Source organism: Arachis ipaensis, chromosome B4, assembly GCF_059453495.1.
Source record: "Arachis ipaensis isolate K30076 ecotype BB chromosome B4, ASM5945349v1, whole genome shotgun sequence".
NCBI classification, from domain to species: Eukaryota; Viridiplantae; Streptophyta; class Magnoliopsida; order Fabales; family Fabaceae; genus Arachis; species Arachis ipaensis.
Window position 1 is genome coordinate 100,024,828 of NC_142439.1, and position 144,179 is coordinate 100,169,006.

At 36.4% G+C, this 144,179-nt stretch overlaps 3 protein-coding genes, 1 non-coding gene and 2 pseudogenes across 4 annotated transcripts; 2 read left to right on the forward strand and 4 right to left on the reverse strand.

Moving 5' to 3' along the window:
- Window positions 1-8,831: 8,831 nt before the first annotated feature.
- LOC148568559 (small nucleolar RNA R71) lies at window positions 8,832-8,939 on the reverse strand. The gene has a single exon (XR_015882593.1). It is a non-coding gene; the product is annotated as a small nucleolar RNA R71 (small nucleolar RNA).
- A 15,833-nt stretch (window positions 8,940-24,772) lies between these two features.
- On the forward strand, window positions 24,773-31,070 carry LOC107636587 (uncharacterized). Its single transcript, XM_021122467.2, has 13 exons — window positions 24,773-24,875; window positions 25,182-25,399; window positions 25,538-25,639; window positions 25,681-25,683; window positions 26,226-26,319; window positions 26,419-26,519; window positions 27,627-27,707; window positions 28,762-29,137; window positions 29,253-29,491; window positions 29,571-29,783; window positions 30,458-30,550; window positions 30,678-30,779; window positions 30,888-31,070. The coding sequence occupies exons 1-13, from the start codon at window positions 24,773-24,775 to the stop codon at window positions 31,068-31,070; spliced, it is 1,908 nt and encodes a 635-aa protein (XP_020978126.2).
- Window positions 31,071-34,169: 3,099 nt separating this feature from the next.
- Window positions 34,170-35,946, reverse strand: LOC148568560 (wall-associated receptor kinase-like 20). Its single transcript, XM_088485293.1, has 2 exons — window positions 35,254-35,946; window positions 34,170-35,007 (listed from the first exon to the last, which is right to left on the reverse strand). The coding sequence occupies exons 1-2, from the start codon at window positions 35,625-35,627 to the stop codon at window positions 34,353-34,355; spliced, it is 1,029 nt and encodes a 342-aa protein (XP_088341419.1). The 5' UTR covers window positions 35,628-35,946; the 3' UTR covers window positions 34,170-34,352.
- A 5,062-nt stretch (window positions 35,947-41,008) lies between these two features.
- LOC107636586 (wall-associated receptor kinase-like 15) lies at window positions 41,009-44,614 on the reverse strand. Its single transcript, XM_088484724.1, has 4 exons — window positions 43,825-44,614; window positions 42,319-42,378; window positions 41,347-41,451; window positions 41,009-41,130 (listed from the first exon to the last, which is right to left on the reverse strand). Exons 1-4 carry the CDS (start codon window positions 44,612-44,614, stop codon window positions 41,009-41,011), a joined length of 1,077 nt encoding a protein of 358 aa, XP_088340850.1.
- A 2,727-nt stretch (window positions 44,615-47,341) lies between these two features.
- On the reverse strand, window positions 47,342-47,830 carry LOC148568561 (soyasapogenol B glucuronide galactosyltransferase pseudogene; annotated as a pseudogene).
- Window positions 47,831-94,841: 47,011 nt separating this feature from the next.
- Window positions 94,842-96,470, forward strand: LOC107636583 (heat shock cognate 70 kDa protein-like; annotated as a pseudogene).
- Window positions 96,471-144,179: the final 47,709 nt, after the last annotated feature.

The window sequence follows — 144,179 nt, forward strand, 5'->3', positions numbered from 1 at the left end:
TGAGTGACGCGGTCGCGTGGTGCGTGACAAGGTCAGGTGACGCGGACGCGTGGGTCACGCGATCGCGTGACCTGTTTTGTGCGATTGGCGCGAGTGCAGCCTCGCGGTCGCGCAACTCTCTGTTCGAAACTCTTTTGCCAAAAATCTGGGTGACGCGATCGCGTGGTTGACGCGGTCGCGTGGGTGGCGATCTTTTGAAAACGACGCGAACGCGTGGGGCACGCGTTCGCATGGGAGGGCTTGGGCTTCCAGCACGAGTCCAGCCCAACTCCAGCTCAATTTTCTGCCATGCACCCATTTACGTCGACTTCTTAGAGCACGCGGTCGCGTGGGTGACGCGATCGCGTGGGAAGCTATTTTTCCAAATGACGCGGCCGCGTCAGCGACGCGGTCGCATGGATCAATTTGTGCCATTAGCGCACCTCCAGCCGAGCTTTTGCGTGACTCTCTGTTCAACCTTATTTTCTTCCAAACGCACATACGACGCGGACGCGTCGGCGACGCTGTCGCGTCGCGTGCAAAAATCCTTTTTTTTATAATCTGAAAAATGCAGAATGCAGTGTTAATATGAATGTGATGCAAAACTCCAGGTTCAATATAACAAAATAAAATAAAATTCAAAAACAAACAAAACTAAATAAAATTAAAATTGAGAAAGGAATGATTATACCATGGTGGGTTGTCTCCCACCTAGCACTTTTAGTTAGAGTCCTTAAGTTGGACATTTGGTGAGCTTCCTGTTATGGTGGCTTGTGTTTGAACTCATCCAGGAATCTCCACCAATGTTTGTGATTCCAATATCCTCCGGGACCCCAAACTAGGCACAGAAAGCCTTCAAGTAAGCTAAAGCAAGTGACAAGGCCCCAAGAGTGCTGATTTCTAGATTGAATTCCGGGGTCCCAGACCTTGCCTTTGCACCCATCTTCTTGTTGATCATCATTTTTCCACTTGGGTGGTGAACAGTCGGAATTCTCACTGAGACATCTAAACAGCTTCCTAGACCCATTCAGTTGAGCTTTATACCAACCTTTGCGTTTAAACTTAAAGCTTCCAACCATAATGAACCTTGCAGGACAATTCTTACCACTGACCATCTTCCTCTTACTCTTAATGCCACAAAGAGCTCTAAGTTGACCATCCGTCTCCAGTAGCCCATGTTCAAGTGGGATTAGAAAGCTAAGGGATATGAATTTTACCCACTTGAATGTTGTGAAGGATGATGGCAACTTAGGGGGAGGTGTTTTTAATGAAATTGCAAGCTCCACTCCCTTGTGCTCTTCTCTGATAATTACTACCTCTTTGCAAGCTTCTTCAATTTCAACCTCTTCCTCTTGGTAGCTTTCTTCCAATTCAATCTTCTCTCCATTGCTTTCCAAGGGCATGGGAGGTTGTGCTTCTTCTTCTTGAATCTCCATCTCTTGATCAACCTCTTCCAAGTCTTCAACTGTGATATGCCTTGGAGGTTGGACACCATCCTCAGTATCAATTTCAAACGTCTTGGAAGGGGGTTCTATGATTGGACTTTCCCATGGAGGTTCTGCATCTCCTAAGTCTTCAACCACTTCTTCTTCTTCAATAATTCCGGCTTCCTCTACTTGTTCCAGTACAAAGTCATGCTCCGTACTGTTCACTGGAGTTTCTAGTATCTCCTTCATACTACGTTCTTTATTAGATTGTCCACATGAAGCCATGGGGTTCCTTGAGTGTCCGAACGTTGGGAAGCTAATTGACTCATTATTGCTTGCCCCAATTGATGAATGGTTGCCTGACATCGATCCACTGTTTTCTTGAGACGATCCTTTGTCTCTTGATGCACTCGGCTTTCATAAATAGGATCATAGTGCTCTTGGATTGATGGATATGGAGATGGTGAATATTGAAGTGGTGGTTCTTGTGAGTAATTGGGTTGGAATTGGGGTGGTTCTATATATGGTTCATATGGCTCATAAGGTGGGTGGTATGGTGGTTGAGGGTTAGGGTCATATGGGGGTAAATGGTTGTAGGTGGCTTGTGAGTATGGTGGTTCAAAGCTGTGTTGAGGAGAGGGTTTATAGGCATATGGTGGTGGTTGTTGATAGTTGATGACAAGTCATCTTAGCCTAGTTTCACTAGTCTTTTTCTTTTGTTTTCAATTGTTTTTATGCACTTTCTTGAGCCATAAGTAAGCCAATTGGGTAAAATTTCATATTTCCTTTGATTCAATCAACCATGGATGAATTAATGCAATTTCATGAGATTTTGTGCTATAATTGTCATATATTATGAAAGAATAACAAACTCATGATTTTGAGCATAGATTTGATGTGTTTGATTGATTGATGATAGGTGAAAAGAGCTTTGAAGAAGGTTGAAGAAAGAAAAAAGGGCAAGGAGCAAGAGAGAACAAAAAGCTTGAGCCAAAGTTTGCCTCAAACTTTAGCTCAAACTTTTGGAAAAGTTGAAATCTCCCTGGAAGAAGCAAAAGTTTGCGCCAACGTTTGCCTCAAGCTTTTTGGCAAACGTTGGCGCCACACACCAACACCCTGGAGGAGAAAAAGCTTGCGCCAACATTTGCCTCAAGCTTTTTGGCAAACGGTGGCGCCACCATCAACACACCCAGGAGAGCAAAAGTTTGCGCCAACGTTTGCCTCAAGCTTTTTGGCAAACGTTGGCGCCACAAGGCATACAAGAAGGCTCAGCGTTTGGCTCAAAGTTTGACCTCAAACTTTAGCCCAAACGTTGATAGCAGCAAAAGGGGGGCAGCTGATATGAAAAGCTTGAGCCAAAGTTTGCCTCAAACTTTGACTCAAGCTTTTATGATTCATGGCCCGGTTCACAATGGGTTTCTCTCCAACTCCAAGAGCAATCAACAGAGGCTTTTATCAACCCAATTCCATCAAGAGCAAAGGCCCAATTCAAGGCTTGAAGACCATTTGAAGAAAGTGTATAAATAGCTTAGGATTTAAGTTTTTAGGGAGCTTGCTGGGATTTTTTTTACATACTTACAGTAGAGAGCTCACCTTTACAGTTTTTTGAATTGTTGCTTTAGAATTCTAGAGAATTGGAAAGGAGAATTGATCTCTCTTCTTCCTTGTTCTTGCTTAGCACTCTTTACTTTTCTTGCTTTGGATCTTGGGTGAAGAATTGAAGAACTTCTGTTTCAATCTCACCTTGGGATCTTGTTTAATTTTCTGCATAATTGAATTTCAATTTCTGTTCATTGCTTCTTCTTCTACTCATTCTGCAATTTACTTTTCTTTATTTCTTGCAATTGAATTCTACATTTGGATCTAGGAAGGCATTGAGATCTAGACTCGGTTATCTAGTCTCTTGGGTCCTGAGATCTGGAGTTTTCATTTTAAATTCTCTGTTTAATGTTTTTCAAGTTCATTTACATTTCCGTTTTAGATCCGATTCAATTCAAGTCATCTTCTACTCTTTTATGCGTTGAGATTTATTTTTCCTTGTTTAATGTCTGCAAATCCAATTCCCAATTCCCTTTACAATTCAAGCCGTTTGCATTTCTTGCACTTTAAGATTTTGCAATTTACATTTCTTGCAATCTAAGCTTCTGCAATTTATATTACTTGCACTTTAAGATTCAGCCTCTTTAATTCCTCTGCACTTTAAATTCTTGCCAATTATCCCTCTCCTTTTTAATTTCATGCAATTTAGCTTCTGTCAAATACAAACCACTCAAATCAACTCTTGATTCGCTTGACTAAATCAACCACTAAACTGAAATTGCTCAATCCTTCAATTCCTGTGGGATCGACCTCACTCCCGTGAGTTTTATTACTTGATGCGACCCGGTATACTTGCCGGTGAGTTTTGTGTGTTTTGGAAAATTCGATTTTCCACAAAAAAAACACCATCAAGTTTTTGGCGCCGTTGCCGGGGATTGAAATAGATTGACAATGATTAAGTGAAGTGGAGATCTAGATCTAGCATTTTTATTTTCTGTTTCTCTAACTTTGGATTAACCCACTAACTGTTTGAATTTTTGCCTAAGCTAACTAATATTTCACTTCAGCCATGGATTGAAGTGTTATTGCTTTTCTGGTATTGTGTGATTCTTGTGTTTTGCTTGTATGTCAGATACAAGAAGAGAGATCCCTACCTTTCATGAAACTGACAAAAGAATCCTCCGAAGGCTAAGAAGAGAAGCAAGAGAAAAAAATGTTGCTGGAGAGGAAGAATCAGATGAAGAATATCATGAATTGGAGGAACACTCAACAAATCCAACAAATCCACCAGTGAGAATGGCCAACAACAATGGTCAACCCCAGAAGAGAGTCTTGGCTTCATATACACTTGCTAATCCAAGGCATTGTGGGAGTAGCATCCTTACCCCAAATGTCGATGCAAATAACTTTGAATTGAAGCCCCAACTCATCACCTTGGTGCAGAACAACTGTTCCTATGGAGGAGGCCCCTTGGAAGATCCAAACCAGCACCTATCCACCTTCCTGAGGATATGTAACACAGTGAAGACCAATGGTGTGCATCCTGACAGTTACAAATTGCTGCTATTTCCATTTTCCCTCAAAGACAAAGCCACTCAATGGTTGGAGTCATTTCCAAGAGATAGCATCAACAATTGGGAAGATCTAGTGAGCAAATTCCTTGCTAAATTTTACCCACCTCAGAGGATTATTAGATTGAAGACCGAAGTACAAACATTCACACAGATGGATGCTGAACCTCTCTATGAGGCATGGGAGAGATACAAGGCTCTAATCAGGAAGTGCCCTCCTGAGATGTTTAATGAATGGGATAAACTCCAAATTTTCTATGAAGAACTGACAATGAAAGCTCAAGAGGCACTTGACTATTCCGCAGGAGGCTTGATGAGCGGATAATTTATACGCTTTTTGGCATTGTTTTTAGTATGTTTTTAGTAGGATCTAGTTACTTTTAGGGATGTTTTCATTAGTTTTTATGTTAAATTCACATTTCTGGACTTTACTATGAGTTTGTGTGTTTTTCTGTGATTTCAGGTATTTTCTGACTGAAATTGAGGGACTTGAGCAGAAATCAGATTCAGAGGTTGAAAAAGGACTGCTGATGCTGTTGGATTCTGACCTCCCTGCACTCAAAGTGGATTTTCTGGAGCTACAGAACTCGAAATGGCGCGCTTCCAATTGCGTTGGAAAGTAGACATCCAGGGCTTTCCAGCAATATATAATAGTCCATACTTTGGCCAAGAATTGACGACGTAAACTGGCGTTCAACGCCAGCCTTCTGCCCAAATCTGGCGTCCAGCGCCAGAAAATGATCCAAAACCAGAGTTGAACGCCCAAACTGGCACAGAAACTGGCGTTCAACTCCACAAATGGCCTCTGCACGTGCTACACTTAAGCTCAGCCCAAACACACACCAAGTGGGCCCCGGAAGTGGATTTATGCATCAATTACTTACTCATGTAAACCCTAGTGACTAGTTTATTATAAATAGGACCTCTTACTATTGTATTAGGCATCTTTGGATTACCTTATGATCCTTTGATCACGTTTTAGGGGGCTGGCCATCTCGGCCATGCCTGGACCTTCACTTATGTATTTTTAACGGTAGAGTTTCTACACTCCATAGATTAAGGTGTGGAGCTCTGCTGTTCCTCAAAGATTAATGCAAAGTACTACTGTTTTCTATTCAATTCTTCTTATTTCTCTTCTAAGATATCCATTCGCACTCAAGAACGTGATGAAGGTGATGATTATGTGTGACGCTCATCATCCTTCTCCCTTATGAACGCGTGCCTGACAAACACTTCTGTTCTACATGAATTAAGCTTGAATGAGTATCTCTTAGATCTCCTAACCCGAATCTTTGTGGCGTAAGCTAGAATGATGGCGGCATTCAAGAGAATCCGGAAAGTCTAAACCTTGTCTGTGGTATTCCGAGTAGGATTCAATGATTGAATGACTGTGACGAGCTCCTAACTCGCGATTGCAGGGCGTTAGTGACAGACGCAAAAGGATAGTAAATCCTATTCCAGCATGATCGAGAACCGACAGATGAATAGCCGTGCCGTGACAGGGTGCGTGAGCATATTATTCACTGAGAGGATAAGATGAAGCCATTGACAAGGGTGATGCCTCCAGACGATTAGCCGTGCCGTGACAGCGCATTGGATCATTTTCCCGTGAGATGACCGAAAGTAGCCATTGACAGTGGTGATGTATCACATAAAGCCATCCATGGAAAGGAGTAAGACTGATTGGATGAAGATAGCAGGAAAGCAGAGGTTCAGAGGGACGAAAAGCATCTCCATTCGCTTATCTGAAATTCCTACCAATGAATTACATAAGTATCTCTATCCCTATTTTATTATATAATATTCGAAAACATCATTATCAATTTATATCTGCCTAACTGAGATTTGCAAGGTGACCATAGCTTGCTTCATACCAACAATCTCCGTGGGATTCGACCCTTACTCACGTAAGGTATTACTTGGACGACCCAGTGCACTTGCTGGTTAGTTGTATCGAAGTTGTGACAATTATGTATTGAGATCAGAGCACCAAGCTTTGGAGCCATTACCAGGATTTGTTCGAGCCTGGAGATCACAATTTCGTGCACCAAGTTTTTGGCGCCGTTGCCGGGGATTGTTTGTGTATGGACAACTGACGGCTCATCTTGTTGCTCAGATTAGGTAATTTTCTTTTCGTTTTGTTTTCAAAAATTTTTCAAAAATATTTCTAAAATTTTCTCATCTGTTTTCGAAAAAAATAAAAATGTTTTCAAAATTTTTCTTCAAAATTTTTAAAGAATGAATTCTAGTGTCTCATATAACATGTTTTAGCTTGGCTGGCTATTAAGCCATGTCTAATTCCCAGGATTTTGATTGAGGACTATGAATTCATTGCTTCCTTTTTCCCAAATATTTTCGAAAAAATTAAAAGAAAATACAAAAAAATTAGAAAATCATAAAAATCAAAAATATTTTTCTGTTTCTTGTTTGAGTCATGTGTCATGTTATAAGTTTGGTGTCAATTGCATATGCATCTTGCATTTTTTCGAAAATTCATGCATTCATAGTGTTATTCATGATCTTCAAGTTGTTCTTGGTAAGTCTTCTTGTTTGATCTTGATGATTTTATGTTTTGTGTCTTTCCATGTTTATCATATGCATTCTTGAATTCTTAGTGTCTAAGCATTAAAGAATTCTAAGTTTGGTGTCTTGCATGTTTTATTTGCATTAAAAATTTTTCAAAATTGTGTCTATGATGTTCATCTTGACATTCATAGTGTTCTTGGTGTTCATCTTGACATTCATAGCATTCTTGCATGCATTCACTGTTTTGATCTAAAAATTTCATGCATTGCATAATTTTCATGTTTTTCATAAAAATTTCAAAAATCAAAAAAATATCTTTCCCTTTTTCTCTCATCAAATTCGAAAATTTGGATTGACTTTTTCAAAAAATTTTAAAATCAAATTGTTTCTCATGAGTCAAATCAAATTTTCAATTTGAAAATCTTATCTTTTTCAAAATCTTTTTTCAAAAATCAAATCTTTTTCAAAATTCTTAATTATTTTCAAAAATTTCAAAAATATTTTTCAAAAATCTTTTTCTTATTTTTATATAAAATTTTCGAAAATAACTAATCAATTAATGTTTTGATTCAAAAATTTGAAGTTTGTTACTTGCTTGTTAAGAAAGATTCAAACTTTAAGTTCTAGAATCATATCTTGTGATTTCTTATGAATCAAGTCATTAATTGTGATTTTAAAAATCAAATCTTTTTCAAAAACTAATTTCTATCATATCTTTTCAAAAATATCTTCTTATCTTATCTTTTTCAAAAATATCTTTTCAAAATATCTTTTCTAACCTCCTAACTTCTTATCTTTTCAAAATTTGTTTCAACTAACTAACTAACTTTTTGTTTGTTTCTTAACTTTTTCAAAACCACCTAACTAACTCCCTCTCTCTCTAAATTTTCGAAAATATCTTCCCCCTTTTTCAAAAATTTCTTTTTTATTAACTAATTAATCTTATTTTTATTTTTAATTTCAAAAAAAAAAATTCGAAAAAAATACTAAACTTTTTCAAAAACTATTTTCAAAAAGCACTAACTCCTTTTCAAAAATAAATTTCGAAAATTCCCTCCTTCTCTCCCATCTCATTCTATTTATTCATTCATATCCTAACATCTCATCTCACATTCCAATCCTCACAGTTGTGTTTCTTCCTTTACATCACATCCTTTATCTGCCCCTCTTCTTCTACTTACAAAGGGATCCCTATACTGTGGTATAAAGGATCTCTATTATTATTATTATTTTTCTGTGCCTTCTTCTTTGTCATATGAGCAGGAGCAAGGATAAGAACATTCTTGTGGAAGCAGATCCAGAACCTGAAAGGACTCTGAAGAGAAAATTAAGAGAAGCTAAAATACAACAATCCAGAGATAACCTTTCAGAAATTTTCGAACAGGCAGAGGAGATGGCAGCCGAAAATAATAATAATGCAAGGAAGATGCTTGGTGACTTTACTGCACCTAATTCCAGTTTACATGGAAGAAGCATCTCCATTCCTGCCATTGGAGCAAACAACTTTGAGCTGAAACCTCAATTAGTTTCTCTGATGCAGCAGAACTGCAAGTTTCATGGACTTCCATCTGAAGATCCTTTTCAGTTCTTAACTGAATTCTTGCAGATATGTGATACTGTTAAGACTAATGGAATAGATCCTGAAGTCTACAGGCTCATGCTTTTCCCTTTTGCTGTAAGAGACAGAGCTAGATTATGGTTGGATTCTCAACCCAAAGACAGCCTGAACTCTTGGGATAAGCTGGTCACGGCTTTCTTAGCCAAGTACTTTCCTCCTCAAAAGCTGAGCAAGCTTAGAGCTGATGTTCAAACCTTCAGACAGAAAGAAGGTGAATCTCTCTATGAAGCTTGGGAAAGATACAAACAGTTGACCAAAAAGTGTCCTTCTGACATGCTTTCAGAATGGACCATCCTGGATATATTCTATGATGGTTTATCTGAGCTATCAAAGATGTCACTGGACACCTCTGCAGGTGGATCCATTCACCTAAAGAAAACGCCTGCAGAAGCTCAAGAACTCATTGACATGGTTGCTAATAACCAGTTCATGTACACTTCTGAAAGGAATCCTGTTAATAATGGGACGCCTATGAAGAAGGGAGTTCTTGAGGTTGATACTCTGAATGCCATATTGGCTCAGAATAAAATATTGACTCAGCAAGTCAATATGATCTCTCAGAGTCTGCATGGAATGCAAGCTGCATCCAACAGTACTCAAGAGGCATCTTCTGAAGAAGAAGCCTATGATCCTGAGAACCCTGCAATAGCAGAGGTAAATTACTTAGGTGAACCTTATGGAAACACCTATAACTCAACATGGAGAAATCATCCAAATTTCTCATGGAAGGATCAAAAGCCCCAACAAGGCTTTAATAATGGTGGAAGAAACAGGTTTAGCAATAGCAAACCTTTTCCATCATCAACTCAGCAACAGACAGCGAACTCTGAACAAAATGCTTCTAATTTAGCAAATCTAGTCTCTGATCTATCCAAGGCCACTGTAAGTTTCATGAATGAAACAAGGTCTTCCATTAGAAATTTGGAAGCACAAGTGGGCCAGCTGAGTAAGAGGATCACTGAAATCCCTCCTAGTACTCTCCCAAGTAATACAGAAGAGAACCCAAAAGGAGAGTGCAAGGCCATTGACATAAGTGCCCTGGCCGAACCTGGGAGGAGAGGAGAGGACGTGAATCCCAAGGAGGAAGACCTCCTGGGACGTCCAGTGATCAATAAGGAGCTTCCCTCTGGGGAACCAAAGGACTCTGAGGCTCATCTAGAGACCATAGAGATTCCATTGAACCTCCTTATACCCTTCATGAGCTCTGATGAGTATTCCTCTTCTGAAGAGAATGAGGATGTCACTGAAGAGCAAACTGCCAAGTTTCTTGGTGCAATCATGAAGCTGAATGCCAAATTGTTTGGCATTGATGCTTGGGAAGTTGAACCTCCCTTGTTCATCAATGAACTAAGTGATCTGGATCAACTGACATTGCCTCAGAAGAGACAGGATCCTGGAAAGTTCATAATACCCTGTACCATAGGCACCATGATCTTTAAGGCTCTGTGTGACCTTGGTTCAGGGATAAACCTCATGCCCCTCTCTGTAATAGAGAAACTGGGAATCTATGGGGTGCAAGCTGCTAAAATCTCACTGGAGATGGCAGACAGCTCAAGAAAACAGGCTTATGGACAAGTAGAAGATGTATTAGTAAAGGTTGAGGGCCTTTACATACCTACTGATTTCATAGTCCTGGATACTGGAAAGGAAGAGGATGAATCCATCATCCTAGGAAGACCTTTCCTGGCCACAGCAAGAGCTGTGATTGATGTTGACAGAGGTGAAATAGTCCTTCAATGGAATGAGAACTCCCTTGTATTCAAAACTCAAGGATCTCCCTCTGCAACCATGGAGAGGAAGCAGGAAAAGCTTCTTTCAAAGCAGAGTCAACCAGAGCCCCCACAGTCAAACTCTAAGTTTGGTGTTGGGAGGCCACAACCAAACTCTAAGTTTGGTGTTGAACTCCCATATCCAAACTCTAAGTTTGGTGTTGGAGAGTCTCAACAAAGCTCTGCACATCTGTGAGGCTCCATGAGAGCCCACTGTCAAGCTATTGACATTAAAGAAGCGCTTGTTGGGAGGCAACCCAATGTTTATCTAATTCTTATTTTTATTGTTTTTCATGTTTTCTTAGGTTCATGATCATGTGGAGTCACAAAATAAATATAAAAATTGAAAACGGAATCAAAAACAGCAGAAGAAAAATCACACCCTGGAGGAGCATCTGTCTGGCGTTCAAACGCCAGAACAGAGCATAGTTCTGGCGCTGAACGCCCAGAATGGGAGCATCCTGGCACTGAACGCCCAGAACAAGCATGGTTCTGGCGTTCAACGCCAGAAATGGCAGCAAAGGGGCGTTGAACGCCCAAAATGGGCACCAACCTGGCGCTGAACGCCCAGAGTTGTGTGCAAGGGCATTTTACATGCCTAAATTGGTGCAGGGATGTAAATGCCTTGACACCTCAGGATCTGTGGATCCCACAAGATCATCTCAGGATCTGTGGACCCCACAGGATCCCCACCTACCTCACCATCTCTCTTTCCATTCATGATCATCCCTTCTTTTTTTCCATTTACCACTCACATCCATACACCCACTACCTTCAAAAATTCAATATCTCTCTCCCACCCAATCCCACCCATATGGCCGAATACACACTCCCATCCATCTCCTCCATATCTTCTTCTTATTCTTCTATTCTTTCTTCTTTTGCTCGAGGGCGAGCAACATTCTAAGTTTGGTGTGGTAAAAGCATAGCTTTTTTGTTTTTTTTTTCATAACCATTGATGGCACCTAAGGCCAGAGAAACCTCTAGAAAGAGGAAAGGGAAGACAAAAGCTTCCATCAAGGGTCTATAGCTCAGTGGTAGAACATTTGACTGCAAATCAAGAGATCCCTGAGATACCTTAGGGGATACATTTTCTTCCACACAATTATTGGAAGCAACTAAGGGTGGAACATCAAGAGCACTCCATCATCCTTCATGAAATCAGAGAAGATCTAAAAGCAATGAAGGAGGAGCAGCAAAGACAAGGAAGAGACATAGAAGAGCTCAAGGACATCACTAAGGTGGACTCATTCCTTGTTCTTACTCTCTCTGTTTTTTGTTTTCTATGTTATGTGCTTATCTATGTTTGTGTCTTCATTACATGATCATTAGTAGTTAGTAACTTTGTCTTAAAGATATGAATGTCCTATGAAACCATCACCTCTCTTAAATGAAAAATGTTTTAATTCAAAAGAACAAGAAGTACATGAGTTTCGAATTTATCCTTGAACTTAGTTTAATTATATTGATGTGGTGACAATGCTTCTTGTTTTCTGAATGTATGCTTGAACAGTGCATATGTCTTTTGAAGTTGTTGTTTAAGAATGTTAAATATGTTGGCTCTTGAAAGAATGATGACTAGGAGACATGTTATTTGATAATCTGAAAAATCATAAAAATGATTCTTGAAGCAAGAAAAAGCAGCAAAGAACAAAGCTTGCAGAAAAAAAAAAATAGGCGAAAAAAAAAATATAGAAAGAAAAAGAAAAAGCAAGCAGAAAAAGCCAATAACCCTTAAAACCAAAAGGCAAGGGCAAATAAAAAGGATCCCAAGGCTTTGAGCATCAGTGGATAGGAGGGCCTAAAGGAATAAAATCCTGGTCTAAGCGGCTAAACCAAGCTGTCCCTAACCATGTGCTTGTGGCGTGTAGGTGTCAAGTGAAAACTTGAGACTGAGCGGTTAAAGTCAAGGTCCAAAGCAAAAGAAGAGTGTGCTTAAGAACCCTGGACACCTCTAATTGGGGACTTTAGCAAAGCTGAGTCACAATCTGAAAAGGTTCACCCAATTATGTGTCTGTGGCATTTATGTATCCGGTGGTAATACTGGAAAACAAAGTGCTTAGGGCCACGGCCAAGACTCATAAAGAAGCTGTGTTCAAGAATCATCATACTGAACTAGGAGAGTCAATAACACTATTCGAAATCTGAAGTTCCTATAGATGCCAATCATTCTAGACTTCAATGGATAAACTGAGATGCCAAAACTATTCAAGAGGCAAAAAGCTATAAGTCCCGCTCATATGATTGAAGCTCTGTTTCATTGATAGTTTGGAATTTATAGTATATTCTCTTCTTTTTATCCTATTTGATTTTCAGTTGCTTGGGGACAAGCAACAATTTAAGTTTGGTGTTGTGATGAGCGGATAATTTATACGCTTTTTGGCATTGTTTTTAGTATATTTTTAGTAGGATCTAGTTACTTTTAGGGATGTTTTCATTAGTTTTTATGTTAAATTCACATTTCTGGACTTTACTATGAGTTTGTGTGTTTTTCTGTGATTTCAGGTATTTTCTGACTGAAATTGAGGGACTTGAGCAGAAATCAGATTCAGAGGTTGAAAAAGGACTGCTGATGCTGTTGGATTCTGACCTCCCAGCACTCAAAGTGGATTTTCTGGAGCTACAGAACTCGAAATGGCGCGCTTCCAATTGCGTTGAAACGTAGACATCCAGGACTTTCCAGAAATATATAATAGTCCATACTTTGGCCAAGAATTGATGACGTAAACTGGCGTTCAACGCCAGCCTTCTGCCCAAATCTGGCGTCCAGCGCCAGAAAAGGATCCAAAACCAGAGTTGAACGCCCAAACTGGCACAAACTGGCGTTCAACTCCACAAATGGCCTCTGCACGTGCTACACTTAAGCTCAGCCCAAACACACACCAAGTGGGCCCCGGAAGTGGATTTATGCATCAATTACTTACTCATGTAAACCCTAGTGACTAGTTTATTATAAATAGGACCTCTTACTATTGTATTAGGCATCTTTGGATTACCTTATGATCCTTTGATCACGTTTTAGGGGGCTGGCCATCTCGGCCATGCCTGGACCTTCACTTATGTATTTTTAACGGTAGAGTTTCTACACTCCATAGATTAAGGTGTGGAGCTCTGCTGTTCCTCAAAGATTAATGCAAAGTACTACTGTTTTCTATTCAATTCTTCTTATTTCTCTTCTAAGATATCCATTCGCACTCAAGAACGTGATGAAGGTGATGATTATGTGTGACGTTCATCATCCTTCTCCCTTATGAACGCGTGCCTGACAAACACTTCTGTTCTACATGAATTAAGCTTGAATGAGTATCTCTTAGATCTCCTAACCCGAATCTTTGTGGCGTAAGCTAGAATGATGGCGGCATTCAAGAGAATTCGGAAAGTCTAAACCTTGTCTGTGGTATTCCGAGTAGGATTCAATGATTGAATGACTGTGACGAGCTCCTAACTCGCGATTGCAGGGCGTTAGTGACAGACGCAAAAGGATAGTAAATCCTATTCCAGCATGATCGAGAACCGACAGATGAATAGCCGTGCCGTGACAGGGTGCGTGAGCATATTATTCACTGAGAGGATAAGATGAAGCCATTGACAAGGGTGATGCCTCCAGACGATTAGCCGTGCCGTGACAGGGCATTGGATCATTTTCCCGTGAGATGATCGAAAGTAGCCGTTGCCAGTGGTGATGTATCACATAAAGCCAGCCATGGAAAGGAGTAAGACTGATTGGATGAAGATAGCAGGAAAGCAGAGGTTCAGAGGGACGAAAAGCATCTCCATTCGCTTATCTGAAATTCCTACCAATGAATTACATAAGTATCTCTATCCCTATTTTATTATATAATATTCGAAAACATCATTATCAATTTATATCTGCCTAACTGAGATTTTCAAGGTGACCATAGCTTGCTTCATACCAACAATCTCCGTGGGATTCGACCCTTACTCACGTAAGGTATTACTTGGACGACCCAGTGCACTTGCTGGTTAGTTGTATCGAAGTTGTGACAATTATGTATTGAGATCAGAGCACCAAGCTTTGGAGCCATTACCAGGATTTGTTCGAGCCTGGAGATCACAATTTCGTGCACCAAGGCTCGATGCAACTCATGAAGATAGCTGAAGAAGCCCAAAACCTCATTGATATGGTGTCAAACAATCAATATTTCTTTGCTCATCAGAGACAAAGCCAGCCATCACAAAGGAAAGGAGTGCTAGAGTTAGAAGGAGTGGACTCAATTCTGGCTCAAAACAAAATGATGCAGCAGCAAATTCAACAACAACTTGATCAAATGGCCAAGAGGATTGATAGTCTCCAAGTTGCAGCAATCAACACAAGCCAATCATCAACCAAATGGGGGCAAAATGAAGAAAACCAAGAAGATCAGCAGCAGGAACAACCTCAATATGTGCACAATCAAAGCTGCGGCCAAAATGAAATTTATGGTGACACCTACAATCCATCCTAGAAGAACCATCCAAATCTCAGATGGGGAGATAACCACACTCAAAACTAACAACCATGGCAAAGAAATTCAAACCAAAACAACTCAAGAAACAACCAGAACAACAACCAGCAAAACATAACCCACAATCCATATAGAAAACCCCAAAATAACCATCATCCACCTTCCACATCCATATTCCACCCACAAAATAATCCCACAAATAGTTCAAACAACTTCCAGCAACAATCATCTCATTTTACACAACCACAACCAAATCCAGACTCCCAAAGAATCTCTAGTCTAGAGATAATGATGGAGAAACTCATGAAAAATCAAGAGATGGCAAGACAAGATCAAGAAGCTTCAATCAGAAATCTTGAGAGGCATATGGAGCAAATGGCTAAACAAATTGTAGAGATGGGTGAGAAGCAATCAAATGCATCCCCTAGTGCCACTCAAGACCACCCAAGGGACAAAGGAAAAGCTACAAAGTGGGAGGAGTGCAAGGCAATCACAGTGGGAAGTGAGAAGACTGGAGGGAAAGAAGTCATCAATCAGGAAGAACACAACAGAGAAGTTCCACAAGAAGAGACAGAAGAGAGAAGAGAAAAGGATAGAAAGACCAAGAATGCAAAAAGCTCAAAGAGAGACAAGAACATCCTTAAGCCACAGCTACAAGAGAAGAAGGAAGGGGTGAAGCCATATATCCCCAAACTTCCATACCCTCAGAGGTTCAAAAAAGAGAATGAGGATAAGCAATACTCAAAGTTCCTGGACATATTCAAGACACCCAGCATCAATATTCCTTTCTTAGAAGCACTTGAACAGATGCCATTGTATGCCAAATTTATGAAGGAAGTGCTGACAAAGAAAAAGTCCCTAAAAGAAGAACAAATTGTTGAGATGACAATGGAATGTAGTGCTATTCTCCAAAAAGAGTTGCTAGAGAAGAAAGATGATCCTGGGAGTTTTTATATACCTTGCACCATAGGAAACATAACAATTGAGAAGTCATTCTGTGATCTTGGTGCAAGCATAAATTTGATGCCTTTGTCTCTAATGAGAAAACTCCAAATTGTCAAGCTGAAATCCACACGAATACTTCTTCAAATGGCTGATAAATCCATTCAGCAAGCACTTGGAGTTGTAGAGAATGTGCTGGTAAAAGTGGGAAAATTTCTTGTCCCAGCTGATTTTGTCATTCTGGATATGGAGGAGGACCCTAACACTCCCATCATCCTAGGGAGGCCTTTTCTTGCTACGGGCAGAGCATTGATAGATGTTGAAAAAGGGGAATTATTGCTGAGAGTGCATGATGAGCACCTAGCATTCCATATTTTTAAAACCCCACATGAGCCCACTCAAGAAGAAGAGTGTACGGAGGATAAGGCCAGAGATCAAAGTTTGAAGGAGGTAGTCAATGAGTTAGCTCCAAGACTTCTAAATCCATGCTTGAAAGAAGTAGAGATAGTGCAACAGACCAAAGAAATCAAGGAGGGACTAGATCCAAAACCTCCAGATGAGAAATTCAACATCTCAGATAAGGAACCACCAAGGCAGGGAGTATCTTTTGAGAAAGAAAAGAAGAAGAGGCCAAGAGGGTAGAGAAACAAGAAGATCCCTACTGAAGGCTTTTCACCAGGGGATAAAGTAGTGTTAAACACCCAACCAATGAAGGTGTCCCCACAATCATCTGAATACTACACTGTGAACCGGGTCCTTTCACTTGAACACCTAGAGATCATCAAAAAGGAGACCGGAAGGAAGTTCACAGTAAGAGGAGAAAAGCTGAGGCACTATGATTTTCAACCCCCATGATCTAAGGGGATCGATGTCAAGCTAATGACAATAAAGAAGCGCTTGTTGGGAGGCAACCCAACCTGAGGTAGTTTTCTTTTCATAGCCTTTTCAATAAAAATGTTGAATAATTGGTATGCATTGCAAGGAGCTAAGTTTGGTGTTGCACACCAAAATAATTTAAGGGAGAATGAAGGATTCTAAGTTTGGTGTTCCACCAAAATCTCATTTAAAAGCATACTCTCACCTCCTGCATAATGCTAGCTCCAAGTAATCAGACAAATTATTCAACCATTTAATTGTTTTTAGTTTTGGTTCCATAACCTTTAGCAAGGCCAAAAGAATTCATAAATGTACAACTTGTTGCATTAGAGACAGTGGCAAGGAATTAAGTTTGGTGTTCCCACACCAAATTAAATTCAAAAGCCACACTCAATTCATGCATACTAACCAGTCACCTAAGGGCTTGAGAAGCAAGCAACTTTTGAGAATTGTGCAGGGAACTAACCACCATTTGAAGACATTATGCATCATAACTCAAAAGGGGCACAACAGAAGGAAGGACAAAAGAACTGCAAACCAATAGGTTGTATCTATACTTAACTTCTGCTGTTGAGAAATGCTTTGATTTATGTCTTGCTAAAGTGTTCATCTAGTACAATTAGAATCATTTTTTTTGCAATAAATAAGCTAGTCTAAGTGTGTGCTTGTGTGTTTATTTTCACTTAACTAAAAGCATGCTTTGTCCCCTGCATCTTTAATTTAATAAAAAAAAATGTTTGAATGTGAAGTGAGATAGTTCTTTGTTAGCTGAAAGTACAATAAAAGTAAGTGGTGGTATGTATGTGTGATTGTATGATAGATCACTTTTAGTGAATAAAAGAACTAGACTGTCTCCTTTTAAATAGAAGGTAGCTCACTGTCTATGAATCTCAATCAAATAAAAGTCCTTGGTTAAAAAGAAAAACAAAAAGAGAAAAGAAAAAGCCAAAAATTGGAAATAGAAGAAAAGAAAAAAAAAAGAAGTAAAGCTAGACACCAATAGCTTGAACCTTAGAATATATGCCTGTGGTGTCTTTGTACTAGGATATGCTTGGATCATTAAGTTTTTTGGAGTGCATCAACACTTGGTGACTTGGGTTAACTAACCCGGGATCATCAGCTGAAAGTCCACTATCAAGAGCAACCTAACTACAAGGCATTTAGTAACCCAAAGAGGTGTTGGGCATCAATGTTTTAAGAAGGAATGTGAGCCAAGTGTCTATAGTGAATAATGTGTCAAGTATAAAGAAAGAAAAGAACTTGTTACACATGACACTGAACTAAAGCTTATAGAGAAAAATAATAGTCAAGGACAAAGGAATAATGAGAGGTTATAGCAGTGTGTTGCTTGATGCTTGAAGGAGACTTTCTAGGCCTAAAAGTCAATAAGAAGTGAGTGTTTACATATCCACATAAAACCCTATGAACTACCAATAATACTCTGCTAGCATGAACATCCTTTTCCATTTCATTCTTTCTTCTCAATAATTCTTTTCTTGCTTGGGGACAAGCAAGCTTTAAGTTTGGTGTTGTGATGACAAGTCATCTTAGCCTAGTTTCACTAGTCTTTTTCTTTTGTTTTCAATTGTTTTTATGCACTTTCTTGAGCCATAAGTAAGCCAATTGGGTAAAATTTCATATTTCCTTTGATTCAATCAACCATGGATGAATTAATGCAATTTCATGAGATTTTGTGCTATAATTGTCATATATTATGAAAGAATAACAAACTCATGATTTTGAGCACAGCTTTGATGTGTTTGATTGATTGATGATAGGTGAAAAGAGCTTTGAAGAAGGTTGAAGAAAGAAAAAAGGGCAAGGAGTAAGAGAGAACAAAAAGCTTGAGCCAAAGTTTGCCTCAAACTTTAGCTCAAACTTTTGGAAAAGTTGAAATCTCCCTGGAAGAAGCAAAAGTTTGCGCCAATGTTTGCCTCAAGCTTTTTGGCAAACGTTGGCGCCACACACCAACACCCTGGAGGAGAAAAAGCTTGCACCAACGTTTGCCTCAAGCTTTTTGGCAAACGTTGGCGCCACCATCAACACACCCAGGAGAGCAAAAGTTTGCGCCAACGTTTGCCTCAAGCTTTTTGGCAAACGTTGGCGCCACAAGGCATACAAGAAGGCTCAACGTTTGGCTCAAAGTTTGACCTCAAACTTTAGCCCAAACGTTGATAGCAGCAAAAGGGGGGCAGCTGATATGAAAAGCTTGAGCCAAAGTTTGCCTCAAACTTTGACTCAAGCTTTTATGATTCATGGCCCGGTTCACAATGGGTTTCTCTCCAACTCCAAGAGCAATCAACAGAGGCTTTTATCAACCCAATTCCATCAAGAGCAAAGGCCCAATTCAAGGCTTGAAGACCATTTGAAGAAAGTGTATAAATAGCTTAGGATTTAAGTTTTCAGGGAGCTTGCTGGGATTTTTTTTTTACATACTTACAGTAGAGACCTCACCTTTACAGTTTTTTGAATTGTTGCTTTAGAATTTTAGAGAATTGGGAAGGAGAATTGATCTCTCTTCTTCCTTGTTCTTGCTTAGCACTCTTTACTTTTCTTGCTTTGGATCTTGGGTGAAGAATTGAAGAACTTCTGTTTCAATCTCACCTTGGGATCTTGTTTAATTTTTTGCATAATTGAATTTCAATTTCTGTTCATTGCCTCTTCTTCTACTCATTCTGCAATTTACTTTTCTTTATTTCTTGCAATTGAATTCTACATTTGGATCTAGGAAGGCATTGAGATCTAGACTCGGTTATCTAGTCTCTTGGGTCCTGAGATCTGGAGTTTTCATTTTAAATTCTCTGTTTAATGTTTTTCAAGTTCATTTACATTTCCGTTTTAGATCTGATTCAATTCAAGTCATCTTCTACTCTTTTATGCGTTGAGATTTATTTTTCCTTATTTAATGTCTGCAAATCCAATTCCCAATTCCCTTTACAATTCAAGCTGTTTACATTTCTTACACTTTAAGATTTTGCAATTTACATTTCTTGCAATCTAAGCTTCTGCAATTTATATTACTTGCACTTTAAGATTCAGCCTCTTTAATTCCTCTGTACTTTAAATTCTTGCCAATTATCCCTCTCCTTTTTAATTTCATGCAATTTAGCTTCTATCAAATACAAACCACTCAAATCAACTCTTGATTCGCTTGACTAAATCAACCACTAAACTGAAATTGCTCAATCCTTCAATCCCTGTGGGATCGACCTCACTCCCGTGAGTTTTATTACTTGATGCGACCCGGTATACTTGCCGGTGAGTTTTGTGTGTTTTGGAAAATTCGTTTTTCCACAAAAAAAAAACACCATCAATAGTCCATTGGAGGTGGTTGATGCCATGAGGGTTGATCAAATCCTTGTGGCTCCTCCCATCTTTGATTGTTCCAACCTTGATGCCTGTTCTCATTGTAATTTCTTCTTCCTGCAACATAATTGTAACCAGACTCATAGCCAAAGGGGTGAGAGTTCATAGTAGTGAGAGAAAACAAAAATAAAAGCAAATTTGAAATTCAAATTTTCGAATTTGAAAATTAAAATTTGAATTTTGAATTTTTAAAATTGAAATTTGAATATTAAAATTTGAAAATTTTTTTTAACTATTTACAATAACCAATAATAAGGCACACGTTTGCAATTCCCCGGCAACGGCGCCATTTTGAAGAACTGAAGATTGATGGTTTAGAAGTTATAGTAAACTCTCGTTGCAAGTATAGTTACTAAACCAAGCAATCAACCTTTCTTACAAAAGTTTTGGTTGTCACAAGTAACAAACCCCTTTAAAATTGATAACCGAGTATTCAAACCTCGGGTCGTCTTCTCAAGGAATTGCAGAGAAGTATGTTCTTATTATTGGTTATGAAGATTGTAAATTGGGAGTTTTGGAAGTAAGGTGGGAATATGTTATATGACAAGTAAAATAAAATAATAATAATAAAATAAACTCTTGGCAAGGTATAAGAAATTGGAAGTCCAGACTTAGTTATCCTTATCAATAATAATGAAAGTTGAATCTTAATTCCACTTAGTCAACCTTTACTAAAGTAAAGGAAAGTCAAGGGATTAATTAGTTTGATCTTCAAATCCTATTTATTTCCTAAGAAAAGATTGGGATTATTGAAGTTAAATTCAATTGGCAAGATAACAATTATCAATTATGCTGTTGAATTGGATAACTCCTGAGTTACTGATTTTTTAACCAAAACCAAGAATGTAAAAAGCTAAATATAAATCACAAATCTGAAAATACCTCAATTGCATTAATAAAGAAAATCATAACATGAAAGCCATAAGCCAATTATTCAAAAGATAAATATCAATTAAAGTACTAAGGTGAATAAAAATGGAAACGAAATTAAACAGAAAAGAACATTAAACCTGGGATCGAGAGTCACTCCTAAAACTAAGAGAAGTCCTAAATCCTAATCCTAAGAGAGAGAGAGGAGAGAACCTCTCTCTCTAAAACTACATCTAAAATATGAAAAGTGAATTATGAGAGCCTCCTTATGAATGATGCATTCTTCCACTTTATAGCCTTTAATTTGTGTTTTCTGGGCCGAGAACTGGGTCAGAAACAGCCCAGAATTTGCTGGTCTCGAATTCAATCACGCTGGATTTCCGTCACTGCGACGCGGCCGCATGGAGCACGCGATCGCGTCGCCTAGCGTCAGGAAACCATAGCATATTATATATCAAATCGAAGCCCCGGACGTTAGCTTTCCAACACAACTAAAACCGCGTCGTTTGGACCTCTGTAGCTAAAGTTATAGCCGTTTGAGTGCGAAGAGGTCAGGCTGGACAGCTTAGCAATTTCTTCCACTTTTGCATGCTTCCTTTCCATCCTCTGAGCCATTCCTGCCCTGTAATCTCTGAAATTAATTAACACACATATCAAGGCATCTAATGGTAATAAGAGAGGATTAATAATAAGCAAATATAAGATCAAAGAAGCATGTTTTCAATCATAGCACAAAATCAAGAAGGAAATATAAAACCATGCAAATATTATGAATAAGTGGGTAAAGAGTTAATAAAAACCACTCAATTGAGTACAAGATAAACCATAAAATAGTGGTTTATCACTATACCATATAAAGTACATGTGTGGCATGAGCGACAAGGCCTTCAGAATGATACTAGAGCTACTGTGTGAGGCCTTTGAGCATGCAAAGATTCCGGCTTCTCTGCACGATGCCAAGAGGATCATATGAAAGCTTGGCATTGCGTACAAGAAGATAGATGCATGTCCGAATGACTGCATGCTATATCAGGGCAACGATCAAGAACTGACTAGGTGCAAGAGATGTGGGATCTCGAGATGGAAGCAAAAGACTAGGAGGAATTCCATTGTCCGGATCAATGTGGTTGTTAAGAAGAATGGGAAGCCGCAGGCGGCGAAGGTTCTTCGTTACTTTCTCCTTGTTCCATGACTGCAGTGGATGTTCATGTCCAGTAAGACATCTGTTGACATGTTGTGGCACAAGAAAGGTCCTAACTCGGATGGTTTTTTGAGGCATCCAAGGGACAGAAAAGCATGGAAGGCATTTGATAGAAGATATCCTCACTTCAGTGGTGATCCACGCAGCGTTCGTTTAGGATTAGCTAGCGATGGCTTTAATCCCTTCAGAAATCTCAGCTCAAGGTACTCGATCTGGCCCGTGATCCTCATCCCCTACAACCTGCCCCCATGGAGTTGTATGAAACCCAGCTCTTTCTTCCTGTCTATGATTATCCCCGGTCCCAAGATGCCTGGTAATGACATAGATGTCTACCTACAGCCCTTGATAGATGAGTTGAAGCAGCTGTGGGGGTGGTGTTGATACGTATGACGCTAGCGAGAAAAAAACATTCAAGATGCATGCTGCATTGATGTGGACAATAAGCAATTTTCCAGGTTGGGCAACTTATCTGGGTGGAATACGTATGGTGGGAGAGCATGTCCTACGTGCAACCTGGATGCTGAGTCTAAGCGACTCACTTTCAGTCAAAAATGGTGTTTCATGGGTCATCGGCGCTTTCTGAATCAAGGCCACAGATTTCGGTAGGACAGGGTCAGATTTGATGGAAAGGTAGAGGTCAGAGGTCCACCTGTAACATTGTCGGGTGGAGATATTTTGGGACAGTTAGATAATGTGCATGTCAAGCTTGGCAAGGTGCAAACGGTAGTTGGCAAAAGAGCACAAGGACAACAGGCTGCATTACAAGATGAGTCTCCTTGGGAAAAAGGAGTATATTCTTTGAACTCCCATATTGGGAGTATAATTTATTGCGTCACAACCTGGACGTGATGCACATAGAGAAAAATGTGTGCGACAACATTATCTACACAATACTGAATGACAGTGGTAAATCCAAAGACAACCTCAAGGCTCGAAAAGACCTCCAGCTAATGGAAATTAGGCGTGAACTTTGGCCACGGGAAGATGGAAAGTATCCCACTGCAATATTCTCCATGTCGACTTCACAGAAGGACGTCTTTCTTAGGAATTTAAAGAATGTGGTCTTTCCAGATGGTCATTCGAGCAACATATCTCGCTGTGTTGACCTACAGCAGCGAAAACTATCCGGCTTGAAAAGTCATGACAACCACATTCTCATGGAATATCTTTTCCCAATAACTATAAGGAATGTAATGGAAGCCCCAGTGGCAGTCGTCCTGGCTGATTTGTCAACTTTCTTTCGACGACTATGCAGTAAATCTATAGACCCTCAACAACTTCCTCTCGTACAGGAACATGTGATCCTCACTCTTTGCCAGATGGAGATAATTTTTCCACCGTCCTTCTTCACAGTCATGGTACACCTAACTGCGCATCTGGTTGAAGAGGTACGCCTAGGGGGCCTGGTGCATTATAGGTGGATGTATCCAATTGAAAGGTACCTACAGGACTAATTTTACATTTGAGTTATTTTGAAAGCTAACAACCTAACATATATCTCGCTCGTAAATGTACCTAGGTCGTCTTAAGCAGTACGTGCGTAATAGGGCAGCACCAGAAGGATCAATTGCCGAGGGCTACTTATCCGATGAGATTCTCACTTTTTGTTCGAGATATCTCGATAATGTTGAGAGCAGGATCAATCGACCATTGCGTGTTGATGATCGACCGAGCGAAAATGCGACTAATAACGCGACAAGCATGTTCCCACTGATTGGCAAAGCGGTAGGGGCTGCAGCATGTTTGACTCTTTCACCAACCGAGAGACTTCAAGCACATCGTCACGTATTAGTCAATTGCACATCTGTGGAGAATTTCTTCGAGTAAGTGCAGTTATTAAACTTAGGCTCATATAGTACCCGAAGGCAATATTTGTTTATAACTTTAACAATAAATCCACATGGTATGCTCAGGGATTTTAGGGCTAGCAGAAAAAGACAGCTACGAAGTATTGGCAAAAGAAATGAAGCCTACATTGACAGGGTTGTCCATAGAGAATTCGCCGAGTGGTTCAAGAATGAGGTGAATCTTCTGTATGGCTCTTCCATTTATTGTTTCGTTGATATCTTGCCTCCTGCTACTCAACTCTGAACATGTATATTTCATTGGTAGATACCACTGGGAAGTACGATGCACCCGAGAGAACTGCAGTGGCTCGCATGTGGACCCAATATTCAGGCAAAGCGCTTTAAGGCGTACAATGTCAATGGATTCAGGTTTAGAACCCTATCAAGAGAGGAAGGAATGAGAACCCAGAATAGCGGGGTTTGTGTCACTTCTGACACTAGAAGTTATGCAAGCGCTCGTGACAGTAACATGGCTGTTGGTGGCGTCTCCTATTATGAAAGATTGGTAGATATCATTGAGCTAAATTACAGTGGTCGATTTTCTGTGGCCTTGTTTAGATGTATCTGGGCAAACACCACGTCTGGTAGAGGCATAAAGCAAGACATTTTGGGACACACCTATGTCAACTTTAGTAATCCGATTCACACTGGTAATCGTGAAGACGACGAGCCGTACATTCTTGCTTCCGAGGCTCGCCTTGTATAGTATGTGGATGATGAAGTCGATAAGGACTGGAGTGTAGTAGTCCATGTGAAGCCGAGAGATTTGTTTGACATGGGTGAATACAATGAACATTGTGAGGTCGAACTTTCCCTCCAACAAAGTCTAACTGATTTGTCTAAGCGTGATGTTGAAGGTATCTCGTTGGCAAGGGATGGTAACTTAGAAGAACCCACTCTTGACGCAATTGATACCGGAGAAGAGGCTGCTGATTTATAAATATATTTGGCTAGCAATATATAACATGCACACTAGTACCATTAACATAGTACCTTTCCCCTTATTATACTCTTGCAATTTTATTTATAAGCAACTAGGATAATGATAGATTTCAGACGTCTGGTTCAACTTTGATCTTATTTAATTTTGCACTTTTTAAGTGTCTGTACCTTGACATTTAATATGCTTGACCTGTATACTTAGAGTTCTCTTGCTCACCCTTTTATGTGTTGGGACTATGCAGGGAAATTGGAAGAGAATGACCTCTTTATGTGTGCCAGCAGCTTCTTTTTCGTCCGCTCGATGCAAGAGGCATCTCCGTTCTCTTCACTTGAGCACGCAATTTTATTCGCTCAAGATTTATGGTTCAACAATTTGCCTATTAGAGCATGGTTGGATGCATTCTCCGCACACAGGCACATAGGTACTGCTATTAGTAGGGCGCCTACTGAACTAATATCTGTACGTGGTCAATCTGGCTGACCGTCAAGGGTTCTTTTACCTCGTCGAACGGCGACAACTATTTTAGTGTGTTTAGTATCCTATAACCATAAGACTGTGTCAACTATCAGTTGATTTATATGACTCTGAATGTTGTAGGATCTGTGTCAATTCGGAGCGAAGTACCGGAAGAAATTTGGCTTCGAATTCTTCATAACTACAGATGCTAGACATTCCCATAAAATACTGGAGGAGGTCAAGGTATAAAATCAACTTACACATGAATTATATGATTTGTTCAGATGGTACTAATATTATATTTATATGTGATAGTTATATTTAAGTAATCATTTGTTTTCTTAATTATTGCTCAGTTAGATCGTTGCCGTTAGGCATCATATCATGCTTGGTTTATCAATAGCAAGGAATCTAGATGTGAAGTTGTGTACTATTTTCTATATGACTAGTGTTCTCCCAATAGTGCTTTGTGCTTGTGAAATCCTTGCTGAGTTAGGCTTGTGCTTTGTGAAAATAGTGAATCATATCAAAAATATGACAAATGTGGATCATCATTTCCTGCTGTGTGCTGTGATTGTTATGAATGAACTCTTGTATAAAGCATCTATATTTCAAGCAAAAACTTTTTTTCTTGTCTCCTTTATTGCATTCTTGAGAAAGCATAACTTAATAAATATTATCAGGTTAATAGATAAAACTTTGGTTTGAATCCTGCTGAATTGATTCAACAAATCCCCTCCCCATGAACATGTACAGATTGCCCTACGTAATGTCTTCCTAGTTTCTTGGAATTCCCAATTGTTCTGATGATCATGTTGTTCTGATTTAGGCCCGATGCGAGAACAATCTCTTGGTTGAACTTGATTTTGCGGCCCGAGAGGAATTCTATTTCATAGAAAGAGGACTCACGAAAATCTGGGAACGTAAGTCAAACAAGCCTTGTATAATATGGCATCTAGACCATGTTCTCTATAAAATTTAGTAATCTTATTCAAAGAGTTTTGTTACGATGTAACTTTCAGGATTATCTCAAGAGAAGCTTCAAGAGGAAACAGAAGATTTAGGGGAGATAGTTCAAGACTCACTGGAAGAAGAAGTCGTGCCCAGCAACAGTTCCAATGAGGTTATTTGGACCGGTCACAATGCTACCATGAGAGATTATGACCTCAATAAAACACCAAACGAGAACCAGCTGATTTGATCCATCTCTACCCTGTTTTCTTGTGATGGTGTTTTTGTCAAATACTGTTACTCATTATTTGTTTGATTGAATCCCCGTTATGTTTTGGTTGTTATTTCTATTCGCTTTCTGTGTTTTTGCACAAAATTCAATTTGGATTCATTTCAAACACAATTAAATGCATAATATATATAAGAACCTGCTGATTTTTATATAAAGTCAAGTCATTTTCTTCGATAATCCTTCAAAAGCTTCTAAGGTAGACATTCTACCACTGTCTTGAAGATTCCATCCTATTTCTTTTTATCAATGATGTGAACATGTAGTTTAGATTATGATACGGACTAATGTGATCGCATTATTTTAAAATATATTAAAGAGATTTATACAAAGATATTTAACTAACCTCTTCAATTTTTTTTGTACCTTTTTATTACTTTTTCGATGGTTAAATTCTTTTTTGCCTATTTGAGCCAGCTATTCAAAGACAATATGTGAAAATTGTCTTCACAACAAATACAAGGCGTGGATTTTCCATTCTTGAATTCACTTCCAATATTCAATTAAATAAAACTCCTGACGCAAGATAAAGGGTCTCATCCCTTGATATCTCCAAATGTGTTTAGAAGCTTTAAAAAAATATAAAACACAGTAAAGCAAATTATATTCCTATATAATCACTCTTTTGGTCTTTAATTTGTAATATATTGGTAGAATACATAGCACTGTAGTCTTATTGTTTTATGTATTTAGATTAGTGAACAAAATTTAAGATTGATCTATTATTTTTTTTACAATTATGAAAACTGTGAATTAGTAGTAGTATTATTTGAGATTTCTTCTAGTCATTTTTTATAATTATGAAAACAGGCTGAATTAGTAGTGGGTTTATACTATCTCAAGGCCCACACCGCCGTAAAACCTTGAAGCGGTTAAAGTAAATAAATAAATTCCAAAACTTCCTCACACCAGCCCCAGTTGCGCATACATTCACAATCCTCCCATAGCTGAATCCTTATTTTCACTTTCCCTGTGGTCTATTCCGAGCAGCGTATTCGGTATTGGTGCGCCCTTGGCTCACTCACGGTCGTCAGTCAAATCCTCTTCCACACGGTCGTCGTGCTCGTTGAGGTAACAAGTTTCACCTCTTTCATGCTCATAGTTATGTTTGTCATATTTGGTCAGTTATCTATTTGTGACCTGAGCATTTTTAGTTGAATGGGTGCACTATGTAAGAATGCTATTATGAAGAAACCACATTACTTGACATCCGCTGGCCACAAGTACCAATTAATTGAGATGCTGACCCTTTCTAATTGCATTCAATCATTCTTTTTTTATCTTTTATCATCTTAACATTAACTCGAATTCCATGTGCGTATTAGCATTCACATATAATATATAATTTGTTTGGGGGGTTGCATATTCATATCTTCAATGTTACTGTAAAAAAGGAATAAAGAATATGGCCACTGATAGTTCCTTCTAATTTATAATTTAATTATCTTAAGTAAAAAAATATTCTCTTGATTAAAAAAATCTGCGATCGGTTCTCTTGCTAGGAATATGAACATTGATAACGGTAATGGTGAATATAATGGAGTAGGTATTGGTCATGTAAATTTGGGAATATAAACTTTAGGCATATTTTCTTAATTACTTCTGTTAGGATTATTAATGATGGATGTTAACTTTAATCATGGTTTCTTAATTAATTCTGTTATGATTATTAATGATGGATGTTAATTTTAATCATAGTACCTTAATTAAAAATATTTAGAATTTAATACACCTGTGATAAATAGGAATATTAAAAATGGTAATTAATAATGTAATGCAGTAGATGTGGCTCATGCAAATAGAGAATTAGGAAAACTCATAATTTATTTATGCTCTGTATACTAGGTTTCATTTTTTCCAATGACAATATCCTATGGCTTTATTGGCGTCCTCGTCCATTAATAGCTTTCCCTTTGAAATTTAATTTGATTCTTCTAATTTACATGTAGTTGGATCATTTGGAAAAAGAGATTCTATTTATATAATTAAGATATGTACATATATAGATTGGTTTTAAATACCTTGTTACATAATTAAAATGTGAGTAATGCTATTTGTTAGTTAATTATTTTATTCTTCCATGAGGAATTAATCTTTTTTGGCATGATACATGTGTTTTGACTAGGATTGTAAGATGCCCAGGAAAGCTCGCTTCAAGAAAGGCACAAGAGTAGAGCCACCACGTCAGCAGCCTCCAGCTGCACCTCCTGTGTCTTCACCATCCGATGACAATAATTGGCTCATCCCTCCGCCCCCCAGTAATGGTGGTGTTTCTGCAGCGGCTCTTCTGCAACTCTTTTGTCCACCTAGGAGCGAACCAAGACCTGAGCCACAAGCCACTAACAGTTCACAAGTGACGGAACCGTGCAATGAAGACATTGACCCGGAGGCGAACGAGGTAGATTCGTTTGAGGAACACATTGACAGGATGTTTGCTGCTTCTGATGCTGCAAAGCACAAACGACGAAAGACTACTGAGTTTTGGGATGTTGATCTCATTGGTAACAAGTGTTGAACGATAAAACTTTTTAATTGTTCAGCTAATGATATTGTTATGCTCCTTACACGTGTGGCACATTGAGCACATAAATTACATTTTTTCTTCTTTATTGATAGATTCTGAAGGAATAATCAAGCAAGCTAAAATGAGTGTGAGGGAGGCTATGGAGCGGTCTCTTAATGGTAGCAAGATCATCCTGAGGTTCAATGAGGAACTGCAGGCAGTCGGAGATGGAGCTGGCCTGTTAAGTGGCATTCTAGGAGCGCTGGATTCTGATTATAGCAAATTTCCTATCTGTGAAAAGAGTTGGGCAAAGGTGCGGGACAAAGACAGGGTTTATGATGATTGTATAAAGGTAATGACGTTCGGCAAATTTTTTAATCATATCGAACCTTTAACTTGCAATTACTTATAGCTGGACATTGTCGTTGCAGGAGATGTTCCACTTCCAGGATAGCAGTGGTAGAATCAAGAAAACACTTTTGCAACAAATGGGGAAGTCCTGGAAGGACACGAGGGGGAGGTTGTTTGACTCGCATTACAAACCAACAAGGATATTTGAGCAGAATCTTGATCAGCGCCCGGAGGGAATTCCTAGAGAGCATTGGAAGTGGTTCATTGATTATCGTAATGATCCTGCAACAAAGGTACCCCATTCATTTAATACATATACTTTTTTAAAAAATGAATTCCATTGAAATCAAAAAATGTAATCCATTTGTTTACTTGATATGATTTGGTATATATAAATAGTTTTTATTCCGATTGAGCTGAATTTGAACCCTGTTGATTAATATACATGATTAATTCACTTTAATATATTAATTCCCAGCATAGGTCACAGACCAATAGGAATGTTTGACTAAGATGATAATATATACATGCATGATGCTGAGATTGGTGTACACCATTCTTCCTTATTAGAACCTTATTTTTTGTAGGTTACCATATAAGACATTTAATTTAATTTGAGTACCCATATTATTATAATTTATGCTATATGATTGTTATTGGACTATCTCACAGGGCTTGCTAAATATTTTTTTCGTTAGTTGTGGTATGAGTTATGGGTTGCATTTGCATATTAGAAATACAATAAAGTTGTTAACTTCTTATATGTAAATAGGGACTGCATCCATAAAACTATTCTTTTTGTTAAAGCAATTCTTAAATTTAGATTACGTACAGTTTATTCAAAGTCTTGACTACTATACTTAATGCCCCATTATTTTTAGTTTCATGCAACGTAGGATGTATGTATACTATACATAGCTATATTTACTACTTCATTGAATTCAAGCTTACTATTGATTTTTAATAGGCGAAGTGCAAGCAAAACGCGTTGAATCGAAAGAAGCAACTTTACATGCATACTGGCAGATCTAAAAGCTTGGCTAGGGCTAGAGAAGAAGAGGTAATTTAAAATTGTAATAAAGTATAAGTGACATTTAGCGTTGATTTATTCATAGAGTAAAACAATGTTAGAAGTATTGCAAAAATTAAAAGAAGTGAAATTCATGGGATAAATTGTATTGTCACAGTCACAAATACAAGGGAGGACAGTTGGTAGGGGAGAAGTATGGATCCTAAAGCACAAAAGATCTTATGGCAGCTATATACATGAAGAAGCTTGGAGGATTGGTGTAAGTACACTTAGTCATATATGTTGTAACATGTTGGGTTTAGCAAATAAAATGTCTTGAGTATGCTATTAGCCTAGTGTGATTGTGTAATTTTGTTTATGCCTGCAGGAAAAAATATCTGAGATTGAGCAACTGGATGAATCTACAAGAATATTGTCAGAAAATGACTCCCTTGCCCAAGCTCTGGGTAAAGAGCACCCGGGTAGAGTGCGTGGGATGGGACACGGGCCGACACGAAGTCAACTCTTCCTTTCGAGTTCTCGCAGCCGCCGGTGGATAGAGCTCAAGTAGAAGAGGCCCAAAGGATGCTGTGTGAACTACAAGCGGAGGTGATGACCTAAAAATTGAAGAGGAAAGCAATGGAGGATGAATTAGCAGCAGAGAAAACGAAGAGGCAGGTAATAGAGAGTGTGCTGAGTTATCTGGTCCAACAGCAATGTGGGGAGCTGCCTCCAGACATCGCTGCACGGATGAATTCTTTGGACAGACATGGAGGAAAATAGAAATTAGGACTTACGTGATACTTTGATTCTCAGGATATGTTTTGTTTATGTTAAATATGGAGAATTAATTATTAGCCAAGTACTTTACCTTTTTGGATGAGTATTGAAATACTTTATTGACATTATTAAAATAGACATGTTAGTTTGCTTCGCAGTTAAATATTAATGAGTTTTTTTTCCCATAGTGTTTGAATTTTATAGGAAAAAATAGTATAATATTCTTTAAATAAAAAAGACGGAAAAATATATAAAAATATAAAAAAATTAAAAAAATTAAGTAACGTTAAGATTCTTTAAATTAAAATTAGTTTAATTTAAAAAGGGCCAGGTTTGTAAAATTAATCAAAATAAGAAAAAACGAACTCGGAATAGCGGCGATTCTAAACCGCCGCGAATAAAATACATAAAAACGAAGCAACAAATAGCGTCGGTTCTAAAACTGCCGCAAATAAATTTCATTAAATACGATCCAGGAACTTGCGGCGGTTATAAACCGCCACTAAGGTGTTCGACACAAAACCGCTGATTTGCGGCGGTTATGCCAGCGGTTGCTAATAACCGTCGCAAAATGTGACTCTCGCGCCTTTATGCGCTACGGATGTTGTTCTGCTGGCAATCAAAACCGCCGCAATTCGACAAATAAACCGCCGTTATTCACCGCTTGTCCTGTAGTGGTAGAGCAGCACTACCACAGTAGCACGCATAATGAGAACTATTATGCAGACCAATAGCATATCAGTACCACAGCAGCATCGCAGCAGAGGCAAAATACAAAAGGTGGTAGCAGCAGTAACAGCGGATAAAGAACTACCAAAAGTCTGAAATAAACTTAGTCTAGTCAAAAATAGGCTGCAATAAAATTAACTCTATAACAAAAAATTAATCATATGAATAAATATTTTTATTACTAACCACTAATATGATAGTCACATAAAATTATCTTCATATAAAGATGATAATCTTCAACAAAAAATTAAACTATGATAATTTTCAACAACAAAAAAATTTAACTAAGTGATTATTTCATATTAACAACAACAAATTCAAGGTTCAGTTTTGATAATCAGTGACAAATTTCAACAACACATTCAACTTTCAAAAATAAATTCAACTTTCAGCAACAAATTTCAGCAACAAAATTGAAACAGAAGGAATAGGAGAATTTGTTGGAACTCACCAAATCGTGTACTAGATTCTAGTTGCACGAATGAAGATGACAACGAGGCTCGAAGCAAGAAGACGACAACGACGACTAGCACTGGGACCTGCTGCTTCTGCTGTTAGCGACGACGAGCGCAGGGAAGGCGCGCGTTGAATGCGAGATGGTGACAGGATAGAAAGCGACAACGATGACTAGCTTGTGACCTGCTGCTTTTGTTGCTGACGATGATGATCGCAGGGAAGGCGCGCGACTGGATGCGAGATGGTGATGACACAAAGAGCGACAACGACGACCAAGTGCGAGGCCGAGATAGTAAGAGAGACCGTAGACCAGAGAGCTTGAGTGCGAGAGACATAACAAGAGACATGAGATGAGAGAGCTCCAAGCTTCAGACCTTTAGTAGTTCAATGAGAGAGTGATGAGAGGAAGGAGGAGAATGTTAAGGACTATGCTAGGCTTTTCATTTTTTAGTTTTGTCCAACCCTGATGAAATGGCATCGTTTTTAATAAAACAAAAAAAAGTTTAAGCATGTAATAAAAAAACAATGTTTTTGCCACACTTTTTTGTACCCAAATAGTTAGAGGAAATGGGCACGCTTCGAAAACATGCCTATAACAAAAAAAAAACTGGACATGCTTTAGAAGCGTACCTATTTCTCTTTATGGCTACGCTTTGGTAAGCGTGACATCTAAAATATGGCCAAATCTCTAATCAATTGCCATCTTCATAAAAGCGTGGCTGTTGACTCTTGGGCCACGCTTTTGAAGCGTGGCAAGAAAAAAATGGCGATAGGCCTTTTTTCTTGTAACGTATAACTGTCAGTTGACATAGAAAAGTCTATAAATAGGATCATAGGTTATATTATAGAGAATTCAGTTCTTTTAAAAGATACTTATAAACCTAAAAAACTCTCAACATATTTGGCATCACAAAGTAAAAATTGAAAATTTTAAATAAGTCCTCTAAATTCAAACACTTATAATTTACTTTTTCAGTGTTTCTTAATAAAATTTCTTTGCTTTTATATGTTCTTTTTTTTATATTTATCTTTCCTTCTTCATTTTTCTTTTAATTTCCTGTTACTTTAATTCCTGCAAGTTAATTTTGCTTTTAACACCTTTTTTTTGTTTATCTTTTAGTTCCCTCTCTTTAATTTCTATTGACACTATAATTGGGATGCTCACATTTTTGTTAAAAATAAAAAATAAATAAAATAGGAGGATACGATGAAAAATAATAAAAAAAATCTTTTTTCTTTTAAAAAAAAGGTGAGCATTCAAAAGAAAGATTGCAAAATACTTCAATTTTTCTTTGTTGTAAATAGTAATTACCAAATGTTGCTTCATGTAATAGAGAACAAGTATGATAGGTAAACACTAAAATTAGTTACAAAAATCAGCTATTAGTATAAAATATATGTATGTTAAAATATAAATACATATTAAAAATAGAGGAGTGCTAGGAGGCCAGCACTTTTATTAAATTCTGGCCAACACTTAATCATCAAAAAGAAATTGAATGATTCTACACCATTAGATGTAATCTCACACCATTAAAAACATCATTAATGGCTAATTAATGGCTAAAAAACACAAAATCTACTAGCCCCTAGACTTTTTCTTAAAAATAAATTAAATAATATGTAAATACACAAATATATTGATGGTTATTTTTAGTAGTTGATTTTAGTATATATATAATATTTTTAAATAGAGAAATAGTTAACTAGTAGGAACAATGATAAGAAGCATCAACCAAATGAGGCACAATGAGTTTTTCAATATTTTTTTTAGTGAAATTCATACTGGATTTGTTTAGCAATTTGTTTTTAGCATTAGCTAAAATTGACAGGTTGTTATTTAGCATTACTCTTTTACTTTTCCTTTCACAACTAAACCTCTAATTAATTAATACCCCATAGCCTTAGCATCAGCAACAATACCAATAATGCACGCAATCTCGTTAGCAACATCTTTCATTGAGGGCCTATTGTCCCTCCTATCATCCAAGCACCCAACAGCAAGAGACCCAAAAGCCCTCATAGTCTCCAACTCCAACTTACTAGCTCCAATTTTCAGCATTGGATCAACAACTTTATCCATTAACATCCCTTCCTTCAAGGCCTTCTTCACCATAACAACCAAATTCACATCCCCCTCTTCTCTATTGAAATCAATAGCCTTCTTAGAACACAGTAGCTCTAACAGAACAACACCGAAGCTATACACATCACTTTTCTCTGTGAGCTGAAAGTTGACGTAGTAGTCTGGGTCAAGGTAGCCCAGTGTCCCTTGAGCGCAGGTTGTCACGTGGGTCGCTTCGCTGGCGGCTAACCTTGAAAGCCCGAAATCTGAGACCTTTGCGTCGAGTTTTTCGTCTAAGAGAATGTTGCTTGACTTGATATCTCTATGGTAGATTTTGGGTATGGCTGCATCGTGAAGATACGCAAGTCCTTCAGCTGTTTGGTGTGCGATTCTTAGCCTTGAATGCCATCCAAGACGGATCCATTTGCTGGAGTTCTTGTTGTGAAGGTGGTCAAAGAGGGTGCCATTGGAGACATACCTAATTTAAGTATTGAATATGATTCTTAAAACTGATGAGGTAAAATTGATAGTTGAAAGCACTTAAATAATTTAATTAATTTGATTAAATTTTTATTTAATGATTCTCAAACTATCAATTTCAATTTCAAATAAAGTTAACTTTACTTGAGTTTCCATCTTTAAAATGTTAATGGCAAATTTATGGAGTTTAAAGCAAATAAAATAAAAAAGAAGTATTTATTATGACAGATTCAGAGGGACGTACTCATATATAAGAAGAGGCTCATTTGGAAGCTCAACACAACAACCCAAAAGCCTCACTAAGCTTCTATGGTTGACCTGGCAAAGGATCTTAACCTCATTGAGGATTTGATCAATGCCTCTTATGTTGCCATGCTTTGCTCTCTTGATGGCTGTGACGGTTCCGTCGTTCAGAACACCTTTGAAAACCTCGCCGAAGCCGCCGGCGCCGAGGAGGTTGGATTTCGAGAAGTTGTTGGTTGCTTTTGTGATTTCCTTTATGGTGAAAACTTTTGCAGATCTACCATTGTTGTCCGAGTTGAGTATGAAGTGTGCCTTGCTTGTTATTCTTTTTTGGATCTCTCTCTTGATCCTTTTCCTCTGGAAGTAATAGCCCATTACAGTGAACAAAGCTCCTGCTACTATGATAGTCCCAGCCAATATCAACCCTGAGAATATATTTTAGAAAGTTAATTTCTTTTCCTATATGAATCGATCTTATGATATTCAGATATTTTCAAAATTACAAAATAATAACTTAAATAAAACATAGCAGAGATAATCTGATGTAATTAACAAGCAGAAATGTTAGGACTTAGGAGTAACTAATATTCTCCCTTTAGGAAACGTCTATAGTGTAGATCCATAAATTATTTACGGGGAATGTTAGGGAACAATAACTTTGTTGAACAATATGAATAATCACCAATTAAATAAAAATACATTATACCTCCAAATTAACCCGCTAAATTTTAATATTAAAATAACCATCCGTACACTAGTAAAATGAACATCCGATATATCTATTGTTTACATTGTTTAATATTTTCATTGTTTACCTATACTTTTTCATTATTTACATGTATAGAAGTAACTTGTTATAATTTTCTTAGTGATATATAGTTCTATTTTTTGATAAATTAAAAATTAATTCGCTGTGAATTTAAATTTTATTTAAAAATCTATTGTTTATGAATTTATAATTTATGTTTATATTTATTTATTAAATTAAAAGTATATCCAAGGATCATTCAATATACTTATCATGTTTATCTATAAGCCCAATTTCACGTTAGGCCATATTTATAAATTGCTTACTGCCCTTAGTCTAATGTATAAAAGGAATCTTCATGTCATTAAAATTTTAGGTATTGATAAATAAGGTTGAAAGTGAGTCAAGCTAGCTCGAACTTGACTCATTAATAGCTCAATAAACTAAATCTATAAGTTGATGAGCCAAGTTTGAGTCTAAAATTAAGTTCATAATTTGTCTTATTTAGCATTTATTAATTATTGCGATAATTAATTAATACTAAATAAAACAAGTTCGACCTGTTTTTTTTTTTTTTTTTGTCTACCTAATATATTATTGAGTATATCCAATACACATGCCATACTATCTCTATTTATACATGTATGAACACTTCATTTTCAACTCTCATTTAATTGAATTTTATCTTAAAAAAGATTCCTTTAACATTAAGAAAGATAGCCATCTAAAATATATGTGATCATCCATCTTTATCATAATAAATTCTATACATATAGATGTTTTTTTTGACATTTATACAGTAACACTTCCTTATTCTTTATCATAATAGCCATATCTTGGACTTCCACCTTATTTTTAATATAGGATTTAGAATTTAATTCTTAAAATTTTGTGTTAATAAAAAATAATAAATTTTGTATAATAAAAACTTTCTTCTTTGGAGATGAAGAATTTTGCCAAAAATATAATGAGTAAAATTTATTTTTATCTTCTAGTTATTTCACTATTAATTCTGATTTAGGTATTTAAAATCAATAAACATCAACACTTCACGCCTAAGATTTTGAGTGATTAATATGTGTAATAATAGCCTAATTGAATATCGATCACTGTGAATACTGTTCATGTTTATATTATTATTTGAGAAAATATACCGAACCAATTTTAAAGTGATCAATATTAATCAATTTTAGAATTTAAGTTTATAATTTAAGATTTAGAGTTAAATGTTATATTTATATATAATTTAAATTCTAAATTTAAGATAAACAAATAATTAAAAAATATTATTAATCTCAATTGAAAATTAAAAAAAAAATAACTCCCTATGATTACTCTTTCTAATTTATATTTCTTCTATTTTGAAAATTTTTACTCTTTAAAACGGCCACTAGCACCCATTTTTAAGAGATTGTCCATCAATAATATTCTTTCTAAATATTTCTATTTGTTAAATTAATTATTTTTTATTTTTTGAATATTAAAAATCGATATATTCAAAAATATATTTTTCTTAATACAATAAAAGGTAAAGAGAAACTTAATCATTTTTTTTAAAAAGATAAATTAATTTGTTGGGCTTATTATAGCTATTAATTTCATAAATAGGTTTACGAAATGCCTCCTAATAAAAACTAAAAATCAACCTATCATTTTATATTGTTTTACAAGTTTATTTTAATGAAGTAGAATAACATAATCAAACATTTTATAAATACAAAAAAATATCAAATTAAATACTATATTGTATTTAATTTTTTATTCCTTTTTGAATATAAATAAAAAATTAATTTTATTATATTATTTATAAAATTAATTATATATATACCCGATGAAATTTGATTATAAAGGAAAATTAAGCGGGTAATGAATCAAGATCGTAATCGTAGAGATGTCAACGGGGCAGGGCAGGGCGGGGGCAGGGATGCCTCCCTGCTCACCATCCCCGCCCTCAAATTTGTTCTCCGTTTTTTACTGTAGGGGAATATTGCTCCCCATCCCCATTTTTTACAGGACCCCATTTTCTACGAGTACTCAATTTTTCATCTATCTGATAGTTCTAACTAATTATTAATTTCGATATGAATAGAGCTGCAAGTATCTATCCTATAAAAAAGCAAAATTTTATACAAAAAGTCTAAACGACAAGATGGTAACTTTTTTAGAAATGACGCAGTGGAGGGACGTAACAGCGAGTCAGAGGACAGAGCAGTAGGCGAGGTGGGAGACGCAGCAACAGAGAGGAAAATGGACATGATGGCAGAGTTATGGAAAGGAATGCCGCAAATAGAGAGCATGACGCGGTGAGGGTGATAGCACGATGAGGTGTGACGATACAGTGAGAAGGGAAAATGGCGAGGGGATGGCTGCAGAGAGGTTAGATGGAGTATGGAGCATGGACAACGTTAAGAATCTCTGAATTAAAGAAGGGTTATGTAAATTAAATGAAGATTAGAAATTTTGGGTTTCTATATATATATGTTTTGGGTTTCGGGGATTAGCGGGAACGGGACGGAGATCCCCGCTCGGGTCTCTGGGCCTGCCTCAGAAAAATTTTGTCCTTAGTTCCGTTCCTATCTTTGCATAAAAAATTTTTCATAGTTAAATTCTCATTTGAAGTAGTTTTCACAAAAATTTCGCGTCTCAAAGAGTTTTACCATCCCTACGTAATCGTAACATGTATTATGATTGATGAAGTTAACACCTTCCACGTGCTTCATCCCATATTGTTGGGGTAGTTGCTCATTAATATGTATCTTGTATCTCTGTTGTTAGATCTTCTTGATAAAATTAATGAATGCTTTGATGTGGGAGCACTATGAACGTGATTGTGTGGGCACCAGGTTACGAAGTTTTGATTGACAATTAATTTTTCTAGCTGGACCATATTGTCTAGATTTATAGATGACTAATTTAATCTTCTCTTAATCAAACTCATGCTTAGTTCTCTTTAGCTGAACCCTCTAGATATGTCATTTTTTAATCTGAACGGCATATATTTGGATTCTTTAGATGTGTGAATGTTTTATTAGTTAATTATTATATACATTTTTTATTATTCTCCTAAAAATATAATAAAATAAAATAATTATAATAAATGTGTTAATTATACATTAATTTAAATATTATTAGTTATACAGAAATTATTTTTCTTATAAAAAAGTTAATGGTGTTTTAATTTGGTCTAATATTAACAATAGGAGTGTTTTGCTAAATTGAAGGTTAAATCAATACGCGGAAAACATATTAGTAGAGAGCCGTCAGAGTGAGCCAGCGGTCTTCGTCGATACGGAGGCTTTCAGACAACACGCGAGGAGGGGAGAGCTGATGTGTAGAAATAGCCATTAGCTTTCGCAGACTGCGACGCACACATGGCGGCTCCATATCAACATAGGAGGCGTGCTGGGCAGAAATTCTATATAGTTTTCACAGAGATTCTCACACGTTTTCGAAGAATTACAAAACCTTATTCAACACAGAAAGAGCGTGTTGGAGCAACTATTGACATACAGAGAACACCCTCTCCTCCAAAAATAAACAACGCAGGATTGAAGCTCTTTAAATTGAACTCAACTCTTCTCCCAAAAAATTCATTCATTCAGTCACAATAAATTTTGGAGAGGAAGGAAGAGAGGAATTTGGAAAGAGCATCAGAAGAAGAAAATTAATGTTAAAAAAAATTGAATAATTTCATACATAAAATAATGATAAGTTTTATTTATTTATAAATAATTTATAATTATATACGATAACTGAAGAACATATTAATAATTATTTGGATAATTTAGTTTATATAACATAATAAATTTTATTTGTTTTATGTATTTAAAAAATTTATTTTTAATTTTTGTTATTGTTAGTATCATATAATGACATAGCATTGTTATTTTAGTATTATTATTTTTATTTGTATTTAGTATTATTTATTAAATTTAATAAATAATATAGTATTTTTGGATAATATTTTTATTTTCCAGCATAATATTATTTTATTTTATATAAATGTGAATATATAAGTTTTTTTAAATTTTTTTTGTTATCATGTCTGTATATTTAATAAATAATTTAGATATTAATAAATAAATAAATATTTTAATATTTATTAATAAATTTTATTAATTATTTTGAAAATAAATATTTTAATAAAAAAAATTATTATTTTAGCATTATTATTTTTATTTGTATTTAGTATTATTTATTAAGTTTAATAAATAATATAATATTTTTGAATAATATTTTTATTTGTCTAGTATAATATAATTTTATTATATAAATATGAATAATATATATTTTTTAAATTTTTTGTTATAATGTGATTATTTTTTGTATATTTAATGAATAATTTAAATATTAATAAATAAATAAATATTATTATTTTTTGAGAATAAATACATATTATTTGTTAATAAATATTTTAATTAATAAATACTAATTTTTTTTGTATGTTAATAAATATTTATATTTATTTATCTTCAAAAATAAAAATTTTACATATTTTAAATATTTAAAGAAATAGATATTTTTTATTTATGACTAGTAATAAAATATTTAAATTGATGTAAATTAGTATAATAAATATTTATTTGTTATAATCTGTATTCATTTAAAGTTTAAACTTATATTTAATATATAAATATATTTTGGTTATATTAACCTAACAGGAATCTTATGTGTCGTAAATCTGAATTCACTGGAGATGTGAAATTTGATGGTAAAAGACGCTATACGAGTAATGAGATTCTACCACCTTGACTGAATTTTCGCAATTATATTTTTAACCTTTATGGACGGGTCAGTCTCAACCGTCAATGGTTTTATAGCCTCAACAACTGTGTCTGAGTCCAACTTAAAATGATCCTGTGAAATCGTTCCCATAGTGCACGTGTGTCTACCGTACGTTGTATCTTCATATCTCCCAACATTTTTTTCTGTATCAAGTTGGTTCGGATAAGCCGGTTGCACCCACGCCATACGTCTTGCATTTTGCATAGAACGTCTGTGGCTTGGACTAAATAATATTGTAGTTGACTCCTCTATAGATAGTGTAACTTCTAATTGCTATGACAACAGACTTTCTAGAACTATATTTTATTCCGATCCTGAACTCCCCATCCTCAGGATCAGAAATACCTACACAAAATAAAAATCGTCACTCATTGATCCATCCAAAATATAGATTAAGAAAAATGTATTATTTAGTAATCATGTGCTATGTTTGCATATTCGGGGAATTCCGGTGTATGCATGACGTCAAGATCCAAGTGACGCATAAAATGTGGAACGTCCATCGGTTGACTAGCTACGGGAGAAACCACTACATTCTCCAATGTTGCCTCACTCCCATACCACCATCCTCGTCTTCATCGCCGGCTTCATATGTAGCTTCGAAGTCCTCTTCACTATCACTGTTCATTATTCTTTCGTACACTTCAACTCTATCGTCTTCTATATCTGAATCATGTTGAATCCCATCTTATTCTACATTTTCAAACTCAACATTCAGATTGCACTTGAGTCTGCCGGTGAATATGGAACATATTCTGCATATTTGCTTCATCAATAATCGGCATAATATCAAATTGTATTAGACCATCAAACTATAATGGGATTCTGATACAGAATATTGCTCACTCTCTTAAACATATTGTTCTCCATGTTTTGACAAAAACCGTTCTGAACCTCTATAAACGTCATGGTGCATGGAACTACAAACAAAAACGGATTCTCACACACAAAGCTCACTCCCTCATGAGTATTCCGTATAATCTTACCATATACTACCAAATTTGTGGTACCATCCATCACACCAGAAATACAATCAAACAACTCTCATCTTTGCAATGAAATGATATCGAACTTTACCTTATTTAGAGAGAACCCTCAACACACCCCCACATGTTGAATCTTCAAACAATCAGATTCAGACACATGTCACCACGCTCCCCAGAAATTGACTAGCACTCTCCCACATATTATATTTCCAATCGATCAGACCTGAACACATATCATCACACTCTCTACGTGTTGACTTAGCACGTTTCCCATGTTGGCAATACATCTTCCACATGTCAAAGCTATTCTACTAATACGTGTACTAATTTGTAAATACACCAAATACATCCATTTCTAATAAAAATACCAGTAATATTTTTATATTATAAAAAATGAGCCTTACTGATCTGGCCTGAAAATGAATGCAATGAAGCACATGCATTCTCCAAATTCGATAAACTTGATTGTGTCTGAGGGTTGCAACTAAAATATGATCATTAATTAATTATGACAATAAATTATCTTTGTGTGACGAAGTTATATTACCTCCAATAAGCGGGGATTTCTTACGAAGCTTGCATCCTCTTCCATGCTGACACTTGGTATCTACGAGGAAAATCGAAATGAATGTCAAATCAGTGATATTTAGGAACTAAGATTTTTCTTTTTCTACATAAAAAAACTACTATATTATCGCCGCAGAACTGTAGCGGCATAAGCAACTGCTCTAAATTCAACCAATGTGCAACAACCCTTCAACTGACTTATCATAACGATTTCGATCTACATGCAGGTACATCTAACTAACTTATGTAAACTTAGCCAGTAAATATAATTTTGAATGTGATTTGGAAATTATTGATCCACATTCAACTTTGTGAAGTTTATATTTATATAGGATTATATTATATATATACATAAAAAATTAATTAAAAACAAGTTATTATATATAGAAAAATGTATTTATTATCTCAAAATTTTTTTATATTATTATAAACAAATTTAATTATTTGTTTATTGTAGATTTAATTATTTTACTACATTAAGTTTAATTTGATTATTCTAATAATTAATTATTTAATTAAAAATATATAAATTAATATATATACAAAAGAAATTAGTTACCAATCAACTATTCCGGATAGAAATACATATTTGATTTCATAATTTTGTATTATATTACTATAAATAAGTTTAATTATTTATTTATTATAAATTTAATTATTCTATTATATGACATATTTGATTATTTTGATAGCTAATTATTTAGTTAAAAAATATAAATTAATATGTATAATAAATATAAAAAAATATATAAAAGTTCGATTTGATGACTAACTTTTTATATATATAGTATTTTTTTTATGTATAATGATACATAAATACATAAGTATTAATTTTTTTATTGATTTTTAGTGTACATATGTATAATCTTTTTTCTTTACATCTTATGTGGTGTTTAATATTGAATGATAATCTCAAATTATTTATATATTTATTTTCGTTACTATGGCATCTTGGTGCTAGCTTTGCAACGAACTAACTTTTAATTGGTCAATTTTAACTAATGTATTTTACTTTTTAATTATAAAATTATTTTTAAATTATTATTTTTTTTGAATGATTTAGAATTTAAAATTTATGATTTAAAAATAAAAAAATAATTTTAAAAAATAGTTGACATTGAAAAAAAGTTTCTGTTTAAAGCTAAATATTAATATCCTTATATCTCACAGCAACTACTTTTTCACTTGAATTGACCTTTTGGCATAAGATTGAATAATGTAGAGTAAAAACTATTTTTCTTTTTTGAAGCTTAAGATAGAAACTCTAAAAAAAAAAGTTTAGGAATCAGTATTTTTATTAAAATTTGGTGAGCATTTAATCAGCAAAAAAAAGTGAGTAATTTTATATTATTGGATAAAATTTCACACCATTAAAAATATTAATAATAGTTAATTCATAGCTACAAATCATAAAATTTGCTAGCGTCCTAACCTCCTCCCAAAAAAATTAAAAAGTATCATTCTTTGTTAGTTGTTACATACATACCTTGGCATTTTCCATTCACCGGATCCCATTGAAAGCCAGCATTGCACAAGCACTTACCTTCTCCACCTGCCACCGGATCCGGCAAACAACGAGAGTTTGCCACATCCAAGCAATCCCCCGCTACCTTGCACGACGGCTCGGCGGGAAGCTGCCACTCTATCTCCACCCCCGGCTGCCACATACTCACAGGCAAAGAGGGATCCAAATTGGGAAAGCTAGCATATGCAGCACAACGATCTTCCCTAACCCTAATCCTATGTGAAGTAGCAGACCCACCGGTCTTTACATCACAGCATAATTTCGAGGCGTGGCTCGTCACGCCACAATTCTTTGAAATTACCGCATTGCCCTCCTCAATGTACTTATGGCAAATGCTCGTCGAGGAACAGTTGAACAGCATGGTCAAGATCTCAAGGGAGCAGTTCATGAGGATCAAAGTGTTACTTGAAGTAATGTTGAAGGGTGAGTTTGTGTCAAGCCACATCCCTTCGTTCTTGAAATCACGTGACATGCACGTGTTGTTGGCCAAACCCGGTGGCTGAATCACAAGACGCTGCAACGTGGGATTGATCGAGGTGATAATGTATGAGGAACCATTGATTGTGTCGAACCAAAGCGTGCCGGAATTGCATCTAATCTTGTAATTTGGGTCCCCACAATTTGGAGAAGTGCTTAGTGGATATGGCACTTTGATGTGGCCACAATCTTGACAATCTTTTACAGCATTTACGCATAGTGTAATAAGGATTGTAGTGATTAGGACTAGAAGAAAGTGCTCTATGATCGTCATTGATGAAGAATTACAAGTTATGGTGTTGCAGCAATGGTTGCAGCAATGGAAGTAGTTATAACTTATAAGCATGGGTTTAGTTTGTTTCATGGAGTGAAACTATTGCTGTGATTTAATTTATAGTATTATATTATATTTTATTTTGTAAATTAATTAAGAAGTAATCTCCAAATAGTCCCTTCAAATTTTTAATTCGCTTTAATTAAATTTTATTTTTTAAAATGATTAAATGTATCTTTCACTCTTAAAAATGTGAATCTCCATTAATCCAAATGTCATGAGTCATTTTAATGTTATTAATATGTGCAGTTAAGTGTCAATTTGACAGTTTAATTTGCTGTAAGCTGACATGGACAAACATTAAATTTAAATCAAATTATATATGGACCAATTTAAGTATTTTAAATAAATTTTGGACACTAATTTGAGTTAAATTCATTGTTTACCCACGTCAACTTACAGCAAATTGTCAAATTAGCACTTAACTGTATATATCAGCAATATTAAAACAGCTGATGATATTTGAACTAACAGAGATTTACGTTTTTGAAGATGAGGGATATATTTAGTCATTTTAAAAAGGGAAAAATTTAATCGAAGCAAATTGGAAATTTTGAAGACCATTTAGGGCATTATTTTAATTAATTAATGAAAAATGTTAAAGTACTATTAGAATTTGTTATTTGAGAAATGTTAGGAAACCAGCAAATTTTATAATTTATATTCATTAATTAATCATCATTAATATTTTTAATGGTGTAAAATTTCATCCAATGATATGAATTACTCATTTTTTTACGGATTAAATGTTAGCTAAATTTTAATAAAAGTATTAATCCTCTAAATTTTTTTTATTATTTTTAGTCATCGTTTAATTATTAATATTTAAAAATATAAAATAAAATATATTATTAAATTATTAAATTAAAAAATTAAATTAATAATTAAATAATAACTAAAAATAATAAATTTTGATGTTATTTAACATTTTTCATAATTAATTACTTTATTGAAGGAATGAAAATGAATAATCCTAGTTTACGCAGGTTGGCATGGAGTGCTCGCTCGCTCTCCCCCTTTAACCTCGTACATGAAAAGAATTGTTAGGGTCGGTGTATTCCTGGGACAGCTAGTAACTCTATCTTTTGTCTTTAATGGGGTGTTTTTTTTATTGTGTATTTTGTTGGTACAATGGAAATCGTTTTTTAAACCAATGAGGAGTTATTTTTTATGAGTGCAGACATCTCTATGGACACTATCAAGAGAAAACGACAAAATATCATTATGCATGTAGAAATAATACAGGAAGTCACTCACATCAAGTTGCCAAAAACTTTTTTTTAAAACATTTTATATTTACTAATTATCTATTAACACATAACATAGTGATTAGATTTGGTTTAATATAGTCGATTTTTTATTAAAATTAACGACTCAAATTGATTTATATAAATCGAACCGGGTCATGCTTAAAAAGAAATTTTTAATTTGAAAATCCTATTTCCTTCCTCTTTTGTTTCTTTCTCATTCTCACTAAGTTCGAGCTCTCATTTCTTTTACTGGAATTTGGCTCCTGACTCTGGCACTCAAGCTCTCTCCCTCTCTCATTTCCGATCTTTCTCATTGTCTCTGGTCACGCGCTCAAGTTCGTCGTCGCTCTCTGAGACGTCAGTTGCCACCGTCTCGAACTCAATCGCCCTCGTCGTCGCCGACGGCAGAAGCAACAGGTCCCGAAACTAGTCGTCGTCATCGCTCCCTATCTCGTCACCGTCTCACACTCAGTCCCGTGCCTTTGTTGCGCTCGTCGTCGCCGGCTGCAGAAGCCTCAGGTCCCCGGGGTGGTCGTCGCTGTTGTCTTCTTACTTCGACTCTCATTGTCAGCTTCCTCCTTACCATCAGCCAGCTTCGTGCAACAAGAAGCTGGTCCTAATTTGGTGAGTTCCAACTCCCCTATTCTTTAGAAATTTTCTATTGTAATATTTTAGATATTTTTGTTTATTATTTGGGTTTTGGATGTTCTGTTAGAGGATTTTGTTTTGTTTTGTTCATGTGCTGTTAGGATTAGCTATTTCAAAGATCTGAATTACAGAATTATTTTACTTGTATTCTTGAGGATGATCTAAAGGTGATGTATGTGTCACTATTCTATATGTAGGCAGTGATGTTTTATTGATTTTCTTATTGCACAATAAAAATAGTAACTAAGTATTATGTTTTTTTTCTTTCATACCTGTGCATATTGTCTATTCTTTTCTCATTCAAGTCTTCCTACTGGATCACTGTTTAATTATGTCATATAGAGGCTTAGTAGTTAGTGTCTATTAAGCTTGTTTGTAAAACTGCTTCAAAAGAGAAGCAATGCAATGATTTTGCAAGTAGGTTTAGGAAAGTTTGTTACTTATTATTTTGTTCCCCTCACAAATGATTTACAGCATATCATTGTTATTAAGTTAATGTACCTGAAGATATGTTAAGTCAGTTTGTTTCTGTAAATAAGTATCAAGTCCAATGTATGTAGTACAATAGAAAATTTACTCTCTTAGTAATTTCTAATTTTAAAATTCTACAAATTTATCAATTTATATTTCAAATTTGTCAAATGCTACTTTTTCAATTGGTATATTCTTTGGCTTATCAATCTACGATTTTTGATAGTGGATTATCAATATTGCTATGTCTACTCTCTTTATAATAGATGTTATTTTGACATTAGTATTTTCTTAATAATTAAATACGCAATTTCGTAACTGAGTGATGTGCCGAATGAGCAAAGCAGCTTCCAACAAGTAACATCAACCTAGGAATCCCCAACCTGGCTGCAGCATCTACAATCCGAGGGTAGAACATGTCAGTGACAATGCAATCTGCCTCCAGTTCCTCAAACAACTTCTCAATCTCCTTTTCCAACTGATTTAGTCCCTTTGCAATTTTGGAAAACATGTCCGGTGCCGTATTGGCGTTGAATGTTTCTACACTAACAGAAAGACCAACTTCTGCAGCCGGGAACTTAACGATGTGAGTTCTGATTGAACGGCCGAGCGAGGAGTCACGGCCGATGGAGCTCTGGAACAATGAGGCGGCTACTATGGTAACATTGACCCCGTGCATAGCGAAGAGTCTGGCTATGTCTATCATTGGTATGATGTGGCTTGTTGATGCGAATGGTAAGAACATTACTTTTATCTTAGTATGAACTTCTTCTTTTGCAGATTCCATGGAACCGGTAGTAAATTAAAGTTCACTATTCAACTTTACGCTGTTGCTTGAATTTATAGGAAAGATATCATACTTTTCGTAAGAAAAAAATGTGTATACATCTTGGTAGTTGTGCTTATTTTGAATTATTGTGAATTATATATAGGCTATCATCAAGCCTCAGTATGTTGACCACATTCTAAAAGCAGGACAAGGGAATGTAGGGCAGGTGCTTGATCAGAAAGATGAGAAATAAGAAGGCAGAGCTTTGTGCTGATCTAAAGCTTAACCAGGTTATAGATCGTAATGTTGGTGATCTTTTTGGTAGAGAGCTCTGAAGGTTTGCCATTGCAGTTGTTGCCATCCAGAATGCAGAGATATATATGTTTGATGAACCCTTTAGTTACCTTGATGTGAAGCAGAGACTGAAATCTTGTTTTATCTGCTTGAAATCTTGTTCGTGTCACTTTTTCTCATTTTTCTTTTTTCTTTTTGGTTTTATCTAAGCGACCTTCTCTATTTACATTAATTAATATTTATCACATTAAAGTATACTTTTTCGACAGACTCTAGAAAAGGCGGTTTCTATTTGAATTGCTAGAGTCGAAGAGTAACATATCTTAAAAAAATCATATAGTATAAAAATGTGACTTTGATAATGTATTGACTACAGATTAATTATAAGAAAATTAGAGAGACATATGATTTGAACACCGCCAAAAATATCAATGTCCTTATGAAAACATAGAAATAACAAAGTCTCAGTCCTTTGGAAAACAAAAAAATTCGAAAAAGAAATAAAATTACATAGACGGTAAGGGAGCAACGATGACGATCAGTCCCGGATCTGCTGCTTCTGTCGCCGGCGACGACAAGCACGACTGAGTTCAAGACGGTGGCGACTAACGACCCAGAGAGAGATGACGAGCTTGAGTGCGAGACCAGAGACAGTGAGAGAGGCCGAAGATGAGAGCAGGAGAGAGCTTGAGTACCAGAGCCAGCGAGCCAAATTTCAGTGAGAGAGATGAGAGCTCGAGTTTAGTGAGAGTGAGAGAGGGACAAAAGAGGAAGGGGATATGGTTTTCGAATAAAAAAAAATTAAGTATACCCGGTTCAATTTATATAAACCGATCCGGGTCGTTGATTTTGGTAAAAAGCCGACCATATTAAACCAGATCTAATCATTATGCTATGTGTCAATAGATAATTGGTAGGTATAAAATATCTTTAAAAAAAGTTGTTTTTGACAACTTGATGTGAGTGGCTCCCAATAATACAATAGCTTTTTTAAACTAATTAAGTGTTCTTCAGTCAAGTCATAATGCGCTTTTTCTCAAACATACGCACGCACATATTGCTACTGTTATTTCTTCTTCCTCTTTTTCTCCAATTCTTCTTTTTTTTATTAGCGTCAGTATTTTGATTATTTTTTTCTTTTTTTCCGCACGTTGCTATTTTTTCTTTTTCTTTCTCTTTTTTCTGCACGTTTCTTTTTTTAACGTGTCGTTGTTGTTATTGTCACTATCATTATTATTGTGGTTGCTGCTTTATCTTCTTCTCCTCCTATATATATTCAATAAAAATAATTTTAAAAATTTTGATGTACAACACAAAAAAGTTAGTGCACGATAAAAATATTTTTATCTCATATCAATAAATTTTTGTACTATGTGCAAAATTTATATGTTGTGTATAAAAATTTATGTGTTTTGATCTACAAAAAAATTTTGGTACTTAGTAACAAAATTTATGTACTGAAGAAGTACGGAGATACAAAAATCATGTGATGCACATGCATGTTTTTTTTTCCTACTGGATTTGTATCAATTTGGTTGAACTTGGTTACCAAAAACTCTTGTATATATAGTATCATTGTAAATAATATTATGGTCAAACATAGATATATCAATAAAATAGATGGCTAAGTTTTTTTTCAACCAAGTTCAACCAAGTTTTCTTGGGGTATGCATGCGCTTCTTCTTCTTCTTCTTCTTTGCACTTCTTCTTTAACAACGTTGTCGTCATTTTCGTCTTTTTCTTCATCATATATATGTTCAGAAAATTATAGCATAGAAATTTTGATTTACAACACTAAAATTTTGGTGAACAACACAAAAAATTTATTGTCCAACACGAAAATTTTAAAAGGACTCACACATAATCAACAAAATATGCATAACACATAAATTTTGGTACACAATACAAAAATATTGGTACATAGCATATAAATTCTGGTATGAATCATTGAAAATTTTGGAGGATTCCAAATCAAGAATATTGACTCATCCAATTAACAAAATATATTTGCAACAAAAATTTATGTGTAATGTGCCAAAATTTCTGTACTATGTGAAAATATCTACGTGCTATGTACAAAAGTTTTTGTGTTATATGTAACATTTTTTGTGCTATATTAATGAGTTTATGTACAAAAATATTCTGTGCTGCAAAAGTGCACAAAAAGAGAAAAGTAGTGATGTATGCACATGTATTTTTTCTCTTAGACTTGTACAAGTTTGATTAAACTTAATTACAAAAACTCTTGTGATCTGGTATCACCATAGATATATAGTACTATTTTTGTCGTACAATATATATAAATTAATGCACGGACAGTAAAAAAAAGAAAACAAAAAATTCAAGTGAGATTATACAAGGACGTGCATGTTTAATATTATCATAATAAAGTATTAAATAACTTATTCAATCAAGTTTAAAAAAAATCATGCTATCATTCTACACTACAAGAAAAATATTGAATACCATCGAATTTAGTATCGCAGAATAACAACGACTTTACCGGCAGATTCGATAATAAATTTGTCGGATACAAATTTTATCGTCGGATTCTCTTTTCCGACGGTAACGCCGACGATAATAAATAGAGAAAAAGGTAAAAAATTGGCACCTTAGTTATAGTCGGATTTACAGGTGAATAAATCCGCCGATAATTTGGATTAGTGAAACGTTACGTTTTGGTCAAATGTGAACATTTACTGGCAAATTTTTTCGTAAAAAATTCGACGGTAATTGTGCCCTAAATTTGAACCGCGAACCCTCTTCCCCTTCATTTTGAATCTCTCTCTCTCTCTCTACACTATCTCATCTCTCCCTCCATATTCTCTCTGGTACCTCCCTCTGACGACCCATTCTTATCGTCTGGCGATCGTTCTTCGTCTCCCTGCCGAACCTCCGCTTTTGTCGCTGTGCCGTCGAACTGCCGCTGCTCCCTCCAGGTAGCACCCCCCTTTCCAACTCTCATTATTCAAACTCCATGCATTTTTTTTCTGTCTTGATTAGATTAGAATATAGGATGTTAGGTTGATTAGTTGTTGATTACGTCCATTAGTTTGAAGTTGTGATTAATAATTTATTGATTGTTGCTGATTTTTGTGATTAAAATATACATATTGTTGATTCTTTTAAAAATGGCTCAAAGAGCTTTTAATAAAATTTTGGTTTGATTATTAAAATCAATACTTGCTTTCGAAATAGTATGTTTGAATTCTATGTTGGAGTTCTTAAAATTTGATGTATTGTGGCTGTTTTTAAGTTTCAATGTATGATTGATTCTTCATAGAGTTTGTTTTGATTGTGGAGGTTATCTCAAAATTTAGGGGAGGTGATGTCAAAATTTTTTGCAAATAATATAACTGTGGGAGGAATTGCGTTAATTGGTGGCTCTTTGCAAAAAATATAAATGTACACATAATTTGTGTTGTATTTGCTGTTTTAAGTGATTTAAAGTGTCTATGAATTTGATCTTTGCTATTACATTGTATTCATGACTAGTGTTTAGTTATATGCTCTTTGCAGACATGACGAGAGGTAGAGGTGTCATGGATCGACCTCGTGGTCGTGGTAGAGGAAGGGTTCTACTGATACCCCTATGACTTCTCAATCGTCTCCCTCTACTCTGACTATCTTTGTGATGTCATAGGCAATGGGTGCACAGGACCAGCCGTTCATCATGGTCACTAACTCCAACTACGTAGCTCCTACTGCTGCGCCACCCCCACAACCAGTTAGTTGTCCATCTGCTTCATCAGAGTGGACTCCTCCACCACCTCCATCCACTCGGCAGCACACTATCTCGACGATCCCACCTCTAGTGATAGACATCACGGTGTCGGAATCCTCTCATAGATCCCAACTAGATGCCCCTCTACCATCTCCCATCGTACAGATGATGATTTGGCCTTATGCGATGGGACTTCGGCGTGAGTACTATTTCAAGTCTTTTATATGTAACCATTTTAGTTAGTTAGTTTAATTTAGTTACACTCAATTTTTTAGTTTTAGTGGATTTAGGTTGTTAAGATAGGTTTGATTTAGTTTATTAAGTTTGAACTGCTTATTGTGTTTGATAATTCTTGATTGTTGATGGATTGTTGCTGCTTACGTCATATAATGCCATATAGATGAACTACTAACCTTAACTAATTGATAATTCTTGATTGTTGATGGATGTTGCTACTTGATTCTTGATTCTTGTTTGTTGATTGTTGATAGATGTAGCTGTTTACGTGAATTGTTTATGGATGTAGTTTTGGCGCATTCTCGTTATGGATAAACACTGTCAAAATTTTTAAAAATTCTAAATATAATTGAAGTTTATAGAAAATTTCGAAAAACTTTTTAGTAAACTACTAATCCTAAGTTTTTCATTGATAGATTTGTCCCAAATAACAATGCATGTATACAGGAGTGTACTAATGTCATCAAGCTGATGTACGACCACCCATAGCCGAGCTACAAGAAAATTCCAGTTGAGACCAGAGAGCGATGGTTTCATAAATGGGCGGTAAGAACTCAACATATTCAAACCTTAGTGTTAGTTTATATTTTCTAAGACTCACAATCTCATGATCAGAAAGATCTTCGACTATCGGATGGCTAGGCGGCTTCAGTAGATGTTGGCGAACGTACGTTAGCACCGTGACCACCTCACCATTTGCCTCCTCTCAGACATTAAGAAGTGACTGTATGAACATTGGGAGACTGATGAGGGGTTCAAGCACCACCATCTCACCAACAGAGCTAACAGGACATCCTCTAGGTTGTCAAAGTATAATGTGGGTCAGTGACTTTGATGAAGACTAAGGCAAGGCTGGTAAGTAACTTGTTTCATTTTGTTATTAAGTTCGTTTAGTCTTAATATTATCTCATTATTACTTGACTTAACATGTGGTTTTAAAATCTGTAGTCTAAGCCATTGAATTGTGAGGCAACGAAGGCAGAGACCTTCAAGTATACTCATAGGTTGAAGGAGAACAAGGAAAGATCCGATCAGCAAGCCACGGATCATTACGTGAGTAAACATCATGTGATATACCATTTTTAAATTAACTGCAACCTAATCATAAAATGTGTTACAAAGGAGTCCTACACGCGGAGATTGGAGGCCGCATATGAACCGTACAAGAATTGCGTGTACGAACTCGGATCTTTCTTCATCGACAACCTTCGTACGTCCACATTGAGACATTCATCTGCCTCTGCCACCAATCGGCTCATCTATCCCGAGGACGGTGAGGATTTGAGGGAGTAGGTGCTACTCTCCACCTGGAGCCTTCAATAACAGCCTCAACAGCTGCGGGAGTCTGAGGAGAGATAATAGGTGATCCTCTCATGCATGATAGACACAGATGACCTCAGGTTGGAGTGGAGGTGTGAGCTGGAGTGGCTTTAGCAGATGGAGCAACACATGGCACTGTACAAAGAACAGATGCACGTTGGTGGCAGCAGTGCTTATGGGAGGGGCACAGACATCACCACTTAGGTTGCCGCCTCAGCAGCAGGACCAGCGGGATGACGACGACTTTTAGTGACTAGAATTTTTTTATACACTGTTTGATTGTATTATATCTTCTATTATTTCACTTTTCATCTTATTTGTATACTTGATAATTTAACATATTGTGCTTCTATTATTTAGAATTTGACTACTAATTGTGCAAAAAAATAAATTTAAATAAAAATTTTATAATTTGACCACTAATTTCATCAAAAAAATATTACAAAAAAAAAATGAACTTACCGTCGGATTTTCCGAAGGAAATATCCGACGGTAAAAATGCAAGAACAAAACAGTTTGGTGCCAATATTACTGTCGAAAAAAATTTGCCGATAACTGATACAAGATATTCATAGCTTAAAAAATTAATTCTTCCGCTAAGTCTACCGCAAGTTACTGGCGGATAACAAAATCCAACAGTAAACATTTACCGGCAAGTTTATATTGTCGGATTGGAACTGACGAAAATTTCGACGATTAATTTATTACCGGTGAATTAATTTCGTTTTTTCGACGGTATTCAACATTTTTCTTGTGGTGGTAATCAATTATTTATTTTCTCAACCATGCTATATTTTGCATAAAAAAGAATTAGCTATCAATTATTTATTGTATAAAATAATGAAATATTTGATATTCATAAAAAATTTATTATTGCTATAAAGAAATAATTAATTATCCTATTATGACAGATGCAATTATTTGATTAGTTTATTAAAAAAATATGTGGAATAATATTTATAAATATACATATATATCATATCTGACTTTTTATATTTATAATATTTTTTTGTTATTTTCTACTTTAAGATTTATAAACTTACACTTGAACCTATATAAAATGGAACAGTTTTACAACAACTTGGAAACTATATTGTGTGGTTTTTATATCATTAATTTTATACCACAATTTATTTTGTATAGTATACCTCAATATATTTCTAAGGTGAATTATATGGTAAAGATGTAAGTTTACAGATTTTTTCTTTAATAGAATAAAAGAGAGATTAATAAAGGTAGGATCCATATTTTAAATAATAATAAAATAATAAAAAATAACTATAAAAGGAATTATATTCTTTCTCTATACCACTCCAATATGTACAACCCCTATTTCTAAACCAGTGATAACGTTGACCTTTTTTTTTTCCGCCTTCCCTGCACGTGATTATACTTCCCCAATATAATGTTTTCATAGGATCTAAACAGATCCGACAATGATAAAATCTTTCTAGAGATTTGATTGTTTTAAATCTTATAGCATATGCATATAGGGTGATGCCCAAGGTATAATTCTTTCAAGAAATTAAAAGAGTAGTAGACTAGTAGTGGTGGACCTTTTCACATCAAATTTTAATAACCGCCGTATAGACCGTAGGCCAAGGCTTTTACGTTTTACCAACTTTCAAATTCAGCTTCTGATTTCATCATAATTCGGGTCTTCTACTTTGCATTCATACATGTTCTGATTTTTGTGCTCTTATGCCTTTCATAGAGCTCATCTTCTTTTACCATCTCAAGATTTATTTCCTCAAATGAATACTTCCGTGATAGTTTTGGATCCATGCTTCTAACGTTTTATAACAATATCATTCATTGACGACGAGAAGTTGTTATCATAGTAGACGACAAAAAATTGCTCAAGACAACATACCGATGAACATACATATACGGACATCATGAATTGACTAAATCTCTATAGTGAATTCTCAGATACACGGTCTTCATCATTTTAATCTTTTAAATTTAAAATTTACTATAAAGTATCCCAAATTTAGCTTTGGACACTATTTTTGCTTTTGAACCTTTTCCGATACTGAGTCAGGGAACGGAATGCAAAGTTGACTTGGACTTACCATGCTAGACACTAGTTGAACAAGTTGTTTCGTTTTGGCACTTAAACAAGCTAAAAACATTCTCGTTTTGGAGAATGAGAGATAAAACAGTTTGCACATCATATAAATTATTCCTCGTCTTCTCCACTTCCACTATTCTTCTTTTTCGTTTCCAATTATTGGCGCTAGTGAAAGTTGATTTCATTAGTTTCTGATTTTGGTGGAACTAATACACTACTAGGTTGGAGTGTCCGATCACACCTATGTGGAAGTAATGAGTTTGCTCCCTTCTCTTTCACACCCAAGGTATGTGTCGAAGTTGGGGTTTACTTTTTTTTTTTGGTTGCAATGCATGTTCGATTGTGCTTTACGGTAGTGTTTTTAGTGTCACAAAATATATAAGCCATTTTTTTGCTACTGTAATGTCTAAGGTTTCATTGATTTTCTTATACGTTGGGATGGAGTTTGAGGTTTATGCTCTGTTTTTTTTAATGAAACAAGAGATGTTAATGGCGTTAGGACTGTGCATTGTTAAATTCTAGTTTTCGATTTGTGTTTTGATTTGTGTAATCTACAATGAAGTGTATAATGCATGATATTTGGATTTCTGCCTTATGGAATGAATGATCCATAATTTTATTCTAATGTTTTATGGTTTATTGATAAACCACTATTTTATGGTTTATCTTGTGCTCAATCGAGTGGTTTTTATCAATCCTTTACCCACTTATTCATACTATTTGCATGGTTTTACATTTGTCTTCCTAATTATGTGCTTTGATTGAAAACATACTTCTTTGGCCTTAAGTTCTCTATGTTTAATCCTCTCTTATTACCATTAGATGCCTTGATATGTGTGTTAAGTGATTTCATATATTACAGGGTAAGAATGGCTCAGAGGATGGAAAGGAAGCATGCAAAAGTGGAAGGAATACAAGAAGTTGGAGAAATTGCTAAGCTGTCCAGCCTGACCTCTTCGCACTAAAACAACCATAACTTGAGCTACAGAGGTCCAAACGACGCGGTTCTAGTTGCGTTGGAAAGATAACTTCCGGGGCTTCGATTTGATATATAATATGCCATAGTTGCTCTGACGCTAAGTGACGCGACCGCGTGCTCCATGCGGACGCGTCACAGTGACGAAAAATCAGCGTGTTTGAATTCGCAACCAGCGAATTCTGGGCTGTTTTCGACCCAGTTTGCGGCCCAGAAAACACAGATTAGAGGCTATAAAGTGGGGGAATGCATCTATTCATAAGGAAGCTCTCATAATTCACTTTTCATAATTTTAGATGTAGTTTTTAGAGAGAGAGGTTCTCTCCTCTCTCTTAGGATTTAGTTTTAGGATTTAGGATTATTTCTTCTTCATCACAGGTTCAATGTTCCTTTACTTTAAGCTTCCCTTCTACTTTTATTCATTTCATTACTTTAGTTGATTATTTGATGTTGCTAATTTGGTTTATGGATTCCTATGTCCAATTTAACTTTCTATTTAATATTATTTGAGGTATTTCAGATTTAAGATTGCTTGCTTTATTTATATTGATGCTTTTAATTTAATTTAGATATTTTTCCTTTTGGCTTTGGTTAAGTCATTGGAGACACTTGAGTTATCAAACTCATTGTTGATTGAAAATTGGAATTCTTCAAGAATTAATTTAGGTTCCAATAACTCTAACTTTTTCCAAGGAAAGACTAGGACTTGAGGAATCAGAATTAATTCATCTACTTAACTTACCTTCATAGTTAGAGGTTAACAAAGTGGGAGAAAAATCCAATTCTCGTTACAATTGATAAGGATAGCCAGGATAGGACTTCTAGTTTTCATACATTGCCAAGAGTCTATTTTATAGTTATTTATTTTATTCTTCTTATCATTCAACATACTGCTTCATTACTTTCAAAACCCCCAATTTACAAACTCATAACCAATAATAAGAACATACTTCCCTGCAATTCCTTGAGAAGATGACCCGAGGTTTAAATACTCGGTTATCAATTTATTTAGGGGTTTGTTACTTGTGACAACCAAAACGTTTGTAAGAAAGGTTGATTGCTTGGTTTAGTAACTATACTTGCAACGAGAGTTTATTATAACTTCTAAACCATCAATCTTCAGTTCTTCATTTATTTTGTGATAGTGCATACGAATTAATTAATTAATTAATACAATGATACATCATGGGAAAAGTTCCTAGAAAAATAAAGATGGCAGATTGATTTATTCCCTAGATAACAGGACTTCTTATTTGGATAAAATTGATGTGACACTCTAGACGTGTTTTATGTAAAGAACAACCAAAAGAAGCTTGGGTATAATAGCCAGATACATAATTGATGGTGACTTGCTCCTGGGAGGATCCTAGAAGTTAGTATGAGAAATCTTAACAACAACAATGAATTCATGGAGATGTGTTATCATCCTCAAAAGAACAAAGACTTGGTTGAATGGAATGAGACTGGGGTCTACTTGAATGATGAAGAAGAAGAAGGTTCTAGACAGGTACCAAACATCACCAATCCCTCCATAAAATTGAACCCTACTGAAATTAATAATGCAAAGGCTACTACCAAGACATCCCCAAGTTTGGCACTCACTTCAACTAATGTTCCTGTCCCCAATTCTAAGCCCACTAAACCATCTCTAACTCTAATCCTGGACCTAAGTATCTCCCACCCTAATTTCACTACTAGGAAGACTCTCCTTATAGCCAAACCACAAGCATCTTCTAAATCTACCAGTGTCACCAAGACAGCATCTAAGAGCACATCCAACCCCACTAAGGAACATGAGAAATGGTTAAGGAATTGAAATTTGATTATATATGATTTGTCGTGAAAATATTTTTACACGAATCAAAGTGAAAAAACATAAGGATTTCCTTTCTTGAAAATTAAACATCTCCAAAACCTTTAACATTCTTTATTCACGGTTTTCTTTCTTCAAATTCATAAGCATGCATTCATTCACACCAAACAAATTCTCTCTCACTGTTCTCTATTATTTCAAGATTCACATTCCTCCTCTTGTAAATGTTTGATTGATCTAATTAGAAGATTTAACTAGAAGTTACTTAACTCAATCCTTTAATCCTCATGGGAACGATATCCACTCACCGTGGTATTACTTGGAGCAGTTTGGTGCACTTGCCAATATTTGAGTATATCAAGTTTTTGGCTCATCACAAGGCAGCCCTTTAGTGTAGATTTTCAATCGAGACTCCCAAACTAGTTGGCTCATGGTACCAGGTGATGAGGCACCCCTCGGATTTACCTACCCAAGCCTCTCCTTGACACAACAAAACCACAAGTACATAACTAGAAAAATCTTTTGATCATTTTATCCCATCTATCTCAGACATTGGTGCTCAGAGCCTTTAGACTCTAAATGTTTTATTTCAAGGCAACTCTTTAGTGTAGATTTTCTATCGATACTCTCAAACCAGTTGGCTCAAGGTACCAGGTGATGAAGCACCCCTCAGATTTACTTACCCAAGCCTCTCCTTGACACAACAACACCATAAATACATAACTAGGAAGATCTTTCTGTTCTTTTTATCTCATGGTCCTAGACATTGATGCTCAGAGCCTTCGCTGCTTTTTTTTCTTTTTCTTCCCTTTTTTTCCACAATTCTCGTCATTCAAACTGTTTCAAGGTTTTAGACTTTTGCAAGGATTCTTATAATACTTTTCTAGATCTTGTTCCAAATATTCTAAATCTTTCTTCATGCAAAATTTCACACACATTGAACCCATTATGTAATCACTTCTTTTTTACATCACCCACATTTTTCTTAATCTTACTTAACTTAAATAAATCAACAGAGAATAAATATTTCCGTTGTGGTGGAAAGGGCCATTAGTCGCGTACCTGTCATACCCCCAAGCACCTAGTTGATCTTTCTCAAGCATCCTTGAAAAAGGATGACAAAGGAAAGGAGACGAATTTTGTTTCAAAGAATGTTGTTGAAAATTACACTCCTCATTATGAAGTATCTGATTTTTTTGAGGATTCTGAAGAAAATATTGGTCATTTGATCAATAATAGAATAGTTTAATATGTGGGTTTGTTAAGTACTTGATGAGCGGATATTTTATACGCTTTTTGGGGTTAATTTCATATAGATTTTAGTATGTTTTAGTTGGTTTTTAGTTTATTTTTATTAGTTTCTAGGCAAAATCTACATTTCTGGACTTTACTATGAGTTTGTGTGTTTTTCTGTAATTTCAGGTATTTTCTGGCTGAAATTGAGGGAGCTGAGCAAAAATCTGATTCAGGCTGAAAAAGGACTGCTGATGCTGTTGGATTCTGACCTCCCTGCACTCAAAATGGATTTTCTGGAGCTACAAGACTTCAAATGGCGTGCTTCCAATTGTGTTGGAAAGTAGACATCCAGGGCTTTCCAGAAATATATAATAGTCCATACTTTGCTCAAGGATAGATGACGTAAACTGGCGTTCAACGCCAGCTCTCTGCCCAATTCTGGCGTCCAGCGCCAAAAACAAGTTGCAAGTTGGAGTTCAACGCCAGAAAAGGATCCAAAGCTGGCGTTGAATGCCCAAAACAGCCCCAGGCACGTGAGAAGCTTTAGTCTCAGCCCTAGCACACACCAAGTGGGCCCCAGAAGTGGATTTCTGCACTATCTGTTATAGTTTACTCATTTTCTGTAAACCTAGGTTACTAGTTTAGTATTTAAACAACTTTTAGAGATTCATTTTGCATCTCATGACATTTTAGATCTAAATTTTGTACTCTTTGACAGCATGAGTCTCTAAACTCCATTGTTGGGGGTGAGGAGCTCTGCTGTGTCTCGATGAATTAATGCAAGTATTTCTGTTTTCCATTCAAACATGTGTGTTCCTATCTAAGATATCCATTCGCGCCTAACTATGGAGAAGGTGATGATCAGTGACACTCATCACCTTCCCCAATCCATGAACGTGTGTCTGACAATCACCTCCGTTCTACATCAGATTGAATGAATATCTCTTAGATTCTCTAATCAGAATCTCCGTGGTATAAGCTAGATTGATGGCGGCATTCATGAGAATCCGGAAAGTCTAAACCTTGTCTGTGGTATTCCAAGTAGGATTCTGGGATTGGATAGCTGTGACGAACTTCAAACTCGTGAGTGCTGGGCGTAGTGACAGACGCAAAAGGATAGTAAATCCTATTCCGGTACGACTGAGAACCTGCAGATGATTAGCCGTGCGGTGACAGCGCACCTGGACCCTTTTCACTGGAAGGATGGATGGTAGCCATTGACAACGGTGATCCACCTACACGCAGCTTGCCATAGGAGGACGTGCGTGCATGAATCAGAGGACAGAGGAAAGCAGAGATTCTGAAGACAAAGCATCTCCAAAACTCCAGCATATTATCCGTTACTGCATAACAAGTAACCTTTAATCCATGCTCTCTTGTTTATTCGCAACTCAACTGATAAATATAATTGACTTCCTGACTAAGAATTGCAAGATAACCATAGCTTGCTTCAAACCAACAATCTCTGTGGGATTCGACCCTTACTCACGTAAGGTATTACTTGGACGACCCAGTGCACTTGCTGGTTAGTGGTACGAGTGTGAAAAGTGTGATTCACAATTCGTGCACCAAGTTTTTGGCGCCGTTGCCGGGGATTGTTCGTGTTTGAACAACTGACGGTTTATTTTGTTTCTTAGATTAGGAAAATTTTTCTTTTTTTTTTGGTTTAGAGTCTCTTATTATTGTTCTTGGTTAAAAATATCCTTCTTCAAAACAAGTGTTACATTTACTGTCCAATTGGCTAGAGCGTTGGTCTAAGTCCGTGGCAGTTTGGTATACTTTTTTTTTTAAATCCTTTTCAAAAATAATAATTTCTCTATTAAATTTTGTGCCAAACTTTAAGTTTGGTGTTTTCTTATTGATTTCCCTTTGATTTTCGAAAATTTTAGTTTGGCTTTCTAAAAATTTTAAGTTTGGTGTTCTTTCTTCATGTTCTTGTGTTCTTGTGAATCTTCAAAGTGTTCTTGAGTTTTTCCTTGTGTCTTGATCTTAAAATTTTTAAGTTTGGTGTTCCTTGGTGTTTTCCCTCTAAAATTTTCGAAAACAAGGAGCATTAGATCTAAAAATTTTAAATCTTGTGCTATTTTATTGTTTTTCTCTTTCCTCACTAAGTTCAAAAATATCTTTTCTCTCTAATTTTAAAACAAATTTTCGAAAATTATTTTAAAAAAAAAATTTCAGATTTTTTTCAAAATTTAAAATCTTTTCCAAATCATATCTTTTTCAAAACTTCCTTACCACTTTCTCTCCCCTCATTTTTTTTTTCGAAAATCTTCACCTATTTTTATTTATTTTATTTTAATTTATTTTATTTTCAAAATAAATAAATAAATAAATAAATAAAAATAAAAATTTTTTATTGTACATCATCTCCCTTTCTCCACCATGGATCTAAGTGGAAATGAACAGTCCAGGAGGACTCTGAGGTCATATGCTAACCCCTCTACTGCTTCATATGGGAGTAGTATCTGCATACCCTCCATTGGAGTCAGTAGCTTCGAGTTGAATCCTCAGCTCATTATCATGGTGCAGCAAAATTGCCAGTATTCTGGTCTTCCACAGGAAGAACCTACAGAGTTTCTGGCACAATTTTTACAAATTGCTGACACAGTACATGATAAGGAAATAGATCAGGATGTCTACAGACTATTACTGTTTCCATTTGCTGTAAAAGATCAAGCTAAGAGGTGGTTAAATAATCAACCTAAGGCCAGCATAAAGACATGGAAACAGCTGACAGAAAAATTTCTGAATCAATACTTTCCCTCAAAATGGATGACACAGCTAAGGCTGGACATCCAAGGCTTTAAACAAGGAGATAAGGAATCTCTTTATGATGCCTGGGAGAGATACAGAGAGATGCTACGAAAATGCCCCTCTGAAATGTTTTCAGAGTGGGTTCAGTTAGACATCTTCTATTATGGGCTTGCAGAAGGAGCTCAGATGTCTCTAGATTACTCAGCTGGTGGATCTATCCACATGAGAAAGACAATTGAAGAGGCTCAAGAGCTCATTGATACAGTTGCCAGGAATCAGCATCTGTACCTAAGCAGTGACCCTTCCATGAAAGAAGAGGTTAAAACAGTAACTGCTGAACTCAGCCCTGTAAAACAAGCTGCTGAATTCAATCAGCAATTGGACTTTCTAACAAAGCAGTTAGCCGAATTCAAGGATAAACTACAAGAGACAATGATGGCCAATATAAATATGGAAGAACAACTGAAGCAAACAAAGCAGCAGCTGTCAAGACAAATAACAGAAGAATGCCAAGCAGTTCAATTGAGAAGTGGGAAAACATTAAATACCCCACCTCAAGGCAGCAAGGAGCCAAGAAATGAGCAAACCACCCAAAATTCACCTGAGGACAGTAAGAGGCCAGGGAAAAGTAATTCTGGCATTAAAACGCCAGCAATCTGGTGGAAGGCTGGCACTGAACGCCCAGACCATGGCCAAGACTGGCGTTCAACGCCAGTAACAAGCAAGGACTGGCGTTCAACGCCAGAAACAAGCAAGGATCTGGCGCTGAATGCCCAAAATGGGCAAGATCTGGCGCTGAACGCCCAAAATGGGCACAGTTCTGGCGTTCAGACGCCAGAAACAGACAAGGAGTTGGCATCTCACGTCACTCCAGCTTCTAACTCTGGCACTCAATTGCTAGTGAGGGATCAGACACACACAAGTGCTGATGACAACCCCTCTAAAAAGGCTTCTTCAACCACTTCTGTAGGCAATAAACCTACAGCAACTAAGGTTGAGGAATATAAAGCCAATATACCTTATCCTCAAAAACTCCGGAAAGAGGAGCAGGATAAGCAATTTGCTCGCTTTGCAGATTATCTCAGGACTCTTGAAATAAAGATCCCATTTGCAGAGGCACTTGAGCAAATACCTTCTTATGCCAAGTTCATGAAAGAGATCTTGAGTCATAAAAAGGATTGGAGAGAAACAGAAAGAGTTCTCCTCACTGAAGAATACAGTGCAGTCATTCTAAAAAGCTCTCCTGAAAAGCTTAAAGACCCTGGGAGTTTTCTGATACCATGCATATTAGGAGGTAATTGCACCAAGACAGCTTTATGCGATCTTGGGGCAAGCATCAACCTAATACCTGCATCCACTATCAGAAAGCTTGGCTTAACTGAAGAAGTTAAACCAACCCAGATATGTCTCCAACTTGCTGATGGCTCCATTAAATACCCATCAGGTGTGATTGAAGACATGATTTTCAGAGTTGGGCCATTCGCCTTTTCCACTGACTTTGTAGTGCTGGAAATGGAGGAGCACAAGAGTGCTACTCTCATTCTAGGAAGACCCTTCCTAGCAACTGGACGAACCCTCATTGATGTCCAACAAGGGGAAATAACCCTGAGAGTCAATGATGATGAGTTTAAGTTGAATGCTGTCAAAGCCATGCAGCATCCAGACACACCAAAAGACTGCATGAAAGTTGATCTTATCGACTCTTTGGTAGAAGAGATCAACATGGCTGAGAGTCTCGAATCAGAGTTAGAAGACATCTTTAAAGATGTTCAGCCTGATTTGGAGGATTCAGAGGAGATTAAAGAGCCTCTGAAATTTTCTCTGGAAGAGGAAAAACCTCCTAAACCCGAGCTCAAACCATTACCACCATCCCTGAAATATGTATTTCTGGGAGAAGGTGAAACTTTTCCAGTGATCATAAGCTCTGCTTTAAATCCACAGGAAGAGGAAGCACTTATTCAAGTGCTAAGGACACACAAGACAGCTCTTGGGTGGTCCATAGGTGACCTTAAGGGCATAAGCCCAGCTAGATGCATGCACAAAATCTTATTGGAGGATAATGCTAAACCAGTGGTTCAACCACAGAGGCGGCTAAATCCAGCCATGAAGGAAGTGGTGTAGAAAGAGGTCACCAAATTACTAGAGGCTGGGATTATTTATCCTATTTCTGATAGCCCCTGGGTGAGCCCTGTCCATGTCGTCCCAAAAAAGAGAGGCATGACAGTGATTCATAATGAAAAAATGAACTGGTTCCTACAAGAACAGTTACAGGGTGGCGCATGTGTATTGACTACAGAAGGCTCAATACAGCCACTAGAAAGGATCATTTTCCTTTTTACCATTCATAGACCAGATGCTAGAAAGACTGGCAGGTCACAATTATTACTGCTTTCTGGATGGCTACTCAGGCTATAACCAGATTGCACTAGATCCCCAGGATCAAGAGAAAACAGCATTCACATGTCCATCTGGAGTGTTTGCTTATAGAAGGATGCCATTTGAGCTGTGTAATGCGCCTGCAACCTTCCAGAGATGCATGCTCTCTATTTTCTCTGATATGGTGGAAAAATTTCTAGAAGTCTTCATGGATGACTTCTCAGTATATGGAGACTCATTCAGCTCCTGTCTTGATCACCTGAAACTTGTTCTGAAGAGATGCCAAGAGACCAACCTAGTTTTAAACTGGGAAAAATGTCACTTCATGGTGACTGAAGGGATTGTCCTTGGGCATAAAATCTCAAACAAGGGGATAGAGGTGGATCAAGCAAAAATAGAGGTAATTGAAAAATTACCACCACCTGCCAATGTTAAGGCAATCAGAAGCTTTCTGGGGCATGCAGGATTCTATAGGAGGTTTATAAAGGATTTATCAAAAATCGCAAAATCTTTAAGCAATTTGCTAGCTGCTGACACGCCATTTGTGTTTGACACAGAGTGTCTGCAGGCGTTTGAAACGCTGAAAGCTAAGCTGGTCACAGCACCAGTTATTTCTGCACCAGACTGGACATTACCATTTGAGCTAATGTGTGATGCCAGTGATCACGCCATTGGTGCAGTATTGGGACAGAGGCATGACAAGCTTCTGCACGTCATTTATTATGCTAGTCGCGTTTTAAATGATGCCCAGAAAAATTACACAACCACAGAAAAAGAATTACTTGCAGTGGTTTATGCCATTGACAAGTTTAGATCATACTTAGTAGGATCAAACGTGATTGTGTATACTGACCATGCTGCTCTTAAATATCTACTCACAAAGCAGGATTCAAAACCCAGGCTCATCAGATGGGTGTGGCTTCTACAAGAGTTTGATATAGAAATAAGAGACAGAAAAGGGACAGAGAACCAAGTGGCTGATCATCTGTCCCGGATAGAGCCAGTAGAAGGGACGTCCCTCCCCTTTCTTGAGATCTCTGAGACTTTTCCGGATGAGCATTTATTTGCCATTCAGGAAACACCATGGTTTGCCGATATTGCAAACTATAAAGCTGCAAGGTTCATACCCAAAGAGTACAACAGGCAACAAAAGAAAAAATTAATCACTGATGCAAAGTACTACTTGTGGGATGAACCCTATCTCTTTAAGAGATGTGCAGACGGAATAATCCGTAGGTGTGTTCCTAGAGAAGAAGCACAGAGGATCCTATGGCATTGCCATGGATCTCAATATGGAGGCCATTTCGGAGGTGAGCGAACAGCCACCAAGGTCCTCCAATGTGGCTTCTATTGGCCCACACTCTATAAAGATTCCCGAGAGTTTGTACGTAACTGTGACAGTTGCCAAAGAGCTGGTAATCTGCCTTATGGTTACGCCATGCCTCAACAAGGAATGTTGGAGATTGAGTTGTTTGACGTATGGGGAATTGACTTCATGGGACCTTTCCCACCATCATTCTCAAACACTTATATTCTGGTGGCAGTTGACTATGTATCAAAATGGGTTGAGGCCATTGCCACACCCACCAATGATACTAAAACAGTGCTGAAGTTCCTCCAGAAATATATCTTCAGCAGGTTTGGGGTCCCTAGAGTACTAATCAGTGATGGGGGCACTCACTTCTGCAACAAACAGCTTTACTCTGCCATGGTCCGGTATGGGATTCGCCACAAGGTGGCGACTCCATATCATCCACAGACTAATGGACAAGCTGAAGTCTCTAACAGATAGCTAAAAAGAATCCTAGAACGGACTGTAAATACCCGTAGAAAGGATTGGGCAAGAAGCTTGGATGATGCTCTGTGGGCATACAGAACAACATTCAAGACTCCTATAGGGACCTCTCCATACCAACTGGTCTATGGTAAGGCATGTCACCTGCCCGTGGAACTGGAACATAAAGCCTACTGGGCAACCAGATTCCTGAACTTTGATGCCAAATTAGCTGGAGAAAAAAGATTGCTCCAGCTAAATGAGCTAGAGGAATTCAGATTCACGGCTTTCGAAAATGCCAAGCTTTATAAAGAAAAATAAAAAAAGTGGCATGACAGAAAGCTATCATCTAGAATCTTTCAACCAGGACAAAAGGTTCTGTTGTTCAACTCCAGGCTCAGACTATTCCCCGGGAAACTAAAGTCCCGGTGAAGGGGACCATATGTGATTACAAGTGTATCACCATATGGTTATGTGGAGCTTCAAGATATTGATTCTGATAAGAAGTTCATTGTCAATGGACAGAGAATCAAGCACTATCTTGAAGGCAATGTTGAGCAAGAGTGCTCAAAGCTGAAGCTAGACTAAAAGCTCAGCAAGGTCCAGCTAAAGACAATAAAGAAACGCTTGTTGGGAGGCAACCCAGCCATGGGGCATCAATCCTCTAAGCAGTTTGCCCTATTTTTATTTTTATTTGTTTATATAAAGTTCACTGATCCTAAGGTAAAGAGTCAATTGCATAAGTTCACAGGGTTACAGAAGGATTCTGCACACAAAACAGAGAAAAAGAGCTCACTGGCAAGAAAACGCCAGTAAGAGTCTGTTTTGGGCGTTTAATGCCCAACAGAAGCATCCACTGGGCGTTGAACGCCAGAAAGAAGCTCTTTCTGGGCGTTTAACGCCAGATTTACAGCATTCTGGGCGTTCAGAAAAACGCCCAGTAACAAAGGACTTCTTGGCGTTCAACGCCAGAAAGAAGCAGCAGCTGGGCGTTGAACGCCCAGGAGAGGCAGCATTTGGGTGTTGAACGCCCAAAACATGCAGCGTTTGGGCGTTCAAATGCCAGGATGGTGGGGAGGAGGTAAATTCATTTTTTCTCCATATTTTTTATTTTAACCTTAATTTTCATGCTTCAATTCATGATTTCTTGCATAAACATGTTAAGAACCCTGATTTTTAAAATCCCTAATTTCTAAAAACCCTACCTTAAAAATATCAAATGTATCTTAATCCATAAGCACAAACCCTCTTTTTCAATTCAATTCAACTCTTTTTCAAATTTTCAAAACAAATCTATCTTTTCAACTAATATCTTTTTCAAATATCCACATTACCTTTTTCAAAATCTAGATTTATCTTTTTCAAAAATTTTTCATATCTTTTCAATTTTAAACTATATCCTCTCTTATCATATCTTCTATCTTATCTTTTCCAAATCAATCTTTTTTTATCATATCTTTTCAAAATTTTCGAACCCACCCGCACCTCCCTTTAAATATGGGTTCGGCCTCCACCCTCCTCCATCAACAATTGCACCTAGCTCTCCTTCTATCCCTCTCCTTTCTTTTCTTTTGCTTGAGGACAAGCAAACCTCTAAGTTTGGTGTGTTTATCCGTGATCACTAAGATCATGGCTCCTAAGGGAAAACAACCCACTTCAAGAGGCAAGAAAGAGAGCGTTCCAAAACCACTTTGGAATCAAGGGAAGTTCTTATCTAAAGAACATTCAGACCATTATTACAAAATAATGGGTCTAAGATCAGTGATCCCAGAAGTTAGATTCGATCTGAAAGAAGACGAATATCCGGAGATCCAGGAGAAAATTTGAATCAAGAACTGTGAGGTCCTAGCTAATCCTGAGACGAAAGTGGGAAGGAATATGGTCTAGGAGTTCTATGCTAATATGTGGCAGACAGACAAGCAAAAACTATCTGAAACTGCTTTCTATGAATATCGGACCATGGTCAGAGGAAAGATTGTTCATACCATCCCTGACAAGATCAGAGAAATCTTAAAGCTACCTCAGCTGAAAGATGATCCAGACTCTTTCAACAGGAGAATGATGAGAACAGACAAGGGCCTGGATAAGATTCTAGAGGATATATGTATCCCTGGAGCAAGGTGGACCACTAGCACGAAGGGTGTCCCAAATCAACTCAAAAGGGAAGATCTCAAACCAGTCGCCAGAGGATGGCTGGACTTCATTGGGCATTCTCTGCTGCCCACTAGCAACCATTCTGAAGTCACTGTTAAAAGAGCAGTGATGATCCATTGCATCATGATGGGAAAAGAAGTGGAAGTTCATCAACTAATTTTAACTGAATTCTACAAAATTGCTAATAAAAATTTTAAAGAGGCCAGGTTGGCTTACCCAAGCTTGATTTCTCTGCTCTGCAAGGACGCTGAAGTAAGGATGGGAATAACTGAGTATATCTCAATTGAGAAACCAATCACCAAAGCATCAATGGAAAAACAACAAGCACAGGATGACCCCATCAAGAAGAAAACACAGGAATTTCTCCCAGAAATCCCTCAATCTGAATTTTGGGAGTATCTTGAAACATCAGTTACCAAGATGCAAGAAGCTATGGAACAAATAATAAAGGAACAGAAGGAACAAAGTCAAATTCTTTGCTATTTGATTAAAGAACAGGAAGAGCAAGGGCGTGACTTGAGGGAATTGAAGCGCCAGAAGTTATCTCTTGAAGGACCAAGCACCCCACAGATCCGAGGAACATTCACTTCCCAGAACAAAGGTTGTTAAATTCCAATTTCTACTTTAACTCTATGATAGTTGTCGTTATAGGAGTTTACCTTAGGAGTCATATAGTAGTAATTAATGTCTATTTTGATTTTACCTCCAATTAAGTTATAGTCTATTTTTCTCATCATCAGCAAACATGAATAAAATAGTAGATCTTTTGAATAAGAGGCATAAAATTCGAGTTTTTAATAAGAAAAATTCTAATTAGTAACATGTGGTGGCAATGCTTTCTGTCTTCTGAATGAATGCTTGAACAGTGCATATGTCTTTTGAATTTGTTGTTTAAGACTGTTAAATATGTTGGCTCTTGAAAGAATGATGAACATGAGACATGTTATTGATAATCTAAAAAATAAAAAAAATGATTCTTGAAGCAAGAAAAAGCAGCAAAGAACAAAGCTTGCAGAAAAAAAAAGAGAGAAAGAAAGAGAAAGCAAGCAGAAAAAGCCAAAGCTCTTAAAACCAAAAGGCAAGGGTAATAGAAAGGATCCCAAGGCTTTGTGCATCAGTGGATAGGAGGGCCTAAGGGAATAAAATCCTGGCCTAAGCGACTAAACCAAGCTGTCCCTAGCCATGTGCTTGTGGCATGAAGGTGTCAAGTGAAAACTTGAGACTGAGCGGTTAAAGTCAAGGTCCAAAGCAAAAAGAAGAGTGTGCTTAAGAACCCTGGACACCTCTAATTGGGGACTTTAGCAAAGCTGAGTCACAATCTAAAAGGGTTCACCCAATTATGTGTCTGTGGCATTTATGTATCCGGTGGTAATACTGGAAAACAAAGTGCTTAGGGCCACGGCCAAGACTCATAAAGTAGCTGTGTTCAAGAATCATCATACTGAAATAGGAGAATCAATAACACTATATGAATTCTAAGTTCCTATAGATACCAATCACTCTAAGCTTCAATGGATAAAGTGAGATGCCAATCACTCTGAGCTTCAATGGATAAAGTGAGATGCCAAAACTGTTCGGAAGCAAAAAGCTACTAGTCCCGCTCATCTAATTAGAATCTGAGCTTCACTCAAAAACTCTGAGATGTTATTGCTTCTTGACTTATTAGTCTTCTATTTTATTTGTCTAGTTGCTTGAGGACAAGCAACAGTTCAAGTTTGGTGTTGTGATGAGCGGATATTTTATACGCTTTTTGGGGTTAATTTCATATAGATTTTAGTATGTTTTAGTTGGTTTTTAGTTTATTTTCATTAGTTTCTAGGCAAAATCTACATTTCTGGACTTTACTATGAGTTTGTGTGTTTTTCTGTAATTTCAGATATTTTCTGGCTGAAATTGAGGGAGCTGAGCAAAAATCTGATTTAGGCTGAAAAAGGACTGCTGATGCTGTTGGATTCTGACCTCCCTGCACACAAAATGGATTTTCTGGAGCTACAGAACTCCAAATGGCGTGCTTCCAATTGCGTTGGAAGGTAGACATCTAGGGCTTTCCAGAAATATATAATAGTCTATACTTAGCTCAAGGATAGATGACGTAAACTGGCGTTCAACGCCAGCTCTCTGCCCAATTCTGGCGTCCAGCGCCAGAAACAAGTTGCAAGTTGGAGTTCAACGCCAAAAAAGGATCCAAAGCTGGCGTTGAATGCCCAAAACAGCCCCAGGCACGTGAGAAGCTTTAGTCTCAGCCCCAGCACACACCAAGTGGGCCCCAGAAGTGGATTTCTGCACTATCTATTATAGTTTACTCATTTTCTGTAAACCTAGGTTACTAGTTTAGTATTTAAACAACTTTTAGAGATTCATTTTGCATCTCATGACATTTTAGATCTAAATTTTGTACTCTTTGATGGCATGAGTCTCTAAACTCCATTGTTGGGGCTGAGGAGCTCTGCTGTGTCTCGATGAATTAATGCAAGTATTTCTGTTTTCCATTCAAACATGCATGTTCCTATCTAAGATATCCATTCGTGCCTAACTATGGAGAAGGTGATGATCAGTGACACTCATCACCTTCCCCAATCCATGAACGTGTGTCTGACAATCACCTCCGTTCTACATCAGATTGAATGAATATCTCTTAGATTCTCTAATCAGAATCTCCGTGGTATAAGCTAGATTGATGGCGGCATTCATGAGAATCCGAAAAGTCTAAACCTTGTCTGTGGTATTCCGAGTAGGATTCTGGGATTGGATGGCTGTGACGAACTTCAAACTCGCGAGTGCTGGGCGTAGTGACAGACGCAAAAGGATAGTAAATCCTATTCCGGTACGACTGAGAACCTGCAGATGATTAGCCGTGCGGTGACAGCGCACCTGGACCCTTTTCACTGGAAGGATGGATGGTAGCCATTGACAACGGTGATCCACCTACACACAGCTTGCCATAGGAGGACGTGCGTGCATGAATCAGAGGACAGAGGAAAGCAGAGATTCTGAAGACAAAGCATCTCCAAAACTCCAGCATATTATCCATTACTGCATAACAAGTAACCTTTAATCCATGCTCTCTTGTTTATTCGCAACTCAACTGATAAATATAATTGACTTCCTGACTAAGAATTGCAAGATAACCATAGCTTGCTTCAAACCAACAATCTCTGTGGGATTCGACCCTTACTCACGTAAGGTATTACTTGGACGACCCAGTGCACTTGCTAGTTAGTGGTACGAGTGTGAAAAGTGTGATTCACAATTCGTGCACCAGTACTCATGTAAATAAATAATATAAGAAACTTCTTGTTAAGTTTTATTTTGAATTTCAAGTATAATGTATATAAATAATGTTTAAGAAAATATTAATATTTATGTCTAAGAATTTCAAACTCATTAAATGTGTCAAGTTTTAAAATAATAATAATAGTAATAATAATAATAAAATTTTTGTATATAACACTATTTTTATGTACAGTTTTTCTTAGAAAAATAATTCCTATCAAGAACACAATTTTACTGTGCATGGAATTTACTCATTTTATTATTATTATTTGTCTTTGAAGAAAAATGGCAAGGATATATAATGAAGAAGTTTGCCTTGTAGATAATACAATTTCGCATACTATTCTCAAAAGTAATATATATTTTACTCATCTTGTGCCAAAAAAAAGAATATGTTAATACTATTATTGGCTCAGGCAATATGATAGAAGGCTCAAGAAGAGTTATAATTTTGTTTTTCGGAGGAATAAAATTCATAATAAATAATGCACTATTGTCTACTAAGTCTCTAAGGAACTTGCTGAGTTTCAAAGATATTCGCCGAAATGGATATCATATTGAAACAATGAATGAGAAAAATTATGAGTACTTGTATATCACAACTCATAATTCAAATAAAAAGGTTATATTAGAAAAGTTACCCTAATTTTCATCTGGGTTATATTATACTAAAATTTGTACAAATGAATCACATGCCATTGTAAACCAGAAGTTTACTAGCCCAAATTAATTTATAATTTGGCATGATCGATTGGGTCATCCCACTATAATAATTTGACAAATTAGCGACGAATTTTTGCGAAAAATATTTTTTGTCACTAATCCGTCACTAACTTGCGAGGAATTAGTGACACAGTAACGACAAAAATAACGAGCGGTCACAAAATATCCGAACTTGAGAAAAGCGACTGATTAGCAAGAGATTCACGAGTAAGTTTATTTCTCGCAAATTGATTTTTGTAGCTAAAAATAGAGTGGGAAAAATTTTCTTGCTAATTTTTTACAAATTAATTAGCGAGTGACAATGTTCTAGCAAATCAGTCACTTAGTGGTTCAATCGAATAAAAGTAAGGTTGCGAGGGATATTATTGTCACTGTTCCATCGCAAGTGGTTGATATACAATTAGTGAGAAACGATTCACACACAAGTTCGTCGCTAAATAAACTTTCTATGAAAAGGCTAATTAGAGAGAAACAATGTTCCTAGCTAATCCATCACAAAGACTTGAAATGCATTTTGCGATGGCCAATTTCCTAGCTAATTTGTCACCAAAGTTTTTATTTTTTAGCGAACAACTAGTTTCTCATTAATTTGTCACATAATATTGTAAAATTCAAAATTAGGGTAGCGACAGATAAATCATTCAGCTAGGGAAGTGTTCGTTGCTAATTAGTCGCTAAAATAGAAATACGAATATTGAGCGCCTAGGATCTAAGTAGTGAGAAATTTGCGACCGTTTAATAACTGACACACTTCGTTCACTGATTTCTAGCTGCTGATTAGCGAGCGAAATACATTTATCGCTAAGTTGTCGCAACTTTAATTTAGCAAGTGACTTGACAACTGCAATATTGTCGCAAAGCAAAAGCTATATCCTAGCTAATTTGTAGCAAATTACTCGCTAATCTCATTGGAAATCTGTCACAGAGTTATAACAAATCCAAAACTAATCGAGAAAATTTTAGAAGTAACTGGTTGCAATTGAGTCACTAATCAAAAGCTTATTTAGTGAGGAATTAGCGACTGTTTAACATTTGACAGAATTTTCTCGCTTATTTCATTTGCTACTAATTAGTCTTATTCTGCCCTTATTTCATGTTGCTACTAATCACTAACTTCTATATAACTCCATGAAAAAATCACGAAAAATTTGACGCAAATTTGCCAAGCACTCTAACATAATTTGCCATAATTTTGTCACTAATCTAAAGCAATTTTAAACGAGAGAATAATTAAATTCCCAAAGTCGTGACTAATAATTAGCTAGCTAATTTTTAATAACTAATAATTACAATATTCTACTAAGATGTCAATTCTAAAAAATTTTACAAACAATTCAAATCAAAAGCTTTTCTTTAAAAAAAGATTTTTTTTCAATTAAAAAAATTTTCCAATTAAATCACAAACTACTGACAGCCGCAGTTTACGTGAAAGAGTTTGCAAGCAGAAACCGCTGTTGTAGGCAGTAACGATTTCTGAAGGAGGGAGATAATGCAGAAACAGCTATAGGCAGCAACGATTTCTGAAAGAGGGAAACGATGCATAAACTGCTAGAAACAATGCATAAACTGTTATAAACAATAGCAATTTTTGTGAGACTTCTGCAAAAAATTTTATTAAATATCTATCACTTATCTAAAACCTTTATCAATATGATATTTTTTTCAGTCGAATTTAAAAAATTTTATAATATGTTGACTGGTGAAGGCAACCTTTGTACCATTATATTATATGTTGATCTTATGATGAGAGCAAACTGAGATGAGGGGGCTTTATATATATATATATATAAAAGTAAGAACAAAATAGAAACTGACATTAGGAAGTAAAAATTGTAAGTAAGAATTTGCTGATTTTTACTAATGTGAGCTATTTTATTAAAAAGATTGTGGGTAGTATTTTTGTCAAAATTGTCTATAATTTTTTTTAATCTTTAATTGGGTTATTCAATCATAAATGTAGACTAAAATTAAAAAAAAATCAACAAAACAAAATAAATTGAGCTAACAAATAACAATATCTAAACATATAAGAGTTTTTTCAAAATCATATTCCCATTCACATTAAACCAAATCAAAGTCATTCTCCCTAACCAAACAAAATAAAGCCCAAACTACAATTCACAAGTATGAAATATAAATAAAACACCATATAAGATTATTACCAAACGCCTCAAAAGGTGAAGTTTTACACACTCAACCTTTTATATATATAATAAAATGCTTAAACAATTCACATATGGATGGTAAGAAGAGTTTCTTAACTCTAATGCATTGCAACTTTCACATATCTATGTAAACTACAGCTGCCTCCAGCGGTTTACACCCATGCAATGCCTCACATAAATCGCTACTGCCCGTAGCGATTTCTACTTGCACGCTAAGCAACGTAAACCCTAGCTGCCAGTAGCAGTTTACGTGTATCCCTAATCTGCTGCTACCAGTAGCGGTTTTTATAGAGTAGTAAAAGTTACAATTCCGTCTTCAATTTTACAAAGTTGTATTCTGATAATTTTTGAACCCAAACATTTTATTTAAATGAATTTTCCTTAATATAATTTAAAGACAAGTTTTAAAATTCAATATTTTTAGGAAATAGGAGCATAATGTTAATAATTTTCAATCACAAAATATACTAGAAAAATATATCATAAAAAAGATAATTAAATAATTATATATGAGGATTTATTTGCATATGATCGTATAAGTTTTATTATTAATTAGAATCATTTAGAAATTCATTCAATAAAGATTAAACCGAACTAGCTCTTGAATTAATTAGGATCGTCAAAATGGGCTAAATCTATCGAACTAGCTCGTTTACCTGACTTAAATAGAGTGGCATTTAACTCTAAAATCAAACTCGTAAAAATGCAAGTCTCAATGGCCTAAAAAAATAGCAAATTAAGCTGGTCGACTTCTGGGCCAAACGGATGCCTCTTTTTTTTTTTTCCAAAATAAGTTGGTACATTTTTTATATGAACCTGACATGAAACCTGACATGGAACCAAATATTACTTTTGTTTAAATTGCTCACCCCCAAAAAATTAGAATTTTTTCTAATATTTAATAAAAAACAAAAAATTAATCGAATTGGACTCTCTGGCCATAAATTGTTCGGAATAGCTTAAAAATTGAAGTCCATAAATAAAGAATTTTCAATAACTAAACTACACTGATACAAGAAGTAATTGATACCTATGTATATGAATAGATTCAGAAATATATATATAATGATTATATTTATATTTATATTATAATTAAATTTAATAAATAATACTAACAAATATATTAGAATATATGAGTCAAATATGTGAGATATTAAATATTTTACATGGATAATTAAGATTAAACTAAAAAGTCATAAAATATTTTAATTAATTGTGCATTTATTATATATACAAACTCACTTTTTGTTGGCAAAGTAGCATATCCCATATATATATCCTTACTATTTTTGGTTTTCATGGTATTTCTTAACCCAACAAGTCAATAATTAATTAGCTACGGATTGGAGTTCTATTTAGCAGTTTGTCATTAGCCAATAAATTATTACATACACTAGATGAGATTCGAATGCCGAATACTTATTATTTATTTATATGATATATATCATTATATAAATTATACTTTAAATAAATTTTATTATATATAAAATATCTAATAATTTATATTTATATTGAATTGATTTGTGAAATTTTGATTATGAAAACATAAATTATAAAATATAAAAATAGTACAAATTATTTTAGTTTATTTATTTTAATATAAAATTATTAACATTTATATAATTCTTTTTGTATTTATTTAAAAAATTTTATCTATTTTATAAAAGATTTTTTAAAATTTAAATTCTTTTACAAAAAAATCAAAATAAAAAAATAATAATTCAAAAAATAAAATAAATTATATTAATTTAAAAAAGCGTTTAATATCAAAAATTAAAAACACGTATAAGTGCCATTTCGAGACCTTTAAATAAAAAATTAAAAAACACATTGTTTCTAATAATTTTCTCATTAATACCCCCAAATATACCTAGTGGTACCTACTAGTAACCCTAATTCTAACTTAGTAACTCCACAGTCTCTACTCTCTACTCTCTACTCTCTAGTGCTCCAATCTTCAACGCGAAACTCCTCATCCCGTTACACTCTCAAAGCGGCGAAACTCCACTCCTCCCTCTTCTCTACCATCGACACCACCGGACAGCACCATTGCAGAGGCGCGACCCTTTCCTCTTCCTCTCCCTTCCTCATAGCGATTCTCTCTCCGCGTCGCCCTCCACGGCTCTACACACCACCTCTATCTGCATCATCGAACTCCTCTCTCTTCTCCGCTGTCAACGAACTCCTCTCTCTTCTCCACCGTCAACGAACTCCTCTCTCTTCTCAGCCTTTCACGCGGTGGCGTGACCCTTTCCTCTCGATCTCCTTTATTTGTAGCTCTTCTCTCTCTGTCCTCCTCCACTGCACCATGCACCAGCATTCGCCGTCATCCTCCTGTACCAACAGCTGTCGTCGTCCTTCATCCACAACAGCAACATGCACCAGAAATGAAGCCTCCGTGTCAGGTTGGTTATATTTTTTATTGTTGATTATTGTTCTTTTATTTCTTCACTGATGGCTTCTGCTATCTTTTTTTGAAATTGTAGTGATGATTTAGGGTTTGATTTTTGTTATGTTTATTTATTTTCTTTGTTTATTTTTTGTTTTGTTTATTAGGATTTTTATTTTTTTAATTTTATTTTGAATTTTTGTTTCTATGATTCAAATTTTTGATGTTCTGTTTGTGAGTTTGTTGTTATGATTCTGCTTTTTTAATTTCTATTTTTATGATTCTATTTCCTTGATCATAAGATATTTCTGCATGGGTAAGAAAATAACAAGTCTATGTCCAGGGATCACAGTTATAATGTGTTATGTTTCATTACAGGAAAAAGATCATCCAATGCACTGTAAGAGAAAGGTTTTAATTTAATTTTGATGATACTAGGATTATGAGAGAAGCATGGAGGAATGAGTCTAATCCTGATATCTACAAGGTAAATAGTTTTGCTTGACTTTGAAGTATTGGCAAAAATTTGGAATTTCCTGTTTCATAACTCATGTTTGATTTTTGCTAGGTAGAAATGTTCTTACATAAATCTATCTACTTGCTTGTCTCATGTTATTTGAAAACTATTGTTTGTGTTTTTCCTAGAAGAAGCTATACAAAGTTTGTCAATTGTGTCCATGTGTCATGAGAACATACAACTGAACTTGATCAGCTGGGTAACTTAGAAATCTGTTACTTCTTATTTATTTGGGAGTTGGTCTTTCTTGTTGGTCTCATGATCTATAATTTCTGCTTTTATAGTTTCAATAGGCACACTGTTTCGTCTTTAACCTTTACACATTGAAATTTCACTTTGCATGCTTTCGACGTTGGAGGATCAGTTGGCCTTTACCTTTTCTTTTTGTCTAAAATTTGTGATTCTTAATTCTTCTCATCTTTACTTATTTGGCTCAATATTATTGATGCAATAGTTTTGAATACTCTTACTATGGACACATGTCATAGAAAAAAGCATATTGCTTTCTTGACAAATTTTGTTATAGATTGAGAAAGTGGTCTATCCACTTGGATTTGATGATGAAAGCTCATATGCTAGTCTATGATGAGATCTTAATCTATTGCAATTTTATGGATGTTAATAATCTTTAGTTTATACTATGTAGTTGGTAATAAGAATAAGAATGTCAAGCCCCTTATTTTTGCATAGTAACCAGGTGTAATGTCTATATTGCCTAATTTTCAACTAGCGGGCATAATCTAGATCCTTCATCTTAAAATACTAATATTTGCTCGAAGAGAAGATACTTTTGTTCAACAATGTACTTTTTGATACTATATCTTCCTTTTTTCTGGTAAAATGCTTTACTTACAAGAAGAAACTGCTTACTTACTTTGTGCTCGTGCGATGATTTGTTTAGCTACACAGGAGTTCTTTAGAGCCTTGCTATATATCAACAAATGCACAGAAATACGACTCTTCCTATTTTAAGGGTAAGCATTTTATATTTTGTTCTTGAAATTACAATTTTATTGCTTCTTTTTCTGCTCATTAGAAGTGATTTTTGTGACCTTTAAACTGCTATTATTGGTAGAATATATTGATTGATTAAGTAGTTTATAATCTTCTTAGGCTTATCTTCTTTTCATTTTCTTGCTCATGCTTCCAGGTTTACTAAAATAGATGATTCTCCTCATATTTTGTGCACAATAATAAAAGGGAGGATGATGGAGGAAACAATATTTCTACCTTGCCCAACAGTATCACAGCAAATCAAACAACTATGTTTGTGAACATAGATAGTAATGTAGATAACCTACAATTTTGAAGAAGCAAGTATGCAGTTTAATACATTTACCATACTGTATCAATTGCCAAGTCTTAGGTGGTGTTTATTTGTATTGTTAATTTTTTTTTTAAAATTTTCAATGTGCAATAAGGAACTGTAATATATAATGTATAATGAATTTTATAAAAGTAGGATCACATTTGTGCAGCTAGATTAAAACATCTCTAAATAAGTGAGTGAATACTTACTTTTACATGATATTGTAACTGAGCCTTTAGTTTTGATGTTAATGAACTAATTATATTTGTATGCGTTATAATCTTTTTGTTCAATGACTAAAATAAAAAATAATGAGGTTTACTTTAGTATAGCGACAAAATTGGTATTCTAAACTCATTGATGATGGTGACAAATCAAAAACTCTATTGCAACTGAAACATTTGTGAGATACCCATCAATACTAGTTTAACAGGAATTTGCGATTACATTTGGCGATAGTATTGCAACTAATTGACTACATATTATTTCCTAGCAAGTTAGCGACTACTTCATAACTCTACTTTCTCATTTAGTATAGCTTTGGTTTAGCGACAAAATTCCTACAAATTTGATTAAGGATTTTCAAAGATTAACTATAGATTTGCTATAAAATGTAACAAATTTTCGACCATATTAGCAAACAACTTGCGACGAGTTACGTTCAGAAAAATTCCTCGCTAATTAGCGTCAATTAAGCATTCCATTTTGTCTACGAAGTTAGCTTGCATTTAGCGATGAGTCTGCTGCAGTAGAGTTTGTCACTAACTAGCGACTACCGTTTAGTCTATTTCTTCTATGGAAGTAGCTTTTTCTTTAGTGATGCTTTTGCGACTATTTATTCGGTAGCTAAAAATTTTTTTCGATGAATTAGTGACTGTTGTATTTGCCTCACAAATCTGCAACTTGTAATTAGCGAGGAAAGCATTAGTTGCTAGGCAGTAGCTAATCCATCACAAATTATATTTTGCGTCAGATTAGCGATGATTTTACGACTCTTTTTGTGGTAGCTAATCGGCCATATTCTTGTAGTGTCCGGGAAAAACCATGATGCAGAGAATTATTGGAAACTCCGATAGACATTACTAAAGAACCAGAAGATTCTTAAATCTAGTGAATTTTGTTGTGCTGCATGTTCTCAAGGAAAGCTAATTTTAAGGCAATCACCAATAAAGATTGGATTTGAGTTCCCTGAATTCTTAGAAAGGATTCAAGGCGACATATGTGGACCTATTCATCCACCACGTGGATCTTTTAGATATTTTATAGTCCTAATAGAGGCATCTTCGAGATGGTCACATGTGTGCTTATTGTCTTCTCACAACATGATGTTTGTGAGATTACTTGCTCAAATTATTCAATTAAAAGCACAGTTTCTAAAAAATCAAATCAAAGTGATTCGTCTTGATAATGCTGGTGAATTTACTTCTCAAGTCTTTAATGCTTATTGTATGACTAACGGAATAAGCGTTTAACATCTAGTAGCTCATGTTCACACACAAAATGGGTTAGTAGAATCACTTATTAAACGCCTCCAATTAATTGTTAGACCTTTACTTATAAGAACAAAGCTTCCAACCTCGGCTTGGGGGCACGCTATTTTACATGCTACAACACTTATTCTTTTAAGGCCAATAAGTTACCATCAATTCTCTCCTATGCAATTAGCTTTTGGCCAGCAGCCAAATATTTTTCATTTAAGAATATTTGGGTGTGTGATATATGTTCCCATAACACCACCTTCTCGCACCAAAATAGGACCCCAAAGAAAATTGGGGATATATGTCTCCATCTACAGTGAGGTATTTTGAGATACAAACTGGAGATGTATTTAAAGCCCGATTTGCATATTGTCATTTTGATGAATCAAAATTTCCAATATTAGGGGGAGAGAATAAGCTTCCTGAAAAGGAACTTAATTGGAATGCATCATCTTTGATGCATTTAGATCCTTGATCAGAGCAATGTGAACTAGAAATTCAAAAGATCATACATTTGCAAAGAATAGCAAATGAATTGCTTGATGTATTTTCTGATACAAATAGGATAACCAAATCCCATATACCAGCTAAAAATGTCCCAGTTTGAATAGATGTCCCAGTTGGACAAGTGGCTACTGAAACAAATTCACGCCAGAAAATGTGGTAGACCTATCGGTTCCAAAGACAAAAATCCTCTAGAAAAAAAAGAGGTAAATACTATTCCTGTTGAAAAAGATATAGTAAAGACGCCTGCAGTTGTCCAAAATTTTGATATAGTTTTGATGCCAGCAGACATTCAAGTACCTGAAAATTGTGAAAATGACGAGATCTCGATAAATTATGTCTTTACAAAAGAAAAATGGGACCGAAATAAGATAATTGTCAATGAAAGATTTGCATATAATGTGGAATTAAATATCATGCATGAAAGTAAGGATCTTGAGCCAAGAACAGTCGAAGAATGTCGACAAAGGAATGATTGGCGAAATAGAAAGAAGCTATGAAGACTGAGTTAGACTCACTTGCAAAACGTAAAGTCTTTGGACCTGTAGTCCATGCATAGAAGATGTAAAACCTGTTGGATACAAATGGGTATTTGTGAGAAAACAAAATGAGAAAAATGAAGTTGTACACTACAAAGCTTGACTTGTGGCACAAAGTTTTTCACAAAGGCCCGGTATAGATTATGAAGTTACTTATTCCCTTATAGTAGATGCAATAACATTGCGTTATTTGGTTAGTTTATCCACATAATATAAACTACATATGCATTTAATGGATGTGATAATAGGCTACTTATACGGATCATTAGATTGTGATATCTATATGAAAGTCCCTGAAGGATTAAAGATATCTAAATTATCTAATGAATATTCACAGGGGTTATACTCAGTCAAATTGCAAAGATATTTATATGGTCTAAAGCCATCTGGACGAATGAGGTATAATCGTCTTACTGAGTATCTGGCCAAAAATGGATTTAAGAATGATGATATCTGCTCATGTATTTTTATAAAGAAATCTGCATCTAGATTTATTATAATTGCTGTGTATATTGATGATTTGAATATCATTGGAACCCTTGAAGAGATTCCAACAATTATAAAAGCTCTAAAAAAGAGTTTGAGATGAAAGATATTGGAAAGACTAAATTTTGTCTTAGCCTGCAGATCGAGAATATAAAAAAAGGGATCTCTATTCATCAAACAACATACATAGAAAAGATCTTGAAGAAATTTTACATGGATAAGTCACATCCATTAAGTATCCAATGATTGTAAGGTCTTTGGATGTGGAAAAAGATCAATTCTGTCCTAAAGAAGAAAATGAAGATATCCTTGGTCCTAAAGTACCATATCTTAGTGCTTTTAGAGTGCTAATGTATCTAGCTAATAATATACGACCTGACATATCATTTGCGGTAAATTTACTCGCGAGATATAGTTTCTCTCAAACCAGAAGACATTGGAATGAAATAAAAAAAATCTTTCGATATTTTCATGGAACGGTTGATATGGGATTATTTTATCCATATGGATCCAAGTCACAACTAGTTGGCTATGCAGATGCAGGATACTTGTCTGACTCACACAAAGGGAGATCTCAAATAGGATACCTGTTCACATATGGTGGTACAGCTATATCATGGAAGTCTACGAAATAAACGATTGCAGAAACATCCTCTAATCATGCTGAAATACTAGCGATACATGAAGCTAGTCGCAAGTGTTTTTGGCTCAGGATTTTGATCCAATATATTCTATCATCATGTGGACTGATTGATCATAAAATAGCTCCAACTATTTTGTTTGAGGATAATACAGCATGCATTGCTTAATTTAAGGATGGATACATCAAAGGTAATAGAACAAAGCATATTTCTCTCAAATTCTTCTTCACTCATGATCTTCAAAATTAAAGAACAATTGATATCCAACAGATCTGCTCAAGCGATAATCTGGCAGATTTATTTACAAAGTCACTCCCAATGTAAAACCTGAGAGATTAGTAAATAATTAGCGAATAAATTAGTTATTAATCAGGAAAATTAGAAAATAGAATTTCATAGTTTAATGTGGTAGAATTAATTAAAATAAGAATTTTGACACTAATTTCAAAGAAATCGGCCCAAGATTGGGCCGAACGGGCTGAACCGGTCAAACCGGGCCCGAAATGGGCCTAAGGCCCAACCCATTGGCCCAATATCTTAAAAGAGGAGAGTCCTCTTCTTCCTCATTTACCCAAGAACGCTGAAACATACAAGGAGGAGGAGGAAGGATTCCAAACCCTAACCTCCATTTCAAACCACCATATCTCTCCACTCTGAGCTCCGATCGCCGCACCGTTTGCGGCCACGCAACCACCACGTCGAGCTCTACGAATCTATCGGAACAATTTCATTGGTAAGTCTCACTTTCAATCCAGTTTCTCTACCCCTTTTGATTTTTAAAAAATTATTGGAGTGGTGGTGAGATTTTGCTTCTTTGATATTATAGGACCCGATTAGCTTGAGGAAAACATTCAGTCTTGCTTATATGATGCTTGGGTAAGGTTGGTGTGTATGTAAATTGGAGCTTAACGATATACATTGGTAGCTTGGAGGAGTTTAGGTGCCATTACTTTGGGAAATTTGGATCCTTGGAGCTGTGTTTGGTGCCTCTTGGGTGGTGTTTTGGATTATACGTGAAGGCCAAGGTATGGTTTAGGTTTCACGTATTTAATATATAATGTTCTGTGAAAACTTAGGCTAGATGACTATAAGATAGGAATGAATGTGTGAGTATGTAAATTGTTTAGTGCTTAATGGTAAATGTTGAACAATGTTGAGTTTTGGCCTATTGTTGATATTGGTGTTGGATTACTAAATGATGAATTAATGATGCTTGTCAAGGTATGAGAATTAATATGAGTTTATGGTGGTTTGTTGGTGGATCTTTTGACTAAAGTAATGAATTTTAGGTATGAGATTATGTATATATTGAGGTATAATTGATTGAGGTAGGATGTATATTTTTTAGCATTATAAATGGTATGTGGCTGTGTTAAATATGTGTAAAGGAGGTATGATTGAGTTTGGTTTGAAAGAAACTTGAGGTTTAAGGTTTTGGTGAAAAAGTGGATTTTGGCCGAACTTCGGCGTGCCATAACTTGGTTTCCGGACCCCCAAATTATTTCAAACTTGTTTCATATAAAAATTGGGTTCGTGAAGTATATGCCGTTCAAAGAACGGATGAAAAATGTTTTAAAATAAAAAATTATGCATAACTTGCGTACGCGACCACTGCATGCGACGTGACCAACTTATTCGGGTTGGGTATCTCGCATACACGAGCAGGGTGCTTGCATATGTGAGCATAGAAAATTGTACGCTCTGATAAACCCATATTTTATGATATATATTGTGCTCAATTCAAGAGATTTATTCAATCCTTCACCCACTTACTCATGTAAATTGCATGGTTTTACTTTCCCTTCCTTATTATGTGATATATGTGAAATACATGTTTCCTATGCTTTAAAATTAATTATTTTAATAACCCTTTATTACCATTCGATACCGTGATTTGTGTGTTGAGTAGTTTCAGATCTCTTAAGGCAGGAATGACTTAAAGGATGGAAAGGAAACATACAAAAATGGAAGGAAAGCACAAAATGGAGTTTTTGAAGAAACTGGCAGCGACGCGAACGCGTGACTAACGCGGATGCGCACCATGAGCAGAACGCAGATGACGCGGATGCATGACCGAGGCAAACGCGTGATAAGAAAAACTCCAGATGACGCGACCGCATGACCCACGCAGACGCGTGACAGACGCCACGCACCAGAAATTACAGAAAATGCCCCCAGCGATTTCTGAAGCCCTTTTTGGCCCAAATCCAAGTCCAGAAGGCATAGATTAGAGGTTATGAAGTGAGGGAATGCATCCATTCAAGGAGAGCTCCAATTATTCACTTATCATAGTTTAGATGCAGTTTTTAGAGGGAGAGGTTCTCTCCTCTCTCTTAGGTTTTAGGATTAGAATTTGTTATTATTTCAATTTAGTATTCCAACTCCTTATCAGGTTCAATACTCCTTTACTTTATACTTCCCTTGCTTTCAGATATTTTAATGCTTTCCTTTAATTACTTTTGTTGTCTAATTGGCTTATGAACCATTCATGTTTAAATTTGATTTTCTATTTAATATAATTTGAGGTATTTCAGAATTATGATTGCTTTCCTTTATTTACATTAATAATTTACATTTTCTTCCTTTTGCCTTGGTTGATTAATTGGTAACACTTGAGTTGTCAAACTCAGCAGTGGTTGAAATTGGCAGATTCCTAATTAATCTAGATCGCTCTAAAGCTAGTCGTCCCACAGGGATTGACTAGAACTTGAGGATCAATCTAATTAGTCCACTTGACTTAACTAAGTGGGATTAAAATCCAATTCTCATCACACCTGATAAGGATAACTAGGATAGAAATTCTAATTTCTCATACCTTGCCAGGTTCCCATACTTTAACTCTCCAGGTTCCCTATGGGCATGCATATATGAATATTATTGAGCTTGGGGTGTTATCTCCCTCATGTCAGCTTGGGATTCTTCCCATGGATATGATTGAGCTTGGGGTGTTGTCTCCCTCATGTCAGCTTGGGATTCTTCCCATGGAATATTATTGAGCTTGGGGTGTTGTCTTCCCTATGTCAACTTGGGCTTCGCCCCATGGTTTATTTTTTAGCTTGGGGATGTGCGTACAGAGGAACTGTCCAATGGTTAGCTACTAGGACATGTCAAGTTGGTTGTATAACCGACAGATGAGCTCATCAACCATAGGATAGGCATCCATCATGTGCATATTATTTGCTTTGTTTGCTATGCATTAATTGGGAATGCCTAATTGATTATATTATGCTAACTGTTATATTTGCTATTTGTACTACTTGTTTCCTACCTGTACTTGCCTTTGTCTATTTGTTTATCTTTGCAAACTCACCGGAGATGAAGGAACGGAGGAAAGATGGAAAGACTTAGTGTTAAGGTTAAGTTTAAACTAGGCTTAGATAGTCTTAGAAGACCACCCAATTATGGTTTCTGTTTTAGTATCTTAAACTTTAATATCTGAGTGTCGGCATTCTAGGATTGTCTCTGGCGTTCCCAGGACCTTATATATTAGGTGCGTGGCACCTTTACCATGCTGAGAACCTCTGGTTTTCATCCCATACTGTGTTGTTGTTTTTCAGATGCAGGTCGAGAGGCTCCTCGGTAGGCATCTGGAGTTCTGCAGCGAAGTGTATTCTGGGATGTTATTTTGGTATATATTTTTGTATATAATTTTATGTACTTAACTCTCCGAAAAGCTACTTTACTTTGTACCTCTTAAAGGTTTATGGAGAACTAGGGTTTTATGTATATGTATTTTGGACTTCAGGCTATGTATATATATAAGTAAATATTCTCTAGCCAGCCTTAGCTTCGCAGGCTGAGTTGGGGGCTTGTTATCTTGTATTCTTGACCTTCTAACCCTGCCTTCGGTTTAGTTAAGCTTATGAACCTTGGTTTTCTTAGTACGCAAGTAATCTCATTTCTGGAGTGTTGTGCTTTTTTATTTTGCATTTTTGCTTTACCCATTTTTCAAGGCTCTTCGTATACTACATACATTTTCAATATTATTATGTATATATATTTTATTTTTAGAGGTCGTAATACCACACCACCTTTGCTTTACGGCTTAAGTGTAAAGCTCTGTGTGGTAGGGTGTTATACCCAAAATCCTCCTTTGAAGGATTGGTACATCAGATTGGGATGCGCCAATTTCGATATATTAAATAATGTCGACAAGAAGGGGAGACTGTACTTTTTTTTCCTTGGTCAGGTTTTTTCCCATTCGGTTTTTCTTGACAAGGTTTTTAATGAGGCAGTCCCTATCACAAAAGATTTTGTACTCTTTTTCTTTACTAAAGTTTTTTCCCATTGGGTTTTTTTTTAGTAAGATTTTATTGAGGCATAATCCTAAATGGTCATCCAAGGGGAAATGTTATGATAAGTATGAGATGGATGCCCATTTAACATGGACGGCTCAACTTTTCCATAGTGAAATGTCATGTTACCAAGGAAAATTACATTTAATGAAAGTGGAAAAAAGTGGACTCTGTGCATGTATAAATAGGAGTTTGCTCTAAAACAATACACATGATAATAACATATAAAATTCCCTCTCTTTCTATATCTCTCCGAAGGTCTTAAGTTGCAATACATATATAATACTAGTAAATATATGAATTACTTCTATTATTATTGTGAGATAATTATATTGATGAATATCAATATTAGAGTCTTTTATTTACATTTTTTATTTTATATTTATTATATCTTTCTTATTTATTTATTTTATAACAATTTCTACAAATTTCTAATAGCTAGCTAATTAAAATTGATAATTGATTAGGTACCCTAAAGTTACATAATATGACCTATTTCTTCTTGGCTTAGAAAGATTCACTTTCACCTTGCCCATAATTTATTTGAAGAACTACCTCAGCAATATTAGTAGAGAAGTTTACCTAAATTATAGGGTCATTCCATCCTCATTCTTAATTAGCTTATAATTTGTGCTCAAAGAGTTGTTAAAACTTTATAGACAAGAGTTGCTGAAAATGTGAATTCAAATCCCTCTCTCCAATGTTATATCATCCCTGTTTGGGACAGTCCAACTCAAAAATGACCGAGAAATAAAAAGGATAATCGTCATTTTTAAAAGAAATTGTTCTATTAAATTTGGAGTCACTATCAATAAATCTTTCTACAAGAATAGAATGGCTAATTGGATGCCAAAAATGAGAAAAGTCTACTATACCAGAGTTTGATTTGTATGTGTTTACATCTGAGAGACCCCTCATATGGTGGAAGTATGATGAGGATTGTTCTACTGGAGGTTAGGAGGTTTGAAGGAGACGGAAAGTGAATAGTTAGTTTAGAAATGGGAATCCCTTAGATAGATTACCGATATTATTGGTTTAGAATAAATTTTAAGTTTGATTCTGAGTATCGGAGTTCTAGGAATGTCTCTGACTTTTCTGGGAGCATATATATTATCTATGCGGGCACCTTTCCCATACTGAGAACCCCTGGTTCTCATTCCATACATACTGTTGTTTTTCAGATGCAGGACGTGAGGCTCCTTGCTAAGCATGCTGAAGACTCCTTATGAATGAAGATCTACATTTTGGCCTTTTTTATATTATGTATTCTGTTATATATATGTGTACTTTCTCCGATTCTGTATAAAAGCATGTTTTGTCTTTCTTAGAGGTTGACTTTGAGAACTAGCATTTGTATTCTATGTTTTGGTTTACCTTTGGGTTATATATATATATTCTAGCTGGCCTTTACTTCGCAGGTCGAGTCTAGAGGTTGATTATGTAACTATCTTTTAGAACTCTATTTATATATATATGTCTCTTGGTTTTTTCTGTATAAGCCTTCAATCTTAACGCTTTTCGAGTGTGACACATTTGTCTAGTCTTGGTTTTTGCTTAATTTTTTTCTTCAAGGCTCCTAGATATAATATCTTTGCTATATTTATATGTATATATTTTGTTTCTAAAGATCGTAGCACTTCACCACATTTGATTTACGTCCTAGGCGTAAAGCTCTACGTAGTAGGGTGTTACCAATGGTGGATCCAAAAATTTTATAAGAGGGGGCCAAATTAAATACAAAATAAATTAAAATATAACATAACAAAACGTTAACAAAATATAATTTATAGTATATAGGTCAAAATTAATAATTATATTATATAAAAATTAACATTCAACTACATACTTTAGGTTTTAGTCTTTTTGAATTTGTTCTACGATATTTCATATAACTAAAATTATTAATTTATCATCTGAAATAAATTTGAAGGATTCTCTTTTTCAACATATACAATCATATAATCTGTTAAAAGTTCGTCTTTCATCTTGTTTTAAAGTATTGTTTTAATAATTTTTATTATTTAAAAAATCTATTCAGTTGTTACTTTTGTCATAGAAAGAGTCAAAATAAGAAATTTTTTATAATTGTTACTTTTTACATTAATCCAAAACCTATGTTTTTTAATAAATTTTTAATTATTTATATATTTATACGCTTTTAATGTTTTTTAAACCAATTTGTTAATTGTTACTAATATATTATAATACACATTATAATTTAGAGTGAATACGCCACCCGACCCCTGACAATTATCTCGAAAGGACAATGAGACCCCAAAAAAAATATACCCAATCCGGCTCCTGATCTATTTTTTAGGACTGATTAGTCCCTGTGCCAAAAAAAAAACAACATTGACTTTTTTTGGCACAGGGGCCTCGTTGTCCTTTCAAAGTAATTGTCAGGAACCGGAATATTTTTTTTTTGTCAAGGACCTCGTTATCTTTCGAGGTAATTGTTAGGGGCTATTTTGGGTTTTTCTCTATAATTTATACATATTAAGTTACTAACATATATTTTTTTAATGTGTAATATACAAAAATATATTTAATCTATAATAATATATATTAATTATATAATAATAAACTAATAGTACTAATTTAAAAAAATGGGGGGGGGGGAAGGAGGGATGGCCACCTTAGGCCTCCCTTAAATCCGGCACTGGGTGTTACAAGTAAGGACCTAGATTAGCTTCTTACCAATATAAGAACCTTAGATATTCTTTCTTTAAGTCTTCTTAGAATCACTATTTGATAAGTTTATTACAAGAAGATAAAGTTTGAAACTCCTACTAGCTTGTTTACGAAATATTGAGAAGTTTGAATATTTAACAACTTTGAGGTATAGTTCTAAAATATTTTTAATAAAAGTAAATTATTTTCAAAATTACAAGTAATTTAATGTGGATTAAGATATGAAATGAAACTGTATAAATTACAACTTTTGAAATGTCTTCTAAGATAGAAGAGCCAAAAAAAATTAACTTAGCTTGAAGAAAACCAAAAAATTAAGTTATAAACATTTTCACTTGATAAAGTGTCAATTTTTTTAAAAAAAATTATGAAAATAGGGCAGGAGAAGTATTTGGGTATAAAGTTGAAACTCCGATGGTAAGAATACTTATTTTGGGCTTTTGGCAAGGATAAAAGGGTCTCAAATTTTTATTATCTTTTGCGGCTGATTTTTTTATATATGAAAAAATATTAGTGTTACATAATAAAAATGATGTATATAAAGTATTTAAATTGGTATGATGTGAGTGCAAAACTCAGCCTGCGATTTGATTTTAATTTTTTTAATTTTAATCCTGCAAAACGCAAATTGCAATTAGCGTTTTAATATTTTTTAAACATGCAACCTCCAAAATGCAGGTTGTGTTTTACCCTTTTCTTTTTTTTTTCATTTAGAACATCACAAAACATAGGCTGCATTTTGTAAAGTGCAGGTTGCATTTTGATTATATAAAATATTTTGATCTGAGAGCCTTGTCTATAAATACCATTGCCATTCATCTCTCTTTTGTACTTGTGATTCTTTTTTTTTTTGTGACAATTAGTAGTGTCAAAAAATTTGGGTGAGGTGAGTTTGAGGCTATGGAAGGTATTGCAATTTTGTAAGTGTATTATAACAGTGAGAACATACTAAACACATACAAGAGAGTGACTTTTATTTGTGAATATCCGTTTTCTTTTGATATTCCATGCATCATGAGTTTTGTAGAGTTTGAAATGGTTTTTGTGAGAACATACAAAGTTACATTTCAAAGAGGGTGAGCAACATTTTATACAAGAATCCTGTACAAATATTTGGTGGGCTAATAAAGTTTCAAATAATGTCCATCACTGATGATGCATGTATGCAGTAGGTGTTCTATATTCATCAACAAACCCGGTTACACGTGCTGTTTATAGAGTTGTACGTTGAGTTTGAACAATATTTGGGGCTAGACGCAGTTGGCGAGGAGGTGAATATGGATAAACTCGGGTATATATATATATATATATATATATATATATATATATTCAGAAGAAGATAACAACGACATTGAAGAAGAATTCAAAGCCAACTACAAAGTCGATGACGAAGACAAGGCAGGCAATCCGGCGGTGCAAAATGAAGCAGATGCAATTGTCAACTAGCATCCTTTTGGTATTCTGTCTTTTATGCAAACTTGAATCTCACAACTATGCATGCTCCGGAATTTTCTGAGTATACGAATTTGGGTATGTTATGTTTATTAATTAAAGTTACCATTACCATGTCTTTATTTAGCCTTGACCGACTAACGGTGGTTCTCATTTCATAGGTGAAGGCAATGTTGTGATGGAAGATGGTGAGTTTAGTATCGGAATGAATTTTGTTTCTAAAAAGTCGGTAATTTCTGCAATCAAAAGCTACACTATCTCTAAAGGAGTTGATTACACTGTGTACAAGTCGGAGCCGCAGACATTCTACGCAAAATGCAAGGGGTATAGTACAGTATGCTAAATCAGTTTACATTAGTTATAACAACAACAACAACAACAACAACAACAACAACAATAACCATAATAAAAAAATAATGACAATAACCATTATCGTTGACCAATTAGAATGCCACTCGCTGAAAGCTCATTGCGAGGAACGAGTGCCATCAACGGCATACGCTCCCATGTCCAAACAAAAAGCAGAATAAGTAGGCCGTCCATCTCTTTACAGTCGTATTGCGATGCACGACACGACTTGTATAAATGTGCTAGACTAGCTGGCCACAACTGTAAAGTCGAATTTGATGGAAATCTCGAAGAAGAGGTAACGACTTCGAGTAAGCAGAAGTGGTCAACTTGTTTGGAAACACAACAGTTCCAAGTAAGAAGAATATGTGAGCCTGGACATACTGCTCGATCAACTCTTGGGTGTCTAATGTTTCGATGTCTCTGCATTGCCGAATCTATGCTAGGTTTACCTTCCTAATGCGTGATCGTTGAGACCGGGCTGCCTACCAAAAACGGCTAGGCATTTATCTACCAAGAACTCGTGATTGCTTTTGTTCTGCCAGTCATGAGATCCCCATTAATCAGTAGGCCAAGTATATGTGTGACGTTTTCTATGATAAAAGTTACTTCGCCGACTGGAAGGTGAAACGTGTAGGTTTCAAGCCTCTATCACTCCAGCAAAGCACTCAACAGTGTAAAATGTCCCCTCAATTCTCCTATTCACGAAACGTGATGGAACCCGGTTGATGCTAGAATGACTAAGGGTGTTCATGGATCGGATCTAATCCGCATATCCGTGGTGTTTATTTGAATCCGATCCAAAAATTGCGGATATGGATCCTATCCACAAGGCTTTCGGATCGAATCGGATTAGATCCGCACACTAATCGGATCGGATTGCGGATTTTGTGTTGGTATCCGCATATCCGATCCGCATATCTGCGTATCCGCAAAAATAAAGAAATAAATAAGTAAATATTCTTTTTATGTTTTATTTCAACTAATAATGATCATATATGTTGTATTATTTTAATTTATTATTTAAAAAAAATATGTTTAATATTATTTTAAGAGTAAACATATTTAAAAGAATAGAAAAATGAATTTTATTGATATTTTTTAATAAAAATAAGCTTTTAAAAATATTTTTGTGTTTTGCGGATATATCCGATATCCGATCCGATCTTATATACAAATGTGCGGATTGGATCCAACCTTAAAAACTGTGAATATTAGATCCGATCCGATCCGATCCGCGTGCACCCCTAAGAATGACTGCAATTATCTCATTAGAGTTTTTTGTCGATCAAGTTTTTTGGATAATAAATTCTTGATAGACTACAGAAAAAAATTAATAATAATAATAATAATAATAATAATAATAATAATAATAATAATAATAATACACAGGAGTACATACAGTGTTAACAAAAATAATAATAATCATAATCATAATAATAATACTACTAATAATAACAGTAATAAGAGAACAGAATTAATAATAATAATAATAATAATAATAATAATAATAATAATAATAATAATAATAATAATAGTTATTAGTACTACTAATAATATTAACAGCGACATTAATAACAGTAATAATAATATAACAATCATGTACTATTATACATAATAATAATAATAATAATAATAATAATAATAATAATAATAATAATAATAATAATAATAAGAAGAAAAAGTATTAGAAGCCAATATATGTAGTGTACAATGTGTACAAAGCGGTGAAATTGAAATTAAAATAAAATTATAATCAATTAATTAATTTTTAATAGTTTCTAATTTAAAATTTGAAGGAAATTCGGATTCCCGTCAGTTACCTAAACAAAAAAACGTCCTTCCTCTCACCATTTGTTGTTACCTCCTTCATCTAACCCCCATCTCCTTTTGACCTAGCAGTCCTCCCTCAATTTGACCGAGTAGCCACTGAAGAAAGCCCCACTACCGGCGCTGGAAAACCAACCTCCATGAAGTCCGATGCGACCTGAGAAGTCGGCGCTCCCAACCGCTCCTCCCGCACAATTGAAGTCTTCCCTTCACGCTTAGTGTTCGCTGCCGCCATCGTCCTGCGCGCTTCCCTCGTGCGACCGTTGAGCGTCAGTCATCTACTAGGAGCTCCCCGTTGCTGTCGCCTGACCGCTGGACATCCGCACGCTGCGTGGCCCTGTGTCGCACCATACTCATCGCTGAACGCCGCGTCTTCTTTGCGCCACTTGTGGTCTACCGCCAACGAATCCAACGCCACTGTTCCCTCTTTCTGATGGCAATGCTTCTCTTCGTCCCCCTCTTGGACTACAAAAGGTCAGTATAAAGCTATTGTTCTACTCTATAAAGTATGTTTGTTTGATACCTAGGGTTCAGATGTTATTTAATTTTGGGTCTGGCTATTTAATGTGATTGATGTTAGATTTGAATTGCTGTAAATGCTATGAAGTGCTAGATAGACAAAATATGAAAGTTCAATTCTTGATTTTGTGATTGTTATTAGCTTTTTGAAACCCAAAAAATAGTTATAACTCAGCATAATGTAGCTTCATTTGAAATTGGGTGTGAATCTAAGGTTCAAGTACTATATGCATTAGTTATTTTCATGGAAAAAGTGGATGTTTATCTGCTTTATGTCATTGCTTTGTTACTTGATTTGCTAGATTGTGCATGCATATGCTCTGTAGGTTTCTTTTATTATGTGGTTTAGATTTGATTTTGCTTAATTTTGGTTGAATTGAACTTGGATCTGAGTTAAGCCATTTAAACATGGTGCACGGGTGGTATTTTGGTCAATTTGTTAGTTGCTAATGAAGAACCAATGAGGATATTTATTTTTCCATGTATGCGGATTGTTATTTCATATGAGAAGTAGATGTTATCTAGTTTATACCATTGCTGTGTTACTTGATTTGCTGTTTGCAATTTTGCTTATTCTGTCCTTATATTATGTAGTAACTAACTGCCTATCTCTTTGTATCTAATGCACTTACACTTCTAATGTTACTTAGGACTGTAGGATGCTCTAGTTATTATTTATTAACTATAAGATCTCTAGTTTAGGATGAGAACATGATTTTTGTTTCCAAATCATTGTAGATTTATTATGGGATGTTATGCAAACTTCCTTGTTATGTTGTTTTAAGTTAATGGACATTGGATAAAGTTGCTATGTTCACAGAATCACATGAAGAAAAGTTAATTTATAAAAGAGATTTTCTTAATTTGATATAGAAAAAATGTAAATTTTGTTGACTATTGGAAACTTGGAATATTAGCTAGCCTTAGCCAGTTTTCATGCTGGTATAGTATTTACCATACATTTCATATAATAATTCAGAAGTTAATATATATATCATAACTAATTTCTTTGCTTACTTGAAATTCATTCATATTACACATATAGGAGTGAAAGCTGCATTTTATCTTCCTTTGCACCAAAAGATGTCCTAAGCTCTTCTTCTATTGTTATCTTATTTTGTTAGCTTGAAGGAAGATGACTAAAAGATACCGGGAATGTGCCGTGGGAATCGACCTTTGTACGACATACTCATGTGTTACTGTATGGCTGGATGAGTATCAACGAGTGGAGATTGTCCACAATGACCAAGGCAATAGAACAATACCATCATGTGTTGCATTTACTAACAAGCAAAGGTTGATTAGTGATGCTGCTAAGAACCAAGCTACGTCCAATCCAGGTAACACAGTCTTTGGTAATTGATCTTTTATCGTAATACCTTTGTTTTCTCTACATTGTATTAGGTAATAGCTAATCAATTTTTATCTGTTTTTCTCTTTTTTTTCTCAGATTCTAAAAGGTTGATTGGTAGGAAATATAGTGACTCCATTATCAAGAATGACATGATGATGTGGCCATTTAAAGTCATTCTTGGTGTTGATGACAACCAATGATTGTTGTTACATACAAGGGCCAAGAGAAGCATCTTCTTGCAGAAGAAATTTCCTCTATAATTCTCACAAAAATGTGGAAGATTGCAGAGAAATATATAGAAGCTCCTGTCAATAATGCAGTAATTACTGTCCCTGCTTATTTCACTAACTCTCAACATAAAGCCACGAAAGTTTTCGGTGCCATTGCAGGCCTCAGTGTCATGAGAATTATCAATGAGCCTACAACTGCTGTAATTGCATATGGCCTGAACAAGCTAGCTGATTGTAATGGAGAACGAAACATTTTCATCTTTGACCTCGGTGGTGGTACTTTTTATGTGTCTCTGCTTACAATTAAAGATAAAGTCTTTGAAGTTAAGGCCACAACAGGGAACATTCATCTTGGTGGAGAAGACTTCGATAACAGAATGGTGAATCACTTCGTACAAGAATTCAAAGGGAAGAATAATGTGGATATTAGTGGGAACTCAAGAACCTTAAGAAGGTTGAAAATTGCAGTAAAAGGGCAAAAAGGACACTCTCATTTGCTTTTGATACTGTTATTGAACTTGATGTTTTATATCAAGGCATTGACCTTTATTCATCATTCAGCCGTGCCAAGTTTGAGGAACTAAACATGGAACTCTTTAGAAATTGTATGGAAACAGTAGATAAGTGTCTCACTGATGCTAAGATAGACAGGTCTTGTACACATGATGTTGTTCATGTTGGCAGCTCATCTAGGATTCCCAAAGTGCAGCAGCTATTGCAAGAATTCTTCAGAGGTAAGGATCTTTGCAAGAGTATCAACTCGGATGAAGCTGTTGCTTATGGAGCAGCAATTGTGGCTACTTTATTGACTGAAGACATCAAGCGAGCTCTAGAAATGGTTCTATTAGATGTTACACCCCTATCACTTGGTATAAAGACATTTGGAGACCTCATAGGAATAGCGATTCCTAGGAATACTACCATACCTGCAAAGAGAACAAAAAGATATTGTACAGCTAAAGATAACTATACCATTGTTCTGATAGCTGTTTATGAGGGTGAGAGGACAAGAGCCAGAGATAACAACTTGCTTGATTGGTTTAATCTTTCTGGTCTTTCTCATGCTCCTCGTGGCCATCCTTTATATGTATGCTTTGATATAGATGCTGATGGTATCCTAAATGTGTCTGCTTGGGAAGAAACCAATCGTTGTATCATTGATAATGTCAAGAAGTTTTAGGAGTAGTTCTTGATTGAGTAGAAAGGTTTGCATCTAGTGTAGAATTTGATGTGTAAAATTTTAATTTATTCCTACAAGTTTATAATAGTAATTTTGTAATAAATCATGGAAGTTATATTTTAATATGATTAGAATTTTTGAAAGATTATTGTGAATTATTTTATCTTAAGTGCATGCATTAGTGACGTGATTTTGGAGTGTCATGTGAAGTGCAGTGTCAGAGGGGACATGACATATTACCCCATTGTTGTAACTTGTAAAGTACATTATAAGCGAGTTATAGATATAGGAGTCAATGTGAAAGAGTTGAGGTTAGTACTTAGTAATTCTATAATCAAATTATATAGTATTCAGTTCAATAATTAATTAATTACTCTAATTATTATGGCATAATCAGTGAAACAGAAAAATGAGACCTGGTAGGACTGGGAGTAAGGTGGTACTGCATGATGCAGAATTTCTAAGAGTCAATGATCGGTAAATAAGAGGAAGTGCTATATTCTCCCATTTTTTTGTAAATTTATTTATTTATTTGGTCATGATGCTACTATTCTCCTTACTTTCTCAGTACTACAATATACAGTAACACCAACCGAATCTCCCTCTCCTTTTCTAAGTTTTCTTATAATCTTAGTATTTTATACTAACTTCAATTCATAAACCTATTTTCCATCCTCTGAGGATGTTCATTTTATTATGTATGCAGACGATTATTTCATATGAGAAATAGATGCAGAATCTAACAACTCAAACAAAATACCAATGTTATAATTAAAATAAACATCCACTTTTCTTGTTAGATCCAGTCTAATAAAATAAACATCTACTTTATTGTAAAAAATAACCATCCGCACACTAGTAAATTGAACATCCGACATATTTTAATTGTATTTACTTAAATCCAATCCAATCAAATAAACATCCACTTAAGAATAAAAATAACCATCTACATACCTACTGAATTGAACATCCAGAATATTTTAATTGTATTTACTTAAAATTTAATTCAATCAACAAAACATCCACTTAAAAATAAAAATAAGCATTCGTATATCTAATAAAATGAACATCTAGCATATTATGAATTGACCACAATTTCTAATATGTACATTAAATTTCTCATTCATAGACTTAGAATAATTGTGGCAAATGTTTTCTCTCAACAGGAGTATTCCCATTTTAAGAACGTTCATGAATATAAGAGACACTACAATAAGTAACAAATGTGTAGTTAATTCGTCATTAACCAAAATCATTCACTAGTTTCATTTCTAATAGTATTTTGAATTAAATTGTGTTGCGGTGTCAATAGATGTTGTTGCTTCATCTAGTACCAAAATCCTTTTATTAATGCATTTGTCCAACGCTCTAATTTTCTCTATTCTCAACCACGGTAACATTGAACAAATTTAACCAAATGTCAAATAGATAGAATTAAACATAATAAGCACAAAAATACTTTTAAGGCTTGTCACAGTTATACTCCTAAATGGTAAAATGTATTCCTTTTATTTTCTTTAAAAAAATGTCTTACCTAGTGCATCAAGAACTCTTGGATCTTGCCTTACAATTTCAGCAATATGGCACTTCTTGAGAACATGAAGAGCAAAGTTGAGAACCATATAGACATAGACTAATTTAAGAGAACCTTAAAAATGTCTCAGTGATCGATCTAAGGAATTTAAAAACAAAAAAATAGCACCATGTTGCTTGAGTAAATCTGTGCTGAAGAGTTCAACATACACAAAATTCATACAGTACCTGATTCAAACATACCAACAAGATAGCAAAGATAAATAGCAATCACTATAACAAAAATCAATCATCTGGATAAGAAGTAAAGTAACCATCCACTTTAAGTCACGTTGCATTCAAAAGACCAAACGGTGAGCCAAGACTACTGTACTAATTACACCAAAATTCTGCAAAATTTCGCGCGCTAGAATAAAAACCAATGCAACCATAAACAGTAACAACTTGTACAATTGATTCCAATACATTTAAATTCCAACCATGGTGTTCATATGCAGAACAATCAAGTAACTCAGCAAAATTCATTGCATAAACATCTAGTTACGAGTAAAACTATAGTCATCAACTAACCTTTGGATGAAGCAACATCGATGGAGAGCTCCGCTGATGGGGGATTCTTGGGTTAATGGGTTAATGGGTTCTATTCAAACGAAGTTTAGTGACTCTTCCCGCACTAACATTAAATTAATTGCAACCATCTACACCAACAGCTTATTCTACACATTCCAATATACTGGAATTGCAACAATGGAGTTGTTCACTATGAACAATCAAACATCTTAGCAAGATAAACTATTTCTACAACTAGAAGCAATAGAAACAATAATAATGAAAATTAGAACCTAACCCACTAACCGTAGACCCTCGACGATGGTGCGTGTTTCAGGGCTGTAACAGCAATGAGACTACGACCCCTCCAACGGTCACGGCTTCAACTGGCTGACACAGGAGGAAGGTCGCAGGACGCAGGCGGACTCAGGGCACGCACATGTTGCAAGTTAACTGCGCTGAGACAAGACGGCGACGGAGGACGACGGCGCGGAATGGTGAATGGTGCAGGTGAGGGGCCGACCGAAGTGGCTGCTACCAGCGAACAAAAGACGCACACGAACGAGGTTGGGAGGTGCAGGTCTCGTTGGCGCTGATGCAGGTTCCAGGTCAGTTGCCGCGGCGGCAGTGGGATGGTCAGGAGCGACTGTGCAGGGGTTGGAGGGTAGGGTTGCCGTCGGTGCCAAAAAAGGAAATTGGAAAAAATTTGAATTAGGGATTATGTGGTTACTATTAACACAAAACTGAACAGCAATTTTAGAATTAGGGTAAAAGTTGGTTGATTTTCTTTTTTAACTCATTGGACCAAATAAACAGCCCATTGTAGCCATTGTAAAGATACCTCATTGTCTCTCTAGCGGGATTCTAATAATAATAATAAAAAAAATAGCCGTGTGTATACTAATAATAATGATAATAATAATAATGATAACAGTAACAACAGAATAACAACAATAATAATAATGATCTTAATAATATATTAGTTAACATAATAATAATAATAATAATAATACACAGCATTACATACCGTGTTAACAAAAATAATAATAATCATAATCATAATAATAATACTACTAATAATAACGGTAATAATAGAGCAGAACTAATAATAATAACAAGGACAAATCACTCAAAAGTGGAAAACTTTACGTAGATCACCCAAAAGCACCTTCCTATGTAATTCGAATCAGTCAAAATCGAATTACATGTGACCACTATAAAACAAATTGCACCAATTCGAATTACATGCATGCTCTTCCTAATGGTAATTCGAATTGCGTTGATTCGAACTACACACACACAACTCCCTGCTAGTTCGAATTAGCCAACTTCGAACTAGCCCCCGGTTTGGAGCTCATAGTAATTCGAAACAGGCTGTTTCAAATTACACCCTGTTTAGTCTATCCATAGTAATTCGAATTGCTCCCATTTGAATTACAAAGCCTCTCCCTATAAATAGAGTTCGAATTAAGCTCATTCGAACTAGCATAACGAACCCCTGCCCCACCAAATCCCAGAGAAAAACTCTTTCCTTACGACTCCAACAAAGTGTTCAACAGAATATTCAGCTGATGGGGGATAACCCGGACCGACTTTATCGTTTGGATGGGTTGCCCATATAGCTGGTATCATCAATGAAGAGGTTAGTGCGAACTTTTCCTTTTAAAATAGGATTTAATGTGTTGTTTTTATATTTTTGCCTTTTGTTTGTTGTAATGGTAGTCATTATTTACCGTTGTTAAGTTAGATAGAGTTGTTGTATAAGTAGTTATATTAGTGGTTACATTAGTGGTTTATCAGTGATTACAAATAAATACAGAAGTATGCGTGGTAAAGATAACGGAGGGTGAAACTAGAGTAAAGATTTTTTTTATTAACATGAATAGTAATCATTGAAGTAAATTTATCAGTGTTAATATTATACAATTTTTAAGAAAATATTTAAAAAATATTTTCTTAAATATTTTCTTATTAGGCCCAGTTTGATGTATATATGATTTTATTTTCCATCTTAACGCGTAAGATGATTTGGTAGGGTACAAGCTGTATTTTTTGGATTAAGATATGCATTAGTGAATGATGTTGTGTAAATATGTTCGGAGATAAGAGACAATGTGATACATTCTTTATGCAGCCCCACTGATGTATTACGAGCATGCGACGGCAGCAGGGTATGCACCTGGACGAGAGGTACGTTCCGTACTTGCAGATGGCAGGCTTATACCATCTTACGAGGCTGAACGAGAGCTGGTTTAGGCTGGATGAGTCCCTGGTTAGTGCTTTCGTGGAGTGTTGGCATCCGGAGATGTACACATTTCATATGCCGTTCGGGGATTGCACGATTACACTGCAGGACATGGCGTACCAGTTAGGACTGCCGATCGATGGGTATTATGTTAGTGGTTGCCTGACAAATTTTCATACGTACATCAAGGGTGGTCGCCCAAGTTGGGCATGGTTTGAGGAGCTGCTTGGTGTATTGCCTCATGCAAACTGCATCCAAAAGTTTGCAATGAACTGCAGCTGGTTCCAGGAGACATTTGGAGAGCTTCCTGATGGAGCCGATGAGCCCACTGTTTGGAGGTATGCTCGGGCCTATATCATGATGATGTTAGGGACTTAGCTATTTAGTGATAAGTCAGGTACTCGCATTCACATTAGGTGGCTGCCATATGTAGCTAGGCTTGAGGACATGGGTGGGTACAGCTGGGGATCAGCTGCTCTCGTGGTTATACCAGTGCATGTGACGCGTGGCGAACAGCCACGTGGTGAAGTTAGCCGGACCGTTACAACTGCTTCAGTCGTGGATCTTTTGGCGATTTCCTGGATTCAGACTCGCTGGATATGATACATGCAGCTGGCCTTTGGCCTTGAGGTACTATTATATTCAAAATGCTTTATATGTCACAATTGTTAGGCATTAGTTTCGTCATATGCTATTATTTTATTGTATCTACAATTTTTTTATTCTATTATTTGCTTTTAGTTTCATTCTGTGATAACCTAGGTGTGGGTTGCAGGTGGTCAGGTCACCACCTTACACCGAGCGAGAAGGGACCTCGAGTTGCGAATTGAAGGCTTAGAATAGATCTCTTACAAGCGGGGGATGTAAATATTTCAACCACTCATTATTAAGATTGATGCACGAAATTGTGATCTCTAACAATGGTGCCCAAAACTTGGTACGCACGTTCATAATCTCAATTCTTCGTCACAACTCCGCACAACTAACCAGCAAGTGCATTGGGTCGTCCAAGTAATAAACCTTACGTGAGTAAGGGTCGATCCCACAGAGATTGTTGGCTTGAAGCAAGCTATGGTCATCCTTGTAAATCTCAGTCAGGCGGATTCAAATAGTTATGAACTTTTGATAATTAAAATATAATTAAAACAGAAAATAAGATAGAAGCACTTATATAATTCATTGGTGGGACTTCAGATAAGCGTATGAAGATGCTTTGTTCCTTCTGAATCTCTGCTTTCCTATTGTCTTCATCCAATCATTCATACTCCTTTCCATGGCACGCTGTATGTTGGGGGATCACCGTTGTCAATGACTACCATCCGTCCTCTCAGTGAAAATGGTCCAAATGCGCTGTCACCGCACGACTAATCATCTGTCGGTTCTCACTCATGTTGGAATAGGATCCATTGATCCTTTTGCGTCTATCACTACGCCCAACACTCGTGAGTTTGAAGATCGTCACAATCATCCCTTCCCAGATCCTACTCGGAATACCACAGACAAGGTTTAGACTTTCTGGATCTCAGGAATGGTCACCAATAATTCTAGCCTATACCACGAAGACTCTGATCGTGAACCAGGAGGCTAAGAGATACACACTCAAGCTAGCGCAGATAGAACGGAAGTGGTTGTCAGGCACGCGTTCATAAGTGAGAATGATGATGAGTTTCACGGATCATCACATTCATCAGGTTGAAGTGCGAGTGAATATCTTAGAATAAGAATAAGCTTGAGTTGAATAGAAAAACAATAGTACTTTGAATTAATTCATGAGGAACAGCAGAGCTCCACACCTTAATCTATGGGGTGTAGAAACTCTACCGTTGAAAATACATAAGTGAAAGGTCTAGGCATGGCCGTAAAGCCAGCCTCCAAACGTGTACAATATGATCTATGATAGCATAGAACTGATCAAAGATATAAAATAAATCAATAAAATTAGTTTTTATACTAAACTAGTAGCTAGGGTTACAGAAAATAAGTAACTAAGTGCAGATAGTGCAGAAATCCACTTCCGGGCCCACTTGGTGTGTGGTTGGGCTGAGCATTGAAGCTTTCACATGTAGAGACTTTTCTTGGAGTTAAACGCCAGCTTTGGTGCCAGTTTGGGCGTTTAATTCCAGCTTTTATGCCAGTTCTGGCGTTTAACGCCAGAATAGGGTAGAAAGTGGGCATTAAAACGCCAGTTTGCGTTATCAAAACTCGGGCAAAGTATGGACTATTATATATTTCTGGAAAGCCCAGGATGTCTACTTTCCAACGCATTTGAGAGAGCACCAATTGGGTTTCTATAGCCCCAGAAAATCCATTTCGAATGCAGGGAGGTCAGAATCCAACAGCATCTGCAGTCCTTTTTCAGCCTCTGAATCAGATTTTTGCTCAGGTCCCTCAATTTCAGCCAGAAAATACCTGAAATCACAAAAAAAAAAAAACACACAAACTCATAGTAAAGTCTAGAAATGTGAATTTTGCTTGAAAACTAATAAAAATATACTAGAAAGTAGCTAGATCCTACTAAAAACTACCTAAAAACAATGCCAAAACGCGTATAAATTATCCGCTCATCAAAGATCTCTCTTAATTTAGCCACAATGTTTAGCTCAACGATGACGTTTCGTAACATTTTCTATTCTTAGTTCATTTGGATGCCGCATAGCTCTCATGATATAGTTCAGGTTGTGCATCCGGAGATATTGGAGCCTCGGCATACGTCTATATGGAGGTCTGTGACAGCGTTGATATATTTTTCTGTCATAGAGTGGAACCAGATAGATCGGGTGCAACCGTAATTTGGTGGAGTACAGCCTCGACCCCAAGCTACACTAGACATTAAATTCTTGATGTCGAAGGATGGCAGAGGTGGTGATTGTTGGTTCTCATTCAGCTTGCAGTTTTGGCACCTTAACTGGGACAACCGGGCAGATCATGTGCTTTATTTTGATGTCATGCCAGACCCAGGTCCGTTGCATGAGTTTCTGGATTGGTGGAGCCATCATGGTAGGAGATTCCTATCACTTGAGCTATTTTTTAGTGACCCAAGGCCGTTCCTATTCCGGTCGAGGCATCTCAGCGAGGTACAGGACGAGTTCCTGACATGGATCGGGTGGATAATGTTCCAGATAGGCGTCATGTTGAGCAGAGGGCTCGTGTTGGGACACGTAGGAGTCAGCGTGAGTGGAGGTGGCTCGAGCATGCGATGGCGGGTGGAGACGGCAGGGGGAGAGGTGGTGGACAATGCAGGGGCTGTGGTGGGCGACATAGGGGCCGTGTTGCACATGACGATGATCACAGTGGGATCATGATGGGGCTGATGGTGGTGATGATGATGGGCATGCAGAGGTGACGGTGGGATGAGGAGTGGAGTTGGAGGAGGTTCGCATGGGGGCGGTGGTAGAGGAGCCCATGGTGGAGACTGGTATGGTTCTAATGTGGGTGATGATTTGGGTGACGGCAGCGGGGCAGATGGAGGAGGGCCGTTCGATGATTACTTTGTCGATGTCCCCAGTGATGACCAGGCTGTTCATGAGAGCCAGGCATGGGTTAGTCTAGGTCAACCTCTGTCAGACTTGCAATGCCGCAATGCCTCAATACACGGTGAGAATGTCCAAAAAAGCCGGTGAAAATAGGCTTGCGAGTTGTCCACCTACCCACCCACACGAACAGGACTCGTCCTCAACCTTGCAACACTACCAGGCATCGTCATTTGCACACCTAAGACCCATCGCGGCAACTCATTGTATGACTCATCCTAATCTCCATAAATCTGTGTCACGGCCTTCTGCTTAGCCAACCAAATCCTCCTATAAGTCGGCCTAAACTCGAAATGAGCCTCTATCGTATTCAACAGTACCTTAATACAGACGGCTGCATCAGCTCTAACCATTGGCAGGATGAAGGCCGAGATCACATGATAATCAAGACTCCTGTGATCGCTCGAGATCGATGTTGCCAGAAATGTATGAGGACCGTTCTACTATTTTAACTCCAGATACCCCTACGCTGGCGGAGACTAATCCTAATCAACCATGTGCACCCGTTGCCAAATTCAGTACACTTCCCAAGGTACTTATGATAATCGGACTCCACCACTTTGTATTGTCCCCCGCGTCAGATGCTATATGTCTTTACACTTAACATGGCCTCCTCTTTGTCCTAAAACTGCTGACCAACCTGAAACTCTGATTGACCTCCGGTACCCTGTGTATCTTTGGCACCAAATCCAATAGGTTCGCCAGGAACACCCTCCTTTCTTATGGCATCCAAGTCCAAAGATGAAAAGTGCGGGGGTACTGCTGAGTCCCTAAGCTAGAACTAGCGCCAGCCCCAGCTGGATTACTTGCTGCTATGTCATCACCGCTATCATCAGCAATGATGTCTGGCTCCACATCATCACCGTCATCATCATCTGGCAAGGCATCCTCTATACCATCCGGTGCCCCACGCTGTAATGAAACCGACGCCCTATTGATAATACCAACTTCTCCGTCACCACCGCGGTTGAGATCAACAGCAAAGGATGGGAAGGCAACCACCGTTTCCTAAGGTGAAATAACAGGCACAGATGAAGATGCACCAACAGGTCTCAAACTAGAAAAGGCTGCCGTTGCTGCAGTTTGGGTATTCCAGTTCGAACCACCTGAGCTAGAGACTACATCTACAAGCTTTGCCAACAGCTCAGGTGTCCTGACCTCGGGAAACTGCCGACGACAATGGAACAGAACCTCCAAATCCTCATCACTCCCTATGACAAACGAATAATATTTCACATCATCTCGCAGAACTGAGATCGGAATGCGATAAAATAACTTCTCAACCAGTTTCATGCCTTGCCACCCCAGTCTCTGTATTATAGAATTCAGGAAGTCAGTGAAGCTTGTTGTAGATTTCAGAAAAATGCTGACAGGATCCTTATCCGTAAACTTAATACCAAAACGTGTTTTCTTCTTAATTGACCCTCTATAATACACCAACACTAAAAAACTCTCCTCACTAGCCATTGTGTTTCACTCTAATGGGAGGAATACGTTCACACCATATTTATACATGTTGGGTGATTGCTAATTTGAAGCAGCCAATTTCGAATTATACACACATAATTTGAATTTGACTCATTCGTATTACTATGACTCTCCATGCATGTATAATTCGAGTCAATCTCATTCGAACTACCTTAACACCATATGCTATACCTAATTCGAATCAATCTGCTTTGAACTACGTACAACTTTCATGCATGCATAATTCGAATTTGGCTAATTCGAATTACAGGATCTCTACTAATTCGACTTTATCTAATTCGAATTACTATTGGTTTGTGTAATTCGAATTGAGCTGATTCGAATTACATAAGAAGGTGCTTTTGGGTGATCCAAGTAACGTTTTTTTTATTTGGTAGATTTAGGTAATTTAATTCTGCTTTTGGTTAAATTATATTATTTGCCATAATAATAATAATAATAATAATAATAATAATAATAATAATAATAATAATAATAATAATAATAATAATAATAATAATAATAATAATAATAATAATAATATAACAGTCATGTACTACTACACATAATAATAATAATGATAATAATATTAACAGTAATAATAATAACTTTAACAAAAATAGTATAAAAATAAAAAATTTAAATATTTAAGATTATCCAGATATTTAATAACATGCATGTTCTGTGGCTAATGTAAAATTACGAACTATTTTAACTAAATTAAAAAAATAAAAACTAATATATAGTTGATAAACGAAAGAAATGCTTTTCACCCTCTCACTCATACACTCATCATCCTGAACTACTTCACCCTCTTTCTCGTTTAATTTCAAAACGCAGGTTCAGCAACATATTTAAAGGCCAAGTCAACAAAAGACATTCAACGGAGGGATACATGTCGTACATGCACTTACTTATAGAGCGGTGCACCTGCAAAAACGTAGGTTACACCTTACTCTGCGCACCTGCAAAATGTAAGTTGTGTTTTTCTTTATCCTAGTTAAATGCGGATACATTTCAAGCATACAATAACTCACGCAAAATGTAAGTTGCGTTTTGTAGTCCCTATTTTTTTTACTAACAAAATGCATATTACATTTTATAAATTTGATCTGTGCACATGTAGATCCAAATTTTTGTATAATACAACATGATACAATATTCTTAAATAACAAAATTTTTTCTCCATTCTTAAATTAACTTCTGCCCTTTTGCTAATTGCTGAAATTTGATGTTTCTGCATATAAACATTTTCCTTTTAATAAGAAAGATGAAGATTGACAAAATAAAAATGAGTGCGACAAACCAAGAAAAGAGAAAACACTCGTTATCTTAAATTAGAGATTTAAGAAAAGATAAAGGTATTATTATTGTTATATGGAAAAAAGCTAGAAGTCTATTAGAATTTATTGTTTTTGACTGTCAATTAGTCATCAATGTTTAAAAATATTGGTTAAAATATGTTGTTAGATTACTAAAATTAAATAAATTAGGTTAATGACTAAAAGTAATGATAAAATATAATAAATTCTGATAATTCTCTAATATTTTTTATTTTCTATCTATAATATTGTGTGATTATTTTGTATTATAATATCTATTTAGTTTTTCTAATAATTTTAATTTATTAATTAAAGTCTCTTAATGATCTTTAACACTATATTAAGATATTTTCAAATTTATATTTTATTTTATTTGTTTATATTATTTAAAAAAAAACATTAGTAGACACACAAAAAATTAGTAATTTCACAATTGAGTGAACAATAATATTACATATACAGTAAATATTATATTTTTTTAAACTAGTATTTAGCCAGCAAATCTGGTTTTCTTCTACTTTATGGTGAACTTTGTTTTGTTGCTCATTTCTTATGGTGTTTGTTTTGCTAATGGATTTTCAATGTGAGCTTTTGTACTCATTGTGTTCCCTGTGAGCTAACACTGCTAATTTCAAGTGCATAACCGTCTAGTTTTGTGCTAATTTTTTCTGTTGTTCCTTCTAAGATGAAAATGATGTCTATTTAATTTTTCCTAGTTTATCATTGATCATGAAGACTTGAATGAGGCCTTGGAAAATATATATGATTCCTAATTTATCGCATGAAGGGTAACGTTGTAATTTACTTATAATGCTTAAGGTATTCTTCAATGCACTTTAAGAATAATGATTGAATTAGGTTCTTCACATTACTGTCCTCAAGGTAAAATGTTCACTACTGATATAGTCATCCTTTTGGTTGTACTAGTTTTTAAGCAATGTTCTAAAAATCGGACCGGACCGGTCGGTCGAACCGGTTCAATCAGGAACCGGCAAAGAAAACGATCCGGTCCAGTGTGCAAAACTGTAAAATCAAAAACCGCTCATGAACTGCTGAACCGGCCAGTTATCGGCAGGTCGGACTGGACCGGAACCCGGCCAGTTTACAGAAAAGGACATCATTTCCTTCCTTGAAAGGGAAAAAATTGCACGCGTTATGCCCCATTCCCCCCTTCTCCAACAACTTCCTTCAGCAAACCCTAGCCTCCACCAAAAAAAGCAAACCCTAGCCTCCACCAATAGTTGTCGCCGTCTGTTGGATGAGAGACTGCTGCCACCGTCCATCGCACTCAAGAACTTCCGTCTTCATGCTCTCGGGCCTCTCGCCGGATCCTCCACGTCGGGTGCTCGCATCTCGCCGTTCTCCTCTGTGTTCGGCTGCTCGCGCCTCCCTCCGCCAGTGAGTGCTCGAGCTGTGCGTGTTGGTTGCTGCTCGTTGTCTGTGGTTGTCTCTCCTCGATTCTGCCTCCCAGTCTCACTCAAGTCTCATCTCAGTCACTGGCATCTCGTGGTTTGTCTGTCTCGTCGCCGGCGGCAGAAGCAACTTGTGGGGTTGTCTCTTGCTTCGTCGCCTTCCGTGGGGTGGTTGCCAACTCATCGTCGACCGTTGGTGAGTCCTTGCACCATCGCTTCCCTGTTCTCTCTTTTCAGATTTCCCTTCTCCCTGTATTTTTGCATGTTGCTGAATTGCTAATCAAATTTGCCTTGTTGCTAATCTAAATGTTGCTGTAAATCAAGACTTTACTTGGATTTGTTAAATTTGTTGCTGTAACTTGAATTTGTTGCTGAATTTGTTGCTTCCCAGTCACAGAATCAGAATAGAATACTCAGTCAGTGCTTGGTTGATTAGTTTTGCTCACTGATTGTATTTGATGATAAATTTTAAATTGATAACTTTTAAATTTTAAATTTGCACTGTGTGTTACTGATTCACTATTCCTTCAGTCCTTTTTGTTGTTGTTAATCATTGTGATGAGCTTTATTAAAATTGGGTTGAAAACTGTTGAATCTTTTTTCATTTTTCATTATTCTTAACTTCTGTTCTTATTAAAAAATTTGCAATTGGTGATCTTTTTTTTTATTATATGCTTCATGTTTTTAATTTCATTCTGCTTCTAGGCTTTGAAATCTGTTTATGATAATTGTGATACAATTATTTAGTTGGATAACTGATGTAATTATTGAGTTCAAGAGATTGAGTTTTTTATTTGCAAGGTGATTTTTGGTTGATTTTTTATTTAATTTGGTAATGGTATTTATGATTAGGGTTATCTGGTTTTCATTCTTTTTGAATTTGGTAATAGTGTGATTACTTGTTGCTGTTTGTAATGTTTGTTGCTGAATGATGATTGTTCTTTCTTGCCTCTGTTTAGTAATGTTTATTGAAATTTTGTACTTTTTCAATGCATATTTTTATATGTGTTATTAGTCAAAGTCATGTCAAGGCCATGCAAATTTATTCAATTCCTCCTACTTCAAACTGCTTATGCTGCTTCTCACTATTTCTAGTGTGTAACTTGTATACTTCTGCATGATTCTATTTTGATTCCACACAAAGTTGATGAAAAAAACTAATTTTGTTATCTGGGGTAATCTTATTCTATTTCTGTCTATGTTTTCTTGCTAATGGAACACTCTAGTCTAGTTGTTTAGTGATCAGAATGTTATTCCTTCTTAGCTTCATGGAATGAAAGAGAAACTACATTGCATCCTCAGAGGAATCAAAAACCATTAATTAATTTATATATTATTCATTTTAGTTTTATGATTCTATCAATTTGGTTATGTATTTATTCTTCTTATTCAGCATAGGAATTTAAGCATTTTATATTTCTGATATTTCAAAACTGTGTTTTTCTCAAGAGATATTTATAGTTTTATACAGACAAGTGGTTTTGATTTTGGAATCAACTATGGACAAATAGCCAACAATCTTCCCTCTCCATCACGCGTTGCTGTTCTAAAACGGTTTTTCTGGTTGAACCACCGGTTGGACTGGTTGGACCAGTAAACTAGTGAACCAGTGATTAAAACGGTTTGATGACCGGTCCGGTTTTCAAAACCTTGTTTTTAAGATTGATGATTGTGCCAATTGGATTAGTTTATTTCATTTTTTAAAGAGATGTAAGTGGTTCGACGTTCGATCTCCGAATCCTTCTTCGGAAAGGTCATTGAATTCGGCAATCTTAAGATTGGATCATCTTCATGGCATAAAGACGAATCAATAACTTCCAATATCTTGAACAAACATTTGAATTCAAATACCTCCCTTATTTTAGTCAAACAAGATAAAATGATGACGATCCAAACCGGCCTTACAATCTCTAACCAACATTTGAATTCAAATACATCTCTTATCTTAGCCAGATAAGATAAGATGAGATAACTACTACCAGCTATATAAAGAGGAGTAAGAGGCCACTTCAGGTACTCAGTCATTCTACACATCTTATACCTCTCAGATCCATTCTAGCTTAGGTGTCGGAGTGTCTTTACAGGTACCACCCCCGCCGCTCTAAGAAGATGATCTGACAATTGCCTCGACTCGCAAGTCCATGATTCATCTCACAACCTGTACCAGGGACTTCTAGTACATTGGCGCCGTCTGTGGGATTACCAAATCGTGGCGGCATGACGGAGAAACTCGAGGAGCAATCTTCAAGCCATCACCACGACTCATACCCGCGAAGCCCAACACCCGAACTCCGGGATAGCATTCCTCCCACCTACAGGAGGACAACAAGCACCGTGCACCGCCAACCGACGGCGGTCCGACAGCAACCAAAGGAAGACAACCAGCTGCCCACTGAAACCCGAGCCCCCTGACGACCTAGGAGAAAAAGCAATCCAGATAATCCAAGAGCTCTGCCTTAGAGTGCAAAACCTCGAGGGCCGAGTTACTTCTAAGGAGCGATACCATCCCGAACACGCAAGCCAACCAACCTCTAGAACCTGGTCGCATTGAGAAGCCAGAAATGACCAGGCACCCGAAGAGTGACACAAAAAATGATGCAACCGGAGTGACTCCAAAGATCCAAAGTGCCGACGCAACGAGGATGACCGAAAGCACCATTGGGAGGCAAAGCGAACAAGAAGTGAGCATGTGATAATGGGAGCTACCCCCATTCACCGGAAAAATTCTGAAAGCCAAACACCCTAAATGTTTTGACAAACCTACCGACATGAAGTATGATGGCACCAATGATCCCTAAGAACACCTAACAGCCTTCGAGGCCAAGATGAACCTGAAAGGAGCTGCCTATGTAGGGCCTTTCCGGTAACCTTAGTCGGCCCTGCGATCAAATGGTTCAACGGCCTCCCGAACGGTTCGATAGCCAGTTTCGACGACATCTACATAAAGTTTATGGCCTAATTTAGCACCAAGATCACCAAAGCAAAGCACCCGATCAGCCTACTCGGAATCACCCAAAGGCAAAGATGAATCCACATGGAAATACCTCGACAGGTTCAACGATGAGTGCCTAACGGTCGACGGACTCACGGACTCGGTCACCAGTCTTTGTCTGACCAATGCTCTGATGAACGAAGAATTCCGAAAGCACCTCACCACTAAGCCAGTCTGGAACATGCACGAAATCCAAAGCGTTGCGAAAGAATACATAAATGACGAAGAGGTAAGTCAAGTCATGGCCGCCAATAAACGGCAGCATGGCATCACGGCACCCCGTAGTAATCCACCACTGAAAGATGCCCCGAAAGTACACCCCAGACCTACTGCCCCCAACCAACCACCTAGTGTAGGAAAGTTCACGAACTACACCCGCTACCCTCTCCTATCACAGAAATATACCATCAAATAGCGGAGCGAGGCATCCTTCCGAAGACACAACAACTGAAGGAATAGACAGGTGGCAACAAGAGCTTATACTGTGATTACCACCAAGGATACGGATATAAAATCTAAGATTGCTTCAACCTAAAAGATACCCTCGAACAACCCATCTGAGACGGCAAACTCTCTGAGTTTGCCAAAATCATCTGAGAACCTAGGAGAACTAAAAGAGAAAGATCACCAGAATGTGAAGGACACAACCCGAGGATGATACGATAGGCACCCCAAGAAAGTCCGAAAACTGACCCCACCATAATCGTAAATGTCATCACCGGAAAGGACGCGCCAGAAAAGTCAAAATCATCACTATAAAAGGATCTCAAAGTCCTAGTCGTAAGAAACCAAGCACCAATCTCATCGGTTCCAGCGGCGATCACATTTTCCCCTGATGATTGCCAACATGGCACCTCGGTGAAAGACGCCCCATTCCAACTCGCAGAAAGAGGAACTCCCCAACATCTCGCCAATTGGCGCAGGATGACGTCACGTCTTTTTTAGGCCCTTCACAGTTCCCGAACTACAGAGAATCGGACTCCCCCACAACTCAACAATGAGACCAAGCAAGCATGCTCTTATGCTCCGTAGGAAACTATTCTGGATCCGATCTCTGGGTCCTTCCTCAGAACGGTCACCGAACCCGACAATCCCAAGATTGGGCCATCCTCATGGCCCAAAGACGGATCAATAACTTCCAATATCCTGAACCAACATTCGAATTCAAATACCTCCCTTATCTTAGCTAGATAAGATAAAATGACGACGGCCTAACTGGCCCTACAATCTCTAACCAACATTGAATTCAAATACCTCCCTTATGTTAACTAGATAAGGTAAGATGAGATAACAACCACCAGCTATATAAAGGGGAGCCAAAGGCCCCTTGGGTACTCTCACTCATTTCACACACCTTATACCTCTCAGATTCATTCTGACTTGGGTGTCGGAGTGTCTTTGTAGGTACCAGCCCCCGCCACTCCAAGAAAACGATCCGACAATCGCCTCGACTCGCAAGTCCCCGATCCATCTCACAACCCGTACCACAGACTTCTAGTACATAAACTTATGTGGTTATGGTGCCAATTGAATTTGCAAATGTTAGTTGATGCTATATTGCCCTATGAATAATGCAAATAATCTGTTATGAGTTTTGAGAATTAGCGTCCTATATATATTTAGCTAAAAAAAGTGTGAAGAAATTGTTGAATTGCAGTTTTTTATTCTTAAATTGATACCAACTGGCCCAGCTTGTTGCTATGGTTGCGTGCTTGTTTGGGGCTATCTGGAATGGCAAAACAGAGTTCCAAGTAAAAGTTACACCTATTTTAGTAACTTGCGATTCAACATCTTATGAGTTGTTACTGAAACACTGGTTGATATTGCAACCAAATAGAGGAGTGCTACATCTTATTTGACTAATCTTTATGGCAGGGGCGGATTTAGAAAAATGATTATAGGGGGCCAAAAGCTAATAACCACTACAACGAATAATTCACAAAAGGGTCGAAAGGGGATTTAGAAACCCAGCTTCGTGTACCACTTTTGATTAGAAACCTTCAATCATTATCAACTACCTGACTTCAAACCTTTGAGGATTTAAAAAATTTCCTCAATTAAAAAATAATTAATAATATTTTTTTGTCCTAAATTCTTTTTTGATATCATCACTTATCTTTTGATTATTAAATATAGATAAATTTGAGCTGAAATTTTTTAGATTAGGCATTTTACTTGTACTAGGTTATAAAATATGTTTAACAATTTAATTATACTACTAACTACTACTACTTGTTAGGATTTGGTTGAATTAGTCCCACATTGCTTAGGATAGCAAATGGAGTGGGTGGTCTAGGCTATAAATATGAGACTAAGTTCTCCATGTTTTTTGCACCAGTCGAAAACACTTAAATCTTGTATCTGACTTTTCTTTTCCTCTATACTCTTTGATTAGAGAGTGTTGTGAGGTGTAGTTAAATATTCGCTTTGAGAGTGTGGGTGTATTGGGGTGCCGGTGTTAGAGAAAAAAAAGTCTATGTGTTGTAATAATTTTCACATAGTGATATTCTTTGGTTGTCATTTGACAACAGCCGTGGTTTTTTCTCCAGTAATTGGAGTTTCCACGTTAAATTCTTGTGTTGTGATTGTGTCTATTTTATTTCTCTGTGAAAGGTATTTTCTCAAGGGGGAATGGTGTATTATTCCCAACATGTGGTATCAAAGCTTCGGTTCGGTGGGATTTATTCTTAGTATGCTCTATGGTTGCAGCCTAGTCTGACTTTCCACATCAGAAAAGAATTTTGTCCTGTGACTTGAGGTTGATCTTTGGTTGCTGTTGTTGTTGCTGGAAGGCAGTGTGACACTGTGAGAGTGCAGTTTGGAAAGGTTCTGGCTAAGGAAAGACTTGGTATTTAAGTGTGTCCATTGTGACCCACCTCTCTTTCCTGGGGACCCTTCCTAGTGCACGGTCTACAGTTGAGTTATACTATTCCAGTATACAGTTGCAACAATGTCAGGATATTCAAGTGCTGTGAAACTTGAAATAGAGAAATTTGATGGAAGAATCAATTTTGGCTTGTGGCAAATACAAGTCAAGGATGTGTTGATACAATCAGGTTTGCACAAGGCGTTAAAGATAAGAAGTATCCTCATGGTATTGCCGCACTGCCATGGATAAGGATAAGTTGTGGCAATCGGGTCCACAATTGCACACGGGCATTGGTTGGCGTTGAGATGCAAGGTGTGTGGCAGAGTTATGTCGATGGCTGAAGAACTTCCAGGAAAAGCCAATTTGGAAGTTGCACCATGAATTTTCAGCAAGGTTTCGATATGTACCAAGGCGAAATACTTGGAGTGGTCTAATTCCAAGTGAGTATACTTTCATGGTGGAGTATGATAGTTCTCTGAACTATGATTGTCGGTATAGACAATGGCAGCAAAGAATTGTCGGTGTTGACGATGGAAGCTGAATATGTGTGACTATTTCAATCAAGATGGAGATTGTTAGGATTTGGTTGAATTAGTCCCACATTGCTTAGGATAGCAAATGGAGTGAGTGGCCTAGGCTATAAATACGAGGCTAAGTTCTCCATGTTTTTTGCACCAATTGGAAACACTTAAAGCTTGTATATGACTTTTCTTTTCCTCTATACTCTTTGATTAGAGAGTGTTGTGAGGTGTAGTTAAATATTTGCTTTGAGGGTGTGGGTGTACTGGGGTGCCGGTGTTAGAGAAAAAGAAGTCTATGTGTTGTAATAATTTTCACATAGTGATATTCTTTGGTTGTCATTTGACAACAGTCGTGGTTTTTTCTCCAGTAATTGAAATTTTCACGTTAAATTCTTGTGTTGTGATTGTGTCTATTTTATTTCTCTGTGAAAGATATTTTCTCAAGAGAAAATGGTGTATTATTCCCAACACTACTAACTAAAGTTGAGGGCCAAAACCTATGCTTGCCCCGTAAGATCTGCCCCTGCTTGATGGTGTTTCATTCTTTGGTTATTTTACTCTTTCAAAGTAGCTTAGACAGTGACTTTTATTGATTGATTCTCGAAGTTTTGGCAATTAGGACAGAAGTTTTGCGTAATGCACTGAAAACTAAAAGACCTTTTAGATTAAGAAGCAAGAATTTGGGAGAATGTGAAGAATTGGACCTAATTTCATGATTTTGTATTGATTCTAGGTGTTTAATGATGCCATTGCGGACTGATTTTTGTTTTTCTCGTTGAAGCTTGCTTTGGTTACCTTTGCTTTTGTCTATTTTTACAAAAGACAATGCAATCTTTTATTTTATATATATATATATACACACTGTGGCACTTATTTTATTTTGGAATAATATGAATCATCTGTTAAAAAATTTATCAAATAATAACAAAATTTGATTTTGTAGGATTTATTTGTAATTTGTAAACATTTTATTAACAAGTTCATTTTTAAAAATATTCTTTCCCATTAGTAGTGGTGAAATAGAAAAGAATTATTCGAGAAATAGTGACGTGGTAAATAATTACAATATAAAAATTTTTTACAAAGTAAAAATAGTATTGCACAAAAATAGGAGAGATACAAGTAAAGATATTAATGGTGTTGATGGTAATAAAAGAAATAATAATAATAAAATATGATTGTATAATAAAGTAGTAAAAATAGAAGTTATAATCATGAAAATAAAAAAGATGATAATAGTAATGGTGGTAGGACGTAGTTGTCCTATTATTAGAAAGAATTTTATGAGATTCTAAACTTCACAAATTATAAATAAAATTTCAATAAAATTAATTTGTGTTGTTTTTTTTAAAAAATTTTAATAAAAAGTTTGTATTATTCTAAAATAATAATATTGACCCTGGAAGTGTTTTTCTTTTAAGTGGTGTTTCCTTTGTGAAAAATAAACAATGAAGGGATTGGGTATTTAGTGTGTGTTTGGATTATAGTTTGCAAACGAGAGTTTGTATAAAAGTGATTTTGTAAATTTGATTTTGATAAAAAGTAAGTTTGTGTTAACGTGATTTATGTTTGACAATCTTTATATTAAAATGGATTATAGTAAAATAAATATTGTTTAGAATATACTACCCAAAATCACTTTTAGATAAAAAATTACTAAAAGAGATATCAATTTAAATAATTTTTTATATTATCCTATCATTTTACTTTAGATATTTGAATAAATTTTATTAATTTATTTTATAATAAAATTAATATTTATTTACTGAATTAAAGTAACATATAAAAATTGATAAAATATATTTTAATACATAAAAACACTAAAAGGAGTACTATACATTTTATAATGTCAAACAAAAATAAAATGTTCTATATTATTTTAGTACCGTTACTATTCTTTAATTTAGTATTATTTTGGACTATAAATTTTTATAATTAGTATATTTTAAAAACGAAAATAAAATACAATAAGAAGTACAATAAAAAAAACAAAAAAATTTTGTACAAACATAGAATATAATAATTACAACTAACAACATATATCATATGAACAAAAAAATTACAATAAGAAGTAAATAAAATTCATATGAATAAAAATAAATAAAAAAATAAAAAATTTTATACACAACATAAATATAGTACAATAAAAGATAGAAAAAAAGAATTTATATAAACAAAAAATAATAAAAATTAATAAAAATAAAAATTTATATCAACAATAGTTGTCATATGAATAAAAAATACAATAAAAACATGACATCAGAACAATAAAAAAATAATATCATAATACAAAAAATAATATAAAAATATTTATATATAAATAAAAAATACAATAAAAAAATATAAAAATTAAAATATGAAAGAGAGTACTAAAAGCATAGTTCTAAAAACCGGACCGGACCGGCCGGTTCAACCGAAAAAACCGGAAACCGGTTACCTAGCCGGTCTGGGTAACCTCAAAAACCGAATGGCAAAGAACCGGTAAAAAAACCGATCGAACCGACGGTTAACCGACAAACCGAAAGAATCGTCCGGTTTTTTGGCAGTTCAGTGGTTTGGAAATTCAGAAGCCAAACGACGTCGTTTTGACTATTTAAAAAAAAAAAAAGAAAAAAAGAAAGAAACTGGCGTACGCGTTAACCTAACCCTAATCACTAATCAGCCACCAATCACCCAAGCTCCCAGCCTCCCCTTTCTTCCCCCCTCACCCACCATTCACCAAGGCCACCATTGCCACCGCTCAGTCGCCCACCAAGCTCCAGATTCCAGAGCGCTCCTCATTCGCCAGTCGCCACCCAGCAGCGCTCCTCATTCGCCACCCAAACCACTGCACAGCAGCCGCAACCACCACCGCGTTGAGCCCGCCTCCTCGTCGCCGAACCTCGCCGAGCCCGCCTCTCATTCACCGGTAAGACTGATTTTCTTGTCTTCTTGATTTTGAACATGCTTCCCACTGATTCTGAGCTCGCCTGTTCTGTTTGAAAAAAAAAATAACAGGGCATCTGAGTTAAAAAAAAAATAACATATGAATCCAGTTAAATATGCTTCAGGTTCAATCTATTTTTCAAGTCGTGTTGAGTCTCGAACCAGTTTTTCAATCCAGTTTATATGCTTCTGTTTGCTGCTTCATGAATCTGTTTTTGATTCTCTGTTTTTGCTGCTTCATGAATCTTCAATCTGTTTTTGCTGCTTCATGAATATGTTCTGATCTTAATTTTTGTTTTTGATTCTCTATGCTGCCTGTTCTATTTGCTGCTTTTGTTTGCTGGTTCATGAATATTTTTGTTACTTCTGAATGGAAATAGTTTTAAATTTTTATTTTACCTGAATCAGTTGATTTCTGTGACTGTCAAGCTGCATGAAGTTGATCTATGCTGCCTGTTCTGTTTGCTGGAAATAGTTTTTGATTCTCAGTTGATTTCTGTGACTGTCAAGCTGCATGAAGTTGATCTATGCTGCCTGTTCTGTTTGCTGGAAATAATTTTTGATTCTCTATGCTGCCTGTTCTGTTTGCTGCTTCATTATTTTCATGGTTTTTTGAAGTTGATTTCTTGTCTTTGAAGTTGTTTGTGAACCTCTAATATTAAGTAATGGATAATTTATTATGTGAAATATTAAATTTTATTAAGTTAGAAATTATTGAATTTATATACTTAAGATTATTTTAAGTTTTTTTAATAATTTTATTTAATATTTAATTAAATCGGTTGAACTCCGGTTGAATCCCGGTCGAACCAGTGAACCATTAAACTAGTGATCTCACCGGTTTATTGACCGGTCCGATTCTCGCAACCTTGACTAAAAGTAATAAAAAAAATTAAAATATTTATCTTGGCAGTGATTGTAACAAATCTGAAAGATTTTGATGAAAAAAAATTGGAACCAAGAACATACACAAAGAACTAGTGTGAAAATTATATGGTTACTTACATCATTTTTATAAAAGAAAATAAAGGATAGAATTGGTAGAAGAGGAATAATTTTCTTACTTAATTTCTCAATTGTAATTAGCCTTCCCCAACATGAACGCAGAAGTTAGAATTTTTAGCTTCCTGTAAACGTACGTTTAAAGGCAAAATCACTTGTGGGTTCAGAATTTCAAAGAGTTGCCAAACATAAAGATGGGATGTTCAAAGCACTCTGTTGATCGAAAAATTAATTTTGATCGGAAAGAGTCAAATCGAGAAATGTTAAGTATAGGTTTTTCGAGAAAATGTGCTTAGGAGGCTAAGTTTAGGAGTTGCTGACGCGGGAATTGTTTCCAATTGCTTTGTCGAATCGAAGAAGCTAAGTCGAGAGGGAGATTCGATTTGAAGGAGGACTTTTGGAGATTTAGTCAAGTGATCAACGAAGTGAGAAGGTTAATGGATAATTAATCACATGGGGAATATCTATAATCGTGTAGCGGGAACAGTTACCAAGGACGGTTGTGTTTCAAAGTTGTATTTATTTTAATTATAATTAATTGTAATTAATGTAATCCAATTAACCGTTATGTAAGGTTAGCCTATAAATACTAGGAAATTTCAGTGAAAGGGGTTGGAACTTTTATTCAGAAAAATACTCAAGCACACTCACATCCCAGGGAATTCCTGAGTCTGCAATCGAGTAACTTTTCTGTAGGGTTCCTTCCACCTTCTTTATTCTTTCAATTTATTTTCGTGTAAATTTAACATTTCAATTGATTTTATCTATTAAGTGTTCTTTGCTTTTATTGTTCAATTTATCTTTCTGCGTTTAAATTTTACATGTTGAAGTTCTTTGATTCAAATGAAGGCAATTTATTGTTTTTTCTTTAATTTCTTTAAAAATTATTGATTTAGTTTTCAAAATTTTAATTTCTGAGTTTTATTTGTCAATTCATAAATTTATTTTATTTTAATTTTCAAATTTAGTCTAATCGAAGACGCTTTGATGCAATTCTAGAAAACTGGTACTCGCACAAAGGAGTAGGTTTCACTCCCAGATCACTAGATATCGAACCACCATCGATTTGCTAAAAATCGACAAAACAAATTGGCACGCCCAGTGGGACAGTTTTTAAGTCGAAGTGTGTCAAAAATAACTACTTTTCAGTAATTTCTTAGTGTATGCGATTACGAAGTGGGAAGATCATTCACATGACTGATGAATTATCAAATGTGAATGGTGGTTCTTCCACCAATGATAGTATACCGATATCCGTACAACAAGCCGACGTGTCTTCACGTTCGGAAGGTGCAATCAGAACTGAAAGCATAGTCGTCACGACTATTCAAACTAGAAATGATGGACGTAATATTTGTTCATGTGGCCCTGCGCCACTGTTTCAACCTCCATTAACCGCTGGTTGGCCCCCTTATGGTCTTCCTGCTGGTTACACCCCACCGGTGGGTGGGTTTGTCCCGCTTATCCATTTTGGGAATGCAAATGGAGTAAATATTATGCAAAAACCCACAACAACACCCTGAGTATTCTCGTGAGTATCATGTGGGCTCCACTTCGAATGCTGTGAGTTCAATGGCAGTGTATCGACAACAAGTGGAGGAAAGTCACCATGACTTGGTTAATTTATTGACTCAGCAAATGACTACAATTATGAATCCTATGATGGCCGATCATGAATCGAGATTCGAGCGTCTTGCTAGACAAGTCGAGAGGATTGCTCGAATCATCGATTATGATGAAGGCGAAAGGCATAATGCTCGAGGAACTAATGAGGGGATGGAAAATATTTTTCAAAATGAAAATCATGTTCCAAATTGAGAAAATCCTCGAATAGTTCATCGACATGAGAATGCTGATAATGTTTTACATGGATTGAGTGGTGATCGTTATCAGGTCACCCAAATTATAGAAGAAGTGTTAAATCGGGTTGGATTAAATGTTGGTTTTATGAATCAGCCACATTTTGTATCGGCTTTTTCCCAAGTAGTTCAAATGGCTGAAGTGTAAAAAATCCGAAAATAACTACAAAATTTGCTGGAGAAGTCGGAGAATCAACAACTGAACATGTTGCTCGTTATTTGGTCAAGATTGGAAACTTAGCAAATGATGAAAATTTGAAAATGAAATTTTTTCCGTCGTCATTGACGAAGAATACATTTACATGATTTTCGAATCTTAGACCAAATTCGATTACAACATGGAATCAGTTGGAAATTGCTTTTCACGCTCAGTTTTATCGAGGAAGAATGAACGTAGCAGTTACCGATTTAGTAGCTTTGAAACGTGAAGATGGTGAAAGCATTGATGATTATTTAATACATTTCAAAAATGCTAAAAGTAGGTGCTATGTTACATTGCCCGAGAATGAGATAGTGAAAATAGCAACTATGGGATTATGATTCTATATGCGCAGAAAGTTACTTAATGTGCATATTCCTGATTTGGCTCATTTGGCTGAAAACGTTCGGCAAACTGAGTTAATGAAAAATGAGAAAGAAAAATATAGAACCAAACAGAGGTCGAAGAGTAAACCATTTACTCGAAAGGAGAAGGTTGCTTATGTAACCATGGAGTCCTCAGAGGAGGAAATCGATTTCGAAACAGAAGTCGATTTGACCGAACTTAAGAAAGGCCCTCCATATATTTGTTCTTTGTTGAAAAAACTCCCTGGTAGTGAAAAGTTGAATGATTCAAAACTTAAAAGTGAAAAGAAATATAGTTTTGATATCTCAAAATCTGATCAGATTTTTTATGTGTTGCTTAAAGATAAACAATTGGTTTTGCCTGAGGGTAGAACATTACTTTCCTTGAAGGATTTGAAAGGAAAGCCTTATTGCAAATTTCATCAAGCAACAAGTCATTCGACTAACAGTTGTGTTCGTTTCAGGGATTTGATTCATGAGGCAATAATGGAAGGACGTTTGAAATTTGATGATGGCAAAAAGGAAATGAAAGTTGATGTAGATCCCTTCGAAACTGATGCCAGTTATGTGGAACCATGCTTTGGAGTGAATATGGTGGGGATGTCTTATGATTTTGATGTGGCTCTTGATGATTTCGAGTCACAAGTAAGAACTGTGTACCCTAGAACAGGGGATGGTTTGTTGGACTTCTTGGTTCAGCAAAAACTCAAAGACCGGGACGTATCTCTGTGTCCACGGTGTAACACTGTCTTTGATGCTGAGGCGGCAGCAATCTTTGAAAAAGAAAGAATTAGCCCACAGGGAGGAACAAGCATGTCAGAGACAACCAATTCGACGTGTAGAAGGTTCTAGTTCAAAAATTCCTCTACATGATGTGAATACACCTTTGAGCCGATCTCAGGCTATTGGTGTTCAGTGGATCAGAAACTGTCAAGAGTTTCAAAGGCATGATCACTTATATCGACGTAATCCTCAATGGGGACAGAGAGCGCCGTCTCGAAATCAATATGCCGCTTTTTGAGGGCGAGCCAGAGGATACCCGAGAGGAAGAGGAGGAAGGAGAAGTTTCCATCAGAATAAGAAATTTTAAATTGATACAGGGAAGGAAGCAAGCAATCTGATGGAGAGACTTATCCTAAGGATATTCCATCGCCAGCCAAGATGGACAGAGGAAAGGCAATCGTTCAGTCTTCTGGAGTAGATAAACATAAAGATGTTGATGTCGATGAGGAATATTTCGATGAAGGAGATAATGACATGGTGGGGACGATTTCGATAATCCCTACTGAGTACCTTGGGGAATGCGAAGGTAATCCGGATCAGGAAAATGAAGAGGCTTTTTCTTTTATTCGTATAGAAGATGAACCAGGTGTCTTCCTTCGCCCTACTGAAAAGCAAATGTCTCATTTGCGTCCTCTTCACATTGTTGCTATTGTGAATGGTTACAAGATAAATAAGGTATTGATTGATGGTGGGGCAGCAATAAGTCTCTTACCTCAAAGGATGCTAGGAAAAGTAGGGAAACATGTTAGTGAGTTGGTCCCTACGAATATTGCTGTAACTGATTTTAGTGAGAATTCCATGCCAGCGAGAGGGCTGGTTACCTTAACTGTGAAGGTGGGGTCGTCGGAGAGACACTCAGTGTTTGTGGTGGTGCCATCGAAGGCAAGTTATAACGCCTTATTTGGGAGAGATTGGATTCATGGAATAGGTGCGGTGCCATCTACGGTGCATCAAAGTGTGCTTCTATGGACTGAGAAAGGCAAGCCTGAAATTGTCAAAGCAGATTCGAATCTTTATGTCGAACAAATGCATGCCGATTTTAGGACATATAATCACAAGCTGAAGCCTTTAAATGTTGATCGATCTCTGAATCCTTACAATTGTGAAGGTTGTTATTTGACTTCGGAAGGACTGTCGGTGAAGTTGCGCTACCCAGACATGCCCTATGAACCAACAGGTTGGGATTGTGATTCTTGAAGGCCTCGAAGACTGAACCATGGACCAGGTTGAGGAAGTTTTCGATTACCTGGTAACTTTGCATAATTATTTAAATAATTTCCAAGCTTTAGAAAATAAAGATGATTCTTCTGATAAAGTTGAATCAGATAGGATTAATAGATTTGTTAGTAGTAATATGATTGATTCGACACCTCTAGTCGAATGTAGTAATGATTTTCCTATTACTTGTAATGAAGTTAACGATATGAGTCGGACTGCCAATTTAATAGCAGAGGCTCATTGTTCAGAGAATAAAAGTTGTGAGGATTCAATCAAAGATCAAGTTTCTACTCTTTCTCATGATGTTATTGATTTTACTTTTGATTGTATTTATGATTTGGAGCCTTTGGGGTTTGAAATATGTACAACTGAAGATGATCATTATAAGGGGTTTGAATCTCAAGATCCTTTAGAAGAAGTTAATTTGGGAACTCATGATGATGTTCGAATTACATATATTTGTAAAGATCTTATTGATCCTTTTCGAACTAATCTTATCGATTTGTTACATGAGTTTAAGGATTATTTTGCATGGGACTACTATGAAATACCTGGTCTTGATCGATTGTTAGTAGAACATCGATTAGCATTAAAACCCAATGCTCGACCTATAAAACAAACCCCTAGACGTTTTGCTCCTGAAATCAATGTGAAAATTAAGAAAAAGATAGAACGCTTGATTAAAGCCAAATTTATTTGAACCGCTCGTTATGTAGAGTGGGTGTCGAATATAGTTCCAGTGATGAAGAAAAATGGAAAATTGAGGGTGTGTATCGATTTTTGAGATTTGAACAATGCTACTCCAAAGGATGAGTATTTCATGCCAATTGCAGATATGTTAATCGATTCTGCAGCAGGAAACGAAATCCTAAGCTTCATGGACGGTTATTCTGGATATAACCAAATTTTTATTGCGGAGAATGATGTGGCCAAAACTACTTTCCGTTGTCCTGGGGCATTAGGTACGTATGAATGGGTGGTTATGCCTTTTGGTTTAAAAAATGCTGGAGCGACATATCAACGAGCAATGAATGCCATTTTCCATGAGTTTATTGGAAAATTTATGGAAGTGTATATTGATGACGTAATGGTCAAATCCATTTCTGTAAATCAACATATAGACCACTTAAGAAAAGCATTCTTGACTATGAGGAAAAAAGGATTGAAAATGAATCCTTTGAAATGTGCTTTTGGTGTGTCGGCAGGAAATTTCTTAGGCTTTGTTGTTCATAAAAAGGGGATAGCTATCGATAAGAATAAAGCAAATGCAATATTAGCTTTGTCTGCACCCAAATCGAAAAAAGAAGTACAATCGTTTTTGGGGAAAATTAATTATCTTCGAAGGTTCATTTCGAATCTTTCAGATCGAACCAGGGTGTTTGCGCCTCTAGTAAAATTAAAGAATGGTTCGAAATTTGAATGGACTACAAAACATCAGTCAGCATTCGATTCGATCAAAACTTATTTGGCCAAGGCCCCGATTATGGCAAATGTTCGTCCATTTGAGCCTTTAAAATTATATATTGCAGCATCTGAAAATTCGATTGGATGTATTTTAGCCCAAGATGATGAAAATGGGCATGAACGTGCAGTTTATTACCTTAGTCGAGTCCTAACTGATATCGAAACAAGGTATTTGCCGACTGAAAAATTATGTTTGTCATTATATCATGCTTGTATGAAATTAAAGTGTTATATGGTGGCTAAGTCGATAAAGGTGATAGCGCAAACTGATGTTGTTAAGTATATGCTTAGTTTCCCTATGTTAAGGGGGTGTTTGGGAAAATGGATGTTAGCATTAACAGAATTCGATTTGCAATATGTCCCAGTAAAAGCTGTTAAAGAAAAGGTCATTGCAGACTTTTTTGTAGATAATTCGAAAGGTCTGAATGACCAGGGGGCAAATATTATTGATGTAGAGGTCAATTATTAGAAATTATATTTTGATGGATCTAAACACAAAGATGGTGCAGGGGTTGGAATCCTCATTATTTCACCTGAGGATGTTCCATCTGAATTTTTGTTTGAATTAAAGTATCCTTGCTCTAATAATGTCGCTGAATATGAGGCTTTAATTTTAGGTCTCGAAATTTTAATTGACAAAGGAGCTTTAGAGGTTCAAATTCTAGGAGATTCACAGATGGTTTTAAAACAATTATCAAAGGAGTTTAAATATAATAATGAAACGTTACAGAAATATTTAGTAACTGCTTGGGAGATGTTAACTTCTTTTCAGAAGGTTTCTTTGGTACATATCCCTAGAATTTATAATGAAATTGCTAATGAATTGGCCCAAATTGCTTCAAGATATCGGGTTAGCCTGGAAACTATTAGAAAATTTTCTAGTATCCATCAAATTTTAGTGCCAGTAAGTGAAAGAGAAGTGCTGTGTATGGATGAATGGGAGGATTCTAATTGGAGAAAGCTTATTGCTCAGTATTTGAAAGATCCCAATATTGCAGTTGATAGAAAGGTAAAGTTACGAGCAATGAACTTTGTTTTATTGGCCGATGAGTTGTATAAAAAGGGATTGATGGAAGTTTGTCGAGATGTTTAGGTTGAGAAGATCAGAAGGTTGCTCTGGGTGAGGTTCATAATGGAATTTGTGGTGCTCATCAGGCAGGAAGGAAAATGAGATGGGTGTTATATCGAAATCATATATATTGGCCATCTATAATAAATGATTGTATTGATTATGCAAAAGCATGTCAAGAATGTCAGAAACATGGCTCGATACAACAAATTCCAGCAGCTGAGTTACATTTGATAATAAAGCCATGGCCATTTAGAGGTTGGGCTTTGGATCTAATTGGCTTGATTCATCCTCCTTCATCAAGACAACACAAGTTTATCTTAGTGGCTATTGATTATTTTACGAAGTGGGTTGAGGCTATTCCATTAGTAGAAGCTGGGCAAAATGAGATAATTGACTTTATTAAAGAAAATATTATCCGTCGATTTGGAATTCCTCAGACATTAAGTACTGACCAAGGAACTATGTTTACTGGTTAAAGAATTAAAAACTTTGCAGCTTCGAGAAATATTAATATGGTCACTTCGACTTCTTATTATGCACAAGCTAATGGCCAAGTTGAAGCAGCAAACAATATATTGATAGGCTTGATTAAAAAACATATTGGGAATAGGCCTTGAACATGGCATGAGACTTTAAGTCAAGTGTTATGGGCTTATCGAAATTCACCAAGAGGTTCGACAGGAACCTCACCTTATAAATTGGTGTATGGCTATGATGCAGTATTACCATTGGAAATTAATTTGAATACCTTGAGGGTATCGAAACAGAACGATTTGCCGGTCGATGATTATTGGAATGCAATGTTTGACGAGTTAAATGAGTTAGATTCAGAGCGAATCTTAGCACTAGAGAATATAATTCGACAGAAAGAAAGTGTTGCTCGAAGTTATAATCGTCGAATTTCTAGAAAATCTTTTCAAATAGGCGAATTGGTTTTGAAATTTATTTTACCAATGGAAAAGAAATCGAGATTTCTTGGTAAGTGGTCCCATAGTTGGGAATGTCCCTTTCAAGTGATAGGGACATATTCTGGAAACACTTATCAAATTAAAGATATCGAGTCAGGAAAGGTGATTAGCTCGATTAATGGAAAATATTTAAAACTTTTCTATTGTTGCCAAATATAGAAAATTCAGCATGCATAAAGTTTAAAAGAGACAAAAGTCATTACAAAATAAAAGGAAAAGTTTAAGGCACCAATAATTTAGCTAGAACAGAGCGCAGTTTTGTCCTTTTATTTTTCAGAGTTGTGAGCATCCCAGTTTGTTTAGATTTATCAGTCTGGATCTCCTCAAGTTGTTGTTCGACTTTCTCTCGCTCAGTGTCAATCGAGACAAGTTGTTGGATAAGGAGATGTTGCTCTTGCTGAGCTGCAACCAAAGGTCTAGCCAAGGTGGTCCGATTTTGGCATATAGTAGTGAGTTGTTTTTGAATTAGAGCCAATTCCGCTTTGAGCCTTGCTTCTTCTTGGTCATGAAAGGCTTGGACAGAAATAGCACGGGCAATCTTTAAATCAAACTCATCACGAGCATCTTTGATTGGTTGAGCGGTTGCTTGGTAATTTTCAATTCTGGATACGGCTGTGGTTTCTCGATTTTCAATTTCTTGGAATTGAAAATGGAATGCGACATTTTCTTCGACGAGTTGTTTAAATCCTCGAATTAAATCAAAATTGGGAATGTTGGTTGGGAGTTCAAAAGTGGAGCTTAAAAGAGAGGTTAAGAGTTGATTAAGGATTGGGCCATTAACCCATGTGGCAAGAGGATGATCCAAGAGCTTGATGAGTGATCGAAGTTGTTCCCGAGTGTCAGGATCCAATTCGATTGGAGGTCTTGTAGAAACTGGACTTGAGATGACTGGAACAGGTATTGGCACTTTGGTTCCTTGGATGATTTTATTCAAAATAGAAGTCAAGTCATCCAAGGTAGCACTAGATGGAGTTGTCGGGATAATTGACGTGCTTGGTCTTGGTCCTAGAGGAGTCTGAAGTTGTGCCAAATCTGAAGGTGTTGGTTGCAATTCTGGTGGAGTTTCTGAAACCTTGAATTTGGAGGAGTCTGAATTGGTAGTGTCAGCAGCCTTGGAAGCAAAATCAGAGTCTGGAACTATTAGATTCTTTTCAGAAAGAATAACTTGATTGTCTAGTAAAGTCGATTCAATCCTTTGAGTTTCTGCTGGAGAATGTTGTAAAGGATTGGCTGTTGGATCCACTATTTGTGTTGTGTGAGAAGAAAGTGGAAAAGTTGCTGGAATTACTCTGGATCCTGAAAATTGAATTGAGTCGTGTGACGTTGATTGTTCTTGACCATGTTGCTGTGGCAAAATTAATGGGTTAAGTTCTTCAGCAGAGGTGACTGAGTGAGTGACGTGGGCAGGCTAGAACAAAAGGTACACATTTGTGAGTTTAAATTTTACGTTAAAATAGGTAAAGTTTGTAGTGACGATTGTATTACCTGAGAAGTTTTGGTCCTGCGGATCAATTGGGGGCCAGAATCAGAATCGACTATATCTTCTGATTGGGAAGAGACAGCAGGAGTGTCTTTGTTGGCCGGTTCGATTTCCTCAGAACTCACAGTTGATGAAAGCAGTATCAACTGATAAGAAATCCAGAATTAAGTGTGATTTAAAAGACAAAAGTTGAAATATGTTTTAAATAAAGAGAGGAATTATAAAGTTACCTTTCGAGAAGTTTTAGTGGGAGTTTTCCTGCTTTTCGCTGGTGGTGGTCGAGCAGTTTCAGCTTTCCTTTTCTGAGTTCTTTTTGGAGAACTCTCAGCAACAAGGGCGGTTTGGATTGCAGTTTGTTGAATGTCTTCTAAGGTACGAGTGTACCTAGTATAATAGGCAGCCCACCATACAACACATGATTTGGTGATATAGGAACTGCGTTCATACACCATGAAATTAAAATGATCTCTGTGTTGTTGATTCATGGCGAGGCAAGAGTCGAAGTCTTCTTGAGTAGTCAGAAGGAAGTGACAAAAAGGGTCATTGTTTCGAGGCTGAGGATTGGGAATGGCTTGTGAAAATCCTAATTGTTTGGCGGACAGGTGATGAGCGGATAATTTATACGCTTTTTGGCATTGTTTTTAGGTAGTTTTCAGTATGTTTTAGTTAGTTTTTATTATATTTTTATTAGTTTTTAAATAAAAATTATATTTCTGGACTTTACTATGAGTTTGTGTGTTTTTTTGTGATTTTAGGTATTTTCTTGTTGAAATTGAGGGACCTGAGCAAAAATCTATTCAGAGGCTGAAAAAGGACTGCAGATGCTGTTGGATTCTGACCTCCCTGCACTCGAAGTGGATTTTCTGGAGCTACAGAAGCCCAATTGGCGCACTATCAATTGCTTTGGAAAGTAGACATCCTGGGCTTTCCGGCGTTCCAAGTCAGCATAAAAATTCTGGCATCAAAATGCCAGAACTGGCATAAAAGCTGGAGTTAAACGCCCAAACTGGCACAAATGCTGGCGTTTAACTCCAAGAAAAGTCTCTACATGTGAAAGCTTCAATGCTCAGCCCAAGAACACACCAAGTGGACCCGAAAGAAGATTTTTGCATTAATTACCTATTTCTGTAAACCCTAGGCTACTAGTTTTCTATAAATAGGACCTTTTGCTATTGTATTTTCATACTTTTTCAGATACTTTTGATCTTGGAATACTTTTCATCTTTGGGGAGGCTGGCCATTCGGCCATGCCTAGATCTTTTGTTTTTATGTATTTTCAACGGTGGAGTTTCTACACACCATAGATTAAGGTGTGGAGCTCTGTTGTTCCTCATGGATTAATGCAAAGCACTACTGTTTTCTATTCTATTCACGCCTACTTCTTCTCTAAGATATACACTCGTTCTTCAACTTGATGAATGTGATGATCCGTGACACTCATCATCATTCTCACCTATGAATGCGTGCCTAACAACCACTTCTGTTCTACATGCAAACAAGCTTGAATGTGTATCTCTTGGGTTTCTAATCTCAGATTAGAACCTTCGTGGTATAGGCTAGAACTATTGGCGGCCATTCCTGAGATCCGGAAAGTCTAAACCTTGTCTGTGGTATTCCGAGTAGGATCTGGGAAGGGATGACTATGATGAGCTTCAAACTCGCGAGTGTTGGGCGTAGTGATAGATGCAAAAGGATCAATGGATCCTATTCCAACATGATCGAGAACCGACAGATGATTAGCCGTGCGGTGACAACGCATTTGGACCATTTTCACTGAGTGGACGGGAGGTAGCCATTGACAACAGTGAAACCCAACATACAGCTTGCCATGGAAAGGAGTATGAATGATTTGATGAAGACAATAGGAAAGCAGAAGTTCAGGAGGAACAAAGCATCTTCATACACTTATCTGAAATTCTCACCAATGAACTACATAAGTATCTCTATCTTATTTTCTGTTTTATTCATATTTTAATTATCAATTCTCCATAACCATTTGAATCCACCTGACTGAGATTTACAAGATGACCATAGCTTGCTTCAAGCCGACAATCTCCGTGGGATCGACCCTTACTCACGTAAGGTTTATTACTTGGACGACCCAGTACACTTGCTGGTTAGTTGTGCGGAGTTGTGATAAAGAGTTGAGATTACAATTGTGCGTACCAAGTTGTTGGCGCCATTGATGATCACAATTTCGTACACCAAGTTTTTGGCGCCGTTGCCGGGGATTGTTCGAGTTTGGACAACTGACGGTTCATCTTGTTGCTTAGATTAGGTAATTTTATTTTATTTTTATTCTTCAGAATTTTTAAGAATGAATTCTAGAGTTTCAGATGATATTTTTATCATCACAAAAGCTGATTGATTCTCATCAATTTGGCTGTTGTATGCAATGTCCTGCTAAAGCTTGGCTAGCCATGTCTAATCTTTTAGACTGAAGCTTTATACTAACATTGCATGATTCCTAGAATTCTTATTAAGAATTTTGAAAGCTTTATTTTCTTTTTCCAAATAATTTTTGAAAAATACAAAAAAAAAGTTTTATAAAACCATAAAATCAAAAATAATTTGTGTTTCTTGTTTGAGTCTAGTGTCAGATTTTAAGTTTAGTGTCAATTGCATGTTTTTCTTTCTCTTGCATTTTTCGAAATCTTATGCATTATGCTCTTTGTTGATCTTCAAGTTGTTAGTGTCTCTAATATGAAAAATTTCTAAGTTTAGTGTCTTGCATGCATTGTTTATTTGATCTTGATTTTCCATGTTTAATTTCATTTTATTGTTTCTCATCATTAAAAATTCAAAAAAATTTTCAAAATTATGTCTTTTCAAGTCAATAATACAGAGAATTGAAGATTCAGAACATGCAGTAGAGGAATTACACAGAAAAAGCTGGGCGTTCAAAACGCCCAGTGAGGAAGGAAAACTAGCATTTAAACGCCAGCCAGGGTACCTGGCTGGGCGTTTAACGCCAGGATGGCACAAGAGGGAAGATTTTGTTTTTAATTCAAATCTTTTTCAAATTTTCATAATTTTTCAAAATCAAATCTTTTTCAAATCATATCTTTTCAATCATATCTTTTCAAAATCAAATCATTTCCATTTTTTTACTATTTTCGAAAATCCTTGCTACAATTAATGATTTAATTCAAAATTTTCAAGTTGTTACTTGCCTGTTAAGAAAGGTTCAATAATTGAATTTTAGAATCATATCTTTTAAATTTCTTAGCCAAGTCATTAATTTTAAAAATCAAATATTTTTAATTGTTTGTCAATCATATCCTTTTAAAACCATATTTTCTCAACCATATCTTCTCAATCACATCTTTTTCAAAATTGATTTTCAATCATATCTTTTTGATTTCTAATTTCAAAATCTTTTTTTCAAAATCACTTAACTACTTTCTCAATTTTAATTTTCGAAAATCATCAATCAATTTTTTCAAAATTTCTTTTAATTATTTCAAAATCTTTTTAAATTTAATTTCAAAAATTCTTCCCCTCTTCTCACATCCTTCTATTTAAGGACTAACACTCCTCCACTATCAGCAATTCGGACTCTCTCTATAAGTTCGAATTCTCATATCTACCTTCTCCTTCCATTCTTCTTTTCCTCTGACACCTCAAGGAATCTCTATACTATGACATAGAGGATTCCATACTTTCCTCTCCTCTCTTTCATATGAGCAGGAGCAAAGACAAAAGCATTCTTGTTGAAGCTGATCCTGAACCTGAAAGGACCTTGAAGAGAAAGCTAAGAGAAGCTAAAGCACAACTCTCTGGAGAGGACCTAACAGAAATTTTCAAACAAGAAGAAGCCACGACAGCCGAAAACAACAACAATGCCAACAATGCAAGGAAGGTGCTTGGTGAATTTACTGCACCTACTCCCGACTTCTATGGGAGAAGCATCTCAATTCCTGCCATTGGAGCAAACAACTTTGAGCTCAAGCCTCAATTAGTTTCTCTGATGCAACAGAATTGCAAGTTTCATGGACTTCCATTGGAAGATCCTCATCAATTTTTGGCTGAATTCTTGCAAATCTGTGACACTGTCAAGACCAATGGGGTTGATCCCGAGGTCTACAGGCTTATGCTTTTTCCCTATGCTGTAAGAGACAGAGCTAGAGTATGGTTGGATTCACAACCTAAGGAAAGCTTGAACTCTTGGGAAAAGCTGGTCAGTGCCTTTCTGGCCAAATTCTTTCCACCTCAAAAATTGAGTAAGCTTAGAGTGGAAGTCCAGACCTTCAGACAGAAGGAAGGTGAATCCCTCTATGAAGCTTGGGAAAGATACAAGCAATTGATCAGAAGGTGTCATTTTGACATGCTTTCAGAATGGAGCATCATAGGAATCTTCTATGATGGTCTGTCTGAACTGTCCAAGATGTCAATGGACAGCTCTGCTGGAGGATCTCTTCATCTGAAGAAGATGCCTGTAGAAGCTCAGGAACTCATTGAGATGGTTGCAAATAACCAATTCATGTACACTTCTGAAAGGAATCCTGTGAATAACGGGACAAATCAGAAGAAAGGAGTTCTTGATATTGATACTCTGAATGCATGAAGAACTGAAGATTGATGGTTTAGAATTCAGAATAAATTCTCGTTGCAAGTATAGTTTCTAAACCAAGCAATCAACCTTTCTTGCAAAAGTTCTGGTTGTCACAAGTAACAAACCCCTAAATAAATTGATAACCGAAGTATTTAAACCTCGGGTCGTCTTCTCAAGGAACTGCAGGGAAGTATGTTCTTATTATTGGTTATGAGTTTTGTAAATTGGGGTTTTGAAAGTAAGGAACAAGTAATTTAAATGACAATTGAAATAGATAAACAACTGTAAAATAAACTCTTGGCAAGGTATGAGAAATTGGAATTTCTATCCTAGTTATCCTTATCAGGTGTGATGAGAATTAGATTTTAATCCCACTTAGTTAAGTCAAGTGGACTAATTAGATTGATCCTCAAGTTCTAGTCAATCCCTGTGGGACGACTAGCTTTAGAGCGATCTAGATTTATTAGGAATCTGCCAATTTCAACCACTGCTGAGTTTGACAACTCAAGTGTTACCAATTAATCAACCAAGGCAAAAGGAAGAAAATGTAAATTATTAATGTAAATAAAGGAAAGCAATCATAATTCTGAAATACCTCAAATTATATTAAATAGAAAATCAAATCTAAACATGAATGGTTCATAAGCCAATTAGGCAACAAAAGTAATTAAAGGAAAGCATTAAAATATCTGAAAGCAAGGGAAGTATAAAGTAAAGGAGTATTGAACCTGATAAGGAGTTGGAATACTAAATTGAAATAATAAAAAATTCTAATCCTAAAACCTAAGAGAGAGGAGATAACCTCTCCCTCTAAAAACTGCATCTAAACTATGAAAAGTGAATATTGGAGCTCTCCCTTTGAATGGATGCATTCCCTCACTTCATAACCTCTAATCTGTGTCTTCTGGACTTGGATCTGGCCCAAAAAGGGCTTCAGAAATCGTTGGGGGCATTTTCTGTAATTTCTGGTGCGTGGCATCTGTCACGCGTCCGCGTGGGTCACGCGGTCGCGTCATCTGGAGTTTTCCTTGTCACGCGTTCACCTCGGTCATGCGTCCGCGTCATCTGCGTTCTGCTCATGGCGCGCGTCCGCGTCAGTCACGCGTTCGTGTCGCTGTCTTTTCGCACTAGGCATGCGGCCGCGTCGTCCATGCGTTCACGTCGCTGCCACTTTCTTCAAAAACTCCATTTTGTGCTTTCCTTCCATTTTTGTATGTTTCCTTTCCATCCTTTAAGTCATTCCTGCCTTAGGAGATCTGAAACTACTCAACACACAAATCACGGCATCGAATGGTAATAAAGGGTGATTAAAATAATTAATTTTAAAGCATAGGAAACATGTATTTCACATATATCACATAATAAGGAAGGGAAAGTAAAACCATACAATTTACATGAGTAAGTGGGTAAAGGATTGAATAAATCTCTTGAATTGAGCACAATATATATCATAAAATATGGATTTATCAACCTCCCCACACTTAAACAATAGCATGTCCTCATGCTAAGTCCAAGATAAAGAGTAAGGTAAGGTTAAAGTGGTGGAATCTCATGCAATGCAATCTATCCTAAATGTAACTACCTAAATGAGTCATGCAATTCTAATTTTTATTCACTTGTATATAAAACTTACATGTAGTTAAATTAATTCACATTCTCAAGGAATTATATATGCATAGCCAAACCCTGGATAATGTTAAAACACTTTTACAATTGAGATGGGTAAAAATATTTTTCAAACTTGCAAGACAATTAACAGTTTAAGCAGAGATATATGGTGATGAGCTATTGAACCCTCACTGGATTTTGTGTTTACTCTCTAGTCACTCAGTGTTTGTTGGGTTAATCACTCTGTTCTTCTTTTTATCCTTGCTTTCTATAGCTTTGTTCTTCATCTAACCAATCAACAATTATAGAATACAGACATACAAAAATCATGAGGTCTTTTTCAAGGTTGTAATGGGGCTAAGGTAAGGGTAAGGGTATATGTATACGGTTAAGTGAGCTAATAAGTGAATCCTTGATTAGTCTAAGATCTCACCTAACATACATATTTTGTAATTCAAAGCTTCTTAACCTATTTGCCCAGATTTTTCTCACTTTGTATTGCAAACTCATTAACTTAAATTTTATCCCATGTGCATTGATTCTTTTTATTTTGCAATTGGGGAATTTTTGTATCCCCGTAATTAAATACTGAAAATAAACTTTTTTTATTGCACATGGTAATTCAATTGTTTTGATTTCACATGAGCATGCTTTCCCAAATTTTTATTTTGGAATATCTTTATTCTTTTTAACTTTCTTACTTGTTTCTATCATCTATTTTCCCATAAAGTTCCCCACACTTAAACAATACACGATTTCTATCTTAAGCTAACCAAGGATTCAACTTGGGATTTTTTATTTTGTTTTTCTGCTTAAGGCTAGTAATGTGGTTTATATAACAAGAGGGGTTAAAAAGCTCAAGGGGGTTAACAAGGGTGATGTAAAAGGTAGGCTTATTTGGGATAAGTGAGCTAAACAAGTAATGGCCTCAATCATCTCATAGTATGTATCTATACTCTATAATTGGACATATAGATTAAAACAAAGCAAAGAACATCAGAATAAAAAAGAAGGACGAAACACACATGAATAAAAATTATGGTTTGAATGTAACCATACAATTAAGCTCAAAACTCACAGGCTGTGTGTTCTCTAGCTCAAAATTCATATATCAGTTATATATGTCATGCAAGTCAAATTTAAGAGTTCCCATTATTCTCAATGTAAAATTTCTTGGGTGGCTTTAAAGTTTTAGTGTTCCTCCTTGATGAAATGTTGTTAACTAACTAACATGTTATGTTCTATATACAAGGTGTGTGGATTGTTTTTATTCTGTTAAAGTCTCTAGTTTACGTCCTTTTTATTTTCAATTTAAACCAACTATCACATGCTAAAGGGTAAACTATACTAGTTAATCCACATATTCTATAACTAATAAGTTAGAATTGCAAACTAAACTAAATGGCTAAAATATGAAATAAAATGCAAAATGCAGAAAATAGAGTAAAAACACATGAAAAGAACAATGTATAAGTACTGAAAGATAAAAAATAAAAATAAAGATAAAAATACATAAAAATAACCAAAATAAAATAAAAGAGTCTGTAGTGGTTCACCAAAAAATACGCCAGAGATGGCGACCTCCCCACACTTAAAGTAAAGCATCGTCCCCGATGCTCACTCAAGCCGGGTGTGAAGGAGTGTCATCACTGGAAAGATGGGCTGCGGGAGTCTCGGTAGTGGCATGAGGATCTGCAGACTGGATGAGGGTAGGTGGATCTGTCTGCTGTAGGGGAGGCTCTGACTGGATAGGAATCTCTAGATCTGCGGCCTGAATCTGCTGGGGCTCCTCCTGCTGTGGCGCAGGCTGCTCCGGTCCTGCCTGTGCGGCCTGGGTGGGGTCCCCTCCTCGTGAGCATCCTCCTCCACCTCAGATGTATCAGAAGGGGTGTCAGGCTCGGAGGGGATGTCACCGCCGGAACGAATCATCAACTTGACGTGCTCATAGCGTTGCTTGTTGCGACGCTTCATACGATCCAAGCAGGCAAAGAGTCGATGCACCAAATGGTAAATAAGCTCAGGAGCAGCTGGAGGTGCAGTGGGTGGGGCAGGTGCAGCAGTGGAAGAAGAGGGGGCAGCTGAAGGTGTGGCTGTCTCATCAGAAGCAGTAAGGAATGAAGGTCTGTAGCCTAAAGCCAGAAAGTTCCTGCTGTGAGGAATGATCTTCTTGCAGTCCGCAGCAGGTGGCTTCTCATTAGCATCCTCCCAAGGCACGTCAGCTCGACGGCCTAGCTGGGTGACCAGATAAGGGAAGGGAAGGGTTCCTCTGACATGGACCCTGGCCATATAGTGCCGGATGAAACGAGGCAGATATAGGTCTTTACCCTCCATCACACACCAGAGGAGGGTAATCATAGCAGCAGGCAGCTCCGTCTCATGAGTGCTCGGCATAATAAAGTTACTCAGGATCTGGTGCCAGAGCCGAGCCTCATCATTCAAGTATATCCGCTTGATTCCTTTAGGCATGGTGGTGTTCTTACCCATGACCCATGGGACAGTAGGGTCAAGGGCTATCCTCTCTTTGACAGCATCCCAGTCGAATCTCAGAAACCTCATATCCTCTTCAGCCTTTTGGTAACCGTCAGGCTGATCTGACTTAGGCTAAAGGCGCAGAATATCCTCAATGGCCTCTTCAGTGACCAGTAACTGTTTTCCTCTGAGGTGCACTGTATCCAGGGAAGTCTTGAAATAATTGCAGTAAAACTCTCTTACCCAGGAAGCATTGACCTCAGCCAAATTCCTCTCCAAAAAGAACCAGCCTCTTTGTTTGATCTGATCGGAGGTGTACTGCTGTAGTTCTTTTGGAATTTTCAAAGTCCTCTCCAGGTACAGATTTCTAGAGGTAGCAAATACTGGATACATCAGCTAACAGTATCGGTTTGCAAACTTAATTGGATCAGTGGCAGGGAGGAGCTGGTCAGTCTTCTCCTGCGGGGTAAAATGCTTTTCCCGCCAGGAGTCATCATGCATAAGCTCCAGGAGAGACATAGAGGATTCACCTCGTTTCCATTTTCTAGTTGTTGCCTTGCCTTTTCCTTTTCTTTGAGTGTCAGACATCCTGAAAAATAGAAATCTAGGATATAATAAAAGTACAAAAACAAGTAGGGAAATAACAGGATAAGCACAAAGTGACAAAGGAGCAGTAGAATAATGAAATGAGTTGAATAATTATGCATTTTTGGAGTGTTTTAGAGTTTAAAAAGCTGAGATGAGAAAGTTCAATCCAAAATGTAATATAAATAGAATTCATGTTAATTAGGAAAAACCATAATCATGCCTTGAGTTAAAAAGTAAAAGTAAAGAGTGAGTCAAAAAGCAGAGGAGGTTGTTAGAAAGTTAAAAGTGGTTTTAAATTGAAAAAGAGGTTAGAAAGCAAAAATCAGTGAGTTAGTAAAAGAAAGTCAGAGTAAGTGGCATGATGATTGTTTTCTAAGTAACAAGAATTTTACAATTTGAAGCAACAGACAACTCATATTCAAGCAAGGAAATCAAGTTGTTGATGATTCATATAGATATACCAATAACGAAAATGTGAAATCAAATCATCAATAATGTGAGTTATTAACCGGGGAAACAGAAGGAATAAGAATGCTGGCCCGTGTATTCAGGAATTGGTTTGGTGAAAGCTAAGGAAAGAAAAATTGAAAATGTCAAAACCAATACATGAATGAGAATCAAAACGATTTACAGAAAATTGGGCAGCATTCCGGCTAAAATTGGATGTTCCCAGAAAATAAACAGCAAGCAGAATAGTTCATAGAAATTAAAATAAACTGCAAATAGATATAAATAATATGAACATGAAAGATCAGGTGCAATAGCAGCATGAACAGTAAGAACATCATAGGAACAATACTAACATCACAGCAATAGTAGAATTGCGAAAATTATAAAACAAGTAGCAAGAACAGCGCAATTAATCAGGCCTAAATTCACTAACCACATCCTAGCTACCTAACCACCTAGAATCCACTACAACATACATCTCTAACTAGCCTAAATTTAAACATAAACTGAAAAAAATATGAAAATAACTAGGAATGAAAGAAAGGTGGCATTCGGCGAAACCTGGTAGGCGTATGAACTAAGCTAAGGAACTGAGAGATGGCGGGGGTGTGGTTGCGGTGGTGCTGCGGCGGCGTAGGGTGGCACGGCGGCAAACCTTGGTGGCGGCAGGGATGGTTTTGTGGTGTTGGTTAGGGCTGGGGTGCAGAGAGGGGTGGTTAAGGGGGAAGGAAGGGAGGGGGGTGGGTGTTGGTGGGAGGTGCAGCGGTGAGGGTGCGGTGGTGGTGGCTGGCCGCGGAGGGAGCAGCGGTGGTGGAGGGAGGACGAGAGAGAAGAAGGGGAGGAAAGGAAAAGGGAAAGAGAGGGGAGAGGGGGGTGGCGTCGCGGTGGTTCTGGGCGTTCGCTGGTGGTTCGGTTGTGGTGGAGGTTTGATGAGGTTGGGGAGGAGAGAGAGAGCAGAGGGTGGTTGGGGGGGAAGAAAGGGAATGGGGGCGCAACGGGGTAGGGTTTCGCGTGACTGGGGGTTAATGAATTTGAATCCACGCGAACGCGTGGGGCATGCGGTCGCGTGGCTAGGGTGAAAAAAAGTTGACGCGATCGCGTCAGTGATGCGATCGCATGGAATGGGTAAAAGGATGAATGACGCGGTTGCATGAGACATGCGACTGCGTCGCTAGAATTTGTGCGAAACGCACAATTCCAGCGTCATTTCAGCGCAACTCTCTGTCTCCTTTGGGGTGTTGTGCAATCCATGCGACGCGAACGCGTCGCTCACGCTTTCGCGTGGGATAGGTTTTGTGCAAGTGGCGCGTTCGCATGATGGACGCGAATGCGTGGGCTGTTTGGTGATAAATGCGCGGCAGCCGCACGATTCCAGCCCAAATTTCTGGGCGTTGGAATTTTACGCCGATTTCCAGATCACGCGCGCGGACGCGTCGGAGGTGGTTTTCGCAACTGATGCGAACGCTTTAGCGATGCGGTCGCGTCATACGCCTTTCTCTCTCTTTTTTTTATGATATGCACTTATGCAGTTATGCAATATGTAATGCTAATGCAGATGCTTACAAATACTATCCAGGTTCAATGAAAATAAAACAATATAAGAATAAACAAAACAAAATAAAATGGAAACAGGAAGAATCATACCATGGTGGGTTGTCTCCCACCTAGCATTTTTTGTTAAAGTCCTTAAGTTGGACATTAGATGAGCTTCCTGTTATGGTGGCTTGTGCTTAAATTCATCCAGGAATCTCCACCAATGTTTGGAATGCCAAAAGCCTCTGGGGTCCCAAACTAGGCATGTAAAGCTTTTGAGCAGCTTCAAACAGATTCTCAGGCTCCCGGGGTGACGAATGTCAGAATATATTCCAGGATCCCAAGCTTTGCTGTTAAATCTGCCTTCGTCTTGATCTATATTCTTCCATCCGGGCGTTTTAGAAATTGTATTCTCACCAGGATGACCAAACGTCTTCCGAGACCCATTCGATTGAACATGATACCAATCCGTGCACTTCGAGTTGAAGCGTGGAACCTTATTGAACCTTGTGCACCAGCTCTGAGTACGAGCCATTTCCCTCTTACTCTTAAAGCCGCAGAGAGTTCTAAGCTGGCCATCTGTTTCAAGCAAACCATATTCAAGTGGAAAAGTAAAGTTAAAGGTTAAGGATTGTACCCACTTGAAGCTTGTATTAGGTGGTAATGGCCTTGGGACAGGTGTTTCCAGTGGTTCTGTAAGTTCTACTCCCTTGTGATCTTCTGTGAATTCCTCCACTTCTTTGCAAAATTCTTCAGCTGCAACTGCATCCTGATTAAAGTCCTCTATGTCTTCCTCATCACTTAAGTCATACGTTGGAGGTTGAGAGAAATCTACCTCGACGTCATCTTCGTATTCACTTGGATAAGGTTCTTTAGGCTCAAGGAATTCAGTTGCGAATGTGAGTTTGTGACTAGGAGAGCTTGATTCGTGATCATTCCTGCCCATGAAATCAACCTCTTGGTCTGTTCCGTCCAATTTTTCACAAGGCATATGTTGTGGAGGTCGTGCACTATCCTCCTTTGCATTAAATTCGGACTTCTCAGTGGAATCCTTTATGGTTCTTGAGTCCCATGGAGTTTCAGCATCTCCTAAATCTTCAACCACTTCTTCCTCTGCAACTATTTTAGCTTCCTCCACTTGTTCCAATACAAAGCCATGTTCCTCATTATCCACCGAAGTTTCTAGTGTTTCCTTCATGCTACGCTCTTCTTTTGATTCTCCACATGCTGCCATGGGAGTACTTCGGGTTCTCAGATATCAGGAAGCTATTAAATTTACTACCTCAGTTACGGCAGTAGTGAGTTCCAGTACGCCCTTTTTCTATCTTTGCTTGCCCTTGAAGAAGAACATGAAGTTTGTCATTCACTGGAGGTTGGGGTGGGTGTGAGGTCTCATTGGTTGGGGTAGAAGGTTCAAGGTAAGAATGTGGTGGTTCTTGGGAGTAATTAGATTGGGATTGTGGTAGATAAGGGTCATATGGTGCTGAATGGTGAAAAGGAACTTGTGAGTGTGGTGGTCTAAAGTTATGTTGAGAGGATGGTCTATAGGCACAGGGTGGGGCTTGTTGGTAGTTACAAGGCTATCCACCATATCTATTAGCTTGGTTTGCATTGTAAAGTGGTCTTTGTCCATGATATCTTGGAGGGTGTTGCTGCCGAAAGGGTTGATCAAATCCTCTTGGCTCCATCCATCTTTGATTGTTTAGACCTTGATGCATATTCCTGCTATAACTTCTGTTCCCTTCAACAATACTAGAACCAAACTCAAAGCGAGAGGGGTGAGAATTCATAGTAGCCAATTGAAATAAAAGGAGAAAACAAAAACAAATAAACAAGCAAAAGAAAAAATATTTACAATAACCAATAATAAGGCACACGTTTGCAGTTCCCCAGCAACGGCGCCATTTTGAAGAATTGAAGATTGATGGTTTAGAATTCAGAATAAATTCTTGTTGCAAGTATAGTTTCTAAACCAAGCAATCAACCTTTCTTGCAAAAGTTCTTGTTGTCACAAGTAACAAACCCCTAAATAAATTGATAACCGAAGTATTTAAACTTCGGGTCGTCTTCTCAAGGAACTGCAGGGAAGTATATTCTTATTATTGGTTATGAGTTTTGTAAATTGGGGTTTTGAAAGTAAGGAACAAGTAATTTAAATGACAATTGAAATAGATAAACAACTGTAAAATAAACTCTTGGCAAGGTATGAGAAATTGGAATTTCTATCCTAGTTATCCTTATCAGGTGTGATGAGAATTAGATTTTAATCCCACTTAGTTAAGTCAAGTGGACTAATTAGATTGATCCTCAAGTTCTAGTCAATCCCTGTGGGGGGACTAGCTTTAGAGCGATCTAGATTAATTAGGAATCTGCCAATTTCAACTACTGCTGAGTTTGACAACTCAAGTGTTACCAATTAATCAACCAAGGCAAAAGGAAGAAAATGTAAATTATTAATGTAAATAAAGGAAAGCAATCATAATTCTAAAATACCTCAAATTATATTAAATAGAAAATCAAATCTAAACATGAATGGTTCATAAGCCAATTAGGCAACAAAAGTAATTAAAGGAAAGCATTAAAATATCTGAAAGCAAGGGAAGTATAAAGTAAAGGAGTATTGAACCTGATAAGGAGTTGGAATACTAAATTGAAATAATAAGAAATTCTAATCCTAAAACCTAAGAGAGAGGCTAGAACCTCTCCCTCTAAAAACTGTATCTAAACTATGAAAAGTGAATAATTGGAGCTCTTCCTTTGAATGGATGCATTCCCTCACTTTATAACATCTAATCTGTGCCTTCTGGACTTGGATCTGTGCTAAAAAGGGCTTCAGAAATCGCTGGAGGCATTTTCTGTAATTTCTGGTGCGTGGCATCTGTCACGCGTCCGCGTGGGTCACGCGGTCGCGTCATCTGGAGTTTTCCTTGTCACGCGCTCGCCTCGGTCATGCGTCCGCGTCATCTGCGTTCTGCTCATGGCGCGCGTCCGCGTCAGTCACGCGTTCGCGTCGCTGTCTTTTCGTGCTAGGCATGCGGCTGCGTCGTCCATGCATTCGTGTCACTGCCAGTTTCTTCAAAAATTCCATTTTGTTCTTTGCTTCCATTTTTGTATGTTTCCTTTCCATCATTTAAGTCATTCCTGCCTTAGGATATCTGAAACTACTCAACACACAAATCACGGTATCGAATGGTAATAAAGGGTGATTAAAATAATTAATTTTAAAGCATAGGAAATATGTATTTCACATATATCACATAATAAGGAAGGAAAAGTAAAACCACGCAATTTACATGAGTAAGTGGGTGAAGGATTGAATAAATCTCTTGAATTAAGTACAATATATATCATAAAATATGGATTTATCAATGCCATATTGGCTCAGAATAAAATATTGACTTCGCAAGTCAATATGATCTCTTAGAGTCTGTCCGGAATGCAAGCAGCAATAGGCAGTACTAAAGAAGCATCCACTGAAGAAGAAGCTTATGATCCTGAGAACCCAGCAATGGAAGAGGTGAATTACATGGGAGAACCCTATGGAAACACCTATAATCCTTCATGGAGAAATCACCCAAATCTCTCATGGAAGTACCAACAGAGGCCTCAACAAGGCTTCAACAACAGTAATGGTGGAAGAAATAGGTTTAGCAATAGCAAACCTTTTCCATAATCTTCTCAGCAACAAACATAGAATTCTAAGTAGAACCACTCTGACTTAGCAACTGTAGTCTCTGATCTATCTAAGACCACTCTAAGTTTCATGACTGAAACAAGGTCCTCTATTAGAAATTTAGAGGCACAAGTGGGTCAGCTGAGTAAGAAAGTTTCTGAACTCCCTCCTAGTACTCTCCCAAGCAATACAGAAGAGAACCCAAAGAGAGAATGCAAGGCCATAAACACGTCCCACATGGCCGAATGCATAGAGGAGGGAAAGGCAGTGATTTCCACTGAGGAAGACCTCAATGGACGTCCATTAGCCTCCAAGGAGTTCTGAAGAAGCGAATGATTGACGGTTTAGAATTCAAAATAAATTCCCGTTGCAAGTATAATTTCTAAACCAAGCAACCATCCTTTCTTACAAACGCTTTGGTTGTCACAAGTAACAAACCCCTTTGAAATTGATAACCGAAGTATTTAACCTCGGGTTGTCTTCTCAAGGAATTGTAGGGAGGTGTTATTATTATTATTGGTCATGAGTCTTGTAAATTGGGGGTTTTGAAAGTGAGGAACAGGTAATTTAAATAACAAGGAAAATAAATTGCAGGAATTAATAAATTAATATCTAATAAAACTCTTGGCAAGGTATGAAATTCGGAAGTCCTATCCTAGTTATTCTTATGAGAATTAAAGTTAATCCCACTTAGTTAACCTTTACGAAAGCAAGGGCAAGTCAAGTGAACTAATTAGTTAGATCCCCAAGTCCTAGCCAACTCCTAAGGAAAGACTAGAGTTAGTGGGATTTCAATCAATTAGCAGACATAACAATCAATCACGATAAGGTTGATAAGTCAAGAGCCTCCAGTTAATCAATTAAAGCCAAGAATATAAAAAGCTAAATAAGAATCATAAATCTGAAATACCTCAAATTGCATTAAATAGAAAGTATAATCTAACATGAAGAGTTCATAAGCCAATTTGGCTAAAAAGAGAATCAACAAGAAAATTAGAATAAACTAGTAAGCCAGAATAAATAAAAGTAGAATAGAAGTTAATTTAAAGGAACATTGA

Excerpts from the sequence above, each read along its gene's own strand:
- LOC107636587 (XM_021122467.2), top strand. The coding sequence starts at position 24,773 with ATGGGTGAATACAATGAACATTGTGAGGTCGAACTTTCCCTCCAACAA. Across the intron at positions 24,876-25,181 it reads TATCTCGTTGGCAAGGGATG|GGAAATTGGAAGAGAATGAC; the intron begins GTAACTTAGAAG and ends GGGACTATGCAG. Across the intron at positions 30,551-30,677 it reads CTAGGGCTAGAGAAGAAGAG|TCACAAATACAAGGGAGGAC; the intron begins GTAATTTAAAAT and ends GTATTGTCACAG.
- LOC148568560 (XM_088485293.1), bottom strand. The coding sequence starts at position 35,627 with ATGGGCTATTACTTCCAGAGGAAAAGGATCAAGAGAGAGATCCAAAAA. Across the intron at positions 35,008-35,253 it reads GAGCCTCTTCTTATATATGA|GTATGTCTCCAATGGCACCC; the intron begins GTACGTCCCTCT and ends TACTTAAATTAG.
- LOC107636586 (XM_088484724.1), bottom strand. The coding sequence starts at position 44,614 with ATGACGATCATAGAGCACTTTCTTCTAGTCCTAATCACTACAATCCTT. Across the intron at positions 41,452-42,318 it reads GAAATCCCCGCTTATTGGAG|ATATAGAAGACGATAGAGTT; the intron begins GTAATATAACTT and ends AACATGATTCAG. Across the intron at positions 41,131-41,346 it reads CGATGAAGACGAGGATGGTG|GTATTTCTGATCCTGAGGAT; the intron begins GTATGGGAGTGA and ends TATTTTGTGTAG.